This window comes from Oryx dammah, unplaced genomic scaffold (assembly GCF_014754425.2).
Source record: "Oryx dammah isolate SB20612 unplaced genomic scaffold, SCBI_Odam_1.1 HiC_scaffold_13, whole genome shotgun sequence".
Taxonomy (NCBI): domain Eukaryota; kingdom Metazoa; phylum Chordata; class Mammalia; order Artiodactyla; family Bovidae; genus Oryx; species Oryx dammah.
Window position 1 is genome coordinate 40,790,556 of NW_024070197.1, and position 144,179 is coordinate 40,934,734.

The 144,179-nt window shown below is 43.4% G+C and overlaps 3 protein-coding genes and 1 non-coding gene across 4 annotated transcripts; all 4 read right to left on the reverse strand.

Moving 5' to 3' along the window:
* Window positions 1–5,734: 5,734 nt before the first annotated feature.
* On the reverse strand, window positions 5,735–5,807 carry TRNAF-GAA. The gene has a single exon. It is a non-coding gene; the product is annotated as a tRNA-Phe (tRNA).
* A 15,845-nt stretch (window positions 5,808–21,652) lies between these two features.
* LPCAT2 (lysophosphatidylcholine acyltransferase 2) lies at window positions 21,653–87,183 on the reverse strand. Its single transcript, XM_040254015.1, has 14 exons — window positions 86,931–87,183; window positions 81,440–81,579; window positions 79,520–79,737; window positions 77,912–78,024; window positions 75,708–75,768; window positions 74,776–74,834; window positions 73,013–73,047; window positions 69,899–69,953; window positions 58,980–59,062; window positions 55,431–55,556; window positions 53,368–53,521; window positions 31,583–31,681; window positions 25,722–25,857; window positions 21,653–22,160 (listed from the first exon to the last, which is right to left on the reverse strand). The coding sequence occupies exons 1-14, from the start codon at window positions 87,099–87,101 to the stop codon at window positions 21,976–21,978; spliced, it is 1,635 nt and encodes a 544-aa protein (XP_040109949.1). The 5' UTR covers window positions 87,102–87,183; the 3' UTR covers window positions 21,653–21,975.
* Window positions 38,535–39,451, reverse strand: CAPNS2 (calpain small subunit 2). Its single transcript, XM_040254029.1, has one exon. It carries the CDS (start codon window positions 39,372–39,374, stop codon window positions 38,634–38,636), a length of 741 nt encoding a protein of 246 aa, XP_040109963.1. The 5' UTR covers window positions 39,375–39,451; the 3' UTR covers window positions 38,535–38,633.
* A 6,203-nt stretch (window positions 87,184–93,386) lies between the features above and the next one.
* MMP2 (matrix metallopeptidase 2) lies at window positions 93,387–120,641 on the reverse strand. The gene is made up of 13 exons (XM_040254010.1): window positions 120,178–120,641; window positions 117,075–117,301; window positions 115,954–116,102; window positions 114,775–114,903; window positions 114,381–114,554; window positions 111,646–111,819; window positions 110,579–110,752; window positions 108,169–108,324; window positions 106,983–107,118; window positions 102,191–102,327; window positions 100,560–100,719; window positions 96,078–96,187; window positions 93,387–94,310 (listed from the first exon to the last, which is right to left on the reverse strand). The coding sequence occupies exons 1-13, from the start codon at window positions 120,331–120,333 to the stop codon at window positions 94,207–94,209; spliced, it is 1,986 nt and encodes a 661-aa protein (XP_040109944.1). The 5' UTR covers window positions 120,334–120,641; the 3' UTR covers window positions 93,387–94,206.
* Between the last annotated feature and the right edge of the window lie 23,538 nt (window positions 120,642–144,179).

The window sequence follows — 144,179 nt, forward strand, 5'->3', positions numbered from 1 at the left end:
AGGGGGACATGCGGTCAGAGAGGAGAGACAGCAATTATATTCCCTGTGACCCAAGAGCAGGACTGAAGCCCATACACACCCCCTGCAGGGGGTCAGCACCCAACTCACCGGAGCACAGGATAGGGCTTAGAGGGCTGTATCAGGCATGGGAGAAGACACCCTCCCAGGTGTGGTGGCCTGGTTCCCAGATGCATCCAGGCAGAGCCCCAGTTGGAGGACAAACCTCACAGTGGGGACTGTTTGCTTGACAGGTTCCCAGGCGTGCACGAGGCTGGGGAAGGAGCCCTTGGGAGGAAGGGGATTCTTCTTCAAGGCTTTCCCAATTCTGCTCATCATTTTACTGATAATAATCACTCCTGTTTTTCCTCCCTGTCTCATAGCCCACTCTGAATAAGACCTCAACCTACTCCCCAAACCATTTAGAAGCCAGGATGGCCAGAGCTTAGCAAGAACCTCACTGCTCCTTCCTGAAGTGGGTCATGAGACACTGATGGTTTAGGGCCACACAGGTCCTGCTTTAAATAACACTGACTCACATAGGAAGAAAGCATGACCCCCTTCCTACTATAAGAGAAGAACAAACCTGACTCCATATTGGATCTGTTTTTTCTACTTTAACCTTTGTGTTCCATTGCTTTTGCTTCTGTTTAAGAATGTTGCCTATACCCTGAAATGTACAGCACAGCCCGTTCTCAAGGCTCTGACCTTGAAGGATATAACACTTTTTCATTCATATAGAGATAAAACAGTGCAGAACAAGGAGAACAACATTTGGCTCGTTGGAGGTTTATAGGAATGTTGTGACCGGACTTATGTGGACAATGGCAAAAACAAAGGATTCTAACAGCGAGAAGTTTGCAACAACCAACCATGCTCCTCCCTCACCTTGCCTTTAAAAATGCTTTGCCAAAACCCTTCAAGGAGTTCCATGTTTTTTAGGGGAATGAGCCACCAGTTCACCTTGCATGTCTCTGCAATAAGCCTTTCTCTGATCCAAATTCCAAAAACACTGGGTCTTTTTAACCCTGACTATTGAAGGGGCACTTCTCCTTTGCTGATCCCCAATTCTACAGAGGGAAATCGGGCTTGGAGTCAGACCCTTTTAGCCCCCCTCCTCCGGAGCCTCCCTTCCCCAGCCTCATGAATGCCTTGGAAACTGTAGGCCAAAGTCCCTGCAGTGGGGTTTGTCCTCATGCCAGGGCTCAGCCTGGATGCATCTGGGAACCAGGCTGTCATACCGGGGAGGGTGTCTTCTCCCATCCCTGATACAGCCCTCACCTGTGCTCTGGTGAGCTGGGGGCTGACTCCCTGTAGCACAATTGAATAACAGCATTTGGTCTCCTTGCATATTTGTATATGGCATGTGGTAGTGGTTTTCTAGGGCTTCCCTGATAGCTCAGCTTGTAAAGAATCTGCCTGCAGTGCAGGAGACCTGGATTCAATCCCTGGGTTGGGAGGATCCCCTGGAGAAGGGAAAGGCTTACCCACTCCAGTGTTCTGGCCTAGAGAATTCCATGGGGTTGCAAAGAGTCGGACATGCCTGAGTCACTTTCACTTTCTTTCTCTCAGTGACTTTCTATTTCTGATGTTACATAAAGCTTTCCTCATTATTTACAACTTTAACTTAATGATTTTATCTCAGACTTATATAAAACTATAGACAATCCTATAACAAACAGCTAGCGGACTTAAGTGAGAAAAACATTAGATATATGGTTGAAGTCCCTGTGTCTCTCTCCCCAGTTGTATCCCGCTCCCTCCCACCTCCGCTGGCATGCCACCATCCTTATATAATGTTGATTATTCCCAAGCAGGTATCTATGCTTTTACTAGGTAGGTGATAGGTAAGTAGATAGGGAGACAGATGGATGGCTAAAGATAGATATAGGAATATACAACTATAACGGGCTTCCCAGGTGGCGCTAGTGATAAAGAACCTGCCTGCCAATGCAGGAGATGTAAGAGATGCGGGTTCAATTCCTGGGTGGGGAAGATCTGGAAAAGGATATGGCAACCCACTCCAGTATGCTTGCCTGGAGAATCCCATTGACAGATGGAGTCTGGCAGGTTACAGTCCATGGGGTCACAAAAAGTTGGACATGCCTTGGTGACTGAGTATGCACGCATGCATACCTGTATAATCACCACCCAGGCCATTTTAAAAAGTGATCGGCACCCCAGAATTCCCCCTATGTTCCTCCTCTCAGTCAACATCTCCCCCCACCCCAAAGGGAACCATGACCTTACCCTCTAACGGCATGGATTGGTCTTACCTGTCTAAACAATAGAAAGGATTGTTTTGCACGTTTAAAGTTTATACAAAAGGCATCATTTTGCAGGAATCTTTCTGAAAATGTTCTTGAGCTTTTTCCATGTTGTTACTCGAGCTTCCTTTTTAAAACAAATGTATTTGATTTAGAAGAGTGAGTTGACTTAAAGGAAAACATCAAGGGCACACTGGGACAGTTTGAATGTGGACAGCCAGAGAAACAATGGCTCTAACTCCACTGCTTCCCCTTTTACAGATGTGAAAACTGAGGCCTGACAGAGTAAGAACCGTACCCCCAGGTCACTTTGCAAGTTCAGAGCACAACTGGGATGAGGGCCACAGCCGCAAATGTCAGAAGCCAGAGATCTTTTCTATTGTGTCATGCTGCCAAGAACTTCTCTCTTCACCCCACCCCAGGGCAACAGATACCAACACTATTTCCTAGCCAGGAATAGATAGTTCTTCACCTTGAACAGCAGAAAGTGGACTGATTTTGTGAGTTGATTGTTGGAGAATTAAGCCTGGGATTGGGGTGGTGTGGTGTTGGAGGGGAACAAGACAGCTGTCCAGTCTTCAAAGTTATGACAAGCCTTTCACTTGGCAGCCCACCTCGGTGACCTATATTTTAATATGTGCTATTAGATTATTGCTAATGAGACATCTTAGGGATAAAAGAATTATGCTCACTGGCCGGGCTGTGGTAAAAGTACAATTGAATTAAGGGCTGAAATCGTTTAGGACTCTGCTAGACAACCTGTCCCCCAGGCTGGGCCTGAATGGAGATATTAAGCTTTGAAAATTACACAGGAAAAATAAGTATAATTGATCTAAGGTAACTTCACTCGTCTAAATTAAATAATGTGATTGTTATAGGCAGAAAGGATCAGGATGAGGAGACGGACCGAAAAGCCTCGCTATCTGCAAACGAAGTTATAAGGAAAAGCCGTAGGGAACTGACTTTCCCTAATGAGCTGAGCACCCTCCTGATGGCTCCGAGAGTCCACTTGGGCATCAACGGGAGATGGACCTCATCTGAGCATCACAGACTCTGGTGTGGCAGGGACTCCAGACCACAGTCTTTACCATCTCCTACCTAATACTTGGGGGCTTCCCTGGTGGCTCAACGGTAAAGAATCTGCCTGCCAGTGCAGGAGATGCACATTCAGTCCCTGGGTGGGGAAGATCCCCTGGAGAAGGAAACGGCAATCCAAGCCAGTATACTTGCCTGGGAACTCCCATGGACAGAGGAGCCTGGCATGTTGCAGTCCACAGGGTCGCAAAGAGTTGCACATGACTCGGTGACTAACTCGAGCACTTTTTGCTCTCCTTGGCCTCAGAGCGGGAAGCTCATGCCCCCTCCAGCCCCCTAGGCAGGCTGTCCAATGTCTGCACTCTTGGTTAGAAGAGATTTCTCTGTTGCTTTTGTGAAGTGTGTGTCCACGCACATGAGTCCTGCTCTCTGGAACACCAAAGACTGGTGAAATGCCACCTCCCCTGAACAAGGTCACCCCTCCTGAGTCACCTTGTGTGTGCAGTGCCTACCTGAGATCAGATCTTGAGTGATGTAATTCACCTGCATAACTTCAGAAGACCCCGTTCTGTCTCCCAGGAGCTCATGGGTTGAAGGAGGGCAACTGTATTCCTCTCTCTGACCTAAATATTTGCATTCCCTCAAATCTTTCATTGACTCTAGGTTATTTGGGGGCAAAGCTGATCCTGAAACTGTTTACACCATGGGAGATGCTACTATTACAAACCTGCCGGGCAGGGCAGGTGCTGCCCACCTGTGAGAATGGAGACTTCTCCCCTTCTCCATCCACTCCATCCATCCATCATGCCCCCTGGTAGCTCCCTTTACCTCCCCAGCTCCTGTCCTACCCCTGGGCTACACAGAGTTGGCTGCCTGGAAGGTGGGACTGGAGGTTCCCCATCGCCAACCTGCCCCCCAATATTGCTGTTTCTAATGCATTAAAGCCCATAGTAAATCCTTTTGTTTTAGTTCCTAAGTCCTTTAAGTTAAAACCAAACTAGAGAATGTAGACACAAGATGCTTCCTCCTTTTATCCCTTCTCTTTTTCTTCTCCCTTTCTCCTTCCTCCCCACAGTATTTCCTGAGCAACTATTACATATCAGGAGAAGTTCTATGAGCCAGGACTGTTATAATAAAGAAAACAGATGAGTTGTCTCTTAAACTCAAGCACGGGGAAGGCTAGAAACAAATAAACAAGCAAATAAATCAGCTATCAACAGATATTGACAAAGCCTTGCAAACACTGGAGCACTGGGTTAACTCAGAAAGTATGGGGAGGGCCCTTTAATTGGGTGCTCGGGGAAACTCTCTCCAATTGAGAGACCAAAAGGTGAGAGGGACCCAGGATGGCAGGGATCAGGGAGGGGCGACTCAGATAGAGAAAGCACCTTGTGGGTTGGAGGACTGGAGCAAGAGGCAGGCAGTGCCTCCCAGGGGTGTGGCCAAGGGCAAGGGGAAGGAAGGGGAGGTGGGAGATGGCCTGATTTTCAGCTGCCTCTGGGCCACCCAGAGGAGGATGGCATTTACTCAATGCAATGAGAAAGTCCCTGAGGGCTCTTTAGGGTGAGCAGCACAATCAAAGTTGTGTTGAAAAGGTTTGTCCAGCCCTTTCTGCAGAGTGGCTGGCAGAGGCCTGGTCAGGAGGTTCTAAAGTTACTGGAAGAGAAGGGAGGTGGGGAATTGCAGTGAGGAAAGGGAATTGGGGCCTTCCTCCCAGGCAGGAGGAGGACGACAGCAGGGGCAAAGGGTGGTTGTAACAACGAGTCTAAATCATACCCCAAAAGAACAGTCTGGGGTCACTTTCTGATCTTGAAAAAAATGTAAAGAAACATTGAAAGAGTAAACAGACCTGCTCTCTCTAGTTCCTTACAAAACCGCCTAATCTGCCCAGTCCTCCTGGCAACCCATCTGGGGGCTTCTCTCTGCCTTCAGAGTGGAACAAACAGGCTGCTTGCCCCTGAAACACCCAGGGATAGGCCTGCTCTCTGGATGGGTCTGTGAACAGGGCAGAACACAAGAGCCTGGTTGTTCATAAGTACATACCCAAACCTCACCCTCTCAACAAAAAGGTGACTTTTAGTGTGTGGGACAGGAGAAAAAAATCTCTTCTTCAAAATCCAGTTATTGAGTTGGAGAGGTTCCCATATTAATCTCAAAGATGACTTTTTTTTTTAAACATGGCCACAGGAATCAATGGTCTTGTCTTTTTTTAAAAAAAAAAAAAGAAAGTGAAAGTCACTCAGTTGTGTCCAACTCTTTGTGACCCCATGGACTGTATAGTCCATGGAATTCTCCAGGCCAGAGTACTGGAGTGGGTAGCCATTCCCTTCTCCAGGGGATCTTTCCCACCTAGGGATCAAACCCAGATCTCCCACATTGCAGGCGGATTCTTTACCAGCTAAGCTACCAGGGAAGCCCAAAGGGTCAGAAACAGTTGCCAAAACCTGGGATTGAACCAGGGACCTTTAGATCTTCAGACTAACGCACTCCCAATTGAGCTATTTCGGCCATTTGGCTGCTCTGGGTCTTAGTTGCAGCATGTGGGATCTCTTGGTTGCAGAATCTAGTTGGAAATTTCTTAGTTGTGGGCTCTAATTCCCCAACCAGGGATCAAACCCAGGCCCCTTGCATCGGGAGTATAGAGTCTTTGCCACTGGACTGTCGGGGAAGTCCCCCGAAGATTCTGTTTTTTCAAAAGATGATTTTTTTTTTTTTTAAGTAGAAGCATAAGCTCTAACTTAAGCAATATAAGCTTCTTTTCTATTAATTTAGGAGAGAAAAGGAATTGGTCTTTGAACAACTTCCCTGTTGCACCCGACATAGGATTCACTCTTTGGGCCTCAGCTTTCCCTTCTGTACAATGGGCACAATGATCCCCAACGTTTACTTCTGTTCTGGCATTCTGTGTCCTCACTGAGGGAGGAGTGATGAAATGGACTGATCAGCACTATAACTGGGGGTGAAGGAGATTGCTTTGAGCAAATGGTAAGTCTCCAATCTAACTGCGTCCTGAGGTGGGGGTTGCAGCTGCTACTGATCAGAAAGGAAACCAGTGAGAGGGAAGGGCCAGGGGCAGGACAGTCTGGCTGTCTCGAAGGACTCACCTATCAGTGTGTAATTAAATTTTCCCAACTTCTGTTGTTTTGGTCACCAGGGGTCTTTGCAAAGCCTTCATTAACTTTCCAATTGTCTGATTTTCTTTTCTCCTTTTTTTTCCCCTGTTACCTTCAGACTTTGAAATTATCTCAGTGACTCAGCCATTTGACTTCTTATTAATTCCAGGATCCCGTGTCCTATCTGCCCATTTTCCTTCCTGTTTTTCAGAAGCCTGGCTTGTACTTTAACTCTTCCCAGCAGCCACAAGTTACGGCACCATCAGTGACTGCCTGCTGCCTTCACCTCGAAAGTATCGTGGTCCTGGGTCACCTTCCACTCATCACCATTCCTGGGCTGAGAGTTCAAAGTCCCGTTTCCAGAGTGGAAAGAGAATTCCAAAGTTTCTGCATATCTTCTAAAACAAAATCCCAGACAAACAAAATCAAGATCCCAAATAAAGCAGGTTAATTGAATATCACAAACTGTGACTAATAAGTTAAGTCAAAGAATTTCAAGGACGGAAAGGACTCCAGAGTTTGTCCACAGCTGTGCTTCTCTCCACCATATTATCTCCAAACGTTGGCCACTGAATGTGTGCTTGGATGCCTCCCCTGACGGAGTGCTCACTTCTTCCAAAGGCAAGCGACTCCACCTTTAGACCTCTCCGCTGGCCCTGGGTTTAATGCTTGGGTCCTCACAAAAAAGCTCCTTCCCCCTCCTTCTGTAACAACCCTGCAAGTATGTAAGGACAGGTATAACCACTCCTTCTCCACCCCTATCACTACCTTGGGTTTTCTGTTCTCTGAGAAGCATCGAGCCCCAGAACCTTTAAGTGTGTCTTAAGAGGCTGATTCCAAATCACAGCTCCTGGAATTGCCTCTGGAATTGAGTAGCTGCCAGGGACACCAATGATAATTGCTTAAGAGGCCACAGGGACACATTTTTTCCCCTCCCAGTCCTTGACTTTCTCAGATTTCCTTGATCCGGTTTGTAACGATCTCATCCTGGTGAAATGCAAACATTTGTACTGTTTCACTGCCCCTGAGAGACCTGCCCGGTCTCCCCACCGGAGAAGGCCATAACCCTTTGTGGTCACTTAGGAAGGCACCCAAGGGCTCCTGTGGCGTTGGATAGACAGATGTACAGATGGAGGGTGGAAGGATGCCTCTGGCACAGGGCATCACCAACCAGTGCCTTATAGGCCCAGCTCAATGTCCCAGTGTTTCACTTGGCTCACCCAGTGCTTACAGACCAGGAAATTTCTCGTAAACATCTAGGTCTCTGCACAGAAAACAAACATCATTACCAAAGCGGAAGTGATGGGGGAGGGATAAATTGGGTGTATAGGCTTAACAGATGCACACTGCCATATATAAAATACATAAACAACAAGAATTTACTTTACAGCACTAGAACTATGGGGCTTTCCTGCTGGCTCAGACAGTAAAGAATCTGTCTGCAATGCGGGAGACCTGGGTTCAGTCCCTGGGTTGGGGAGATCTTCTGTAGAAGGAATGGCAACCCACTCCGGTATTCCTGTCCGGAGAATTCCATGGACAGAGGAGCCTGGCAGGGTACAGTCCATGGGGTCACAAAGAGTCAGACTGGAACTGAGTGACTTTCATACTCACAAGAACTATATTCAATATTTTGTCATAAACTATAATGGAAAAGAATAGAAATATATATATATATTCTTCTAACTGAATTATTTTGCTGTAAACCTGAAACTAACACAATATTGTATATCAACTATACTTCAATTTTTTAAAAATCTAGGTCTCTGGCTTCCCATAAAGCATGGGGAGTTCTATCTGGCCACCCTGAGTTTTAAGAGGGCAGGAGCTCTCCTGTTCACCCCAGACTGCTTATTTTTTTCTCTCTCTTTTAAAATCTTTTTTATATTTGTCTGCATTGGGTCTTAGTTGCAGCATGCAGGATCTTTTGTTGTGGCACGTAGACTCTCTAGTTGCGGTGCTCAGGCTTCAGTAGTGGTGGCACATGGGCCCAGCTGCTCCTCAGCATGTGGGATCTCACCAACCAGGGGTCAAACCCACATCCCCTGCATTGCAAGGTGGATTCCTAACCACTGGACCACCAGGGAAGACTGACCCCTCTTTTCTTGACGGCCATACTCACCTCCCTTTCTGTCTAGTCTCTGTCATTTTGAGAATGTCCACTTGGTCAGCAGCGTTGCCCCCATGCTGTGGTGCTGCCTGGGGAAGAGTTATCGCTTTGCCTCTACAAGGGGCTTTCCATGTGTATCCACCTCCCCGGTCATTGCTGGCCTTCTGTCTGCTTCCCTACCTATATGAGTGTTGCCAGGTATTTCCTGACCAGGTCAGGTGCCTTTGGTCCATCCTCCGGGTCTGGCGTGTGAATCTGAGCAGATGTTCTGCTGAATAGGCAGTAGGGATGGGGAAGGAACCGTGGGTTATCAGGGTCATCTGAGCATGAATTAACCAGTTGCCCTGAGAAAGTGTGGTCACATGCTTCCCTAGTGGAGGCCTGGGAATCTGCAGGGCTGCTGTTGAATCTTTTTCAGCACTGTCTTTGGAAACAATTTACTGTTGTTCTTTAGTCGCTAAGTTGGGTCCAACTCTTTCGAGACCCCATGGACTGTAGCCCGCTAAGCTCCTCTGTCCATGGGATTTCCAAAGCAAGAATACTAGCGAAAAAGCGAAGTCGCTCAGTCGTGTCCGACTCTTTGCGACCCCATGGACTTTAGCCTACCAGGCTCCTCTGTCCATGGGATTTTCCAGGCAATAGTACTGGAGTGGATTGCCATTTCCTTCTCCAGGGGATCTTCCTAACCCAGGGATCGAACCCAGGTCTCCCACATTGTAGACATATGCTTTACTGTCTGAGCCACACTAGAGCAGGTTGCTATTTTCTTCTCCAGGGGATCTTCCTGACCCAGGGATCAAACCACATCTCCTGCACTGGCAGGCAGATTCTTTACCACTGAGCCACCAGGGAAGCCCTTGGAAACAATACATTTACCCAAAATGACTTAATGAACTTCCTAGAGCTGCTGTGACAACGTATCACAAGCTGGTGGCTTTAAACAAGTTCCGGAGGCTGGAAGTCTCAAACGGAGGTGTCTTCAGGGCCTTCTCCCCATGAAAGCTCCAGGAAAGAATGCTCCTGTGCTTCGCAGCTTCCAGTGTTTGAAGGCAATCCTTGGAGATCCTTGGCTTGGAACCATGTGGCTCCAATCTCTGCCTCCACTGTCCTGTGGTTGTCTTCTCTCTGTGTGTGTCTGTGTTGGACTAGGGCCCACCCTAACAAACTCATCCTAAATGAATTACATCTACAAAGACCCTCATTCCAAATAACTGCAGATCCTGAGTACTTAGGGTTAGGACTTTAACATGTCTTCTTTGCAGGGGGGATACAATTCAACCCACAACACGTACCAAGATCTCTTCCACCTCTAGCCATTGCTATTTTCCAAGCTGATGACTGAACGATGTCCTCAAAGACAAAGGCAATTGAAATGTTGCCATGAATGACCCAAGACTAACAGTGCTCAACAGCCTACACTGGTCCACCCAGAGGTCCATTAAGGGGAGGTGTGGATGCCAGATGCAGGGTTTCCTCATCTCATTTAATCTGTATGATGCCGTTCTGGCCAGGACACCTGAGCATGCGTGGTGCTAGGTAATGTACCAGCCCATCTGGGCAGTCTGTGGTTTGGTTCCAAAGCTCAGGACCCTGAGATTGTCATGTACTTTCTCCTCCCTGCATGCATGCATGCTAAGCTGCTTCAGTCATGTGCAACTCTTCGCAACCCTATGGACTGTAGCCCACAAGGCTCCTCTGTCCATGGGATTCCCCAGTCAAGAATACTGGAGTGGGTTGCCCTGCCCTCCTCCAGGAAATCTTCCTGACCCAGGGATCAAACTCACATCTCTTATGTCTCATGCAGTGACAGGTGGGTTCTTTACCACTAGTGCCATCTGGGAAGCCCTTTAATATTCTGAGTTGTTTCAGATGGAGCCTGAAAGCTTTCTGGTGGTTTCTCCTGATTGGTATAGGATTAAGGACCCTAGACCTCTGGTGGTATCTGAATTGAAAGTTGGTCTTCTAATGTGATACAGCTTTGAACCAAATCCATTCAGCTCAGATGACATCATATGATATTTAGATTTTTTTCTCTGGTACACTAGTTATAAAAAGAATTAAAATTTGACTCCTATTGGGATGGACTTATTAGTGGATGTTGGGGATAAACAGGAAGCCATTGCTTAGCTTTCCTTTATGTTTCAAGGGGAAAATAATAATTGGTTTGATGAAAGCTCGAGAAAATGAGCTTGATTTTTTCCCCTCCAGTTTGGAGTTCTAGGGTTCATGTCACTGAAGTATCCCTTTTAACAAAACTGAAAAGCATGCTTGTTCTGAGGAAAGGAATTCATACTCAATAGAAGGACATAGGAGCACTCAAGGCTGCTGCTGCTGCTGCTAAGTCACTTCAGTCGTGTTCAACTCTGTGCGACCCCATAAATGGCAGCCCACCAGGCTCCCCCATCCCTGGGATTCTCCAGGCAAGAATACTGGACTGGGTTGTCATTTCCTTCTCGAATGCATGAAAGTTAAAAGTGAAAGTGAAGCCTCTCAGTCGTGTCTGACTCCTAGCGACCCCTTGGACTGCAGCCTATAAGGCTCCTCCGTCCATGGGATTTTCCAGGCAAGAGTACTGGAGTGGGTTGCCCTTGCCTTCTCCGAGTAACACTCAATAGACTTCCACTTTCCCACCCCAAACCCCCATCCAAACTACATTAATAGCTGTTGTTTGACCCCACCTGGGATGAATCAGAGAGCATCCCTTCATTCTACTTCTCTCCGGCTGCTGTTTGGAGGGAGAAGGAGCACCCATCTCTCCCATTCCCCCTGGTTCTACCTCTGCCTTTCTCCACGCATCTGCACAGTGGGTGTCCCAGGGCAGGAGGACAACATAGGCAAGGCTCTGAGATCCTTGGGAGGAAAATACCAGATTATATCCACCTGAGTCTCCAGCTTTGCCAAAGCTCAGACAGTAACGTCAGCTTTCAAGGAAATACTTTGTATTTGCAGATGTTGCACTTTGCAGGGTTTTCTCTTGCTCTCTCTCACATGTCCTCTCACACTTGCTCTTTCTGTCTCCCCTCACCTCTTTCTCTCTCTCACACACACAGAGTCTGGTCTGAACTGATTCACAAAATCTCAGTGACTTTATGCAAGTGAAGTAACAGCCTCTTTTTACAAATAAGGAAACTGAGTCCCAGAGACAGTGAGAGATGTGACAATATGTCAGAAGGGAAGCCCCTCATAGCTCAGTTGGTAAAGAATCCTCCTGCAATGTGGGAGACCCGGGTTCGATTCCTGGGTTGGGAAGATCCCCTGAAGAAGGAAATGGCAACCCACTCCAGTATTCTTGCCTGGAGAATACCATGGGCAGAAGAGCCTGGCAGGCTATAGTCCATGGTGTTGCAAGAGTTGGACATGACTTAGCGACTAAACCGCCACCATCATAAGTGAGCTCAAGGCAGAAAATGAAATCATTCTCCAAAATGTCCTCTAGGGGCCAGACAGCTGTAGAACAAGACCTGTGATCTGGTTCCTTTACTTGTGAGCCATTTATGTTTTATGTCTGAATGTTCCCACAACTGTCCTGCATTTGCCAAACTAGCTAGTAATGCCTGTGGTGCAGGCATTACAGGGTGATGATGGGGAAGGGGTTAGTTTTGGCAGATTTAAAGGCAGCTTACTAGCTGGTTGGGTTTCTGTTTACACACAGTTTAAACAAAGAGTGAAACTGTCACTGGGGAAAGTGACAGGGCATCTCTTTGGAGATTTCTATGCTTTGTTTCTTCATCCAGAAGCTCTGAAGTTGAGAGTATTCAGTTACTTATGCATCCAGAAATAACATGGCAGAGTTGAGGAAGTCACACGAGGCCTCTAAATGTGGCAGAATTTGGATAAAGAGGAAATATGATGTGTGAAGATAACATTGACACCGTATGAGAGGCTTGGGGGATTACTGAACAAATGTTGGGTTTTATTGCAGGTTGAATCTATTGTCTGAGGAAACATTTGTGCTCAAATAAAATTTCCTGCATCAGAAATCTGTTTTAGCCTCCTAAACTTTTTCCCTTGTTCATTTTGTTTGACAAATCATTTGTTCTCCTCCAGTTTGTGAGTCTAAAAGGAAAGTAACCCTGAATAGGGTGAAAAGTGATTTCAGCAGTCCCTGCCAATGTTGTCCCTGCCTATGTTTACCTTTCAAAGGAAATTGCTTTTCCCCAACAATGGTGCTACACACAGAGATTTGGCGTCAATTCTCTCAAGTTAGGGGCTTCCCTAGTGGATCAGAGGTAAAGAATCTGCCTGCCAGTGCAGGAGACACAAGAGATGCCGGTTCAGTCCCTGGACTGGGACGATCCCCTGGAGGAGGACATGGCAACCCACTCCAGTATTCTTGCCTGGAGAATCCTATGGACAGAGGAGCCTGGTAGGTTACAGTCCATAGGGTTGCAAAGAGTTGTATCCGACTGAAGCGACTTAGCATGCATGCGTCTCAACTTAATTTGGAGAACCTTCTAGTTTAAAACATTGACAAGCAGGTAACTGAATCTAAGAAACTTGGAAAAATTTGAAAATGTATATTATGAATGTTTTCCATTGAAGAAAACTGTGTGTGTGTGAGTGTGTGTGTGTGTGTGTGTGTGTGTGCAAAACAAATTTAGGGGATACTTCCGGCTTTTCTACTATAGAGAAGTTGAATTCCAATTCAGCAATGCTAATTCAAACAACCACTTTGGAAGGAATTTAATCCTTCCCCCAACTCTAGCTCCCCAAATTATCACTCACTTGAACTTTCTCCATCAGACACATTTGCTTCATCTTTCTATCAATTCAGCAAAAATGCATCCAGTGACCTGTGAAGCTACCTACTGGGAAAATCAGTCTGGGTTAAAACTTACTAATGTTAAGAATATGAGAGTATATCATTAAGATTATATGAACATCAACAGGATAACACAGGAATATTAAGAACAAATTTATTGCAACAAATTCAACAACTTAAGTAAAATATATAAATTTCTTGCAAAACACAACTTATATTGACTTCACCAAATGCTAGTGAGAATGTAGGGACATCGAGGTTTTTATTCATTGCTGAGGGGAATGTAAATTGGGACAGCTACTTTGGGAAAACGTTTTACAGTTTTATGCTTCTGGTGTCAAATTTCAAAACGCTTTGTCTCTCCATAGAGCACAAAGATTTTCTCACATATTTTTCTCTGAAAGTTTTATAGCTTTGCATTTTACATTTAAATCTGTGATCACTTTGAATTAGTCTTTGTAGAGGGTGTAAGGTTTAAATTGAATTTCATGTGATAACATGCAAATAAATTAGTTACCTGTCAGAATAAAACTCAAAACTCTATTAAGGGTGATAGCCAAGTCTAGACACTCGATAAGGAGGCATCTATAATGTACAGGATAAACTGTACACATTTGCGTACATAAAATAATTTGCATAAAGACATGTAAAGAAGGAAAATATGACCCATTAGTTGGAGAAGAATCAGCCAATGTAAATAGACTCAGGAATGACACATGATGAAACAGGAAATAATGACTATAAAACTACTACTACTATTATAAATATACTCCAGACGATTAAGAAATCTGTGAACATAATGAGGGAACAAATAAGGATTTCTCATTAGCCAAGTGGGCTTCCCTGGTGGTTCAGTGGTAATCCACTTGACAAACAGGAGATGCGGATTTGATCCCTGGGTTGGGAAGATCTCCTGGAGAAGGAAATGGCAACCCACTCCAGTATTCTACTGGGAAATCCCATGGATGGTTAAGACTCCACGCTCCCAATGAAGGGGGCATGGGCTCCATCTCTGTCTTAAAACATTTAAAAGAATGGAAAGTTTTTTAAAAAGTTATCAGAGGAGGATTTTTTTTCCCCCCAATCTAGAACCCAGGCCAAGACAGAAAAAATTTCCTCACAGTCTTTATTTGCCAGAAGATGAATTTTTTTAATTCATTCTTTTACTGAGAGTAGCCCTTCAAGGATTTTTTTTTCTTGTCCAAGACCTCAGTTCCAAATCCCCACATCATATAAACACCTTTTGTCTCCCATAGCCACAAAATACAACCCTCCTGGTTATTAAGATTGCTGAATGCCCCCAGGTCAATGGTAACTCAAGCCTTCACACAGTTCCAGAGTCCAGCTCTGTTTTCATTTTCGACCTCTGAGCATTTCCTTTAGTTTTGTGCAAGCTCAGTTACACATTTCAAATATGTTGGTGACGTTTTGCTTAACATTCTAGGGGTTTTGAAGCCAGAGGGTTCTCAGATTATCTAGTTTCCATGCTTCTGGAAACTTAATTTTTCACTTATTTTATGGGTTCAGGTTACATTGGCCTAATCAAAAGTTCCCTCACTTAGAGCCAGGCAGCCTTGGGTTTGAATTTCAGCTCCTGTACTCACCAGTTATATAACTCCAAGCAAGTGACAAAACCTCTCTGAGACTCATTCTCTACATGAGTTTTAAGGATCATAATCCCAGGTTTTCAAAGTTTGTTGTAAAGATGATCTCTATTCTAAATACAAGGCACAGTAAGTGAAAGATACAGTTATCATATTCATTCTTCAAGTACTGAGTGTTCACAGGTATACCCTCTAAGTACTAGGAATAACAGACAATAAATACATGAATAATATATTATATAACATTATAATATATCAATATATATTTGTTATACATATATATATAAACAAACCCCCAGAAGTTTAAGTGCACTAATAAAAAGAGTAATAAGAAGAGAAGCGGAAAGCAAAGGAGAAAAGGAAAGATAAAAGCATCTGAATGCAGAGTTCCAAAGAATAGCAAGGAGAGATAAGAAGGCCTTTCTCAGCGATCAATGCAAAGAAATAAGAGAAAACAACAGAATGGAAAAGACTAGAGATCTCTTCAAGAAAATTAGAGATACCAAAGGAACATTTCATGCAAAGATGGGCTCGATAAAGGACAGAAATGGTATGGACCTAACAGAAGCAGAAGATATTAAGAAGAGGTGGCAAGAATACACAGAATTGTACAAAAAAGAGCTTCACGACCAAGACAATCACGATGGTGTGATCACTCACCTAGAGCCAGACATCCTGGAATGTGAAGTCAAGCGGGCCTTAGAAAGCATCACTACGAACAAAGCTAGCGGAGGTGATGGAATTCCAGTTGAGCTATTTCAAATCCTGAAAGATGATGCTGTGAAAGTGCTGCACGCAAGATGCCAGCAAATTTGGAAAACTCAGCAGTGGCCACAGGATTGGAAAAGGTCAGTTTTCATTCCAATCCCAAAGAAAGGCAATGCAAAAGAATGCTCAAACTACCGCACAACTGCACGTATCTCACATGCTAGTAAAGTAATGCTCATAATTTTCCAAGCCAGGCTTCACCAATATGTGAACCGCGAACTTCCAGATGCTCAAGCTGGTTTTAGAAAAGGCAGAGGAACCAGAGATCAAATTGCCAACATCCGTTGGATCATCGAAAAAGCAAGAGAGTTCCAGAAAAACATCTATTTCTGCTTTATTGACTATGCCAAAGCCTTTGACTGTGTGGATCACAATAAACTGTGGAAAATTCTTCTAGAGATGGGAATACCAGAGCACCTGACCTGCCTCTTGAGAAACCTATATGCAGGTCAGGAAGCAACAGTTAGAAGTGGACATGGAACAACAGACTGGTTAGAAATAGGAAAAGGAGTACAGGCTGTATATTGTCACCCTGCTTATTTAACTTATATACAGAGTACATCATGAGAAATGCTGGGCTGGAAGAAGCACAAAGGCCCTGAGGCTGGAATCAAGATTGCTGGGAGAAATATCAATAACCTCAGATATGCAGATAACACCACCTTTATGGCAGAGAGTGAAGAGGAACTAAAGAGCCTCTTGATAAAAGTCAAAGAGGAGAGTGAAAAAGTTGGCTCAAAGATCAACATTCATAAAACTAAGATCATGGCATACTGGTCCCTTCACTTCATGGGAAATAGATGGGGAAACAGTGGAAACAGTGTCAGACTTTTTTGGGGCTCCAAAATCACTGCAGATGGTGATTGAAGCTATGAAATTAAAAGATGCCTACTCCTTGGAAGGAAAGTTATGGCCAACCTGGATAGTATACTCAAAAGCAGAGACATTACTTTGCCAAGAAAGGTCCGTCTAGTCAAGGCTATGGTTTTTCCAGTGGTCATGTATGGATGTGAGAGTTGGACTGTGAAGAAAGCTGAGCACCGAAGAATTGATGCTTGTGAACTGTGGTGTTGGACAAGACTCTTGAGAGTCCCTTGGACTGCAAGGAGATCCAACCAGTCATCCTAAAGGAGATCATTCCTGGGTGTTCATTGGAAGGACTGATGTTGAAGCTGAAACTCTAATACTTTGGCCACCTCATGCAGAGTTGACTCCTTGGAAAAGACCCTGATGCTGGGAGGGATTGGGGGCAGGAGGAGAAGGGGACGACAGAGGATGAGATGGCTGGATGGCATCACCGACTCGATGAATGTGAGTCTGAGTGAACTCTGGGTGTTGGTTATGGACAGGGAGGCCTGGCGTGCTGCAATTCATGGGGCTGCAAGGAGTCAAACACGACTGAGCAACTGAACTGAACTGAATAAAAAGAGTAAAGGATAAAGCAGGGAGACCAGCAAAGGCAATGCTTCGCAACAGTTAGAATGAAGGTCCTAGATGCTCCACTTCTGGCTTTATCCTCAAGTCCCTCCAACTCTCCTTTATTCAGCATTTACTTTGTTCTGAGAGCAGAGATGTGACTGAAAAGGCCGCTGTAGCAGAGGGACCCATGAGAATTAGAAAATGCACTCTTCATCACTACCCACAAAGGAAAAAGTTTACTGTAGTATCTGGACATTCACCTCATCTTTGGTACAGTAACTGGACTGTTCCTACAGGAAAGTTTCAGGGTTTTCAGCTGACCTATCCTGGGCCACAAGAAGGGGTTGGGAGGGTTTCCTTGGCTAGGCTGTGGTTCGCCAATCTTTCTCAGCCACTGTTTGGAAGGAACCATTCTGAACCACGTCGGTTTCTCTTTAGGAACTAAGTCAAAATTTCCCACAAGGAGGAAAATAAATGGCAGATGCTCAACCTACGAATTTTATAAATCAGGCAGCTTTACTACTTTATATAAATTATTAGAAGCATGACCTTTGGAATCAAGACAAAATTGGGTTTGCAATTGCAAGCTCTATCATTTAATGAATGACTTAGGGGTAGTTCTAAATTTTGTTTAATAAAACTAGAGACAACAATACCTTTGCTTCATTGAGTGTTTAAATGTGTATTTGCCTGTAAATCACTTAGCGTAATGCCTGATACACAGTAAGGACTCCAAATTGGTATTATTATTACTTATTGTAATAATCAGTAAGTCTATTACTTTCAAAGGGAAAAATACTCTTAAAAAGATGAAGCCTACTTACCTTTAAAAGATATGAATGTATAAACTACTACATGAAGTTAGAATTACTCTATGGTGTCTAGGATAATAATTCAATTTTTTCCTGTAATAAAATTAGTTTAAAATAAAGTTAATAATTATGAAATCTTTAGGACATTTTTCATTTTAGAATTCAGAAAGTATAAATAAGCCCCTTAGCAAACTATTCATAATTCAAAACTTATCATGGAATATAGCATTGTTTATTTTTAATAGTCCCAAGATGAAAATGAAACTCAGTTCCAAAATCTGAAGTATGATCACATGATTATGTTACAGTTATCTGAAGGAACCTTAGGCATACATTTAAAATTTTACATTTCCAGAGAATTTTAATGATACTAGAAAATGTTACATTGCAAGTGGAATAGTAGGTTATAAATAGCATATACATTGTTAATGATATGTATACAAGATATGTATGTTGGATATACGTTAAGAACTTCGTGATGGCCTTTCCCTTCTATCAACTCACAGCATGGCACTGACAGGATACTCTGGTCTAACAACTGAGCAAAAAATGGCAAAGTCAATCCAAGCAAACAGAAAAGAAAAAAAGAATTATAAATACGTCTGCATTCCTAGGAAAGGACTTCTTACTAGTGTCTTTTTATCCTCTGTAGTGATACCCTTATAAGGATTCCACAAGGACCTTTGTGGTGAGGAGCCCATGTATTCATAGAGTCAGCGGTGTATCAATTAACTGCCGTCAACTAACCGCCTTGCATTTGTAACAGTCTGAAAGGGAGAGTTCCTGAGTCTGAGAATCAGATAGCCATACTACCATGCTTCATACAGACAACACACCATACATCTTCTAAAAGGGGCTCTTTTAAGTCTCCATTAGAAGTAGTAATACTAGCGATCACATTCAGCCTTCCAAGACTCCAAAAACAGTGGCAGAAGAGAATTAAATATACATAAAGCAAGCAACTTGCTTTGTAAACATTCAGTGTGTCGTTACCCTTCAATAGAACTGTTCTGATTGAAAGTTTTATGGTGTATAAGTCTTAGGATCTAGTATTTCTCATTTCAAAGAGTAACTTGGGTCTTTCAAACTATTATATAAAAGCACAGTGCATTTAACTGATTTAATGAAATTTAATTGCTTAACTTTAAATTCTAAGAGTAGAGCCTCTTTGAAGAAAATGTTTAGATGGCATGAAAGCAGAGGCCTAGTTGGTAGTAATACTAACAGTAGTAACTTGCGTTATTACATACACTCCATCAGTCAAAAGTCAACTTTAGGAATACTAACTATTGCTGCTTTGGCTAAAATTTGAGTCTTTCATTAGAGTAAAATTATGTGTGATATTTCATAAGGCTTAAATACAAACAAAATTGAGTGATCACATTCACAAATATACAAACTTACATTCAAACCATATTTTAAAAAGTATATTATATTTGAGACAAAAATGGAAAAACCAGATTTTTTAATTGCCAAGAATTTTATGTAGCAAATTTGTTCAGTAACATAGTAAAAGAGGAATAGTACATTGGCAGAAGTGGAATTAAAGAACATAAATGTTACTCTAAAACAGTAAAACAATGGGATCACTTTCAAGAGCCTCATAGAAAGCTTGTAATTTAAAATGCTACTTTTTCATGATTAATGGGATTAACACGTGACTTTTCCATGATAAAAATCAGGGTACCTGAGTATTATATATATTCAATTCCATGTGATAAACAATATTATAAAGATGTACTTTTCTAATTACTTAAGCAATTGCTTTCAGCTCATTCCATTCTTTGTCTAAATAGCTTACTGCTGCTAAGTCGCATCAGTCGTGTCTGACTCTGTGCGACCCCATAGACGGAAGCCCACCAGGCTCCTCCGTCCCTGAGATTCTCCAGGCAAGAACACTGGAGTGGGTTGCCATTTCCTTCTCCAATGCATGAAAGTGAAAAATGAAAGTGAAGTCGCTCAGTTGTGTCCAACACTTAGCGACCCCATGGACTGTAGCCTACCAGGCTCCTCCATCCATGGGATTTCCCAGGCAAGAGTACTGGAGTGGGGTGCCATTGCCTTCTCCCTAAATAGCTTAAGATATGTAAAAAGCGAACAATCATACATATATACTTAAGGATGAAACTTTTTAGTAAGCATGCACGACATCTAATAAAATGGTATTTGAGGGAAATTATTGCTTAAACTAAAGGAAAAAAATTGCTAAATTCCTGCCTGGGGATTAAATTGTGGTCTTGCATTAATAACGTAGGTTTGGGGATTCCCTAGCTTTTGGTGATGGTTTGGTGATACCTTCCTATTTTTCCTGTTGATATTTCAGGCAAGCTCTCAGATGTTAAATAATCTGTGTGCAATGCAGGAGACCCAGGTTCGATCCTTGGGTCAGGAATATCCCCTGGAGAAGGGAATGGCAACCCACTCCAGTATTCTTGCCTGGAGAATTCCATGGACAGAGGAGCCTGGTGGGCTACAGTCCATAGGGTAGCAAGGGTTGGACACAACTGAGTGACTAACACTTTTCACTTTCATTTTCTCAAATTTGAGAGGACACTTAATAAAATTCCCACTTAGATGGTAAAATATATTAATACTAATATTATGTAAATAAAGTAAATCTGATTCATTTACTGGGCAAGTACTACATTCTAAACTACCCAACTAAAATGAAACTAAATTCTGTGGCAAACAATTTATTTTCTCATTATACAATTAATGTTACCTTCAATAAGGCAATTCCCACATAGCCTTTGGCCACAGTTGTTGTGTTTAAAACAAAGTTCTAAATCTGTAGATCTCAAAAAAGGGTATGATTTCCTTAGCACATGGTTAAGGAAATCAACAATAGGGATGCATGCTCAAGAGAATATGAGTTTTTAAGGAGTCTTTGCCAACAAAGGTCTGTCTAGTCAAGGCTATGGTTTTTCCAGTGGTCATGTATGGATGTGAGAGTTGGACTGTGAAGAAAGCTGAGCACCGAAGACTTGATGCTTGTGAACTGTGGTGTTGGACAAGACTCTTGAGAGTCCCTTGGACTGCAAGGAGATCCAACCAGTCCATCCTAAGGGAGATCATTCCTGGGTGTTCATTGGAAGGACTGATGTTGAAGCTGAAACTCTAATACTTTGGCCACCTGATGCGAAGAATTGACTCATTGGAAAAGACCCTGATGCTGGGAAAGATTGAGGGCAGGAGGAGAAGGGGACAACAGAGGATGAGATGGTTGGATGGCATCACCGACTCAATGGACATGGGTTTGGGTGGACTCCAGGAGTTGGTGATGGACAGGGAGGCCTGGCGTGCTGCGGTTCATGGGGTGGCAAAGAGTCAGACATGACTGAACGACTGAACTGAACTGATCTAATTAACAGAGCTCTCCCTTCTAATCCCCCCACATTCAGTGATCCAAGAAACTGAAATACAAATGGAAAAGATGAATCTGTGAAATTAAAGGTATAAAATTATGCAACATTCCTCAGGCTCTTCATTCTTATTTCCAGAATGGGAAGAAATTAGAGTTAACAGAATACAACCTTATTTCTTTAGAGGAAGGTAAATGAAAAAGTGTTTATGCTTTAAAAATTTTTACAGTGTTGATTAATGCTCCTCAGTAAACAAGGGAGGTCATTTCATTTATTTGGATATGCAAACTAACCTGGAAAATCCATAAAAATACCTTTCTTACCAGTAAGCCAATCAGTATAGCAAAATATTGTATAAAAGAAAAGGAATATTGATAAATACATGTGAATAGAAGCCTTTCAATAAAGAAAAATGATTAATGCTCCTCAGTAAACAAGGGAGGTCATTTCATTTATTTGGATATACAAACTAACCTGGAAAATCCATAAAAATACCTTTCTTACCAGTAAGCCAATCAGTATAGCAAAATATTGTACAAAAGAAAAGGAATATTGATAAATACATGTGAATAGAAGCCTTTCAATAAAGAAAAATCTATCATTTTTATAAAAAAGCTATCTTTTTTAAACATCATCCTTACTCAGTCACAAGTAAAATACTACCAATACATGCCTTTGAAATTTCAAATAAAAGCCACCACAGTTTCGTATTAGGAATATTTGTTTTCAGTCGTCCTTTTTATCTGAGGTACTTTCTTCATGACTTTCAGGGCTGACTTTATTACTTACAACTGAGGGAGTTGCTTGGACTTCTTTTGGTAATGAAAACACATGGCACGTCTGGAGATCTAAGTAGGTTGTAAATATCTTAGCATATTCTGGATGCTTTAGGGCAAAACTTTTAAATTCCTCTAAGAGTAGAAAAAAACAAAATTCAATAAATTGAGATGAATCTTCTTTTGGCATGATGCAGATTAACACATGATCTTAATAATATAATGATTGCAAAAGTCTATTACTCAACCCTTATAAATTATACAACCACTTTGGCAGATAGTTTTTTCCATTATCCAGTCAAGTTGAAGATATGCATACTTGACTCTCAAATAGATAAGCTAGAGGATTTGTGCATACTGTATTCTGGGAGACATGCATGAGAATGTTCACAGCAATGTTATTCATAATAGGTGAAAAATGGAAACAATTCAAATGTTTGTTAACAGTTGAGATGGAGAAATAAATCCTAGCATATTCAGAGAACATAATGCTGTACAGCAATGAAGATGAATGAATAGCTGTGTTGTAAAAATGTGGATAAATCTTAAAACCATAATGTCAAATGAAAAAAGCCAGTATGAGGCTACTATGCAAAGTTCAAAAACTTAGGCAAAACTAAAATATATTTAAAATTTGTACTTTTGTGGCAAAATGCTAAAGCAAAGCAGGCAGAGATTCCTTTTTAAGTCAGGTCAGCAGTTCCCTCCTTTAAGACAGAGGAAGGGGTTGTATTTTTGGAAGGGGTGCATGGAGGCTTCTAGAGTTACTGAAAAATTCTATTTCTTGATCTGAGTGGTAGTATACAAGTGTTCATTTATAAACCTTCATTATGCTCCATGTTTATGTTTTATTGTTATATATAATTTTATTATTTCTCTATAATAAAAAATGTTTAAAATTTTATTCTCCAGGACTTTCTATTGTGCTGTGCTGTGCTTAGTCACTCAGTCGTGTCCAACTCTTTGCTACCCCATGGACTGTAGCCCACCAGGCTTCTCTGTCCATGGGAATTCTCCAGGCAAGAATACTAGAGTGGGTTGCCATGCCCTCTTCCAGGGGATCTTCCCAACCCAGGGATGGAACCCAGGTCTCCCGCATTGCAGGCAGGTTCTTTACCAGCTGAGCCACCAGGGAAGCCCAGGACTTTCTATTACTGACTTTTAAAATGTTTTTAACCTTTAAAACTGGTAAAGAAATGAACAATGTTGAAAAGCTGAGCCCTGCCTGACTTATGGTCAGTAAGAATAAGTAGAGTGTACAATATAGAATAATCATATCACAAGACCCCTGAGTCGTGGGCCTCCTTTTATCTCAGGTGTTTTGATTTGCGACATAGGTAGAGTATAGAAATTAACTTATTAAATTAACCATCAGAATTTGAACCTTAAGCCCCTAATAGTTTCTGAAATATGATGCTACCCTCAACTTTGAAACTTCTCTTTCCTTTTCTGTTAGGATGGAGAAAGCTTTATTGAACTTATATAGCAAAGGAAGCATGGTCTTTGAATAAGCTCGCTATTTGACTCTCTAATAAAAGGCTTTTAACCTAATATCCTATTTCTATCCATTTAAAAAAAATCCTCTGATAACCAAGTGTCTACTTCATGGCACATTAGAGTACCTAGCAATTCTTGATGATATAAACAGGTCTCAGTGATGAGGAAGTTACCAGATTGAGCCCAGATCATTCTCTGTAATTACAACATTATTTTGTATTAATAGACTTTATATTTCCAGATCAGGTAAGCTATTAATTATTCTTTCTTAACACCCCCAAATAAAGATTTATCTGCATGAGTCTATTTCAGTGATGGAGGTAAAGTAGACGTTAAGTGATTTCTAAGATACATAGGCAGGAGAGTTGATCTACAGAAAACATGAGCTTTAATTTTAAGACGTGCTCTGATCAAAAGATGAAGGTCTCTGTCTTCTTCAGAGATGCCAGTGGCATTAAAGAGTAACTCATTTCTAGAAGTGCTATGAACTGGTGGTAAGTAGAATTTGGGTATTCATTTTGCTAAAGGAAAACCAGGAATAAAAACTTCAATGATCATATTTAAATAATGTAAATGGCCACATTCATGATAAATTTTTAAACCTATTCTTTCATAAAATCATATTTAAATACCTCAAATGTTCCTGCAAAAAAAAAAAGTGGGCTTGCCTAATATTGGGGAAGAGGAGATATTCTTTGTATTCTAAAAAGAAGAGTATTGAATTCCAAAAAAACAAAGTAGATTTCTATAAAAAAATATTAAAATCAACAGGTAAACATATGACTACCTACAAGTAATTCTCAGTATTAGCTTCCATTGAAATAATAATTCAAAATAGTTTTTCAAAATGTGGTAGCTTTGAGACTTCTTTGTGGTCCAGTGGTTAAGACTTCGTCTTCCAGTGCAGGGGGTGTGAGTTTGATCCCTGATAAGGGAGCTAAGATCCCCCATGCCTTGAGGCCAAAAAAGTCAAAGCATAAAACAAGTAATATTGTAACAAATTAAATAAAGATTTTGAAAATGGTCAGCATAAAAAAAAAAATTAAAAAGAATACTAAAAAAGGAATGGTAGCTTGGAGTAATTATGCAATGAAAATGGCCAGAGAATTAGTACACATGAGGTTTATGACTCTTTAAGTTTTACATCAGTATATACTTCCCATTTTATCCTTTCTTTTTTTTTTAATAAACTTAATAGAGTAAGTGCCCTAGGCATTTAATTATCTAAAAATAGAAGAAAAGATAGCCAAATGACAGTAATTAAAAACAGAGAGTAAGCGTAGTATGTGATCTAAAGCCCCCATCCAATGAAAGTTATCAGGCTGAAACTCTTTGAGCGCCAGAAGGAAAAAGGCATTCAAGAGGAATCCTCCTCCAGCCCACCAGAGAAGACTGGGGAAGATAAGCCATGTCTATGACCACATCAAAGCTCCACCAACTTGTGTTTCCCAAGAATATTATGAAATACATGGAAACTGATGAACCATCCCTTCATCCCTTATAGAACTTATTTTTAAATTTTTGTTTTTATTTTTTGGCCATATCACGAGGCATGAGGGATCTCAGTTCCCCAATCAGGGATCGAACCTACATCCCCTGGCTTGGAAGAGCAGAGTCTTAACTACTGGACTGCCAGGGAAGTCCCAGGGGCACTTATTTTAATGCATGGACTTGAGTCATCAGGAGAAAGGCTGGTGGACAGACCTGCCGTCTGGCCTCAAGGTCTTCCTCCATGATAGTCCCTCCCTCACAGGGGTGCCCTCAACATGACATGATATAATGAATGTGAAAGCTCACCTAAACTACTAACAGGAAACATTAATAGATGGTTTAGTTACTGTTATTACTGTGGGCCCCTCAGCCTGTATCCCTCTACTGTGGCTACAACTCTGACATTTTCTGGTGAATTCTTTGCATCTTGAGAACATAAGAATAATGAAGAGTACTGATTGAACAGGCCTGCTGTAAAGAATAAATGAATTAATATATATAAAATGTTTGAAGAGTGCTTAGCATATGGTAATTTCCCAATAATTAGCTTCTACCATTACACCACTACTACTATTATTGCTATCATCATTGTTACTATTATTTCTATCATTAACATATTAGAGGAGGGAAACAACACTTGTATGAGGGTCAGTCATAGTCTGGATGCCCTCTTCATACACTGAATCAGGAGCCAAACTGCCTACTCACCATAGGAAACAGAGTCCCCCTGGGCTATTTCCTTGAAGAGACCAGAAACATCAAGGTCAGGCACTCCAAGGGAAGCCTGCAGGATGGTGGAGAACTCTTCCTCTGTTATGAAGCCATCCTCATCAACATCAAAGAGCTGAAGGAAAAAGAAAATAAAGCCTAAGAACGAGCTCCTCCAGAGCAATGGCAATATGGAATAATCTTGGAAAATAAATTCTTTAGTAATTCAGACATTCACTGTGCCAGGTGCTTGGGATATATGTCCATATGTATGATCTCTGCTGCCTTCACAATACTTATAGTTTAGTGGTAGAAAGAGATAAAATTAAAATAGGGGCTACAACCACAGTAAGCACAGAAGCATGTGGGGGTCCTCTGTAGAACAAAATGAATCCTACCTGGAGAGGTCAGGGAAGGCTTTATGCCATTACATGAAGAAAATATACAAGGAGTATGCAAGGAATATATAGGTATTGGTAGGTGATTGCTTGGGGCTCGAGTCAGGAGAGAGAAAGACAACCAGGAATCAAGTCATAGTGTATCATCTAACCCTGCAGGATGATCATGGGAAGGACTGTGGTGTGACTGACTGTGAGCAGAGTGAGCTCTCTAAGGAAGAGGGTGGAGGATGGATTGGAGGCAGAGGTTGAAAAGACTTCTGTTCTTGTTCAATCGCTAAGTTATGTCCAACTCTTTGCAACCCCATGGACTGCAGCACGCCAGGCTTGCCTGTCCTTCAGTATTTCCTGGTGTTTGCTCAAACTAATATCCACTGAATCTATGAGACAAGAAAAACAATTAAGAGTCTGGGGTGGAGAAGCATGAAGGGCAGGAAAAGAGAATTTATAAGGAAACAAAGGTGGGACTTGCATTTCAGTTAGAGGTCTGCAGTGATAGAAAATAAGGAGCCAGTGATGGCCGAGGTGTTCTGACTTGAGCAAGGGGTGAAAACGTTATGTTACCCAGACTGGGAGAACAGGTACCCAATGAGATCAAGGGTTAGGCCTGGACAGGTAAATTTGAATCAGAAGTGTCAGTTAGAAGTAAAGTCTAGCACATCAGCACAGGAGAATGATGAGCCTTGAGATATGAATTCAGGTAAGAACTGAAACTATGTGTTTGAGCTTCTCTGTGGAAAATGCACAAAGTAAGGCAGAGTCCTGGAAACTGTAAGAGTTGAGGTGTGTGCAGGGAAGAGGAGCCAGCAAAAACAATAACAAAAGCAGTCAGAGAGATGGAGAAGCAGAAAGAAAGAACATGAGTCTTGGAAGCTAGGGGAAGTTCTTAGGAAAGAGGAAGAAACTTTGACTGTGGTAATGGCCAACACAGTAAAATGCCATAGGAAGGCCAAGCAAGGAGCAAAGAGGTTTGCTGGATTTGGTAGTTAGGAGATCCTGATGACAGATGGTAATGGGAATCAAGGAATGAACAGATGTGAGATATGGAGGCAAAGGCACGGTCTCTTCTTTTAAGAAATTATGGAGGGCTTCCCTGGTGGTCCAGTGGTTAAGAATCTACCTTGCAATGCCTGGGATACCAGTGGGTAACATAACTCACTTTTACCCATTTGCTTAAGCCAGAACACCTCGGCCACCACTGGCTCCTTCTTTTCCAGTACTACAGACCTCTAACTGATATGCAAGTTCTGTTTTTGCTTCCTTATAAATTCTCATTTCCTGCCCTTCCTGCTTCTCCACCCCAGACTCTTGTTTTTCCTGTTTGATCCCTGCTCCGGGAAGATCCCACATGCCACAACTATTGAAGCCCGCTCACACCAGAGTCTGTGCTCCACAACAAGAGAAGCCACCACAATGAGAAGCCCGCACGCTGCAACTAGAGAGTAACTCCTGTTCTCTGCAGCTAAAGAAAAGCCTGCTCAGCGACAAAGACCCAGCACAGCCAAAATTAATAATTGATTTAAAAAGAAATTATGGAATAAAGGGCAGGAGAGAAATGGGGTAACAACCATGCACAAAAGGAGGCTGCCTACAGGAAGGGAGAGACTGAATATGTTTATAGGCAGAGGGGAAAGGGTGGGATACACTGAAACTCAAGTTGCAAATCAGGGATAGTTGATACGACATATTCAAAATCTTCTCCAGGGTATTCACATTTTTAAAATGATATCAATGCTAAATCTTTGCAGGCACTGATCCAACATGTTCAAATCCCTTTACACACTCATTTAACCCTGATGACAGTCTACCCTAATGAGTCTTATGTACCGGAGGGGTTGTTTTTAGTCATATCTCACAGATGAGAAAGCTGAGGAACACAGAAGCCAGGCAACTTTCCCAAGGTCACAGAGCTTGTCGGTGGTCAAGCTGGCACTCAAAGGCAGGCAGATAATATCTAGAGCTCCTGCTGTTAAAGTATCCACTTCTGACGAAACACACAATCAAAAACAGGCATAGGGTAAGGTGTGATAATTGCGAAATGAACAACAAGCAAATATTGAATAGTGCTTTAATTGTCCACTAGGGTGGGAGGCACAAATAGATGTGAGATATGGAGGCAAAGGCACGGGCTCTTCTTTTAAGAAATTATGGAGGGCTTCCCTGGTGGTCCAGTGGTTAAGAATCTACCTTGCAATGCCTGGGAGAAGGCACTGGCACCCCACTCCAGTACTCTTGCCTGGAAAATCCCATGGATGGAGGAGCCTGGTAGGCTGCAGTCCATGGGGTCGCTGAGTCAGACACGACTGAGCGACTTCACTTTCACTTTTCACTTTTCACTTTTATGCACTGGAGAAGGAAATGGCAACCCACTCCAGTGTTCTTGCCTGGAGAATCCCAGGGACGGGGGAGCCTGGTGGGCTGCTGTCTCTGGGGTCGCACAGAGTCGGACACTACTGAAGCGACTTAGCAGCAGTAGCAGCGGGGTGGGAGGAGAAAAACAGAATTTGAAGTTGTGATTTCCTGTCCCTTGATGAAAAGACACAGACTCCTAGTCCATTTTCTACACTCAGCCCCTGAATGGAGAATAAGACAGTTGGAAAGTACAAAGTGCATTAGCATTTGTTTTCACAAATGATAGCCCCAGGGCTCTTTATGGGCCTTGAACTTCAGACATGAACAGCCAGGTTGTCACACACCCCACTCCCATAAATTCTAAGTTTTCTATAAAAGTCTTCCATTCCTAAACAGTTCTCACCAACACATCAAATCGTCTAAATTCCTGCCACATTTGGTGCTTTGATGGCTCTCTCTTCTGTATAAATTCCCTTCACACGTCCATCCTGGGGCTTTTACTTCCTATCACAGTCGTTGTGACAAAAGACATTTTGCCACAATGACCCCATAATACCCTTCCATTTCTCTCAATTCCTCATGTTCCCAATAGTCTCTTTGCTACACATTTCCCAGATCTCAGGTAAATCCCATCCTCTGGGCTCTGGTAGAAGGTTTAACACCCCAGTTTCCTTGGAGAATGGGGGAGTGCTATCTCCCTAGTGTACAGAATGCTGCAGGACTCTGTATCCATTCAGCCAGTCTGTGTATCTTGGTTGGAGCACTTAATCCATTTACATTTAAAGTAATTATTGATATATATGTTCCTATTGGTATTTTCTTAATTGTTTTGGTTTTGTTTTTGTAGGTCTTTTCCTTCTCTTGTATTTCCTTCCTATAGAAGTCCCTATAGCATTTGTTTGTAAAGCTTATTTGGTGGTGCTGAATTCTCTTAACTTTTGCTTGCCTGTAAAGCTTTTGATCTCTCCATCAACTTTTAAATGACAGCCTTGCTGGGTAGAGTAAACTTGGCTCTAAATCAAAACATCCTGTCTTCCCTAGCAAGCCCGTGGTTCAAGACCACCTGGACCCTGCCTAGAATTTGAATGATGAACAGAGTTTGGAGTTTGTCTCTCTGACAGCAGTGCCCAAGGGAAACGTAGAGCAGTTCCCGTAGCTGGGACCTCTGGAGCTGCCTGCTTCAGGGTCTTCCCAGGAGCCTGCTTGTTGTCCTCACAACTGATTCCTCAGCCAGTCTACTGCTAACGACTGAAGAATGCTGACTAATATTCTACCTCTAAAGGTCACCATGGTGATGAAATACAATCAAAGATGGGCAGTTAACTGTGAAGCATTACTCAAATAAAAGGATGAGAATGGATCCTGTATATATAAAATGATACTGCTAAATGAAAAACATAGAAGCATGCCAAAATCATTTTTAAAAACATCAAACACCCTTGAGAAGGTTAAAAAAATAACCAAAATAAAGCGTGACACTTGCTTTACTGAAAAAAAGAGCTAATTATAGTTTTAGGTTCTCCTTTCCTTTCCCTACCTCTCCCCCTGAAAACCAAGGTCTAGGCTAGAGAAAAATCTCAGGACTTCTTTAAAAACAATAATTACTATGATTAAGGGCCAAATTTTCTATCAGGTCTTTCATTGGTAAGCCCAAAGTGACCACTTGCCCAGCTGAACTTATAATCACACAGAAAATCCCAGAACAGGAACAGAAATAACTGGATCGGAATAAGTTAGCTATGTGCATAATTTTAGGTTTTACGATGAATAAGTCTGTAAAAGCCAAAAGTTTTCAACTTGGAAAGTGTTCTGGCCCTTTCCTTGTGACCATCTGCTAAGCATCAGCCTCTTAGGTTCTTTATAGTCCCAGCAGTTAATTCAGTTGAAAACAATCTGAAATAAAAAGTCAACTTGGGGGCTCTCTGTCAATGACAAAACACATGGAAATTTCTGAGGCTATCCAGGATAGTCTCTAAGACATGAGAAAGGACTCTGGGAGGAAGAGAGTCTTCCTGAATAATAGAGGGGAAGACACTTGTTGAGGACACAGTGGGATATTCTTCTCTGAGAAAATCAGGAAGAAATAAGAGTAGGAAACACATGGGGAAGGCCCTCAGGCATATGGTGGATGAAACAGAGACTCAAGGGGCTGAATGATAAAAGAGTCCACATACACGACTTAAAAGACACCTAGTGAAATCAAGCTTTTATTTTACTTGAGAACAGAGCATGTATGATTAGAATTTGGAAGGGAATATCCCATTCAAATACAAATTAAATGAAGCACCTTTCATCTCTAAAGAATTGAAACTCACTTTGGGAATGTATTCTTTCCCTCTTTTTGCACATATAAGTGATAAATGAAATCTGAGTTCTCATCATTTAAATCTCCATTAAGTTCTTCTGGGGATGGGGGACATGGATTTTATTCATTGCCCCCTAATCCCCCATCCTGCTATGACAATATATATGATATAACAGGAAAACATACAGGGTGGAAATCCAAGACATCATGGTAGAGATGAAAGGTGCTTCATCTAATTTATATTTGAATGGGATGTTCCTTTCCAAATTCTAATTATATGTGCTCTGTTCTCAAATAAAATCAAAACTTGATCTCAGTATGTGTCTTCTGAGTCATGTATGTGGACTCTTATCACTTGATACCACCACAACAAAATAAACCTCATCAGGAAAAGACTGCCAAAAACATCTCTGACACATAGAGTGAGAAAATAAGGATGGGTCAAAACTTTCTGCATGGCAAATCAGGATGACAAGAGATAGGTCATGTTTATTTATAAAACTCACTTTGGGGCTCCCAAACCGGGAGGCTGAGAAGAAATAATCTTTAAGCTAATTTATTAAATCACCTGCTCTTCAATCTTGATGCTGCTAACTGGGCTGCTTCCAAAGACTTTTTTTGCTTAAACGGATGCTTGTGTTTTCTTTATTCTCAGTAGCGATTGTCTTAATCACATTATTCTCGTGTTCATGTCACAGCAAATCTATAAACACTTGTAATGGATGTACTGATTTTCAAATAATACACTTAGAGTCAACACTTGTTTACGAGACAGATCTAGATGCTTTCAGTGGGGCTGACAGTACCTTAAATGCCACCTGGATGATCTCCTCTGTGTTGGCGGGGTTGCACAAGACAGCCAGGCCAATTACATACTCTCGGAAGTCGATACTGCCATCGTGGTTCTGTGAAAGGGTGGGCGAAATCAATTAGCAGGGCCATTGGTTGAATAACTATTAATCACAAGGCGAAATTCAGGCAGGCCATGCAACTCAGCATCATCATGCACCGAGTCTATTTGGAAAAAAGCTCGCACTGAGATAGAACAGCTAGTGAGCAGCCCAGTTCAGAGGGATGAAAAATAGATTTGTGTTCAGTGATAAATATAAACATTTTATCACTGAGGGTCATTAAGAGTGATTCTATGGATATCAGCATGGGGTTTTGAGCTCAGCCTTGATGGGAGTCTCTCTGGGAGGCAGGATGGAGGATTCATTCCTAGGTGAGACCAAAGCCTTCATCCCACCATTGATGGTGGGCATGCCATGATGGCCAACACTCAGTGGGTCACGAAGAGACCCTCTACAGGTAGGAAACAGAAGGGAAAGGAAAAGGGCAAATTGAGGCAATAATCACAGCTACATTCTCTCTTCTTTCCAGGCTTAATCTGCAATAAAGCAGGAGCAAATAAGCAAACATGAGCAACGGCAAGGGCCCCTTAGTGATATCAGGACCTGGAAGATCCTGCACTTCTAAGCCTATGGAAACTTAAATTAATTCATATGATGTTAATATCTGTACACTTCAGCAGGTATTGCATGATGGCAATACAAAAGGATAGGTTGATAATTCTAATCCATGCTGACTGAATGCAGAGTTTTTCCTGCACATGAACTACTCACCTAGACAAAAACACTGAGGGGATGAAATGTGGAGAAGGAGAGTTTAAGGAAGAGAGGGAGAAAAGAAGAGAGAGGCAAGGAAGAGAGGGAGGGAAGACAGAAGGAAGAGATAAAAGAGGCAAAACTATCAAGATGGAAAGGGGAAGAGGAGAAAGGAAAAGTGAGAGGGAGAGTGGAAGAGAAAGATGGAGGAGGAGAGAGAGGAGTAGGAAGGAGAAAGAAACAGAATAACAAGCACAATAATTATAATCTCAGGTGTGAGATCATTTTGGCAGCAAAATCTTCAAGTGATAAGTTTCCAGATAAGCTATGAACTAGTAACAACAATGGAAAAGGCAATGACACCCCACTCCAGTACTCTTGCCTGGAAAATCCCATGGATGGAGGAGCCTGGTAGGCTGCAGTCTTGCCTGGAAAATCCCATGGATGGAGGAGTCTGGTAGGCTGCAGTCCATGGGGTCGCTAAGAGTCAGACACGACTGAGTGACTTCACTTTCACTTTTCACCTTTCATGCACTGGAGAAGGAAATGGCAACCCACTCCAGTGTTCTTGCCTGGAGAATCCCAGGGACGGGGGAGCCCGGTGGGCTGCCGTCTATGGGGTCACACAGAGTCGGACACGAATGAAGTGACTTAGCAGCAGCAGTAACAACAAAGTTAGTGTGCTACTTGATAAGTAAGCAGAATTTTGGTACTGATAAGACCATAATCTTTAACTGTGACTAAGTGTCTACATTTCAACTATTAGGAGTTCCCCTAGGGCAAGGGTTGCTTTCCTTCTGTGCAGTGTGTTCTCACTGCCTCGCACACACAGGTAGGTGATAAAAACCATGCTACCTTTTCCTCATCTACCCTTACGTAGTGCTTTGGGTTCACCTTAACACATTCAGGCAGTGTTCTTCACTAGGGTTTCACAGATGAGCTTGAAAGGGAAAGCCTTGAAGCCCCTGAAAGGGTGTGCCTCTTCCATACGTACATTATTTTAGGGAAAATTTTTTGTAGCTTCTATGAGTTTTGGTTTTGGCTGTGTCATGGTGGCATGTGGGACCCAGTTCACTGACCAGGGATTGAACTCAAACCCCCTGCAGTGGAAGTGTGGTGTCTTACCCACTGGACCACCAGGGAAGTCCCCCGTCAGCATCTCAAAGCAACCAAGTCTATCACCATGTTACCTTTATTTTGCTTCAGGGTAGGAATGAAAAAAAGTAATTTACCTTCACTAACCAGCCCACTGGATAAGGTAGAAACAGAGGTTTCAAGAGTTCCCTAAAGTAATAGGGTTTCTTCCTGAGATTAAAAACTCAGATCTGACTTCCATTTTTGTCTGATTTGTTGTTGTTTAGTTGCTAAGTCATGTCTGACTTTTTATGACCCCATGAACTGTAGCCTGCCAGGCTCCTCTGCCCATGGGATTTCCCAGGCAAGAATACTGGCGTGGGATCTCCAGTATTTCCTTCTCCGGGGATCTTTCCGACCCAGGGGCTGAACCCATGACTCCTGTACTGGCAGGTGGGTTTTTTCCACCACTGATACACCTAGGAAGGCCTTTTGTCTGATTTCCAGTCTCTAAAAGAGTAATTTTTTTCCTTTAATCAACTTCATTGAGGTATCATTTACAGTCAATAACAAGCATCAGTTTTCAGGGTACAGTTTGAGGTTCTTTGAAAATATGTAGACACCAGGGTAACAACTACCACTACTGACAGCAACATTTTCATCACCCCGGAAGTTTCCGAGATGGTAGACTTTTAAGGGACATAAATATTCCTTGTTGTGACTCTAATTTTCTTATGTACTATGGAGGGCTGTTGTTCATTAGGCCTTAGAGGTTGAACAGCTTATGAAACTGTGGATATATGCCTAATAAGGTAAATTTCTTGTGCAATTGGTTTTTTTCCACTAAGAAACAAAGTGTTAAATACAAGTTCTGAAGAATAGATATAAGAATGATCTATGACTATATTCAATATCCTGTGATAAACCATAATAGAGAAAGATATGAAAAAGAATGTATATATATATATATATGTATAACTGAATCACTTTGCTGTACAGCAGAAATTAACACAACATTGTAAGTCAACATAATACTTTAATTAAATAAATTTTAAAAAAGAGAATATCTATGGACACTGAAGATACAGCCATAGGTAGTACGGCTACTACCTATTGAAATACTCCTTTGAATTTATTGTGAGGCATCCAATTTTTCTTTACACTACTAAATCCAATGTTATAATGCAGGTAAAGCATTATAACTTATTTTTCAATGGAGCACCAGAAATGTAAAGAACTTTTAATATTACTGCTATTGATTTAATTAGTAATAGTAATATTACTGCTATTCACAAATAAAGGTAAAATTCTGGACCCCTGATTTTCATTAACAGTTTTATATGAGTGGCTGTGACCAAAAAAAGAATATTAAAGCAGATTCTTGATAATCAATTACATGAGAAATTATATGCAAGTTTTTATCCTAATAATGTGAAGGAAAAAACATATTATGGAAATTATTCTGAGATATTTTATTACTGGACTAATAAAACAATACATTTTTTATATACCATACAAATTCAGAATAACAAAATTTTGAACTGAGGGGTATCTTAGAAATCATCCAGTCAACTTCCTCATTTTTACTAATAAAAAATTAAGATATAAGTTTTACCTGAGGTCACAACACTCACTATTGCCATAACGACAATTAACATTTAGGTAATCTGACGCTCATTCAAATTAAAGCAGGTCAGTGATAAAATATATTCAAAAACAGATAATAAACAGTGTAAGTAAAATGCACTCCTTTAAATTTTCAAGTTCAAATTAGTCCCATAGTAAAAAAAATAATAATAATTCCTCAAATCTGTGGGTTTGTTCTGTAAAAATCAATTGAACTTCTCTGGAAAAGTACTATTATTCAAATTCAATAAACTCTCAGTTATACAGGAGAGTCCAGGAAGAGGTACTGTTTCCCTCAGTATTCTTATTAAGAGCATATTTCTACCCACCTGCATAATTATATTATCAATTGCTAGGAATTAAATTGTTTTAATCCACTTAGCATTAAAAATAGACATTTAAAAAAAGTAATTCTGAAAGCACTGCAGGATCAATAGGTATATTTAATATCAGTGCCCTGCAGGTGCTTGAGCAAATATTTTTAAGGCCCTACTGTGGGTGAGTTGTGTAGTATTACTGATGAAATTTCTGACTGAAGTTGATATATAAATCAACTTTTAAAAACACATGCACTATTACTCAAAAAATATTTTTAAGGTGAACTTTGAGATGATATACAAATTTTAAATGTTTTTGGACATTTGCTGTGTTTAGGTACAGAACACACAGTTCTTTTTCCTGCTGTTACATGTTATCGAATTCAGTGGATTGTATCAAGATTAAGGTGTATTCCAAAATCATATGAGATACTTTGCAATTTAAAAGTGTAAATGTATAATGTAACATATAAACAAAATCATTATTATTTTCTACTTACTACATTGATTGCATTGCTCTTAAAAATTTTTTGATAGAGTTATATGAATCAAAGTCCTTCATCTTAGGCTATCAGTAGTTTTCCATGTAGGAAAGGCAAAATTTTTAAAAAGTATTAGGTAAACTCTTCCTTTAATATTGAAAATCTGCCTTTAAAACATCAACTGAAAAAAAAAAAAAGACATTGAATGGAAACTAAGAAATCCAATCACTTCTTAAGCTATTGGTTTTGACACAATGCCAAAGGTTGGGCTACTTAGAAAAATCCAGACTTTGGACTAAATTTTCTGGAGTCAACTCTAGTGCCTTGGGTCATCTATACAAGTTTAATACAAATTCATAAGAGAATAAAAGAGAAACTTAAGTAATTTCAGAATGTTTTGCCCTGGCACACAGGAAGAGAATCATAAAAGTAGTAATCCTTTAACGTGAAGAGGAAGAGAAATACTCAGTACCACTCCTAGTGTGAAATAATTGTCTTAACTTTCATAAAACATTTAGAACAAAGTGAGGAGAGAAAAGTGGGCCTACATTTTCTTTTCCCCAACCATCACGTGGAAAGGTTAAATTATAAACTTAATATTCTTAGACCTTAAAAGGCATCTTGGCAGCTCTCCCTTTTCCTGGCTACATTACTACATCCATGCCTAACATATTAGTGGCTTTATTCTAAAATAGGGATCCTGATATTAATGTGTGGTTGCTGGCAGCAGCCTCACTCTTATATAACCACACCTGGTTTAAGTAGCTCCCCAGACCAAGCTTAAATTACAACTCTCTTGAGGAAAGTGGACATGATCTCTGTGTTTGGCTCAACTCAGAATCACACATATGTGGTATTTAATAAATATTATATGATGGTGATGACGGTGTACACAGAGGCCAAATGCCAACCTCTCTCAATTTCAATGGGGATTTCTAACAGGCAGCTGAGTCTGTTAATAGGCCAATTCATCATTTTAAGAGTTACAATTTTCCTCTAAATGAGTCAGAAAGGAAGGATTTATCTTTGAATTTAGGATGATCTTCCAAAGTAGAGTAGAAGAGAGGGAATGAATTAAAAACCAGCGAAACAGGAGGGGTAGAAATCAATTATATAGCAGGCAGATGAACGGAGAACTTGCAAATGAGCCCTCTCTAGCTGAGTCCACTGGCCAGGGGATTCCAGATTCTGGTTTACCCTGCTATCAACACCTGAATCAAAATGAAGAAAGCCTGGGACTTCCCTGGTGGTCCAGATGTTAAGGCCCCATGCTCCCAGTGCAGGGTGCTCAGGTTCAATCCCTGCTCAGAGAACTAGACACATGCTGCGGCTAAAGATCCCACATGCTGCAATGAAGATCCCGTATGCCACAACTAAGACCCCGTGTAGCCAAATAAATATTGAAAAAAGAAAAAGCCAAACTGACGGGCATTCACAAGGAAGGCCTCTGCTTTTTGGGTGGCAGTTTCTCCATACTCCTATCTTCATTCTTTTGGACACTGGCAACACTGACTCCTGCGGGGCCTCAGTTTTCAGCTGAGGCTGATATGAAAAATACAGTAAAACAGCCTAAACCTTAAAGCACTGTCAGACAACCTTGGTTGCTCATTAGAATCATTTAAAGCTGGGGAGCTTTACTCATCTTTGAGCCCCACCTCTAAAGATTTTTCTTTAACTTGTGTGGAGTGGGACTCAGCTATCACTACTCCTGAAGAGCTCTCCCAGTGATTCTATTTGCAGTCAGGGCTGAGAAACACTGCAATAAAGACTCAGCAACATTTATATGCATATAATGATTTATATAAGTGTACATTTATATACACATATGATTTGTGTACATGTTCTTTTTTGTTCTTTTTGTTCACTTTTTTCCCTGTCTGCGGATTTCAAACAAATGAAAGAATATTCCTTGCTGGGAGGCAGGGCAAGACATGACAAGAGCTGGCTAACATCAGCTGGGCATGCCTGATTTTGTGTGTGAAGTACATGTAAGAAGGATCATTTTGATTCATTAAGACAATCAGTGACATTTCAACTACGACCACACCCTTTCATTCCTCAACACTCTCGTCCTCTATAAATATATCAAAACAAAACTTTTACATGTTTATTTTACTGAAAAAATAAAACTAAAGAATTCTAGATTTTAGATAGCTGCTCCACCATTAAAAAAATACTACCTTATATAAAACTGCTTAATTTCAAATTTCTGAGCCTGTTTCTGTACAGTTAAATATGTTTTCAGGAAAGCATATTTTTAATGTAATGGGAAGACCAGACATGAATTAAGAGAAAGACAGATTTTGAATTTCCCACCTCACCTTTTTGAAGGAAAAATATACATCTATCTCTTGAGAGCTTTCTTGATTTATACTAGGATTTTTTCCCAAATCTCATTCTTAACAGTAACAACAACAAATTCCCCGCTCTTTGGAATTAATTCACCAAACAAGCAATGACCTCTTAAAATGTACTCCATGAGAGCCTGCCCTGCATGCCTCCCCATCACATATATAGGTCCATATAAATTCTGAATCTCAAAAAGCGAACATACAAACCACTTAGAGTATTTTTCATGAAAAATCTGTTTTAATTAAGCAATAAAGGGCAACACAAGTTCAGAAATAGGTCCTGTTGTGAAAGAACTCGGCAGAAAATGACAGCTCCAGATGGGGTATCTGCTACCATGCAGAGAGAATGGCTAGGCTTCTAGCAGCCCTATCCTCCAGGGAGGGTCCTGACTTAATGCCCACTTCAGGAATACATGGTCAGCTGCAGCCACTCTTGGATAGAAACCTGAATCAGGCCATCTGCATCTCTATCCAGGGATTTGAAGGCACGGAACATGGCATCCAGGCGAACCAGACAGGTGATGAAGTTGCTGAAGTCCATACTTCCATCCTCCTCGGCGTGTCGGCGGACAATCATTTGGTAAAGTTGCTCATTTAGCTGGAAGCCTGCTGCCTGCAGAGCCCCCCGAAGCTGAGAACTTCCCAAAAATCCAGATTGGTCCCTGTCATACTGCTTGTAAACACACTGCCATTTCTTGATGTTGTTCCAGAGATACTTAAATTCTTCAAAGCCCAGCTTCCCAGTCGTGTCACTGTCCATGACAGATACAATGCTCCGGCAGGTGTCAAGACTAAAGCCGTCAGACTTCAGATCCTTGTGCTTAGAAAGGACTTTGTTGAGAATATTCATTAGGTCAGTGGCACCCACCTCCATGTCTGGTCCAGCCAGCTGAGCAAACTGTTGCCGAAAACGCCTAACTTCCTCACTTTCATTGGCCTCCACGTTGGTGAAGTGTTGCTGAGTAGGTGGTGGTTCTGGGGTATACTGAGCAGCCGCAGCTTCACTGATAAAATTCACAATTCCTCCAACTATCTCTCCAATATTCCCTCCTCCTCTTCTCTGATCGCCTCCTCCAAGAAGGCCTCCAAGGGCTTGTCCAAGACCTTGATTTGCTCCTTCCAATAGAGCCTTTGCAAGAAACATGCTTTTGGTTTACCCAGCAAGAATAAAAGCTGCTGAAATCTTGGAGGTGGTATGAGAGATGAAATGGAGTCTAAGTAGCTTACCTGTGGAAGAACTGGCTTTTCTGTACCTGCCTGCACTGTACCACACCCTGGGGTGTGATGCTTCACCTCCTACTGAAGTTGCCTGAATTCCACTAGGTCCTAGCACCTGCCAATTTTCAGAGGGCCTCAATAAAATATTCCTAAGTGACAGTATATCTGACAAATTAGAAGAAATCGTATTTTAAGTATAACATATTAAACTACTAAACAGCATTTTTATATGCTGTTAATTATTCTTAGCTCTCTTTCTCAGCAGATGACATGGATTTTCCTAGCAGAAGAAAGTAAATGACCTAAGGATATCAATAATTTCTTCTCTAAGGAATATTTATTGCTAGGGCACAACTGAAAAATTCTTGGGCATTAGAAAAATTTTTATCTAATTCTCTTCCTTCAGCAGATTTGCAATATCTAATGTTCTTAAGAAAAACTTGGAAGGGAGATTTTTTTAATGCAGGGTCCCTAGATCCCATGCTCTGAGATTCTGATTCTGCACAGTTTGGTGTCACATTCATGATCTACATTTCTGGAATCTTTTGGAAGTGTAACAGTCACATAGAAAACTGTAAAAATCACAAATGTATAGCTCAAAGAATTTCACAGACTGCAAATAGCCCATATTATAATACCCAGATCAAAACGTAGAACATAAGCAGGACCCCTGAAGCTTCCTCATGTCTCTTTCTAGGTACTCTCCTCTTCCAAAGGTAACCATTATTCTGACATCTAACAGCACAGATTCAATTTTGTACTTTAAATAAACAGAATCATAAAGCATATGCTTTTTTTGGTATCTTGTTTTTAAATTTCAAAAAACTGTGGTAAAATACATATAACATAAAATTTACCATCTTAACAATTTTTAAGTACACAGTCCAGAGGCATTAAGTACATTCACATTGTTGCACAACCATCATCACCATCCAACTCCAGAAATTTTTTTCATCTTGCAAAATAAACTCTGTCCCCATTAAATATTCCTTCTCCCCCTAGGCCCTGGCAAGCACCATTCTACTTCATGTTTGTATGAAGTTGACTGTTTTAGGTATCTTATATAAGTGGAATCATACAGTATCTGTCCTTTTGTGTCTGGCTAATTTCACTTAGCATAATGTCTTCAAGGTTCATCCATGTTGTAGCATGCATCAGAATTTATTTCCTTTTTAAAGCAAAATAATATTCTATTGTATGGATATAACACTTTGTTTATCCATTCTTCCACTGATGGATGCTTGGGCTGCTTCCACCTTTGGGCTTTTGTGAATAATGCTGCTATGAACATAGGTGTACAAATTATTTCTTCAAGTCCTTACTTTAAAATCTTTTGGATATATACCCAGAAGCAGAATTGCTGGATCAAATGGTAAATCTATTTTTAATTTTTTGAAGGACCACCATACTATTTTCCACAGTGGCTACACTATTTTACATTCCCACCAACAATGTACAAGGGTTCCAATTTTTCCTCAGACTTTTTTTTTATCATAGCCATCCTGATGGGTATGAGATGATATCTTACTGTAGCTTTAATTTTCATTTCCCTAATTTTCATATACCTGTTGGTCACTTGTATGCCTTCTTTGGAGAAAATGTCTATTCAAGTCCCTTGCCTATTCTTTGATAGGGTTGTTTGCTTTCTTGTTGCTATTTTATAGTTCCTTCTACATTCTGGATATTAACTCCTTATCAGTTCTATGATTTGCAAATATCTTCTTCCATTCCATGAGCTGTCTTTCCACTCTGTTGATAGTGTCCTTCAATGCATAGAAGTTTAACTTTTACGTAGTCCAATGTATTTAATTTTTCTTCTATTGCTCATGTTTTTGGTGTCATATCCAAAAAATCAACAAGGAATCCAATGTCACAAACCTTTTCCTCAATGTTTTTGTCTAAGGCAAAACATAATAGTTTTAGCTCTTATTTTAGGTCTTTGATCCATTTTGAGTTAATTTTTATATATGACATAGGGTAAGAGTCCACTTCATTCCTTTGCTTGTGGTTATCTCAGCAACATTTGTTGAAAAGATTATTCTTTCCCCATTGAATGGGCTTGGCACCCTTGTTGAAAATCATCTGTATGCACACACATGAGTTTATTTCTGGGCTTTCTATGTTATTCCATTGGCTTATATATCTGTGTTTATGCCAGTACCACACTATTTAGATTACTATAGCTTTGTGGTAAGTTCTGAAATCAGGAAGTGTAAGACTTTCAACTTTGCTCTTTTGCAAGACTATTTTGGCAATTCAGTCTCCCTTGAGATTCCATATGAATTTTAAGATGGATTTCCCCACTTCCATTAAAAAATGTTGTTGAGACTTTGACAGGGATTGCTCTGGTTCTTAGACCACTTTGTGTAGTACTGACATCTTAATATTGTCTTCTAATAGATGAACACCGATGTCTAATCACTTATTCATGTCTTCTTTAATTTCTTTCAACCACAGTTTGCAGTTTTCAGTGTAGAAGGCTTCCACCTTCTTGGTTATATTTATTCCTAACTATGTTATTCCATTTAATGCTTTCTTACTTTCCTTTTCAGATTGTTTATTGTTAGTTTACAGAAACACAGCTTAGTTTTGTAAGTTGATTTGTATCCTGCAACTTTATTGAATTAGTTTATTAGTTCTAACGGTTATGTGTGTGTGTTGTCTGCAGGGTTTTTTACATCTAAGATCCTGCATTTTGTGAGCAGAGATAATTCTACTTCTTCCTTTCCAACTCACATTCCTTTCATTTCTTTTCTTGCCCAACTGTTTTGGCTATGACTTCCAGTACTATTTTGTATAGATGCAACAAAAAGCAGGCACCTTTTCATGCTCCTAGTCTCAGAGAAAAAGGTTTTAGGCTCTTACCATTGAGTCTGATGTTGGCTGTGGGCTTTTCATACATGATTTTTATTATCTTGGGGTACTTTACTTTTATTCCTAGTTTGCCAAGTGTTTTTATCTGAAAGAGTACAGAATTTTGTCAAATGCTTGTTCTGTATCAATTGAGATAACCATGTTTTTCCCCTTCATTCTGCTAATGTAGTTTATTACATTAACTGATTTTTCCATGTTGAACCACCCTTGCATTCAAGGAATAAATCCCACTTAGTCATGATGTAAACTCCTCTGTTGAATTCTGTTTGCTAATATTTTGTTCATGATTTTTGAATCAGTATTCATATGGACATTGGTCTTTAGCTTTCTTTTCATGTACTGTTGACTCTTGAACAAAATGGGTTTAACTATCTGGGTTCATTTCTACTAGGATTTTTTTCAATATGTATGTACTATAATACTACACCATCTGAGGTTATTTGAAACTGTGGATGCAGAACCATGGATATGTAGGGCTGATTTTAAAGTTATATGCAGATTTTTGACTGTATGAGGGGTTGGTTCCCTTAACCCCTGCATTGTTCAAGGGTCAACACTAGTATCTTTTTCTGACCTTGGTATCAGGATAATGTTGGCCTCACAGAATGAGTTAGGAAGTATTCCTTCCTCCTCAATTTTTGGAAAGAGTTTGAGGAGGACTGATACTTAATTCTTCTTTAAACATTTGGTAGAATTCACAAGTGAAGCCATCTGGTCCTGGGATTTCCTTTGTTGGGAGGTTTCCTTAAAATTACTCATTCAACCTTTTTACTAGTTATAGGTCTGTTCAGATTTTTTACTTCTTTGTGATTCAGTCTTGGTAGGTTGTACATTTCTAGGAATTTGTTCACTGTATCTAAGTTCCCTAATTTGTTGGCATAGAGTTGCTCATAGTACTCTTTGCTAATACCTTTGTTTCTGTGAAGTTGGTAGTATTGTCCTCTCTTTTCTGATTTTGTGTGTCTGGCTTTTTTGCTCAAAATTACATTTGTGAGATTTGATTTTATGTTTTTAATATGTATCTTGAAAAGTCAGTCTATGACAGGTAGTCTCAGACAATACCTTGAGAAACTTCAGCCTTGATACTAGGTAGAGTCAGGGTATAAGTCCTCCAGAAGTCTCTGGAAATTCTATTGGTAAATTCAGGGAAAAGTAGCCAGGACGTAACTAAATCATTACATCTCTGAGCATTTTGGACCTTAATTTCAATCTCCAAAATGATAATAATAGTATCTCCCTGTCTACTTTATAATGATTCAATTTCATTTACCATGCTTAGGACTTAGACTCAATATTTAAGAGAGAAAGATGAATGTATCAGGGTCACTGTGCTCATGGATAAGAAGACCTACAGAAAACTAGGTGTTGCAGTTATAATCTGAAGTCTATTTCACATCTATACCATTAATACTAAACTATTACATTTTTATATAGTATTTGCATATAATATTCTTTGGTATCTAGGTCTCATATAACTCCTCTGAAAGACACAAAACATTCAAGATAAGGAAAGAAAAACTCAAGAGATGTTAAGCTACTTTGAAAAGGTCATACAGCTAATGTTATCTAAACAGTGGATTATCAAACCACTATGAGTCCCCAAAGGGGGAGCAATAAGTTCTGTTGAGGAAAAGGATAGGAGAACATTTACCTTTAGACTGTAGCCCACCAAGCTCCTCTGTCCATGGGATTCTCCAGGCAAGAATACTGGAGTGGGTTGCCATTTCCTTCTCCAAGGTATCTTCCCAACCCAGGGATCGAATCCAGGTCTCCCACATTGCAGGCAGATGCTTTAACCTCTGCACCACCAGGGAAGCCCTTATAGAAAAGGTAATGCGTAGGCCTAACTGTAGGCTAAGTCAGATTCTCCAAACAGACAAGGGATATACATGAAGGGGCGGTATTGTGAAAAGATGGAGGAACTAAAGGATGTGTGGAATTCAATAGATGGTGAATGGTTCAACATGATGAGAGTTTATTGCTGGAAATGATGGGAGATAAAGGCTCAATAGGATAGAATGAAATTGGAGAGGACTTTGAATGGCCATTTGACAGAGTCTGTCTCACAGGCTACTGTGGAAACTCCTAAGCTTACAGTATGAAGTCAAATGGTACTCCATTATATGAATATATCACATTTTTGGTTACTCATTCACCTGTTAGTGGATATTTAGGTTTTCTACTTTGGAACTATTATGTATAGTGTTGCTAATAGCAATCATGTGTCACTGTTAACTTTTTAAGTTCAATAACCTAATAACTTTTTAAGTGCAAATAGGAGATTAAATGAAAAATTACTTCATAAACTGTATAATTCTTGAATTAAATAATGATTATTCTATCTATGACTGGGGAGAGAATAGTAGCTGGGAGACCCTGCTCTGTGTAGGACATGGGGGCAAGGTCTCCTTCTGCCACACCTAATGTTTTGTATAAAATTCTCTGCCAACTAGTTTTATGGCACTAGGACTCCAGTAACTGGTCTCAGGGGCACCATGAAACGGTCTCTGTAAATACCAAAGGCGAAATGTCTTCCTTTACCACATTGAGGAAGCACCACAAAAGGACTTCTTCCCTTTAGGGGATTACAACGGGCCATCTGGCCTCAGACAGATTTAAATCCATTCATATAAGCTTCTCTCTGAGGAAATTACATGGGCTTTGTTTTTATAATATTGCAAAATTAACTTGACAGCATCCATTGCCATATAAAATGTGCCTCCTTATGCCCATCTGAAGTGTTTTTTTGCTGAAGTTTAAATCCAATTCTTCTCATTTATTTTCTGTGAAGATGGAGAGCATTTGGCTAACAGTTTCTCATAAGCCATCACGGAATAAAAGACTGTTATTAGATTAACAAGCTTTTTCTTCTCTGGACTATTTAATCTCCTACGGCTATTTATTAGACCATTAATAGGAACTTTGGTTGCTGTCTGGGCGAACTCTACTGTCCAGATCTGGAGAGAAAGAGTTGGGGAAGAGACCACATTCAATGGAAAATTTAACCTCAGTTTGAGGGAGGAAGAGTTACTGAACTTATTGAACTTAAAAAGTCAATAGTGATACTCAGATGCTATTAGCAACACTATTCATGATAGTTCCAAAGTAGCAACAACCTAACTATCCATTAATAGGTGAATGAATAAACAAAATATGATATATTTATATAATAGAGAACTAGTTGGCAATAAAAAGGGATGAAATTACTGATAAATGCAACAACACAGACGGATCTCAAAAACTGCCAGAAACGAGACTGTATATTGTAAGATTCCATTCATTGAAATGTCCAGAAGAGGCAAATCTATACAGACAGAAAATCACTAGTGTTGATTCTAGACCAAGTCTAGAATAACACATGGGGACTTGCAACTCTACAGTGGTTGCCTAGGGATGGGAGATAAGTAGGTGACAGGAATGAACAGTTAAGGACACAAGGAATAATAATGGGGTGATAGAAAAACTCTAAAGCTGATTTATGGTGAACAATAAAAAAATCATAGAACTGTATGCTTAAAATAGCTGAATGTAAAATATGCCTCAAGAAATTTATTTTTTAAAGAGTCCAGAGACAGTCTGTAGTAAAAAGAATACTGAACTAGGACTTCTGGTCCCAGTCCTGTAACTAACTAGCTGTGTAGTCTTGAGCATGCAACTTCCTCTCTTGAGCTGGAAGCTTTCTGCAAAATGAGGAAGATGGGCAATTTCACACTAACCATCCTTTCAGCTCTAGAATTCTGAGTCTAGATCTTCATGTGCTATGAAGTAGCAGCTTCATTCTTGCATTCTGTTTCCTTTTCATGCCTGAGTATTTTTATGCAATATATGAATTTAACTTCATCTTTTTCTTGGGTCTGATTCTATAACTTTTAAAGACATCCTTAGTTACTCTCATTTTTGCTTTGACGTACTGTCTGGTTTTCAGAAGTATTTCGACAACCTATCAAGTATGTTGTTCCTCCAGACAGAATTCCAAGGTGGGGGGACTGCAATGGTTAAAACACAGAAGGACACATGGCTCCCACTTTCAGTGAAGCCTCTCTGTCAAGTGGGGCTTTCACCCCACTGCAACATGATCTGAACCAGACCTTCCTAATTTATTGATGAGAATGTCATGTTGCATGAAATCAAAAGCCTTTCTAGAGCCCATATGCTAAGTAACTTCAGTCGTGTCCGACTGTGCAACCCCATAGACGGCAGCCCACCAGGCTCCCCTGTCCTGGGATTCTCCAGGCAAGAACACTGGAGTGGGTTGCCATTTCCTTCTCCAATGCATGAAAGTGAAAAGTGAAAGTGAAGTCGCTCAGTTGTATCCGACTCTTAGCAACCCCATGGACTGCAGCCTACCAGCCTCCTCCGTCCATGGGAGTTTCCAGGCAGGAGTACTTGAGTAGGGTGCCATTGCCTTCTCCGTATAGATAATATATATTTCTTCTTTATCATCTTGGACTGTCACTCTGTCATAGGAGGAAATTAAATTGGTCTGACACAATTTGTTCTTTACAAAGCCCTATTCTTCACCTCCTTACACTCTTTGAGGAGGCCAGCAACTGCTCAGTTGCTCCAATAAAAAAGTTAAGCTTTAATCAATGCCCTCTCCTTCCTGTTTCCTCTAAGTGTCTCCTTGGTAGATTCACATTGCAAAGCCAGGAAGAAAGCATATAATTCTCATGCTTGAAAGGATATTTCTAAATAAAATACATAACTAATGAGAACCTACTGTATAGCACAGGGAACTCTCCTGGGTGCTCTGTGGTGACTTAAGTGGGAAGGAAATCCATAAAAGAGGGGATATATGAACACTGATTCACTTTGCTGTACAGTAGAAACTAACACAACACTGTAAAGCAACTGTGTGTGTGTATGTGTATGTTCAGTCGTATTCAACTCTTTACGACCCCAAGGACTGCAGCCTGCCAGGTTCCTCTGTCCATGGGATTTTCTAGGCAAGAATACTGGAGCAGATTGCCATTTCCTCCCCTCCAAGCAACAATAATCCAATAAAAATTCTTAGTACAAAAAAAAAGGATATTTAGAACATTCAGGGAGGGAAATATTGGGTTAGTCAAATGTTACAGAAAACTCAAATGAATGTTTTGGCCCACCCAATATTATGATGGACTACATGGGGGGATTGAGTTAACCTAAGAACCGAAGATGGAAATGGTTGGTCATATAGGACCATCCAACTTTCAGGATGACTTGTACAACTGGATAGAAATGTTCATCTAGTCCACTCAGAAAGTTATATCCTTCTTCTGTTAATTATATCGTATGAGCTTTAGAGTATATTTCATATAATAAATTCTATTAATTGAGATTGGAATCAAGATGAGTTCTTTTCACATGAGTTATGAAATACTAAAGTATATATCAAACCTGAACTGGAAGTTTAAAGGGTAGAAGAAAGAGGAGCTAGGGGAGGGGTAAATTAGGAGTTTGGGATTAACAGATACATACTACTGTATGTAAAACAGGTAAACAACAAAGTACTACTATATAGCACAGAGAACTATATTTAGTATCTCATAATAACTTATAATGGAAAAGAATCTGAAAAAGAATATGTAAATATAGCTGAATCACTTTGCTGTACACCAAAAACAAACACAACATTATAAGTCAACTAATACTTCAATTAAAAATTAAAGGATAAAAGACTTCATTCATTGTTGCAACTATTCATGTCTGGCATTGTGTAAGAAAGCAGACATGGACAGTACGTAAATAAATGAGCATGGTTGTGTCCCAATAAAGCTTTATTTATAAAACAAGCATCAGACTGGATCTCATCCATCAAGTATAGTTTACTGACTGTTACTTTCTATATTTTCTAAACAGATGAAAATAAAATATGCTGGTAAATTTTAGGACTGGATTGAAGGACTGCAGTCAGGGTTCATGGTGACCACCATTCCACATCTGATTTAAAAGAGGTCACTCTGAATCTTTATTCTTGCCGTATCTGTCTAGTTCTTACTGACATCCTCCCCATTTCTAATTAGTGGTATATCATTCATCTACAAAGATGACAGAAACTAATCACTCAGCGATAGCCTGCCATAAGTGCAGTCTTTTTACCAAAACCATTATGCCCACAAGAGACTACAGGCTAAGAAAATTTAGATATTTATTTCCTTTTTGTAAAAAAATATGAAAAGTATCATGATTTTTCCCATTTCTGCCTTCTAACCAGTACTTAATTCTTCTAGTTTTACTATGTACTTTGTTTAAATATTAGACAGGAAAGATGTGTGTGTACTTTAGCACTTTGACAATCCAGCACTTTTGACTATTACAAATTTTCTGGAGATCTTTTAGGACTATTTCTCATTGTGTGGAATGAATGTGTTTCTTTATCCCAAGTTCTTCCTGTATGCCCTGTTCTTGACATTAGTTCAAGTGTTAAATCATGAGCCAACAATAATAAGCATCCTTGCTTGCCCTTCCCTGTTAGAGAAGGTAGGGTGCTGTATTATACAGATTTCCATGCTGAGAGTTAGGAAAGGGTACTTAAGAGGCTGAAGTGACTGGAAATAAACAGAAAAAAATCTTTCTAAGTGGTGTGGATTAACTATTTTATTCAGTTGTGCAAGTTGTGCTCAAAGTTTAGGACCAAATGTCCCACAGAGTCAAAAACATTTACTATCTGGCTCTTTGCTGAAAAAGTCTACTAACCATTGAAATACAGGTTTGCCACCAGTGAACACAAGAGATGTGGGTTCGATCCCCAGGTTGGGAAGATCCTCTGGAGTAGAAAATGACAACCTGCTCCAGAATTCTTGCCTGGAAAAATTCCAAGGACAGTGGAGCCTAGAGGGCTACAGTCCACGCGGTTGCAAAGAATTGGACATGACTGAGCACACACATACATATGCATGGTGATGTGTGCCAGGTGGAGCATTACACTGAATGTATCATGAGATGCAGCCTAGACGAGATGTGACTTGTCCCTAGTAAGAGGTGGATAACATGGTATATTGTCAAACTAGCAACAAAGAGACAACATGCGTCCTAAAACATTTGAGGACTTTGTCTCATGGTTGTATAAAATACTGCTGGCAGGGCAGCACAGGTTCAGCTCAAGGAAACAGCACTGAAAAATGAATGAAATAAAGTGATGCTGTGTGGACACTATTATAACTACAAAAATGACTGTGTTATAATCATTTCTGCCTTAGCCAGTATTGTTTCTCAGTCCCATTAAGTGCATTTAAATCCCTTTGAGAGTGCTGGCAAAAAAATCTAGTCTTGAAAACTGAATTATGAATATAAAAAATATTGAGAAGCCACTATTTTAAACTATTGTCTCAGCTCTCAACTCTAACGCATCTGAACTTTTGACTAATCCAAATCACCCTCTGATTTAGAGAGTTCAGTGTACATTCAGGAAAATAAAGAAGGTGAATGAAACCTAAAGAGCAAAAGGGTCTTTTTTCTTTTTTTGTCAGAGATGAGACTTCTCCTAAGGAAATTATCCCAAACTACTGAACCATGCCATGCTTTGGATCATGAATGCCACATTTCTGTTGAACCTTTAAATTATCTGCCATCACATATCTAACAATCTAAAAGAATGTGTGAGACTATCAGAAGGACCTGAATAGACAGAATTTTTCTTTTTTTAGGAACCAGACAGATGAAAACCGTTAAGAAGTTTTTTGCAGACTAGCCAGGAATGTATGTGGGGAAAAAAAAAAGAGTAAGGGAATGTGGAGAGATACTTAGGTCTCTCTACTTCCCCCAAATAACAACCACAACTGCACGAGACTTGGGGAGAGATTGAGAGAAGTAAAGAAAAAAGGGGAAAAGGAGGATAAATTGGGAAAGGCACATGGGAGGAGCCCTCTGCCCTGCAAAAATTTATAGCTCCTGACAGAACAAGAGGAACACCCCACCCTCTCTCTTTCCCACCCTTCTTCCTCCCCCACCCCTCATAAACACTGAGTTTAGCAAGATAAGCTACTCAGACAGAAACAAACTATGACATTACTGAACTTCTTTGTCTTTCCTGTGGAACACACACACACATTCCCCAGCTAAGTCTCTGAGAGCCTGGAAGCGGGTATGTGCACAGGGTGTGGCAATGACTGCATAGTTCAGCTTCTCAAAACAAAGCAAATCTTCACAGGCTCAGACATGCAGGTGTGTTAAAAACAAAAAAGGAAAGAGAGAAAGAAGAGACAGAGAGAAAAGAAGAGAAAGAAGGAAAGGAAGAAGGAAAGAAAGGTCAAATGCATCCTTTGTTAATTCTCCAGATTATCTTCTCTACCTTCCAGGGTGCTGGAGATCAAATGTGTTTTAAAGACCAGCTCATGGTCTATATCTAAAGCCAAGTCTACACACTACACAAAGAAATGAAGAAAACTCACAGAAATAATTGGTATCTGAGCCAACTGAAGGAGTACATGCAAAATTGTGATTGATCACACTGGCCACAAAGGCTCACCAGTCTCCAAACTGCTTGGAGTCAATTGTATTCTCTAGCTCACAGTGAGTCACTCTGGCTTACTAGGGCTTATTGTAATCCTTGGTTTACACTCCCTTCCCTAATCCCAAATCTTCCCGTACATCCCAGTGCTATAGAAACAAGGAGGCCACTGGCAGGTATCATTAGTCATCAAAAGACAGAACTGGTGTCAACACAATCCTGTTACTGCTGTTATGACACTTCAACACCTGAAAGGTGGGGCAACCTCTATAGAGATTATTTTTAATCTTGATTAAAAATCCTGACAAGCATAATGTCTGCTGTGCTCTGAACTTCCTTGGTCCCTGTTTCCTGTCACTTCCCATTTCCGCACTTTCTGTCCTTATTTGTGTGTCCCTGCCATATTCCTTCCTGTCACCAAGTTCATATTTCTAAAAACTTTAAGATTGCTTTTATTGTTCCCAGAGCCATACTGAAAGATGCTATATAAATCTCATAGAAACACAAGTAATGGTACAAGTGAAAAGAGCTTTTCTTTTCCCAATTTGTACAGTTACATCTAGTAATCTATCTCTCCTTTCCCTTAAATCTTCATTACACTTTTTAGCAGCATCATTGCAGTGATACATGACCTTTTCTTGGACAAGGAAAGATTATTTGTATGCTGCAGCAAGCCCGGAATAGAGGTTTGCACAATCCATACAGAAGAAGGTTGCTTATCTGCCTCATGTTAAAGAATACTTCATCTAAGAGATCATAGAGAAGTCAGGAACATTAATGAGCTCAGGATAAGAAGAAAAAAAAGCTCTGTCCTGGTTTCTGTCATCAAGCTATAATTTCTTTGCAAAGTATCTTTTCCCAGTGGTAGAGAACTGGGACTTCTGGCGCCAGCCAAGATGGAATGATCCCAGGGCAGCCTATCTTTCCTTCTCACTACAATCACAGACTCTCACTGAAATTCAAAAGTCACTACTTTTGGGATTTCCCTGGCAGTCCAGTGATTAAGACTACACGCCTCCAATGCAAGGGGCATGGGTTCAGTCCCTGGTCGGTGAATCTAAAGATCCCACATGCCTTGCAGCCAAAATAATAATAATAATGTAAAAATAAATTTTTTTAAAGACTTCCTTTCCCCTACAGAAGAAGAGGGGCGGGGAAGCAAGCACTATCTCTGGATAAAATACGGCAGCAGGAGGCAGTTGAAAAACAACTAGTTAAGCAGTGCAATCATGGAGGCCTGAAGGCAAAAGATGAAATTATTAAATTGTTGAAAAGGAAGAACTCTATACAGAATTCTATATATATACAACCAAAATATCCTTCAGGAATGAATGCAAAATAAAAAGATCTTATTTACCAAGTATTTACCCAATCCTAAGTGTTTACCCAAGTGAAAGGAAAATCTACATTCACCCAAAAACCTATATGTGAACACTTTGAACAGTTATATTCATAATGGCCCCAAGCTGGAAACCAAATGTTCCTCATTTGGGGAATGGATACACCAAGTGTGGTACCCAATGGAAATACCACTCAGTGATAAAAGGAGACAAATTACTGATACAGGCAACAATATGGCTGGATCTCAGATGCATTATGCTGAATGAGAGAAGCCAGACCCAAAAGGATATACTAAATGATTCTATTTGTATGGCATCTGGAAAAGGTAAATCTAAAGGGATGGAGTGACTGCCAGCAGTTAAAAGTAAGGGAAGGGCCTGACTACAAAAGCATACCTACAGGGAATTTTTTCCCCAATTATTGTGTATCTCGAATGTGGTGGTAGTTACATGCTTCTATGCATTTGTTAGAATTCACAAAACTATAATCATAAAGTGAGATTTACTATAAGTTTTACGTATTAAAAGAACAAATTGAAAGAGAGAGAACTTGAAGTCTTGATGCATTTTTCCTAAGGAAACTTTTGACAATTCAGTTATCTAATTCCATGTACATACATATTCATAAGCAGAAAACTGAATCCCCGCTATAAAGACAAACAGTCATGCTTTAATTAAAAACTTTGTTATAAATAAACTAAAATCTATTTGGTCTTCAGATGTTTTGGGGAAAGTCCAGAAACCTTCAGAATAGAATAGTGCCACCAATGTCATCAATGTATGATTTTGACATAAATTTTAAAATTCTTGCTAATTATATAAACCTTTCCAATTCTATACACAAATATGGCTATATGGTGACAATATTTATTTCTGACCTGGTGTTTAAAAGAAATAGGAACTACAGTTGTTTGGGAGGTGGGATGGGAAGGAGGCTCAAGAAGGAGGGGATATATGAATACATATAGCTGATTCACCACAAACTAACACAACATTTGTAAAGCAACTATACTTCAATAATAAAAATAAAAAATAGATACTCATAACTGTTGCCTTATATGTATTCACAATTATTATTCTATTACTATTATTATTATTACTAGTGCTACTACTACTACTGTTAAGGGGAAAAAATCAAAATCATGCAATTCAACTATGGGCTCAGTCTTGTTCTTTAACAGTGACCTAGCAAGTTTTTCTAATGCCTGCCATACTGATTTATATTCTGCAGGGACTCGTGAAATAAAAATGTTAAAGATTAAACTTTAACCTACCCTGTCAAAGAGTGCAAAAAGTTGTCTCAAGACATCTGAAACAGGCAACTTCAAATACTCTGCAAATTCTTCAATTCCAATTCTTCCTCCTTTTGAGGAACTTGCAATAGCGGCATACTCATCCAAATGCTTTCGAATCCCATCCCAGTCCAATCTAAACAAAGAGTTATGAAGACAGATTATTAGCCCTTTACAACCCACATGGACATTCTGTGAGTGCTATTTTATTCATCTGTCTGATGGGAAGATATTTGAAGTGTCAATATCTGAAAAGGAAAATAAAATGAATATTTTAAAGCACATATTGGACATGATTACAGACTTCTAATTTTTTTAAGAGTATTAGCATAACTGTAATTATCCCAAGTATCTGAGAGAAAGAAAAGTAACTGGGAGGATGAGCAATGTGGTAGGATAATAAATGATTCGTGAGAAGAAAACAAGGACTCACATTGTAATCTAAATATTACTTAGTATGTCAACAATACTTACTGAGTTGTTTTAAAAAAAAAAAGATAAAATTCTTGCTTTCAAGGTAATTTCCAGCTGATAATGGACTCACATTTCACAAAATGTTGTGATGGGGAATTCATTAGACTATGCACACTTCCTCCAATGTTAGTTATAAAAAACTTTAAAACCCTGGAAAATATACTGTGGCTTATATCACAGCCTGTAGAATTAAACAGGTGACTTAACACATACCTCTACATCTAAGTTCATTGACTATCTAAATTTTTCAAATCTACAGGAATATTGTAAAACTATAATATCAAAACATTGTTATGTAGAAGGTATAAATAGCATTTCCTACATCAGTTATCAAAAACTATCCTTTTTAAATCTTATTTATTTATTTTTGGCTGCACTGGGTCTTTGTTGCTGCACTCAGGCTTTTTCTAGCTGTGGTGAGGGCGGATGCTATTCCTCATTGCAGTGCCTGGGCTTCTCACTGTGGCGGCTTCTCTTGTTGCAGAGCATCAGCTCTAAGGCACATGGGCTTCAGCAGTTGTGGCTCGTGGGCTCCAGAGCTCAGGCTCAGTAGTTATTGCCCGTGGGCTAAGTTGCTCCTTGGCCTGTGGGATCTTCCCAGACCAGGGATCAAACCCATGTCCCCTGCACTGGCAGGCAGATTCTTAATCATTAGACCACCAGAGAAGCTCCCACAATATTTTTTTTAGTTTTGAACTTTAATACAGTAACTGGTTCTGCAGCTCCCTCCAAGGGAGGATGCCACGGTCTACTGAAGTAATAAATTCTGCAGATCCCTGATGCGGCTGAAAACAATGAACTGTAATCAGAGAGGGATGTGGAAGCTACACTTTCATACCATGAACTACAAAGGGAATGTTCTAAACAGTTTTAAACTAGATCATAAAATCACAAAGGAGTATTTTGCCTTAAAAAAAATTATGTGCCCAGAAGGAGAAGGTTGATCTAGGGAAGTGTTTAAAATGTAATGATGGCCAGAGTTGCTACTCTACAAGTCAATTCCTGTTTCACATGAGAAGTTCTGACCACCTCGTGCCAGTACCATATAACTGTGCCATCCTTCTCTTTCTTTATATGGGCCATTTTTAAAGTTTTTACTGAATTTTTAGAATAGTGCTTCTGTTTTATGTTTTGATTTTTTGGCTGTGAGGCATGTGGGATCTTCACACCCCAACCCCAGTTATTTGATTTTGCTGAATCATGGCTAAGAACATTAAATTTTCAGGGGTGCACTCCAACCCCTGCATTGGAAGGCAAAGTCTTCACCACTGGACAGCCACGGAAGTCCCTATGCCATACTTCTCGTAAGACTACTCTGAGCTGTTTCTGAGTAGAAAGGCAGATTTGTGCTGACCCGTGTTTACTATCTCTTGTTCTCCCACTACTAACAAACATTTCTGAAGTGGCATTTCTTTAAAAAACAAAATTGTATAAACTAAATGGCTTTCCTAATAAACACCATGTAGGTTCTAGAGGTGGGCATTAATGAAACCAGAGAAAATAAACATACAGGATTTCAGATCTCTTTCAGACACCTTTAGGAAAGTGTGGTGATTTAAAAATATGCTTACTTCAACTTCCGGCTGATTTTGGTAAATTCCACCAACCCAGCTTCCATAGGCAGTGTCAGCTGGCCTGCTGAAATCATCAATCTGCAGTCTTCGTAGGTGTGATCTGTTACTGGAATTTTCAGAGCTCTATAAAGTATTAAAAAGCAAACAAATTCAACTTTTTAAAAAAGGTGATGATGTTTCAGTAAGCTTGAATTGGTCAACAAACAGTAAATGGAAAAGTATTTACTACCTTTTGAACCAGTGGCTTTGGCTTGTTATTGCCAAAGACACATTTCTTTACTTCACAGATTTACTGTGGTCCAAGTCAATCTCCTCATGTCTGTGTGCTTCTGCCAGCTCGCCATTTTTGTGTTTTGACTACAATGATAATAGTAGTTGACTTCAGTCCATGGAAAGTAATGAGAAAACTTAAGTTCAAGACTCTATAGAGTCTTTTATCAGCTGTGGAACTTTTGGCACTTAACCTAAGCCTCACTGTTCTCATCTGCACATAGGAATAGTCACTTCCTCCACAGGGTTACTGTGGGCTTCCTAGTGGCTCAGTGGTAAAGAATCTGCCTACAATGCAGGAGATGGCTGGAGCCATCTTGCCTGGAGAATTCCATGGACAGAGTTGCCTGGCAGGCTATAGTCTACGGAGTCACAAAAAGTTGGACATGACTTAGCAACTAAACAACACAAAGCCAACCACAGGGTTATTTTAAGGACCAACTAAGAATGCCTATGGACATGCTATTTAAACAGATAAATGACACCTAGATATTATAGTGAAAGTGAAAGTGAAGTCGCTCAGTCATGTCCGACTCTTTGCAACCCCGTGGACTGTAGCCCACCAGGTTCCTCCGTCCATGGGATTCTCCAGGCAAGAATACTGGAGTGGGTTGCCATTTCCTTCTCCAGAGGAATCTTCCCAACCCAGAGATCGAACCCAGGTCTCCCACATTGCAGGCAGACGCTTTAACCTCTGAGCCACCAGGGAAGCCCCAAAGTGAATAGTTTATACAGATCACTAGTCATCTGCATTTTTTCATCTTTTAAGTTTGAAGATTGTCTTTTTGCTACCCAGCAATTCTTCAAAAAATACTAAACAGAACTGATAATAAGACTGTATTTCTTACAAACCTAAACACCCTTCATCCTCAAAGAGGTGCACAACTCCAACTACCTCCCTCCTGCTCAGAGATCTACTAATAGGGAACCAGACTTGGTAAAAATACATATTAACAAGAACTTGAAAAGGCACTTGAGTGACAAGAAGAATACCTGTGCAGTACATAAATTTCCTGCAGATCCCTCTTGGCTAAAGTTTTATTTATACCTATTCAGTGACAATCAGAAAATTATGTCATCAGCTGTTATTTGATTTTGCTGAATCATGGCTAAGAACATTAAATTTTCAATGAATGCAATATAAATAAACATGTTTTTCTTACCTGCAACTAAGATGATTTGATTAATAACTATTTGGTGTAAAACATATGAAGAATTAAAAAACACTCCAGGAATTATAACAGTGAACAGAACAAAACAGGTAAGAACTTGGGCTTTGGTAACATGAAGTATGGCTCTAAATCCCAGTCAAGAGACTCTCACTTCCCTGGTGGCTCAGTGGTAAAGAACCTGCCTGCCAATGCAGGAGACCCAGGTTCCATCCCTGGGTGGGGAAGATCCCCTGGAAGAGGAAATGGCAACCCACTCCAGTATTCTTGCCTGGGAAATCCCGTGGACAGAGGGGCCTGACGGGCTACAGTCCACGGGCTACAGAAGAGTTGAACATGACTTAGTGATGGAGCATGCTTGCCAGAGACTGTCACTAGCCACCATGGTCTTGGACAGAATGCTTCGCCCTCAGAGCCTCTGTTCCTCACCTGTCTCAGAGCTGCTGTGAAGATCATGTTAGATAACACAAGTAAATGGTCTAGCACAGCGCTTGGTAAATATTTATTGGTGGTTGACCACCATGACTTACTTTGATTTGGCTCTTTACCATTTCAAATGCATTCAACAAATACTTTCCTATTTGACTCTCATAATAAGCAAAACCATGAGAAAGGCCAAGCAAGGATTAGAACTCCCACTTTTACATATGAGGAAAGGAGCCTTGGAGGGAACTTGTCCAAGTTTGTGCAATTAATTGAGGTCTTTCTTACTCATTTTTTTTTTTTTTGGTCACCCCATACAGCATATGGGATCTTAGTTCCCCAAACAGGAATCAAACCCACACCACCTATGCTGGAGGCATGGTGTCCTAACTACTGGACCACCAGGGAAATCTGCTTCCTTATTCTTTATCCAAGGCCCTTTTACCTCCACGCCTCCAAATCCAGGAAAAGGATGCTTAAACAAATCCTTCCTCTGTTTTTAGGCACACACAAAAAAATGTTTTTAGACATTTCAGGAAGCCAAAATATCTCATATAAATTATGTCATTTCCTTATACTTATCTTCCTTCCTAACTTTTGGACATAAGCTAGTATGAAAACACAAGGGAAGAGAGAAGAAAACAATATCAAAGCAAATTTTGTAGCTGCTCAAGAAACTAGGTAAATCAACTACATGCTGGGACATAGAGTAACAAAACTTTTTCAGCCAAAGACTTAGACATTTATTTTTTGAAAATAAAGTTAGTTTCCTGTGAAGTATTAATATATATAATATATATATAAACATACTGATATAATATATATAATCTTGTTTATAATGCCAAATTCAGCTATGAAGCTAAATTCAGAGTTCTCATTGCATTTTCACTAAGAGAATAAATACAGCTGGTTTATTAGCTACAAACCCACTGCTGGACATGACTGAGGGAGGTGGTACTGGGAAAGCGTGTACACACCTGGAGGGCTCTGAGACTGCCTGGGTGGTGGGGACAGTATTGGGTTGGCCAAAAAGTTCATTAGGGTTTTTGAGGAAAAAACAACTCAATATAACACATTCTTTCATTATAGGAGGAGAGGTAATTTACATAATCAGAAGAGCACTCAGTTAAAACTCCTTTATGTGCAGGAAAACACTTGGCTTATGTTTTGCAATTTCTAAATCCTAAATTTATAGCCATTCCCTTAGTGAGGGTGATTTTCCCCCTTTTTTAGGCAGCTAGTATATTCCCTTGCAGACTTTTTCCTTTTAGTGCTGTAATCATTTATGCCTTTGAAACACCCGGCCTCAGCAGCTACATGAAAGCTGAGAGGATAGAAGGTGGGTCACAGCACGAACTGTTCAGACCATCCTTTGTCTGATGGTGACAGGCCAGGTTGGGGGAATCCACCCTTTGGAAGTCACTGGCTGGTTTCTTCTGGGTCATGTATCCTTCCTGCTCCCATTCTGGCAGAGGCACGTTTCCAATAGTTTGGGGTTACATCTGGGAAAATATTTATAGATTGTCTTACTGACTACATTCCTGGGCACATTCTTTTTCCTTACCAAAATGAGTTGGGGAATGAGGCCCTCAGAAAGAAAAAACAAAAACTTCAAACAATAGTAAATGTCATTTACCAATAATTTAAAACTATTTACTGATTACAATCATATATAGATACTTACTCTGCCATTACATTCCGGATTGTACTGGCAAAAAGGACAGGATCACTTCTTTCTTCATCACTTGGTACTTGAACGGGCATAAACTGAAAGGCAAATAAACCTTTCCATTATAATTGTGAGGCCTAATACTTTAACTGCTAAATAAATTAATTTATAAGCTGTCATTATATGAAACCCCCTGCTTTTCTAGCACACAGGTTACAAGATAGAATGTAAAGAACACACTGTGCTTGGACTCAGATGTGAATTCAAGCTCTGGGTCTTTCTGTATGTTAACTATTATGACCTTTAGGTTTTCTGAACCGTCTCCTCAACTCTAAAAAGAGGGCTATGATCACCCACATTCCTGGTTGTGGTGAGGATGAAATGAGTCAATGTCTGGAATTCTGGAAGTCGTAAAGCTGAAACTGCTCAGATATTATTCTCAAAGCTGCCTTTTCTCCCAAGCAGCCTTTGTGTTTGAAAATGTTATTAGGAGTAGCACTTTGTTTTTTGCAGTTTATCTTCTCTGCCCATTCCTATATCAGTCATACTTTATCACTTGATCAAACTTTATGTTTTATTATTTCTTCTGCTTGTTTTTTAACCCTATGTGGGCTTTCTATCTTTTGTCTAACATCATGTTTTCCTTTATCATTTTAAATTTTACTTTTTTTCTCCATGTGATATTCTGTGATACCTCATTGATACTGTCCTTGTTTTTGATTATAGTTTTCTAACATTAACAAGGTTTTGGTACTGTATTTAAGTCATTTTACATTTTTTGAGCACCTACTATGTATCAGGTAAGAAGAACAGGATCCTAACTCCTGCTCTAAAGAAGATACATATTTTAATAGGGCAGACTGACACAACACAAACTATCATTACCCTTAATGATAGGGCTTAAAAGCTTAATTAACTTACTTAAAGTTATATAGGTCACATGACCAGGATTCAGCCCAAGGCCTGTCTGTCATATTTTACAACTCTCCTGGAGTATGAGCATGAGTGACAGGAAATTATTAATTTGGTCAAGGGGCTGGGCAAACAATCAAAGAGGTTTTACAGAAAAGCTAACACTTGATCTTGACTTTCTGAGGATAAGCATGATCTTGTCAATAGCTACTGTTTATCAATTATGAACCAGGCACCATGCTAGGTGTTTAATATGGATTGTTTTATTTCACTAATCCTTTCAATTCTAGTCATAAGGAGTTGGGGTTTGCAAAGATTAAATGAATTGCTCAAGATTTCATGGCTCATTTCCATTAAAAAAAATATTTCTTAGGCACCTGGTATCTTCCAGGTACCACACTAAGCCTTGAGAACAGGACACGAAAGTTCTGCACTCAAGGAGGTCTTAATGCAGTGGGAGAGAAATGCATGACAGAGTGAGCTAAGTCCACAATAAGAGTCACCATCCTTCAAGCACCTACTGTGTGCTGGGCAGTTTATATAAGAGTTTTTTTTTTTTAATTAACTTCTATTGGAGTGTAGTTGCTTTATAATTGTGTTAGTGTCGTACAGCAAAGCAAATCAGTTTTAGGTATACAAATATCCCCTCTTCTTTGGATTTCCTTCCCATTGAGGTCACCACAGAGCACTGAGTAGAGTTCCCTGTGCTCTACAGTAGTTTCTCACCTATTTTAAACATAGTATCAATAGTGTATATCTCTCAATCCCAGTCTCCTAATTCATCCCACCCTATTTCCGTTCCCCCCAACCCACACGTTTGTTCTCTGTGTCTGTGTCTCTGTTTTGCAAATAAGGTCATCTATACCATTTTTCTAGATTCCACATATATGCAACAATATATGATATTTGTTTTTCTCTTTCTGACATTTCACTCTGTATGACAGTCTCTAGGTCCACCCACATCTCTACAAATGACTCAGTTTTGTTCCTTTATATGGCTGAGTAATATTCCATTGTATATATGTACCACATCTTCTTTATCCATTCCTATATAAAGGGTTTTATGTGATGAACTCTTTCAACAATTTCATGAGGCAAATTCTACCCATTTCCCTTTGACAGGTAAAGAATGGACTCACACAGATCTGTTTTTAAGCCTGTTAATCATATTTAAGAAGTCTACGGGCAATGGTGACTCAGAGATAAAGTTTAAACAAGGGAGTGAAATGACCAGGTGCAAGTTTTTGAGCAATAACTTCGGTAGCAGGTGGAAAAGGAAATGGCAACCCACTCCAGTACCCTTGCCTGGAAAATCCGATGGACGGAGAAGCCTGGTAGGCTACAGTCCATGGGGTCGCAAAGAGTCAGACACGACTGAGCGACTTCATTTCACTTCACTTTCGGTGGCAGGGAGTGGATAACCAAAGGGGAAGAGGATCAGAGCAGGGAGGAGCCCTAGAGACAACTGCAATCAACCTGTGAGTGATGGTAATAACATGAGCAGAGGGAGGGAGGATGTAGAGGCCAGAATGGACCCAAGGGACACTTTTAGGATAATATGGACAGATATCATGGGATAATGTCATTTTACCTCTCACATATTTTTTTTAAACATCCTCTCCAAGAGGACAATGTCATAGTGAGGAGAGAGCATGGGCCTGGGTTGACGCCTTGGCTCTGCTATGCGAGATCCTGGAAAAGTCATTTAGCCTTTATAGGCCTCAATTACCTCTACTGTCAAAGGAAAAAATTTGACTAGATTCCGTCCTTTTCAACTGGACTTCTAAGTCTAGCTTTTCACTTAGTACCCAGTCGTTCTTTAAGCTGGAAAAATAAACTAAGCCACCAGAGGTCTCCACATCACTTATATATCCAGAGCAACAAACAATCTGCAACTATTTCCAGAAGTTCCCTCCATCCTGTTCAAGTTAAAATCTCTTACAGTTGCTTAGGATGAAATCCAAGAGAGAAACTATGTTAAAAGATATGTTCACAGAAAAACTAACAAAATATGATCAATTAAAGTTTTAAATTGTCAAATAACTATTCATTTTTAAAAAGCCAAAGGATCATTTATAATACACTTGATTGGTGGGTCATAAAAGCACAAAACGAAAACCCTAAAAAAATAAATTGCTGTTACACTGCTAACCGAACACAATACGATGAACTATGAGTTTGGTTGCTTTCAGTGCAGGAAATATTTTCCATAAAAACAAATTCCACTGAGAGTTCAAAATAATTAACAGTCTAGATTTGACACTCATAGGTCTTGGAGGCCCCCAATCCTTCTGAGAAGCCATTCAGTGGAAATTCTAATAAGTCATTTCTCCTTGGAGAAGACTTTGTCCTCTATATCACATTTCCAATTTGTACAAAGTCATTCAAGGTTCACTGCATTAACATATCTTTTATTTGGAAGGAAGATCAGCCAGAGAGAGGGTAACTGATTGCCATCATCTATCACTGAACCCTAATCCACACCTAAATACCCCAGTGACCCCAACCACAAATTTTCTACCACAAAGTTTCTACCTTTATCTTCTCTTGCTATCCTCAGTATCCACACTGATGGCCTATCTTGATTTCACAGCCCCTTCACCTGGCCATAGATACCCTTCTCAACTCTGCCTTGGCCATTCTGATCTCCTCCTCTGAGAAGGTTTTCCATGAGACTTTCTCATTATCTATCAGTGTTTACTCCTCCCTTGACCTAGTCATGCAGAAACTCTAAGAAACTGATGGTCTCTCTCAGCACCTATTCATCCCTCTCTATCCACCCGCTCCTGGCAACATCTGTCTGCCTGTCTACACTGGACTTTGGGAGTCAGACACTTCTATATGACCTTTCTGTCACCTAAATCTGCCACTTCTGCCACATGCAGGGTGCTAATCACATGCTCAGTCACCTCTCCTGATCCTGCCTTCCTCCTCCTGTTAGAGAGTGATGCTAACTGAGAGAGTTCAGCAAAGGTACAAAACCTCATTGGCTGAGGCTACTACAAATTCATGTTCAAGTCCTTGGAGCTGCTTGAAAAATTATGTAATTTCTCAAGGTGACCATGCTCGCTCCGAATATAAAAGTACGTTTTTGGGAATTCCCTGGCAGTCCAGTGGTTAGGACGCCACACTTCCACTGCAGGGGACATGGGTTCAATCCCTGGTCAGGGAACTAAGATCCCACATGCTGCAATGAGAAAAAAAAAATTTTTTTGTTTCTTATACTGAAGATCTTTTATCTTTCTAGTTTGTGCAGGTGGGCCAAAATATGTGATCTTAACACCAAGTCTATTTTTTCTATTTTTATTGTCGATGTGATGGGCGAGGATCAAGTTACTTAAATCAAACCTCATGCTGCTTGGAAGTCCTCTTATATCCCTCTTTGACCTGCTGCCATCCTATTTTCCTGTTTCAGACATGGTCCTTTTGTCTCAAGTTGCAATTCCACTTTCATTTCAATGATACTTCATTTTCAACTTTAGAAAGAAGACAGTGAAGGAGTTCAGGACATGCCACACCAAATATGCCTCTTAGATATATTGATTATTTTAAGATGAAGACACTTAAAAACAGCAATGGAGGGAGAGGCTTTCTCTGAACTCCCCTTATCAGCCTATGACAGATTTTCCAAAAAGAACTTAATTGTCCTAAATCTCCTCCTAGGGAGTTTCATCATACAGGCAAGACTGACTCTCATCAGAGGGGAAGAGACCAGAAGGCAACATCAGACCCAGACAAACTTTATCACACACCATCACATCTCCCATCTCTAAGAGCCTACTGTTCTTTCTTAAAAATCATTTATTCTCCCCTAAGCGGCCTATGCCCTCCCTCCCCTGCTTTTATTATTAATAATAAGGTATGCTGCTGCTGCTGCTGCTGCTGAAGTCACTTCAGTCGTGTCCGACTCTGTGCGACCCCATAGATGGCAGCCCACCAGGCTCCCCCGTCCCTGGGATTCTCCAGGTAAGAATAAAGGTATACAAGCTCTCAAATCTCACTTTTTTGGGGTATTCACTTTTTATGCCCTATGATGCCCTTGTGCATACCATATGAAAAGTTAATAAATCTGTATATATCTTTTCTGCTGTTAATCAGCCTGTTGTCAGTTTATTTCATAGACCCAGGAATCTAACCTGGATGCGTAGAGGGAAACCTCTCCTACCCTACAGCATCCCATGTGAGCTTCAATTCACGTTCCCATTGCACCTGAGATAGGCTCCCCAGTTCCATCCCCTCCTCACTGCAATCTTCTCTCCTCCCTCACCCTATTTACTCGGTACCATTCTGACCCAGACGAGGAGGAGGTCAGAGTCTAACTGGACTGCTTCCCACACTAGCATCCTTTGTTTGTACTTTTGGTCCCAAGGGCCAAGGGCCTTAGACTCCACACAAGATTAAGCCCCAATTCTCCCAAGCATTGTTTAAGGCTCTCTGTTACCCAGAGCCAGTCTTTTGCAAGAACACTCTGAACCAGTAAAGCTGGTTTATTCATTGTTTAATGACCACATGAGCACATTCCTTTCTATTAAATAAATGATGACAAGAGGAAGATTGATTAGTAATGATACTACAATCAATCTTCTCCTCCTCTAAGTAACAGAAAAGGATTTTAATAGGTGAATCTTAAGAAATGTGCAGTTCTTTGAAATAGTGCCATTTGCAGAGATGTAGATAGACCTAGAGCTTGTCATACAGAGTGAAGTAAGTCAGAAAGAGAAAAACAAACATCATATAATATCACTTACATTTGGGATCTATAAAAATGGTACAGATGACCTTATTTGAAAAGTCTGCAAAGCAAAAATAGAGTCATACTCATTGGACCACCAGGGAAGTCCCTTGTGAGAGACTTGAGCCATGGTGCACATATACTTAGTGCCTAGCGGGCCTCTGGGATACATTTTCCAATTACAGCCCACCAGTGAGGAATTCAGAGAAAGCAATGGCACACTACTCCAGTACTCTTGCCTAGAAAATCCCATGGATGGAGGAGCCTGGTAGGCTGCAGTCCATGGGGTCTCGAAGAGTCGGACATGACTCAGCGACTTCACTTTCACTTTTCACTTTCATGCATTGGAGAAGGAAATGGCAACCCACTCCAGTGTTCTTGCCTGGAGAACTCCAGGGACGGGGGAGCCTGGTGGGCTGCCGTCTATGGGGTCGAACAGAGTTGGACACGACTGAAGTGACTTAGCAGCAGCAGCAGCAGCAGCAGTGAGGAATTAACACATTCAAAAGTCATAAAGTAGCTAGGAGTCCCCTGGGTGAAAGGTAGACTCATAAACTTCAAATTACAATTAAAATAATAATTTGGGCTTCCCAGGTGCGCAGTGGTAAAGAATCCATCTGCCAGTGAAGGAGATGTAGGTTTGATCCCTGAGTTGGAAGACTCCCTGGAGAAGGAAATGGCAACTCACTCCAATATTCTTGCCTGGGAAAACCCATGGACAGTGGAGCCTGGTGGGCTACAGTCCATGGAGTCACAGAAGATTTGCACACAACTGAGCGACTAAACAACAACAACGAAAACAAGAATACCCAGTTTGAACTCCACAAATTTCCATCTTCAATTCTTACCCCTCAAATCCCTACCTATTCAGCCGTTTTCAACTGGCTGAAAGCTATTTTGAGTGTGAAGTTGTCGAACAAAGGATACATTCTTTGCTTTGCAGGAAATATTATCTGAATGGTCCAAGAACTGGTAGGAGGATGCAAATACTGTAATTGAAAAGAAAGCAAGCAAGCTACGACCCAGAAAGGAAATGTGGTAACAATGGTCAGGGCAAAAGCACGAGGAACTTGCATACCTCTGTTGTAACAGAATTTGACCGCTGATATGTGTGCTAGACACAAAAAATGAACAGTTCTGTGTGCATTTCCACGTCTACTGCCAGATCTTAGCTAAAGAGGGGTAACTTAAGAGGAAGGAACTATATATATATATAGTTTTATATATATATAAATGAGCTTCCTAGTGGCTCAGTGGTAAAGAATCTGCCTGCAATGCAGGAGACCTGGGTTTGATCCCTGGGTCAGGAAGATCTCCTGGAAAAGGAAAAGGCAACCCACACCAGTATTCTTGCCTGGAAAATCTCATGGACAGAGTCTGGTAGGCTACAATCCATGGGACTGCAAAGAGCCAGACATGAATGAGTAACTTCTCACACACATATATAAAAACAGTATCTCTGAATTTGCAGGGAAGAGCGTATGGCTGTTTATGTCTGGGTTTTCTTTTTCTTTTTAAATAAAGAAAACAGGGCTAGTTATCTGAGCAGCTATTCAAGAAGGAAGAACAGTGCTCAGAGTACTTAGAAGTAATATTTCTTTCCAACAAGGTTTCCCAAAATGCTATTCTATGGAACACTGGTTCTAAGAGGTTTCCAGAGAGAAAAGGGGTTCAGTGGTCAAACATTTCAAAGGCTCGAGAAGTCTCAGAAAAAGAAATCTGATTCATTTTGCTTCTCCTCATACTTTCTAAACTTATCAGGATACAGATTAATAAATTTGTACATATCTTTTCCGCTGTTAATCTGCCTGTTGTCAGTTTATTTCATAGACTCAGGAAATTAAACCTGTTTCTCTAGAAACATCTAAGATCTAGTGTTTTCTGGTCACACGGAGAGATACTGAGCTGGTTATAAAAGTGGGGAAGTGTGACACATAATTAATAAACAAGTATTTTCATGGCAGAAAAACAACCTGCAAGTCTCAAGAAAAATTTCATTGTAATCAAACTCACTCTGACATAATTTGAGCTCCTACAACATTTGGCATTATTGACATCTAAATGGCTGAATAACCAAGCTATCTAACGAGGTAAAATAAGATTCTTATAACTTAAATTCCACAGTCCTGTCACTTAGAGCACTGGCCCCCACTCAGGACTCTGAATTACATATACAAACTTAAGGTTTTCATTACAAAAGCTGTGGATGCAATTGGAAAATCCAAGCAAAAATCTGAAGAACCATTATTCTGATCCTCTCTCTTCAGAAGCTACCTAAGGGTATCACCAAAGCCAACAAGATTCTGAACTCAAAGGCCCATTATTCCATGTCATCCCTAGAAACTAAGCAGAGTTCTTGGAATCAGTCTTCAAAGTCTTAAAAATCTGGTCATAATTTTCAGAACATTCTGATTACTGCTCCACTCCCCACCTGCCACTGTAACTGAACGTGAAACAGTGTCCTGTGAATGACGATATGAGCTGCCTTTATGGCTCTTCTGCCTTAATGGCTCACGTAACACGATTTCTTCAGGTTTTCCATGTACAGACTATTCTAAAAATGAGAGTTTCTGACTGTGCCTCTCTCACAATCTTTCAGATTTCACAGAAAATAAATCTTCAAGAAGCTGAGGGGTTCCACCAGCTACTATAGCTCCTTTGGTTAGGATGTAAAGGCTTATCATGAAACTTGGCAGAGGTCAGCATTCAGTTCAGTTCAGTCACTCAGTTGTGTCTGACTCTTCATGACCCCATGGACCACAGCATGCCAGGTCTCCCTGTCCATCACCAGCTCCTGGAGTTTACCCAAACTCATGTCCATTGAGTCACTGATGCCATCCAACCATCTCATCCTCTGTCGTCCCCTTGTCCTCCTGCCCTCAATCTTTCCCAGCATCAGGGTCTTTTCCAATGAGTCAGCTCTTCGCATCAGGTGGCCAAAGTATTGGAGTTTCAGCTTTAACATCAGTCCTTCCAATGAACACTCAGGAATGATCTCCTCTAGGATGGACTGGTTGGATCTCCTTGCAGTCCAAGGGACTCTCAAGAGTCTTCTCCAACACCACAGTTCAAAAGCATCAATTCTTAGGTGCTCAGCTTTCTTCATAGTCCAAATCTCACATCCATACATGACCACTGGAAAAACCAAAGCCTTGACTAGACAGACTTTTGTTGACAAAGTGATGTCTCTGCTTTTCAATATGCTATCTAGGTTGGTCATAACTTTCCTTCCAAGGAGTTGCTGCTAAGTCACTTCAGTCATGTCTGACTCTGTGCGACCCCATAGACAGCAGCCCACCAGGCTCCCCCATCCCTGGGATTCTCCAGGCAAGAACACTGGAGTGGGTTGCCATTTCCTTCTCCAATGCAGGAAAGTGAAAAGTGAAAGTGAAGTTGCTCAGTCGTGTCCGACTCTTAGTGACCCCATGGACTGCAGCCCACCAGGCTCCTCTGTCCATGGGATTTTCCAGGCAAGAGTACTGGGGTGGGGTGCCATTGCCTTCTCCGTTCCAAGGAGTAAGTATCTTTTAATTTCATGGCGGCAATCACCATCTGTAGTGATTTTGGAGCCCCCCAAAATAAAGTCAGCCACTATTTCCACTGTTTCCCCATCTATTTCCCATGAAGTGATGGGACCAGATGCCATGATCTTCGTTTTCTGAATGTTTAGCTTTAAGCCAACTTTTTCACTCTCCTCTTTTACCTTCATCAAGAGGCTCTTTAGTTGTTCTTCACTTTCTGCCATAAGGGTGGTATCATCTGCATATCTGAGGTTATCAATATTTCTCCCAACAATCTTGATTCCAGCTTGTGCTTCCTCCAGCCCAGCGTTTCTCATGATGTACTCTGCATATAAGTTAAATAAGCAGGGTGACAATATGCAGCCTTGACGTACCCCTTTTCCTATTTGGAACCACTCTGTTGTTCCATGTCCAGTTCTAACTTTCCTATCCTGCATACAGGTTTTTCAAGAGGCAGATCAGATGGTCTGGTATTGCCATCTCTTTCAGAATTTTCCATAGTTTATTGTGGTCCACACAGTCAAAGGCTTTGGCATAGTCAATAAAGTAGAAATAGATGTTTTTCTGGAATTCTCTTGCTTTTACGATGATTCAGTGGATGTTAGCAATTTGATCTCTGGTTCCTCTGCCTTTTATAAAACCAGCTTGAACATCTGGAAGTTCACGATTCACATATTGCTGAAGCCTGGCTTGGAGAATTTTGAGCATTACTTTGCTAGCATGTGAGATGAGTGCAATTGTGCAGTAATTTGAGCATTCTTTGGCATTGCCTTTCTTTGAGATTGGAATGAAAACTGACCTTTTCCAGTCCTGTGGCCACTGCTGAGTTTTCCAAATTTGCTGGCATCTTGAGTGCAGCACTTTCACAGCATCATCTTTCAGGATTTGAAATAGCTCCACTGGAATTCCATCACCTCCACTAGCTTTCTTTGAAGTGATGCTTCCTAAGGCCCACTTGACTTCACATTCCAAGATATCTGGCTCTAGGTGAGTGATCACACCATCGTGATTATCTGGGTCATGAAGATCTTTCTTGTACAGTTCTTCTGTGTATTCTTGCCACCTCTTCTTAATATCTTCTGCTTCTGTTAGGTCCATACTATTTCTGTCCTTTATTGAGCCCATCTTTGCATGAAATGTTCCCTTGGTGTCTCTAATTTTCTTGAAGAAATCTCTAGTCTTTCCATTCTGTATTTTCCTCTATTTCTTTGCACTGATCACTGAGGAAGGCTTTCTTATCTCTCCTTTCTATTCTTTGGAACTCTGCATTCAAATGGGTATATCTTTCCTTTTCTCCTTTGCTTTTTGCTTCTTTTCTTTTCACAGCTATTTGTAAGGCCTCCTCAGACAGCCATTTTGCTTTTTTGCATTTCTTTTTCTTGTGGATGGTCTTGATCCCTGTCTCCTGTACAATGTCACAAACCTCTGTCCACAGTTCATCAGGCACTCTATCAGATCTAGTCCCTTAAATCTATTTGTCAGCATTAAAAGGAATAAAAAGATAGGAGTGAGTGATGAAAATATGGCCAACCAGGGTGGTGACATATTGGAAATTCCCTGAAGCTAGGAAGTTGTGCTTCCTAACACAAGTTTAAGGGCTAGTTCTGACAGCTTGGGTTTAGATACACAATTTGCAAAGGAACAGGGCTGATTTTCAAGGTGGCAAATTAACTTACAATCTTTCTACATCTGATTTCTCCAGACTGAAAACTCACTATGATAAGAAAGGCCAAACCACAAGTTTCAAGGCTACATTTTGAACCACTTACCTCAACTTCCACCCTTGTGAAGGGCTGGCACCAAGTAAGCACACAAAGTTGAATGCTGAGGAGAAAAGAGAGAAGGCCATTTTTATGTGGTAATACAAGTACTGTCTAATATTGCTCAACCATCCTTTCTTGACAAACAAGCAACCTTTGTCACTCTTTGTGTGTATTCTGCATTTATAAATGCCACTCTGCTGCTTTACCACTTTTGGGACTTAGAGAACTATTCTTTTAAAAATATTTTTAATTTTTTATTATACATTCTTTTTAATATTCTTTTCCTTTATGGTTTATCATGTGCTCAGTTGCTCTGTTATGTCTGACTCTTTGCAACCCCATGGCTGTAGCCCAACAGGCTCCTCTGTCGGGATTTCCCAAAAATACTGGAGTGGACTGCCATTTCCCTCTCCAGGGAATATTCCTGACCCAGGGACTGAACCTGTGTCTTGCATCTTCTACATTGGCAGGCAAATTCTTTATCATTGCACCACCTGGGAAGCCCCCATGGTTTATCATAGGATATTTTTTTAATTGGAGGATAGAGAACTATTCTTGATATTCAAAAGTTAAATTGCCAAACACAACACCAAATATGTATTTATGGGTCAGAGCCACAGCTCAGCAGAATGAACCCCAAATTTGAAGTCTCCTTGACAACTAAGTGAAAGTGAAGTCGCTCAGTCACGTCCGACTCTTTGCGACCCCATGTACTGTAGCCTACCAGGCTTCTCAGTCCATGGGATTTTCCAGGCAAGAGTACTGGAGTAGATTGCCGTTTCCTTCTCCAGGGGATCTTCCTGACCCAGGGATTGAACCCAGGTCTCCTATATTGTAGGCAGACGCTTTACCCTCTGAGCTGCCAGGGAAGTTGGTGGCTCAGACTGTAAAGTGTCTGTCTACAATGCAGGAGACCTGGGTTCGATCCCTGGGTCGGGAAGTTCCATGGAGAAGGAAAAGGCAATCCACTCCAGTACTCTTGCCTAGAAAATCCCATGGACAGAGAAGCCTGGTGTCCATGAGGTCCAAAGAATTGGACACGACTGAGCGACTTCACTTTTCACAAAGACTCCTCTAGGCCTAGAGAAAACTACTCACAGTCACATTTTAAGATATAGTAATTTGTCTATAGAAAAACTCCTGAGTAAAATATTATGTTACTAAATTTTTTTTAATAGTGAAAAAAAAAATGTGGGCCCATAAAAATAAAAGCCAATCCATATTATCTCTCATTAAGTAAATTGTTCTTTAATGATTAACAGAGAGCTTTGGAATTAATGATTTAAATATTGATTTGAAAATTCTGAACACTATTAAAAAAAATGAAACCACACACAACATCTCTTTAAACTTGACTTGTGTCCACACTACAGACAAACCAAACATCATTTCTTATGGAATTCTCAAGGACAATTGGAGAAACTGATTTAGACATAACAGACACAGTGCTAAATATAACATGATGGAGATGAGAAGATAAGGTAAAAACGGGAGGTTACCACACATAAGTGCAATGTGACCTAAGATAAGAAAGTTGTTTCTTTAGAAGATCTTGTGTTTGTTTACAAATCCTTAGATATCTTTAACTCTGAAAATATTTTTTTCCTTTCTTAGCTGTATTCTTTCTATTTTTCCTCCTGTCACATACTTCTCAGGTTAGAAGCCTAGATTAAATACTTAACCAGCCTATTTACCCCCAATCTCCTATTTGACCTTCATTTCCACTGGTCCAGCTGCAAAACCAAAAAAAGTCACAATGAGCCCAAAGTCACTGTCTCTAAGTGGGCTTAACTTGTAAAGGCCCTGAGGATGACATACCTCAGGAAACATAAATATATTATCCCTCAATTTTCAGGTATTTTTTTCCTAAAATGTTCTCATACTATTTGTTTCTGAAAACCAGGAATTAGAAATTAGTGATGACAGGAAAGGTATTCTAGCCAAGGGAATAAATAGATATCCTTTACAGTTTATGTGCCCTATTTTTAGCGTTATTTACCTAACTCTGACAACCAAGGACTGAAACATAACAGGAATATAAATGTCTCACAAGTATCATTATTTATTAACACATGTAATCAGCCCATTTATTCTGATTTAAATGTATTATTCAAAGCAATTTACATACACAAAAATGGAGAAAATAAGTTTGTAGTGAAAAAATCTAATTTTCATAAGTTGTTTGGATTGTCTACAATATATTTGAAGGCAAAGTATGATTTCTTTTAAATATTTCCAAGTGATGGTCACCTATCCATCAGTAATTTGAGCTCTGTGTGTAACAGTATCAAAAGGCATTACTGCATAAGCTCTGGGAAAGCCCTCAAACCCAAAATGTAAAAAGGTTGTCTTTTTCATTTTTTTTTTTAATTTGGGGGAAGGTTTATCATTTTATTTTTCTCTTCTGCAGCCCAAAGCCAGCCAGGTTCCTTGAGGTGAACACTGAGGGATGTCAATGTTGTCTGTGCAGGTAAAAGGACCAAAGGAGGCACCTAAATAGGGAGGGGAACTAAACAAAAGAACTTCTTGAGAGAAAGTAAGATTCTATGTGTTCTGCTCTTTTTTAAAGTTCTATTTCACTTCAGCTTGCTTAACAGTGAAACTGTATTCCTCTCTTCTAACTGTTTATAGAAACTGCTGATTTCCCAGCCTCTCAAAACCCAAGAGTGGAAGTGAAAACTTGCTTAGCTATTTCCTCAACTCAAATCAGACACATCACAACTATTTCAGGCCATATGACTAAACTGTTCTGGACTATTTAAACCAATGAAGTGAAAAAAAGATGGAGACACCAGATAATGTTAAATTTGCAATGAAAATGAAACTACAAAATTTAAGCTAAGGAGGATGCAAATGAGATCACTGGAATGTTTCTTAAGAATTGGTAAACACTTGAGATGCATTAGAACTGACAAACAACTAGAATTCTGCACATGGGAGACACTGGGGTTTAATGGGCAAGATAGTTATGCTCTCTACAGAAACTTATCAGTAATTTAAGGCTCTGATGAGAAATCTTTACTTCTATAAAAACAAGGCTTAAAAAAAAAAGAACAAATTCTTTCTCTTTCTTTACTTAAATAAAATTTATATAAATGAATAATAATGTAAGCAACTTACAATGTATATCCTTGCCACGTCCAAGTCACAGTATCCTAGAATAACAATAGTATTTAAACTATTACAGAAAAAATATCAAACAAAACCAAAAATTTTATTTTGATATTGGTATTCATATACTTCCTTTTTGAATTAAAAGCAATATGTTGAAAAGCAAAATAAGCACTAAACAATAGTGAAGTGATCTATCAATTCTTGGATTATATATCTACATGGCAAAGATCTGTCTATCATCCATATGTAACCACGTATCTTTTTATGGAATTAAGTTGATCTGAATTTAAAAAAAAAAGATTGTGTATGCTTAACTATTTTCCTAATATAAACATATCTGGATAATTAATTGGCTTACAAAAACCAGAATTCGTCAGTTCTCAAAAAGGAGTTTATATCAGAGAAGAGACTATAGAAACGAAATAGTACAAAGTGAAAGAATTTGGATAAATAACATGCAGAAGTATATTGAGTAAAAATTTGATAAATTTTTTGATGTGTGCAAAGCTGAGAAATCAACCACTGATAGGAAGCTGATTAAGAACTCAATCTTAAATAACATAGATCATGAATAATTACATGCTACTTTTTTATGTAAATTCTGTAGTAAAGAAAGTTCCTCTCAGAAACAAAACATCTGTCTCCCTGCCAAAAAATGACTTTCTTTAGGAAAATGATGACACAACCAATATCCAGAAGACAACAATGCATCTTGCTGAAGCAAAGGCTATTTCCTGAGCCCACATGGACTTTCTGTAGCATGTGAAGGTCTTTGCATCTATTTTCTTATTTAAGCTACTTGTCAAGTATCACAGCTACTGAGTGTCACTGAACACCAAGCCTCTTCCAAATTTATCCTGCTACTTCAATCCTTCTCCACCAGTAATGACCATTGAATCAGGAGATGTTTTTCCTTTCAAACTTTATAAAAAATCACAACTTTGTGAGAGCTTTTTCAAATCTAATCTAAGAGACCCTGGTGCTGAGACATACTCATACCATCACAGGGACAATAGGGCAGAAGCTAAGGAGATTTCTTCCTGTAGCTTAGTTGGAGAAGGCAATAGCGCCCCACTCCAGTACTCTTGCCTGGAAAATCCCATGGACAGAGGAGCCTCGTAGGCTGCGGTCCATGGGGTCTCGAAGAGTCGGTCATGACTGAGAGACTTCCCTTTCACTTTTCACTTTCATGCATTGGAGAAGGAAATGGCAACCCACTCCAGTGTTCTTGCCTGGAGAATCCCAGGGACAGGGGAGCCTGGTGGGCTGCCGTCTATGGGGTCACACAGAGTCAGACACGACTGAAGTGACTTAGCAGCAGCAGCAGCTTAGTAATAGCAAAAGCAGTATCAAAAATTGGTATCAACCAATTTCTGCCTCCTCACAAGTTTTTTTAAGAAAGTATCTTTTTTTTAAGGTTGTAAACCAGGCTTCAGACTTTTAAAAAGAAAACTTTATTGAATTTGTTACAGTATTACTTCTGTTATTTATGTTCTGGATTTTGGCCATGAGGCATGTAGGATCTTAGCTCCTCAAACAGGGATCCAACCTTCACCCCCAACACCGGAAGGTAAAGTCCTAACCTTGGACCACCAGGGAACTCCCCAATTTCACAAATTTTTAAAAACTAAATGTGGCAAGGAGAATGAGACTGCCTACCTGTTCCCACCATTTACCTATTCATCAATTTATTCAAGCAAAAGGGGTCCTAGAGAATTTGTGCTGTTAGGAATGGTGAGATTCTTCTCATAGTAAAATATGAGGCTTACCAGCTTGTTTGGGTATCTGAGGAGAATTGGCTGCACTGGAACTCCTGGAATGAAGGCTCCTATAACCACATAGTGAAATTTATAACATGCTCTTTATATGAATTCAAGTTTTACAGTGAATTTAAAAATTAATAATAAACAATATAAATATACTAAATGTTTTAAGAATACACATAAACTATTGGCTGAATGTTGGTAAATTCCTAATGTTAGCCAAAATGAGAGATTTTTAAATTTAGAAATATGTAAGCAAAATATTAAATGTTATGCCTAAGTCACTTAAAATATTATTTTTATCTCAATTTGTTTTCATTTTCCAAATACCTATTATTCAACAAGCTTTTTTTTTTTTAAGAGGAAAAGATAAAATAAAGAGAAGAAAATCTAAATGAAACTAAATGCTGAACCACTAACTACCACACTTGCTAGAGTGAGTTCTGACTTTGGTTCTGAGCATTCTAGCAGCCAGTACAAAAACATTTAAAAATATTAGTAATGACTGTTAAATAACATATGAAATTATAAGTTGCTATAAAATTCACAACTTCATAATATTTTAAAAAGGCATGACCCTCAGAAGGAATTAAAAGCATTATAATGATAACTGAAATAGGTTTTCTAACTTGATGACACGGACCCCAAGTGTCTGTGGGGGTTGTTCTTGGAGGAAAAGAAAAATTGCTAGTGGTTTCTGCTCAAACACACACATACACACACACACACACACACACGACATTCCAAAGAAGAAGGTATTATGATACCAAAAGAGAAAGTGAAAGAGTGAGTTGTGGATTCACATTATTAAAAACATTTTATCAGAAAATAAGAAATGCTCCAAGCAAACTGATGAGTTATTTTGTATATTTATTATTAGCTCACTTGAGAAATCATCTATATTATTTTGTCAAAATACATAATTTAATTGATCTCACCTGGTTTAAAAGTAATCAAACAGGACCGGTTAGTACAAGTACCTTCTGGGAAAACTAGTATCTTGGGAGAAAAGGAATAGATTTAATATTTCAGTCTAATTAACAGATTACCTCTTTACTTGCTTTCTTATGACTTCACAGTTGCCAATTTTTATAAAGCAAAAATAAAAAGCTAGCACTTAATTTCAGTGAAACCTAGAATCAGATCGTTCAGTTTTGCTCTAAAAGAAGTATAATCTGACCATTAAGATAACCTGAAAATGAATTAAAGTTTTGAAGAGAGAATATACACAGTAAATGTTTCTTAATGATAATGCTAATGATCTGAAAAGGGTTCAAAGAAGCTGTAGACCCTGAATTATGGTCAAAGTTGCATTCATTTTATGCAATATTAAATTCTTTCTTCTACTGGCATACACCTTTAACTAAATCATTTGCTACTTCTGTTTCAATTTTCCCATTAAATGATATTCCCTCTTACAACATACAGTTTCAGATTGTACTGAGAAAAAAGGAGGAAATACCAACAATATGCTTTAGGCTTACTTGAATTTGTTGACATATGGAATACAATTTAATATTCTTTTCTGAGGAGGTGTTTTTAGTTTTTAATATATTATGATTTCCACACAAAAACTATGCACTACAATTCCTCATTAACTGAATAAAACAGCAGGTTGATTTTTCTGAAGCCTTTGGAATTTAGCAATGAGTAAATTGCTAAGCACAGAAACAAAATCCCTGCACTTACAGCATTTAGTAATGGGTATTTTATCACAATTAAAGTAATTAATAAGCTAAACTACCATAACAAGTTATTTGTAAAATAAAAATTGTGAATAGGTGTGATTCCATTCTCCAACTTAAAAAACAAACAAACAGGTTTCCTATTCCAATTGGATACAATAACAAATATAATTCATGCAGTGGATATTCTATAGCTATACCATGAAGAATAAATTAATGTAGAGTAAATCATAAACTCTCAAAAATCCCAGGGACAGGGGAGCCTGCTGGGCTGCTGTCTATGGGATCACACAGAGTCGGACACGACTGAAGCGACTTAGCAGCAGCAGCAAGGACTAGAAGGGGCATTAAACATCATATATCATCTCTAATACTTGAATTCTTTTTATAATATCCCCCTCAATGGTTGCCTAGCCAATGCCTGAACATTCCAGAAAGAGGTTCCAAATCAGACCATTCTAATTCTGGACAGGAAGTTCCTTGAAATGAGCAAAGTGGACTGAAATCTTGTTTACTTTCACCCACCAGTCCTAGATAAATTCCTTGGAGCCAAAGAGCAAAATCAAATCCTTATTCTAAATGTCATTTCTTCCCAGTCACTCTTTAAATCATTCCTCACATGCCTTGGTTTCTAAAACCTCCTGGTTGATCATACGCCTCTTAGTACTTTAATATCGAAACATGACCACGAGTAGCCAGGTAACCTCAGGACCATAAGTTCTGCTAGAGATCACTTGTTTTCACTTGGGCAAAGGCAGGGGGGTACTTATCAGAATCACCCATGAGGCTCTATTTATGCAATAAATGTTGCTCCTTCCACACCTTCAAAAGCATTCCAGGGACTTCCTTATGGCCCAGTAGTTAATAATCTGTCTTCCAATGTCGGGGAGGTGGGTTCAATCCCTGGGCAGGGAACTAAGATCCCACATGCTGTCGGGTAACTAAGACCAGACACAGCCAAAAATAAACAAACTTTAAAAAAAAAAAAAAGCATTCCAGGGGAAGGAGGAGATGGGATGGTAAAATGTAGAAAAGTTCTACAGATGATTCTGGAATGCCCCCCTGAACTGAAAAGCACTATCTAAATATACTTCAGATAATCTTAAAATATTAATCACTTTCAAAATATACCCACCCACCATATTTTTGAGTATAACTGAGCTTTAGTATCTCATCTTTAAAATGATAAATAAATTCAGAGGTAGAAAATTACTTTTTATGACACAAAGTAAAAACCAGTTCAAAGAGTTTGGAGAATAAAAAAGAATGATACATTTAATTCTAGGAGTATCTCATGCAGAAGAGGACTTCTTAATCCTTACTCATTTATTCTGCTTTTATTATGCTAAAGACAACTAGCATAAGGTATACCCTGATATATGGATCCAAATGAATATATACAAGTGTACAAAAAATAAATTCTCAATATATTTAAATAAATATCTATTGTATTTTACCTGGGGCCATTCCCCTCCTGATGTGGCCCGCCTTATTATTTCATTTATTGTGTTTTTTCGAGAATCTGGATCTACACGGGACACCAACACTGGCTGCAAGGCCCGCAATATTCCTTTAAAACAAATGAGTCATAAGTCATTTTTTGGGCTACAGCTACTATAGAAATGATACCAAATTATAAAACAAATTGCATGGAAAATTAAAAAGATAGCAAATCAAAGAGAACTTAAAAAACCCTCTAACTCAAAGTTTGTTAGAACTTATTATTAATAGATTCTGGCTTCAAAAGGACAGGTGGCTATTTATACCTAAAAAATACTTCATTGATTTCACAGAAGTTAGCAACAGGAATATGGAAAAAAAAACAAATGCAATTTTCTCCCTAAAAGACTTCTTTCTCAATTTACATTAAACATTCGTAATACACCATAGATTGTCTTGTTTTATTTTGGGAATATTCCTGCAATAATATTGCAAGCTGATTATGTGAAGCCATAGTACATGTGGGTAGGGGGCAATTGCTATTTATCTTAATAAAATTTTCAGTGCAATAGTCTTTTGAGTAGGTAGCTTCCTAGCACAATAAACCTCATTTCACAAAAAATCTATTGCTAAACAACTTTAGGGGAAAATGTCATGTTACACAAAGCAAGGTGGTTATCTTAAAAAAAAAAAAAAGAGAGAGTGTGTGTGTGTTTCTTAGCTGAATGAGAAAGCTGTAAGAACTACTATCATTTTCTCTAGAGTACCAAGGCAATTTTCAAACCTACCCTCTCACCACCTGATGCTTGGCAATAGCCTTGGGACAACTGGAAGCGGTTACTTAGAGACTAATCCCCAGGGGAGAAAGCAAAGCATCCGGTAGGAAAAAACATTTCACTTGTTTCATTATTTTTATGGCAGGAAGCATTTATTGTTCTACATCATAATTTTCAACAAGTTACACATTTTTCCCTCATGGAGATTTGGGGGCAATAATGAAGAAAACAGAGTTAGGAGAAAAGACTTATTGCATTTATCAGCCTAATACCCTGAAGAGAAATTCACTGAAATACTAGGTAACTGGTGCTTTCACAAATTCTTCAATTAAATTCTCTCTCAAAAAATTTACCATATTTTGTATTGAAAAACTGTTCTTTTGGGCTTATATTTAGGAGCAGGAAGAAGTGATGGTGCAGTGGCAGAGGTAAGGTTTAAAAAGAATGATAGGGGATTTCCCTGATGATCTGGTGGTTAAGACTCTGTGCATTCCCTGCAGGGGGTGCCAGTTTGATCCCTGGTAGGGAAACTAAGATCCCACATGCTGCACGGCACAGCCAAAAAGATAAATGAAATAAATAAATAAATATTTAAAAGAATTATATCTGAAAGGTTTAAAAATTTTAAAAAAATTAAAAAGAATGATGAGGTATAGGTAGGGAGGTCTTTAATCTTTTTTCACAAATTCATTCTTTTGATATTATACCTCATTAAAAGCAATAAAATGTTTGAAGTGTTTTATTATTTTAAAGTCTTTAAAAAATTAATCAGTAAACTATACAGAATTTTCTAAATTTAAAGCATGAACGTGAAAATATTTTATCTCTGTTGTCTTACAGAGTACTTACTGCCAATCAGAGGCACCTGCACATTCTCATTTCGAGATACTATAGAAGGTAATCCAGCTGCAACACAGGCAATTCCATCAAAGAATGTTGAGTGAGGGGCAACGACAAAAATTGGTGCTTCCAACGGAGTTGCAATCTTTCCTTTCACAGTAACTACAAACCCCATTGAGAAGAACATGGCATGGCCTAGAAACTTCAAGACTGGATGAGTAATTTTCCTTTGGAAATAAATTAAAAAATGGACATAATTAGCTTTACCAATTGCAGCTAACAGCAGGGTTTACTCTAAAGCACAAAGCAAAACCCAAAACACGTCAGCACTTCATTTTAAAATATCAGCTAGGAAGAACAGCTAATACTTCAGTGGAGCTCTTTCTGCCAGGCACTGTTCTAAGTACTTTATGCATATTAATTTCTTTAATCCCTAGCCCAATTTTATGAAATAGAGAGCATTTATCATTATTCCCATTTTACAGATGAGAAAACTGAGGCCCAGAGAAGTAATTTTTCCAAAGCCACATGACTATAAAGTAATAAGAATGAATTTTCAACATGCATCCCCACTGAGAAATCCAAATCAGTTTGTCCTTCATATGAGTCACCTTAGATATCTATATTTGTGTAACAAAGATGCTTCTACCCTCAAAAACACTCTTAGAACTAGCATGCTGAAACAGTCCTCAGAGTTATTTTAAGAATAAAATTTTAAAAGTAAGCCTTATTACTTATATCATTATAGCCCTTAAAAATCATGAAGAATCTTAAGAAGTAAATTTATTATCTCACTTCCTGGAACAAAGATGCACTTAATTCTGGTTATTGATTTGTTTACTACTTTAAAAGAATCTGACATTAAAAATTAATTAAATCAAATTGTGCCAGGAATCCTGTTGGACACATAAGACAAGTAAGATCCAGTCTCTGTCTTTGATAAACTCAGTTGAGTAGAAAAACAAAAACACAGTCCTAGAAGTGCAAACACATGATGGACATCTCAGTATATGAATAAGCATATAGCTTTTTATGAAAAATATGTGTCTTCCATAAGACATCTGACAGGAGTTTTAAAAAATGAGCTTCCTGTTGAATTCTCTCAACATTCACATAATAATATTGTGAGGAGCTATTAAGCAACTAACTCCCAAGGAAGTTTCTCTAACTTTTATTTCATGGTGAGGAGAAGTGAGACACAGAAAGCCCAAGTACTTTTCAGGAGGGCACAGGGAAATGATTGCTCTCTCCTTGCTCTGTAGTTTAAGAGCTGAGATCTTTATTTATTTAAAGATAAAGAGCTCACCCTGTCACAGAACTTTCAGACCTTCTGTTTTTGACTTATAGTGATGTAGCCTCTGCTGCTAAGTCGCTTCAGTTGTGTCCGACTCTGTGTGACCCCATAGATGGCAGCCCACGAGGCTGCCCCATCCCTGGGATTCTCCAGGCAAGAACACTGGGGTGGGTTGCCATTTCCTTCTCCAATGCATGAACGTGAAAAGTGAAAGTGAAGTCGCTCAGTTGCATCCGACTCTTAGCGACCCCATGGACTGTGGCCCACCAGGTTCCTCCGTCCATGGGATTTTCCAGGCAAGAGTGCTGGAGTGGGGTGCCATTGCCTTCTCCGATGTAGCCTCTAACAAGGTCCAGTCCCTGGGTTGGAAAGATCCTCTGGAGGAGGGCATGGCAACCCACACCAGTATTCTTGCCTGGAGAATCCCCATGGACAGAGGAGCCTGGAGGGCTACAGTGCATGGGGTTGCAAAAAGTCGCACACAACTGAGCGGCTAAGCACAACACAGCACAGCCTCTAACGACTGCATTCCAAAATATCCTATATTCAGAGCCACAATTGTTGATCACTGCCTAAACTTCAATAAATTCTTCTAATCTTGATTCACCTAATATTTAGACATAGTTACTTCTTACCTCTTCCAACCAGTTATTGGGTGGGTCAGCTTTTCAGGACAGCATGCTGTTGAAATTGCAGCCAGCGACCACGCCAGTAATAAAATTAATGCAACCAATAGGGCACGAATTGGAAGCAGGATAATTCCAAGGAAGAAAATCTGAAAGTCAAAGTTGATTTTTAAAAAATAGATGACATTTTAATGCTGTAGTTATCAAACAGATATACTTAAAAGAAAAATCTTAGGCTATTCAAGCTTTCACTCAAAGATGAATTGAGCATTACCCTGCACCAGGCAACGATCTAAGCACAAAGGAAATAAGAATTATATCTGATCTCACAAAGTCTGCTAGGTAGCAAAAGAAATAGGGGAGAAAACCAGTGAATGTGAATAGGGGTTGCTGGGGAAACAAAGTAAAGGTGTGTTGGGCTTAGTGGTAGTGTGGGATTAGTAGTTGTGATACACAGGCTTAGTCGCCCTGCGGCATGTGGAATCTTCCCAGACCAGGAATTGAATGTCATGTCACCGGCATTGCAAGGTGGATTCTTAACCACTGGAAGTCCGGTTGTATCATTTTAAAACGTCACTGGTAGTGTATGAGAACTTCAGTCACTGTATATCCTTGCTGACATTTGGTGTTTAAAATCACTTTAAAAAATCAATTTTATGAAGGCCTAATTTACACAAAATACAATATGAGCTTTTCAAATGTATAGCGCTATGCAGATACCACCATAATCAAGATATAGATCATTTCCATCACTCAAAAAAATTCCCTTGTGTCTCTTTGTAGTCAATGTATCCTCAGTGTATGGCAACCACTGACAATCTTTCACTATAGTTTTTGTCTGTTCCATATTTTCATATAAATGAAACCACATGGTATGTACTCTTTTACATCTGGCTTCTTTCACTTCATATTTTTGAGATTCAACCATGTTGTCATATGTATCAGTAATACAGTCTTTTTCATTGCAGAGTGATATTCCATTGTATGAATATACTGCAATTAATTTACCCATTAATCTGTTCAGGGACATTTAGCCTATTATAAGTTCTTATCTATATGAGTAAACATCAATTTTTGAGACTCATACATTTTCATTCATGGTGGATGGTGGTGAAATTGTCAGGCCAGGGTGTGCTTAAAGAACATGCCAAATTGTTTTCCAAAGTGGTTGTGTCGTTTTATACCTCCAACAGTGAAGTATGAAAGTTCCTGTTGCTTCACAGTCTCATCAATTTTCAGTGTTGTCAGTCTTTGTAGCCATCCTGGTGGGTGTAAAATGATATCTCATTGTGGTTTCCTTAATGAACAATGATGCTGAGCAAATTTTTTCATGGGCTTATTGGTCATCCCTTTAACCTATCTGTTCAAGTCTTTAGTCCATTTTCATTGGGTTGTTAGTCGTTTTCTGATCAATTTTTAGGAGGTCTTCGTATATTGTTTACAAGCCCTTTTTCAATATATATATTGAAAATATTTTCTCCTATTCCATGGTTTGCTTTTTCATTTTCTTATTGGTATCTTTCAATGAGAAGCGTTTTAATTCTGATGAAGACTAATTTATCAATTTAGTTCTCTTCTGCACCCTTTCTAAGAAATCTTTACCTATCTCAAGATCATGAAGATATTTTATATCTTCTTCTTCTAAATGATATATGGATTTTGTTTTTATGTTCAAGTCTATGATCCATCGTAAATTACTTTCTGTGTGGTGTACAGTAGGGATCAAGTTTCATTTTTATCTACAGATTTATCTAGTTGTTCCAGAACCAGCTCCCCCGGCCCCTGCTTTCCCCACCCACCCCCGCTCTGAGGCCTGTGCGATCTTAGTTCCTGGACCAGGGATCAAAGCTGCGCCCCTTCCAGGAAAGTGCAGAGTCTTAACCATTGGACCGCTAGTGAAGTGCCATCCCCAGAACCAATTTTGAAAAAACTTCACATTCCCCAATAAATTTTGTTGGCCACTTTGTCAAAAAATCAATTGAACATACATGTAGGCTCTCTATTCTGTTTTGTTGATCTATTCGTCTGTATGTTTGTCAATTCCCTACTCTCTTAATTGCTGCAGTCTTGTAATAAGTCTTGAAATCTGGTAGTATATGTCCTCCAACTTTTTATTTTTCAAACTTTTTTGGGGGTAATCTATATCCTTAGTATTTCCACATACATTTCAGAATTAATCTGTCAGTTTCCACACAAAAAGCCTGTTGGAATTTTTATTGAGCTTTCGATGAACATATAGATCAATTTGGGAGGAATTACCATCTTAATAATGTTGATTCTTCCAACTTACAAACATGGTATAGATCTTTATTTTATGTAAGTCTTCATTAATTTCTTACAATAGAATTCTGTTGTTTTTGTTGTAGTGGTCTTGAATCTGTCTGCAGTGCAGCAGACCCTGGTTCAACTCCTGGGTTGGGAAGATCTGCTGGAGAAGAGACAGGCTACACACTTCAGTATTCTTGGGCTTCCCTGATGGCTCAGCTGGTAAAGAATCTGCCTGCAATGTGGAAGTCCTGGGTTTGATCCCTGGGTTGGGAAGATCCCCTGGAGAAGGGAACAGCTGCCCACTCCAGTATTCTGGCCTGGAGAATTCCATGGACTATACAGTCTATGGGGTTGCAAAGAGTCGGACATGACTGAACGACTTTCACTTATTGCTATCGTGAGATTATCTAATTTCATCTTGCAGTTGCTGCTAGTATACAAAGTTGATTTAAAATTTTAATCTTTAAACATTATTAAGATGACAAAACCAATTTTGAGTAACTGTCGGATTAAGAGGATTATGCATCATATTTTCTTTTGGTAATAAGTTATCTCTCTAGGAAGGCCTTCTTTTGACACTATTGTGATTATTTTCCTCTTTCTTCATAGCACTTACTAAGACACGGAATTATACATATTTCTATACTTGCTTGTTTAACTTTTTCAGTGAAACACAGGCTTATGATAGGCAGAGTCCTTATTTCGCTTGTTCATTATATCTCTATCTCCAGAGAGTAACATTGTGACTGGCATATGGTAGGCATCCAACAAATATTTCTGGTATGGTAAATGACCCACAGTTACAATTCCATATTCTACTGAGGAAAGAAAAGCTAGGCTAATTTTCTCCATGCCACTATGGAACAGACCCTTAAACAGTCAAAAAGAGAGGAGGAGCAGTAAAGCTAAGCCCTATGAGATGCAAAAGTGACAACAGTCCTTAAGATATTGATCATCATTTAAGATTAAATTTAGCCTAAATTCATGATATTGAGTCATCCTTAAACACAAGTATATCAATCTTTTAAACTGGATAATACAGACAACATTGTTTTTCAATTGTGTCTATTTAAATTTTCCTTTACCCAGACTGTTCAATCCATTGAAACTACTTTGGAATTTCTGTCTACATGCATTTTAACATTTTAAAAAATACTGCAACTATATTCATTTCTATCCAATCCAAGTGGTAAGTTTTAAGTACAATTTGTATACAAACTACAAAACTACAATTGTATACAATTTGTAGATAACAAATGGCATTGATAACTATCAAGATCAGCAAACAATACCAGGTTCTTTCACATATTATCTCACTTAATTTTAACCCTCCTTTGATGTATTATTATTCCAATTTAATAGATAAGGAAAGTGAAGTTGAGAGAGGTCAACTGACTTGGCCAGTCATACAACTTATAAATGACAGGGCCTGAGCAGGTTTTCTAAGACTAGTGATCATTCCATTATATCACAATTCTTATAGAGTTACTTGGAAGTGCTCTCTAAATGGTTGCAGGCATGCTATTTAAAAAAACAAAAAACAAAACCTCAAAAATTTAGTAATCCAGGTACAATGTACATACTTAAAAACATGCCACTTTGAGCCTCTCTCCAATACATGAAGCCAAAGAGATGGACATACCTTCATTTAAGTATAACTGATTTGATGAACTCAGGCCAAAAGGAATTCTGAATGAGAGTCAATGAATTTGTTGTTTCTGAGTGACTTTCACTCAGAAATTTTAAGATATCATGGGAATATATTTTAAGACATATATATAATTTTAAGACACATCTTAAGATCAAGTTTTTAAACATTTAGTTTCTTTACAAAGAGGTATTGCTACATTCATTATCTTCCTCTTCCTTTCTCATACCTTCAGACACCCATCAACCATTACTGTAATCACTACCCACACTGCTTAGCCCAGCACTTAACCTATTTCTGCCATAGAGAACAACGGTCTCAGTGCAGATAAGCATGCTGTGCAAAAATTACACTATTTCAAATCCAAAGTAAATAAATATGTAAGATGGACAGGAAACATTAAAAAAAATTTTCCCATGCAGAACACATAGGACAAATGTAGCTTGCATAGTCTATCTTGTTCTCTGATCACTAACTTCACCAAAGAGGAAGTCCAAAGAGTGAGTGTAACTGCTAATGGTAAAAGCAGTGCTTTACAAGAAAAAGGAAAGGACAGGAACTTCCTTTTTGTATAGAGCCGTTTTTAACAACCAGAGAGTCTCTCGTCCTTCAATCTACGAGAAGTGTTTGGGTGAAAACCGATTCAGGACCAAAAACTCTTGAATACCTTAAGCGGACCCGTATTATTCCTTTTCTTAGGTTGTGATTTCCCGTCCTTGATGCAACTGCTCAGCCAAAACATCCTACCTTTCTTTTGGTTCTAATTCCAGACCCGGGTTCTCTGCCTTCTCCCTCACTCTTCTCATCCCAAAAGGACTCCTCTCCTTCCCTCACACAAAACAACAAAAAACTCCCCAAACCCACTCTCCTGCAGTACGATGAGTTCCCACTACACTTCCACACACTCAGGTTGAAGTTCTTCTCCCAGAGCCCTTCCCTCTTCTCAGTACAGAATGTTTCCTCTGCCACAGGCCTGCTCAGCCTCCTCCTGTTTAGCACCTTCTCCCAAGACCCACATATTCTTTGCATCTTCTCTTCTCACACACACACACCCAGACCTCCAAGCATCCTCCCAAGGGTCCTAAATTCTCAGCGCAGCGTCTCTGCCGCCTGCACACTCCTGGCCCGTTCAGAAGCCCTCCCCTCTCAGATCTACATTCCTTTCTTCCTCGAACCTGGCTTCCCAGACTCACTCCCCTCAGTCATTTCCCCTTTACACCCACACTGCCCTCTAAAAACAGCCTCCCCTGACGGACCCATGGCCCTCCTCAAACTGCCTCCTCCCTCAGATCCACACCCCTGCCCTGCATCTGTCTCCCAAGTCAGGCGTCCCTCACCTGGACTGCTTCCTCCCTCAGACCCACTCCCCTCACTTGGACCTGCCTCCTCTCTCACACTCCTGTCGCTCACCTGAATCTGCTTTGCCGGTCAGTCTCTAGTCAGTCCCCTGAATTTTCGTCAGACTCACATCCCTCACCTGGGTCTGCCTCCCCTGTCAGACGTCCCTCACCCGGATCTGCCCTCCTCCCTCTAACCCATGCCCCTCACTTGAATCCACCTCTCCTGTCAGACCCTCGCCCCCACCTGGATGCGCCTCGCCACGCCCAGCCGCGTCTGCTGCACGAAGGGATTGGGCACAGGTGGCGGGAAGAAGGACGCCTGGCGGGGCACCATGGGCGGCCGCAGCCCCGCGTTCCCGACGCCAGCTCCCGGCACAGTGGCCGCCACGGCCTGCGCGTCAGCGCACCGGTTCATGGCCGACCCTGGCGTCTGACTAGAGCGAAGCGACCCACGCGGAGCGCGCGAGTGGGCACTGCCGCCAGGACTCAGTGGGAGCCGCTTAGGAGTCCGGGGCTTCTGCGCAGGCGCCAAAGTTACCTAGCCGCCCTCCGCTCTCGCCCCGCCCCTCTGGCTCCGAACACGCCCAAGTTCTGGCCCCACCCCCGCACCCCCCACCTCAAGCACAGCCCCACCCTTTCAGGTGTCTGGCCCTTCCTTTTGGGATTCATAGCTCCGCCCCCTTGGAGGTGACTTTTTTTCCTTCAAAGCGACGCACCCGCAAGAGAGACAGTTTAAACTGTTCTCTGCTCCAGCATCAGGCCAACTTGGCTTAACTTTCGCTTTTATTGGCTCTTTGGCCAAATCATTGTCTCCATGAACCTCCGTTGCCCCATTCGTAATACCGAGATAACCAGAACCTGAATCCAGCGATCTGAGGAGCAACTCTTGGGCTGTTCCATTAAGAGGGTTCATTATCCAGGGTGGATCTGATTTCTGGTGCATGTTTTGCTTTTGCTTAAACCAGTTTGAGTGCCATGTTTATCAGTTACAGCTGAAAGAGTCCTGACTGATAGAGAAACTGGTGCCAGGAGTGGGCTGTCTTCCAGTCAAAATACGGACTGACAACGTGAAGATAGTTTTCCCAAGGAAAATTGAGCTACAATGACTAGAAAAATACAAAACCACCATTGCCCTCTGAACTGGATGAGGAACCTGGTCTCAGAAAAAAGAGAAGTGACTTGGAGACTATTTGTCTCCACAACAGTTAAAACTGGACATGGAACAACAGACTGGTTCCAAATAGGAAAAAGAGTACGTCAAGGCTGTATATTGTCACCCTGCTTATTTAACTTATATGCAGAGTACATCATGAGAAACGCTGGACTGGAAGAAACACAAGCCGGAATCAAGATTGCCGGGAGAAATATGAATAACCTCAGATATGCAGATGACACCACCCTTATGGCAGAAAGTGAAGAGGAACTAAAAAGCCTCTTGATGAAAGTAAAAGAGGAGAGTGAAAAAGTTGGCTTAAAGCTCAACATTCAGAAAACAAAGATCATGGCATCTGGTCCCATCACTTCATGGGAAATAGATGGGGAAACAGTAGAAACAGTGTCAGACTTTATTTTTGGGGGCTCCAAAATCACTGCAGATGGTGACTGCAGCCATGAAATTAAAAGTCGCTTACTCCTTGGAAGAAAAGTTATGACCAACCTAGATAGTATATTCAAAAGCAGAGACATTACTTTGCCGACTAAGGTCCATCTAGTCAAGGCTATGGTTTTTCCTGTGGTCATGTATGGATGTGAGAGTTGGACTGTGAAGAAGGCTGAGTGCCAAAGAATTGATGTGTTTGAACTGTGGTGTTGGAGAAGACTCTTGAGAGTCCCTTGGACTGCAAGGAAATCCAACCAGTCCATTCTGAAGGAGATCAACCCTGGGATTTCTTTGGAAGGAATGATGCTAAAGCTGAAGCTCCAGTACTTTGGACACCTGATGCGAAGAGTTGACTCATTGGAAAAGACTCTGATGCTGGGAGGGATTGGGGGCAGAAGGAGAAGGGGACGACAGAGGATGAAATGGCTGGATGGCATCATGGACTCGATGGACGTGAGTCTGAGTGAACTCTGGGAGTTGATGATGGACAGGGAGGCCTGGCGTGCTGCGATTCATGGGGTCGCAAAGAGTCGGACACAACTGAGCGACTGAACTGAACTGAACTGAACTTACTCACATCAGAGTCTGAAAAGAAATAAAAAGCATGATCAGAAGGTCCACCAATGGAGATTCCCCCAGGCTGGCTTCAGGAGAAGGCAGGACATAGGGACAGCAAATCCATGGAAGAAGGGAAGCATTTTGATGTCCCTAAGCAAATGCTCATCAGGCAAAAATGAAATCAGGTGGCATGATCAAGGTATGAAAAGTGACTCTTGAGAACTGGAAGTGGCTTATGGCAAGTTTCAGGGAATCAATTGAAATATGTAGCACCTTAGAAACAAACATCCTGCCTGTAGCACTTCACTGTCAGAATCAGAGAGATGATGTGGTCTGGTGAAAAAAGAGCACAGACTTGGAAATCCCAAAACCCAAAAGCAAGGTTGAGGTCCAGGGTTAACTCACCACAGACCCATGACAAAAATCACTCCCCTTATTGAGCCTTTGTTTTCATTTATATAATGGAAAGAACAGAGTTCAGTTCAGTTCAGTCGCTCAGTCATGTCCGACTCTTTGTGACTCCATGAATCTTTTATTTTTAAATTTTGTTGGACTGTAGTTGATTAAGATGAGAGCCGAAGAATTGATGTTTTTGAACTGTGGTGCTGGAGAAGACTCTTGAGAGTCCCTTGGACTGCAAGGAGATCCAACCAGTCAATCCTAAAGGAAATCAACCCTGAATATTCCTTGGAAGGACTGATGCTGAATCTGAAGTTCCAATATTTTGGCCACCTGATGCAAAGAACTGACTCATTGGAAAAGAGCCTGATGCTGGGAAAGATTGAAGGCAGGAGGAGCAGGGGACGACAGAGGATGAGATGGTTCAATCATATCACCGACTCGATGGACATGAGTTTGAGCAAGTTCCAGGAGTTGGTGATGGATAGGGAAGCCTTGCATGCTGCAGTCCATGGGATTGCATAGAGTCAGACTGAGTGATTGAACTGAACTGATTTACAATGTTGTGTTTGTTTCAGGTATACAGCGCAATGATTCAGTTATACATATATTTATTCTTTTTCAGATTCTTTTCTCATACAGGTTATCACAGAATATTGAGCAGACTTACCTGTGCTATATAGTAGATCCTTGTTGGTTATCTATATTATATATAGAAGTATGTATATGTTAATCCCAAGCTCCTGATTTCTCTCTCCCCCCCATTTCCCCTTTGGTAACTGTAAGTTTGTGTTCAACATCTGTAAGTCTGCATATGAATCTTTTTAGATCTCACAAAATTATTTTAGGATAATAAACCAAGTGATGATTAAAACAGGGAATTATTCTCTGGTGGTCCAGTGGCTGGGACTCCGAGCTCTCAATGTCAAAGGCCCAGGTTCAGTCCTGGTTGGGGAACTAGGGTCCCACAGGCCACGCAGCACAGCCAACAGAATAAACAAACAAAACAAACAGAAAAAAACAAGTGATGAATAAAACAGGAAAAGAAAGAACTATCATGGGGCAAGGACATGCATTATCTTGGTATTTGTAGCTGAATTTCTTTAATATACTATGAAGAATCGAAAAACACAACAAAACAATTTCACAGTTTTCCCATCAAGAGGTAGATTCTTTCCCCATCCCTAGAATCTGGGCTGACCTCACAACTTGTTCTGATCAATAAAATGTGGCAGAAGTGGTACCATGTGAGTTTTAGAGCCTGGGCCACAAGGGGCCCTTATAATTTTTGCTCCCAAACTCTTGCCACTGCTTAGGGAGGCTCAGGCCAACCTGCTGAATGACAAAGAGCTCATAGTGAGGGAGAGGCCCAGTGAGCAGGCAACACCAAGAAAGTGAGAGAGGAGCTTCCCCAGTGGCTCAGTGGCAAAGAATCCACCTGCTGATGCAGGAGACACAGCTTCAATCCCTGGTCCCAGAGGATTGAACATGCTATGGAGCAACGGGGCCCATGTGCTACAACTAATGAGCCTGTGACCTAGAGCCTGGGAAGCACAACTACTGAGCCTGCAAATCACAATTCCTGAGCCTATGTACTACAACAACCGAAGCCCACATGCCCTAGAGCCCGAGCCCTAGAGAGTAGGCCCCCCTCACAAGTAGAGAAAAGCCCATGCAGCAACCAAGATGCAGAACAGCCAAAAATAAAATAAATTAAAATTATTTTAAAAAGAAAGACAGAAGGAAAGTGAGTGAGGCCTCCTTGAAAGCTGGGCTGCCTTTGTGGCTCAGCTGGTAAAGAATCCGCCTGCAATGCGAGAGACCTGGGTTTGATCCCTGGGTTGGCAAGATCCCCTGGAGAAGGGAAAGGCTACCCACTCCAGTATTCAGGCCTGGAGAATTCCATGGACTGTATAGTCCATGAGGTCGCAAAGAGTCGGACACAACTGAGTGACTTTCACTTTTTCACTACCCTGAAGAACTTCAAGGGCCTAGCTGGACCTTTCGCTGGTAGGGGTTAGGAAAAGGATATTCCCGGTACCTGAGACCAGTTTGTCAAGCCCTGAGTGGCTGAAAGATAGATGGGAGTTGGTGAATGACATGTTTATCAATCAACTGCTCAGAGTAGGCTGAAGGCATGATGAGACTCTGACTCTGGGCCCTGGGATGGCTGCTCCTTCCAAGGTATTCACTGCAGAAATCTCAGAATCTTCCTACCCTACCAGACAGATGTAGCCTTTAGCTACTCAAGTGACCTCTCTGAGCCTGCATACTCATCTCAGAATGGGAAGATTCATTCCTACCCGAATGGATTGTGGTAATAAATAAAATAATGCCTGTGTAGTGTTCATAGAGGAGAAGGCAATGGCAACCCACTCCAGTACTCTTGCCTGGAAAATCCTATGGACAGAGGAGCCTGGTAGGCTGCAGTCCATGGGGTTGCTAAGAGTCGGACACGACTGAGCGACTTCACTTTCACCTTTCACTTTCATGCATTGGAGAAGGAAATGGCAACCCACTCCAGTGTCCTTGCCTGGAGAATCCCAGGGACGGGGAAGCTTGGTGGGCTGCCGTCTATGGGGTCACACAGAGTCGGACATGACTGAAGCGACTTAGCAGCAGCAGCAGCAGCAGTGTTCATAGAAGTGCATGCAAGAAACGGCAGCTTTCAGGTATTACACGTGGAGCAGCTGAATTTTCTCAGTATAAAGAACCTTAATAACAATGTATTACAGCCATGATATAAACTGTCCCTAGGGCTTCCCCGGTGGCTCTGTGGTAAAGAATCTGCTTGCAGTGCAAGAGATCCAGGTTTGATCCCTGGGTCGGGAAGATCCCCTGGAGAAGAGAATGGCTGGCAGACCTGTGTGGCCCTTCAGCACAGAAGCCTCTCGAGTCCTTAAGAACCTGAGTGATTGGGCAGGCCCCAGGAGAAAAGAGGATTCCACTGAGGTCACCTCCAGAGACCTGTCCATTCCTAATCCCCTCCCCACCAGCCCCACCATGAGAGGAAGTAATAGACTGTTGGAACCAGGGAAGGTCTCTGAAATAAACCCAAGCCTTATGTTCTCTAGCAGCTCTAGGAGAGGGCTCCTTGGTAGCTCAACTGGTAAAGAATCTGCCTGCAATGCAGAAGACCCCAGTTCTATTGCTGGGTGGGGAAATTCTGGAGAAGGATGGGTTACCCACTCCAGTATTCTTGGGCTTCCCTGGTGGCTCAGACGGTAAAGAATCTGCCTGCAAAGCAGGAAACCTGGGTTCGATCCCTGGGTTGGGAAGATCCCTTGGAGGGCACGGCAATCTACTCCAGTATTCTTGCCTGGAGAATCCCATGAACAGAGGAGCTGGCAGGCTACAGTCCATAGGATCGTGAAAGGTTGGACATGACCGAGTAACTAAGCATAGCACAGCTCAGCAGCTCTAGAATTTCCATATAGGAGCGGATTAAGGATGGGCAGTCTGCTGGGAAGGAAGGATAAGGAGCTTACCCATCAATAGAAGCTGTGTTTAGAAGGCACACACAGTTCTCCCCTAGCTGTTTATTAGAGAGTTTGGGGGAGGAGAGATGGAGGGTAATGCTACTGATGGAGATACTCAGTTTCCGACTAAAGCTTCTTCTCTAGGTCACCTTTGGCCTTGTTATCCAGTATCTATGGTACTCTCGGAAAATCACTTTTCTCCAAGCTTTAGTTTCCTTATCAATCAAAGTTGACTGATAATAGCCTCCCTTTTTCAGGTTGCTGTAATCTAAATGAAGCGATGCATGCGAAGGGTCTGGCACATAGTAAGCACTGTATTAATGGAAGGGGTGTTACTGTTAAATTCACTACTATTAGTATTAGAATTTATGTTATTGTTAAGGCAGAAACTGAGACTCAAGAAGAAAGGAAACTTTGAACACCATGCAATCAAATAACAGAAACTCTGCTGTGGCTCTTTCCATGGGACCAAGGGACTCCAGCTCACCCACCCAGAGTCTCTTGTTGATTACTTTGGCAGCTGTGACCTTTCCAGCAGATGTCAACTATGCCCTGCAGGGAGCAGAGATTTAGACTTTCTACGTTTCCTCTTTGAGCTGGGGCTGGGGCTGGGGCTGGGGCTAGGGGCCCTCTCTAGGCTCCGCTAGAACAGCCAGCAAACACATCCACTCAGTTAGTGTCTTTATTCGTACTCACTGATTTTTCCCACGGGGAAACTGTTGAAGGGACTGGAGGGGAGGGCTGGGTGGGGGGGGCCATGACTTGGTTTTCCTCCATCCAGTGAAGGAAGTGACAGAGGAGGGACATAACTAAAGAGAGTGACCAAGGGGACCATCACTATGTGGACTGAGATGAATTGTGCAGTGACTTCAGACAACCTGAGTCCTTCTGTCGGGAAATGCAATGTCAAAGTGGAAAAGTAAAAAAAAAAAAAAAAAAAAAAGATCTAGAGAAAAGAACAAAGTGCATACAAAGCAAATTGCTAATGTAGGGACGGTTCTAAGGCAGCCAGCAGGGAGAAGGCCAAATGTCTGGGGTGGTCACCCGACCGTGCCCCACTCCCACTGCCCCATGCCAGGCCAGACTGTTGGGCCACCAGTGCCCTCTCGACGTAGTCTCTGTTGGCTCCAAGGGTGCTGTAAAGCCACAGAAGGTTGTGGAAGGAGGAGAGCCTGAAGTGTGGCAGCACCAAGGCAGCCCAAGGCATGGCTGCATTGAGAATCTCAAGGCATCTCTTGGGGGTGGCTCTGGAGGGCCGGTGAGATATGGAGGGGGAGGGACACCCAGGAGGGGTACAATCAGCACCTTTACTTGAGCACAGGGCAGAGCCACTCTAGGGTTTCTTAAATTACCAGGTGGGGGTGAGAATGCTGATTAATTACAGAACTGAGGGCTGCCACGCCCACCCGGGTCCTTCCCTGGTGCTCAGGGCCCAGGGTGCAGCAGGTGATGGAGGGGCAGGCCCTGGGGGAGGCGGAGCCAGCTCAGCAGCCCAACCAATCGGATTTGATGCTTCCGAACTTCACGCTCTTCAGACTTTGGTTCTCCAACTTCAGGTAATAAGCACCCTTGAAGAAGTAGCTGTGACCTGGAAATGAGAAAGAGACGAGCCTGTGACCAACCCATCCTCAGACATTATAGCACGGAAAAGGTTCCTGAGAACTTTACAAGTCTGCCTGTCATAGGGAAGATGTTCTCAATTTTTAAGGTGTTTTTGTGTTGGACCATTGCTAAAAGTCTTTCTTGAACTTGTTACAAAACTGTTTCTATGTTTTGGTTTTTTGGCCAGGAGGCATGTAGGATCTTAGCTCCCTGACCAGGGATTGAACTTGTACCCTCTGCATTGAAAGGCGGAGTTTTAACCACTGGACTGCCAGGGAGGTCCCCAGGAAGAAACTTTTAAATCACAGAAGACCCTTCTGAGACTGGAGGAAGGAATTAAACTCTCTGAGTCCCTGTTTCTTCATCTTTGAGATGTGGCTAAAGATACCACCTCTTAGGGGTTATGGTGATGATAAAATGAGATGATATATGCTATTATTAATATAAATAATAGCACCGTGCTGAGCACAAGCACCAAGCTGGGCACTTTGCATTCCTAGAGGTGGCAAACCGAGAGACTGCTATCCCTATCAGATGGCCCACATATGGGTTTTGTTTAATCCACACAAGTTTTCTGTTTTGTTTTGAATAATCTGGAAATTTCATATGAAAATATGGATTTCTCACTTCTTTTTAAAAGAGCTAGAATATCTAATAACACGACTCCCCTTTTCTCTCTTTTTTTGGGAGGCCGCACCAGGTGGCATGTGGGATCTTAGTTCCCCATCCAGGGATCGAACCTGCACCCGCCCCTGCAGTGGAAGCATGGATTCTTAAATACTGGATTGCCGTCCCTGCTCCCCTTTTCTTGCAGGGCAGAGATCGTCAGAAGCAGAGAAGCAGCTGTCCAGAAAACAAGCCATGTACTCTCTGATGCTCCACAGACCACATCACTTCCCGCTGTCTGCCTTGCCTGCTTCACTCATTAATGCACCAGCTTGGCCCCTCAGGGTTTTGGAATTTCTTACTCCTGACACATATGACCTCATTTACTTCCTTTCAAACCCCTGGCATACAGGAGGTGCTCAACAGATGTTTCTTTCTGTAGATAATCCTTAACCTGACACCTGGCTGTACCCTGCTTTTTCTTGGACATGTGAGAGGTTTAGTCAGGGCCATGTGCTTAGCATGTGATAGGAGCTCAAAAAGCATCTTTGTGAAATTTCATTGAAATTTCCTCTAAAAAGCCAAACTGGACTCATTTCCAGGGCCCTAGAGACCTCCCAGAAGCCTCCTCAGGAATCTGGTTTCCAAACTCCAAATTCTAGCCCTTGCTGGTTTGGTTGTTTTATGCAGCAAAGGAACAGAGACAAATGGGCTATCTTTGCCACCTCAGCATCAGGGCCTGACAAAGTTGGTCCTGTCTCAAATGGAGCCATCCTTCTGCTAACAGGAGGCAGTCACAAGGTCTCCTGTGGAACCCAAAAGGGCCTGGATCAAACCCCAGAATGAATCCAGGGCACCAAGCCCAGGTTTCTCGCCCGCCCCCGGCAGGCCTCCCCTCCTCCCTGCTCTCTGGCTCCAAGCTCCGCAGCTGTGAGGGGCCTTTCTGGGTCTTACTGCCTGGAGCCGGCTGAGTGAGCAGAGGTCAGGGGTCTGGATGCCTTCCCAGCGCTGGGCTGAAGGGGTTGGTTTGTTTTCCCCGGGCGCCGCCTGCCTCCCCACACAATGAGGGAGTGTGTGCTTGCGAGGACTGCAGCCCTGGCTGGGGGCAGGGAGTCCTAGAAAGCGGCCAGAGGCCTGGGCAGCTCACCCCCGCCCTGCAGGTCCACCACAGCATCCAGGTTATCAGGGATGGCGTTCCAGGCATCGGCGATGAGCTTGGGGAAGCCAGGATCCATTTTCTTCTTCACCTCATTGTATCTGCAAGGAAAATGGCCATGGTGAACCAGTGGGCCTCCCTCAAGGCCAGCCCTTCCCCAGTGTGACCGGAGGGTCCAGCTGATGGCTCCTGGGTGAGCCTGGGAGGCCAGCTCTAACACTTCAGGGAGGCCCCTGACTGGAGCTGAGGGGCAGGGAGTCAGACCTGGGTAAATCCTAATTCCACGACTCACTTATTAGGTGACTTGGGATAGTCCCATAAAAACAATCTTATAATTACTACTAACACTTAAACAGTGTGTTACCCACCTTCCATATACTCTCTCAGTCAATCCTTATGGCAATCCTATGACAGTTACTACCATAATACTCATTTATATACCAGAGGATTAAAAAAGGGACCCAGTTTCTAAGTGGGAGTCCAACTCAGGCCTTCTGGCTACAGGGTGGTAAACTGCTCTCTGAGCCTCAGTTTTACCACTTGTTAGATGGTCTATATTTAATGTATTGATATTTAATTATCATATATATGAAATGGAATAACCCAGGCAAAATGCCTAACACAGTATCTGAGAAATGTTAGTTTCCTTAGAAACTCTGATCTCTGCTGCAGTACAAAGAGCACGGGACCGGGAGCCCAGAGACAAGGTCCTGCCCAGCACTGCTCGGCTTGAAAAACTGCTGCTGCTTCATCTGTCAAGTGAGCAGACAGTCCACATCTTGGGCAATGATCTCGGCTGGGACGTGAGGTTACAGTACAAGGTGGTGCAGGAGCCCAAGCCCTGTGAGTCACAGAGCAACTTCCTGTCATCTCAGGCCCAACGGCAGCTCCCAGGGCAAGTTGTTATCCGGGCTCTGCCTTTAATTTGTGTAAATACCTGGAGTATTAGTTGGCATATTCTTTTCCTGGCTAGCAACATCTGTCTTTTTCAATTTTGGGAGAACTTTTAAAAGGCTTGGGTCATTTTGATTCCACTGCTTCTCCACTTACACTCCATCTATTTATTATTCTGCAAATATTTAATGACCTCCTGCTATGTCGCTGTGGATTCTGTAATAAACAAGATAAAGTCTTGCCCTCGTGGTGCTAATTTTCTAGACAGATCTGTGTTTGAATTTCATTCTGGTGACAGCCCAGTACCAGCCTCATAGCTGACTCTTTTCTTCCCCACAGCCAGCTTGACCACCTCCAATCCCAGACGCCCAAAACAGTTTCCCCTAAGAGCCCCCTTCTACAGGACTCTTCCCCCTCTGCCCATCACCCTCAGAACTGCCAGAAATGCCTTTCTTAATCCCATCTCTGTCATGAGACTTCTTGCAAAACCTAACATGCTTCCTTGTGACCTGAGGTACCAAAACCAAGTTTCCCAGCTTGGGAAACTTCCAGCATCCCATCCACATCCCCTCTAACTACATTCTCTAGAGTGACAAAGGCTCAGAGCTATGTGCCCTTGAACTTGCCCTCATTTCTTTCTCACTCTACCACAGAAGGCAGGGAGGGCAAGGATCAACTGACACTCAGAGAAGTGAACCAATTTGCTTCACAGTTCTTCCTCCAGGAAGAATACAGCATGGAGGCATCGGAAGATGCTGGCTCTGAACAGGACCATGTGTCTTCACTCTCTGTCCCCAGAGCTTCCTCCGACAGTGTTTCCTGCTCACTGGGACACTTTTTGAAAGGTTTCTCTGTGACCCTCTGACCTTCTCCTCTCCTCTCCGGCTGTAGAACTGTAGTGTAGAGTAGGTGTTACGAATACAGACATTTCTGTCAGAGATTTTTCAAAGGTATATCCTTGAGGCCACCTGGAAAACGCAGCTAATAATAGTGGCTACCTTAAGTGAGAGATACAGGTGAAATGCATAGCCCCAGGATGTGGTACAGGGCCCATCATGAGAACCATCACTATTTTATTTGTACATGTTTATATCTCTTCCCTTCATGATACTGTAAGTTCCACCAGGCAGAGAGCAACTATTTCTTTTTTCTCCTTTTTTTAAAAAAGTTCTGTGCTATATTGATTTCTTTGCCATGTGGGATCTTAGTTCCCCAACCAGGGATTGAACCCATGCCCCCTGCATTTGGAGCACAGAGTCTTAACCAGTGGACCGCCAGGGAAGTCCCAGAGAGAGCCTATTGCTTGACCACTATCTTCCAGCACCAAGGGAAATGCCTGGCACATAGGAGATACTGAATGCATTTTTCTGAGCTTAGTGAAAGCTTCTAGAAGCAAGGACTAACCACTCCCTGGGGTTGCCCAAGCTGGAAGCAACTCCTTGTCCTGTATCTTTCTGGAGCGATTTCTCCTTTTCCAGCAAGGAGGCCTGGGCCTCTGTAGACTCTACCAGGACCAGTGTCTCAGTCTCATTAACTACCTCTCCTGGGAAAAAGATCTGTCTCCTTTAGAAATCCCACCCAGAACCTCCAATAGATGTTTCAGTTCTGCTGCTTTTAAGGAAGATTTACAGAGCTTTCCCTGTGGAACAGGCTGTCCATCCCAGATCTAGGCTTTGGCAGGTAGGCTTGCTATTGAAAAGGACTAGAAAGCAGATAACTCTACCCAATACCCAGCAAGATGCCAGCAGCATAGCCTGAGCATCAGTGTGTGTGTGTGTGTGTGTGTGTGTGTGTGTGTGTGTGCGTGTGTGCGCGCACAAGCGATACTCATGATAACATACAGACGCGTCTGTTCCCATATGTTTACATTCACAGTGTGTACTGCAGGATGATTATAAATGTCCTTTCAACACTGTGATTCAAAGATACTAGGGTTCCCTGATTCTAAGATTTGGAGATGCGGAGTGACTGCTGTGCCGAGATACATTTCCACACAGTACGTGCGTGTGCCTGGGAGTGTTCCGGAGCCTGTGGGCAGAGCGCTGTGGTTTCCTGGCTGTTTCCTTTCCTGAGGCTTGAGATATCAATCAGCTTAAGTTGCTAAGTATCTTAGCAATATGTTTGGAATTCCACCCTGACACGGCAGCCGGGGACATAAACAGCTTCTGAATGCAGGGCCACTGGGGGCAGGTGGTGGGGAAGAGGTGGGAGGACAGCAGACTCCGGAGGGAAGCAGAATTGTTCCAGGAGTGGCAAAGGTTCAGATGCAGACACAGGAGGAATGTGAGAATGCTAGGAAGCAGAGAGGAAGACCACTCCTCCACCGACCCGATAACCCTGAGGGTACAGTGCCAGGGGCCCAGGGTTAGACGGCAAAAGCAGCAGTTAAAATTCTATAATCTGCGTAATCAGCGGCCAACACACTTGCCTATAAATAACTTAGACAAGTTAGTTCATCTCTTTGGACCTCAGTTTCCTCATCTAGGAAATGGGAAGATTTATAATGAAACTCCTGAGATCCTGGCTGCCTCTCACTAACCTTTCCTGGATACTGGACTCCTGGCCCTCAGCCCTGACCATGGTCTCTTAGAATCTGACCCTTCCCTTTATTTTTAAAATTATTTTTAAAAATATTTATTTATTTGGCTGCACTGGGTCTTAGTCGCAGCATGCAGGATCTTTTTCAGTCTCAGCAGGCTAGATCTTTAGTTGCAACATGAGAACTCTTAGTCATGGCTGTGGGATCTAGTTCCCTGACCAGGGACTGAACCTGGGGCCCCTGCATTGGAAGCACAGAGTCTTAGCCACTGGACCCACCAGGGAAGTCCCTAGACCCTTCCCTTAGATGAGCTGGGGCAGAGAGCTACATGCTTCCAAACTGGCCTCCTGCCAGCCTTCCCCCACAGCCAGGGCACCTGTGGAAGCTGGGCCAGAGGGTGCCGCTGTTTCCAATGAGGCCAGATTTGGATGCTAGCTCCTGTGGGTACCCGTCTCAGTTTTCATCCTGTGTTTGCCCTCTGCCATCCCTGCCTCCACCACTCCCATCTCTTGGGACCCTGCTACCTCAGGTACAGTGAAGAAAAGTGGAGAATCGCATGTTCTCTGGGAGCCAGAATTCCAGGGTTGAAATCTCAGCCTGCCACTACTTGGCTGTGTGACGTTAAGCCAGATACTTAAACTCTCTGAACCCATATCCTCACCTATAAAATGGGAAGAATAATAATACCCACCTCATACATAGGATCAGAGTAGCAGCTATTATTTTTATTTTTATTACCCCCTTCTTCGGTGAGTCACCCTAAAATACAAGGCTCCAGACTAGACAGTCATGAGCCCAATCCAAAGACTTCTGAGCAGGGAAAGGAGGCTCGAACCAGAACTGTACCAGTAATGTGCCCAAGAATGGTTTGCCCTTTGGTGACTGCTCAGAGGGTCTGTAGCCCTGGTGGATTAGAGACCAGAGAGGGGCCGTCCACAGCCCACCAGCCTCTGAACTCAACCCAGGAGGCTCAAGGCCAGTGTCTTCTCTCTGTGGACATGGCCGGCGGTGCAGCTCTCCTTCACACTGCCCTCCCTTACCTCCAGAATTTGTCTCCAGCGAAGATGTATGTCTTCTTGTTCTTGCTCCAGTTAAAGGCAGCATCCACCTTGTGGACATCAGGGGGGAGCCCCAGGCTGGTCAGCGGCTTGGGGTACCCTCGCTCCAGGGTACTGGCTGAATAGACCCAGTATTCGTTCCCTGGGATAGAAGCAGAGGGTGCGTTGGCGGCAAGTGCTCAAGGCTGTTCCTCCCACCACCAATCTGCCAGTGACCCCACTGTGACCTTTCTCATCGGGGACACGAGTTCTGGTCACTTCTGGATTCAGTGCCCCAAATCTGGGCCTCCACGGAAGGCTTTGCAAATTGGTTATGGAAGGTCCCTGACCAAGAAGGTGAGCGGGAGTGAGTCCCACCCTGGCTTCACTCATCAAGTCAGAGATTCTAAGTGCCACGATTGCCGTGAAGAGGCACCTTTTTCTAATTTGCACACCGGTTTCCTGTGAGCCAGCAGTTGCCCTGGTCACTCTGGGATGGAGGAGCTGGGGGGTCCGCTGGTGAGCACGCACCCACAGTGCTGTCTGAGCCTCCAGCGTCAAGGAAGCTGTCTCTGTGTCCCCATCTCAGCCTTCACCCCGCTAACCACCACAGCTCTTCCTGCACCCCCTCCTAACAGCCTGGTTTTCTGTCTCCCCTCCTGGCTCGTGAGCTGAGAGCAGGGGTTGCAGCCCTGGCACATGGGAGGTGCTTGAATAAAGAGTAAAGGAGCAAGATTTCCCCAATGTTACCCATATGGCCCTGCTGCTGTTGTTCAGTTGCTAAGTCACATTCAACTCTTTTGTGACCTCATGGACTGTAGCCGCCAAGCTGATCTATCTGTCCATTGCATTTCCCAGCAAAAATACTGGAGTGGGTTGCCATTTCCTTCTGCAGGGGATCTTCTTGACCCAGGGATTAACCTGTGTCTCCTGAACTGGCAGGTGGATTCTTTACCACTGGAGCCTCCTGGGAAGCCCACATGCCCCTACCTCAGTGATTTTTACCACTTATAGAGATTCCTCATAGGCCTCCCTGGTAGCTCACTGGTAGAGAACATGCCTGCCAATGCAGTGCAGGAGACTCAGATTTGATCCCTGGGTTGGGAAGATCCCCTGGAGAAGGAAATGGCAATCCACTCTTGCTTGGGAAATCCCATAGACAGAGGAGCCTGGTAGGCTACAGTCCATGGGGTTGGAAAGAGTCAGAACTTACCAACTAAACAAGAGTCTCCTCGTACTATGACTTAACTCAATATTCTGCTTTCAAGGAATTCATTTTGAAGTCTATAGAAATAAGTGTAAACATTAAAAATAAAAACAAATCAGTGTTTAAAAAATTCTAACTAAAACTGTCATCTGCCGAAGGCACTAGCATTAGGAAGGTATTCAAGGCAGTAGCACTGAAGTGTCATTTTCCTCCGGAAAAGGAATCAAAAAGATTGAAAAATAAGTAAAAAGTTACTGAAATGTTCGTTCTGTGAGCCAGTGCTGGTTGATGCTGGATGTCTGAACCAATCTCCCAGATGATGGTTGAAAGAGTGGATCTGTAACTAAGGAGAGCACCCACCAGTGTACAGGAATCGTGGTACAGCGCCCTCTGGAGCCGAGGGCCAAGAAGGTCCCCTCCCACAGACCTGCAAAGAACACAGCCTTCTCCTCCTGTGGGTCTTCGTACACAGCATCGATCTTTTCCGGTAGCTCAGGCCAGAATGTGGCTACTAGCAGGGGCCCTGTGGGCTTGTCACGTGGTGTCACTGTTCGCCAGATGAACCTGGGTGGGGGAAGGGGACACAGGAAACCACACCTTCAGTCCCTCTGTAGCTGTAACCACACATACATCCCCAAGCCCACTCAGAAACATCCCAGGATAATTCCTTGGCTGGGTAGCAGGAAGGTAAGATCAAAGGAAGGGTGGAGAAGGACTGGAGAATGAGCAGAGTCCCCTCAGCAAGACACCAGAGCAGAGAAGCAACCACTTTGCTCCCCCACCTGCTCCCTCCTCCAGGAAGCCTTCCCTAACTACCTCTCTCTCCATACTGTACTCTCCCTGCTCTGAGTCTCTCAAAACTGGCAATACCAAGTGCCTATAACAGTAGTTTGATTGTCTGTTTTTTTTTTTTTTTTAAGTGTTTTATCTTTCCTGCCAGATTAGAAGTCAATTGAGGCAGGAGCTGATGGCACTCAAAAGCATTTCCCGAATTGAAATGATGGATTCATACACTTTGGCAGGAGTAATAAAGTGTGTGTGCATGCTTAGTTGCTCAGTCGTATCTGACTCTTTGCAATCCTATGGACTGTAGCCTGCCAGGTGCCTCTGTCCATGGAATTTTCCAGGCAAGAATACTGGAGCAGGTTGCCATTTCCTCCTCCAGGAGTAATAAAAAGCCATCATTTATTGAGGGCCTACTAAGTGCCAAGCATTTCATGTGGCTTGTAAATGTCAATCTTACAATATTATAAAATAATATGCACTCTTGGTGGTCTACCCAGCACCTATTATTTATTTCCCTACAATCATTCCTCACAAAATACCCATACTTATAGTCCCTCCTTTCCTATAGATGGAGCCAGTCCCCATTCTGATGAGTTTCAGCTACCCGTTCTCAAAGCAAGACCTCCAGACCAACACATGGAACTCATATGAAATGCAAATTATTGGGCTCCACTTAGGACCCATGAATCATACCCTCTGGGCTTGGGGCCCAGTAATCTGTGACTTAAGAATCCTTCTAGCCGATTCTAATGCGTGCCAAAGTTTGAGGACCACTGATCTAATCCTATCAGAGCTTAGCATTCCCCAGCAACTGTTATAGATTCAGCAGTGGCCGTATGTCCTATGTTGACACAATAAGATTGGAGACATACACTTGTATTTCAGATCTGGAGATCTCTCTCTCTCTAATCTCTCTTCTGCTGCATATGGACAAAGAAGTTTACAGCCTCAATTGCCATTGGTAGTCATCGTGTGACCCCAAGGGACTCAGCCTTAGGCTGAAGTCAATGCCAAGGATGGTAGTGGACAAAAAAAATCACTGAATCCGTGACCCTCTTTCCACCCCTGGAGGCAGCCCTAGCCCTGGACTGTGTACCATGTGGGAATTCTTTCTTTCCATTGTTTAAGCTGGTTTGAGTTGGGATTCTTTGTTCAATCAGTTCAGCCACTCAGTTGTGTCCGACTCTTTGCGACTCCATGAATCACAGCACGCCAGGCTTCCCTGTCCATCACCAACTCCCGGAGTTCACTCAGACTCACATCCATCGAGTCCGTGATGCCATCCAGCCATCTCATCCTCTGTCGTCCCCTTCTCCTCCTGCCTCCAATCCCTCCCAGCATCAGAGTCTTTTTCAATGAGTCAACTCTTCGCATGAGGTGGCCAAAGTACTGGAGTTTCAGCTTTAGCATCATTCCTTCCAAAGAAATCCCAGGGCTATCTCCTTCAGAATGGACTGGTTGGATTTCCTTGCAGTCCAAGGGACTCTCAAGAGTCTTCTCCAACACCACAGTTCAAAAGCATCAATTCTTCAGCGCTCAGCCTTCTTCACAGTCCAACTCTCACATCCATACATGACCACTGGGATTCTTTGTTACTTGTGACCAAAACATCCTGATACAGGAAAGTACCACGATCCTTACTTGGCAAATGACGCTCAGAGAGGTGGTGGAATTGCCAGGATCCAAATGCAGATCTGACGCCAACGTTGGAGTAGAATTATCCTTCACTACTGCCTTTCTAGTCCCCCACAATGTCCAGCACCAATTTCTGCATATGGTCAGTGTTTAAATACTTACTGATCAATTCAAGGAGCCCATTAAACACTCATCAACTTCCTTTTGAAAGAAAGCGGGATGTGTCAGACCAGTGATGGCTCTGACCTGGGCCTAGGCACCACACCCTTTCCCAGCTCTGTACTCAGACCCACCAGTGTGGTCAAGGTCTCCTTAGGGAGAAGTGCAGCAGATCAAGGGTAGTGCTAGAGCGTGGGTTCCCTGGGCTCACCTCTTCCGCATCCCTGAAGTGAGGGTGCAGGACACACTGATATCTGTTGTTACATGTCCTGGCTTGGGCATTCGTGGACTGATGGACCTGACTTCTCAGTGCATGATGGGTCTCATCTCTCTCTGGCATCTGCCCCACTCCTCCCACCCCCAACCCAGCACCTAACCCAATGCCTGGAGCAGAGGACCCCCTTCACAAGAGTTTCTGGAACATCTTCAGCCTCACCAGGCTCTCCTGGGATAAGCCAGTAACTTTCACATCTCTCCAGCTTTGCTCTTGCAGCTCCTTTGTCTCAACCACGCTCCCACCCTGCCAGCCCCTTCACATCCGCCTGCATCTGCTTCTCCTCTGATGTTCCCACTTGGGTATCACTTCACCTGTGGAGCCTTCCTGGACTCAGATGTGTCCACAAAGTGTTGTGCTAATATCTCTGCAGTCACATCTCTTTCATTCTGCCATGATGGTCCTCTCTGCCTCTGTTCCCTAAACCAGACGAGTGGCGCTCAAACTTTAATGTGCATCAGAATCATTGGGGAAAAATTTTTTTTTTCTCTTTTTGGCTGTGCCTTGCAGCTTGCGGGATCTTAGTTCCCTGACAACGGGGTGAACTTCGCCCTTGGCAGTGAAAGCACAGAGTTCTAACCATCGGACAACCAGGGAATTCTCATGGGGAAATTTTTTTCAACGTACATGCCTGGGACACATTCCCAGAGATTCCAGTCAGAGGGCCCGAGGGTCGGGGCAGAAACTTTTAACTCTCACACTCTAAGTGATTTTTGTTGGGGAGATTCATTGACCTTTTTCTGAGAACACTAAATCTAGGCATTGGGCTTTCCTGGTGGCTCAGCGGTAAAGAACCCTCCTGCCAATGCAGGAGACGTGGGTTCAAACCCTGGGTGGGGCAGATCCCCTGGAGAAGGAAATGGCAACCCACTCTAGTATTCTTGCCTTAGACATGCCATGGACAGAGGAACCTGGTGAGTTATGGTCCATGGGGTAGCAAAAGAGTCAGACACGACTTAGTGACTAAAACAACAATCCAGGCATTAAGCAGCCCCTCTGCCCACAGCACAAAACACCTCACCCCCAGATCCCAAAGCTTAGCAAACGATTTGGCACAGTAGAAGCCAAGTAATTGTCAATAAGGACAACTAGTATGATTGAACATACTTAGTCTGTGTCAGGCATTGTTCTAAGCACTAAGCTCATCTAATCGTCAAAACAGCCCTATGGGATAAGTTGGACTATTAATCTCATTTTGGAGACAAGTGAAGTGAAGTGAAGTGAAGAAGTGAAGTCGCTCAGTCATGTCTGACTCTTTGCGACCCCATGGACTGTTGTCCACCAGGATCCTCTGTCCATAGAATTCTCCAGGCAAGAGTACTAAAGTGGGTTGCCATTTCTTCCTCCAGGGGATATTCCTGACCCAGGGATTGAACCCAGGTCTCCCTCATTGCAGTCAGACACTTTACCGTCTGAGCCACATGAGTAATTTGAGGTAAAAAGAAGATACACAATTAACTTGCCTATAATCATGCAACAGGTTAGTAGCAGGTCCAGGATTCCAACCTAAGCAATCCGGCTCCAGAACCATTCTCTCAACTATTATGCTCTATGGATGGACAGATGATGAAGACTTGATGATGCGCATGAGTACATAACGATGATGGATGGACAGATAATGGGTGGAAGGGTGGATACTGGATGATAGATGCATGATGGACAGGTAGAAGAACGGAAGGATGGATGGATGGGTGCTTTAGTGTAGTTGTAGATTTGTTGCCTGCCTCTAGGACTGCTGAGTGAATCACAGCCCTGGTGGATTGAGTGGGGGCCTTTATTGCTAGCCTGAGGACACCACCTCTCTGCCCTGTGGTGACTTGTTCTCCATACATAGAACATTTGAGGTCAAGGCCATTCCAGGAGAAGGTCCATGGTAGATGCTTTGTTCCTAATTCTCCCCTCCATCCCTGTTTTAGAAATCTACATCCATGTGTGATGTCACATGACTGTGCAGTACCACCCCCTAGAGTAGGCAGTGGACTTGGCCATGTGACTAGCTTCAGCCAGTGAAGTATTCTCAAATATGCTCAGAGTGGAGGCCTTAAATGTATTTGTGTGGTCTGATCTGGCCTCTTGTGCTCCTGCCATTTGTCACGAGTAGCTGCTATCCCCAGCAGAAGGAGTGACATGCAGACCATCCCTGAATGCATATTGCAGCCCGAAGCTGAGACACCGAGACCCACAGGCTAGCAGGCAGCATAGAAGTGCCTGTGGTGGTAGCACCAAAATCTGTCCAACATGCAGCAAAAATGAGTCTCATACTGTCCATTCTGTGAAGCCCCCCGGGGGGTCCTTGAGCAAGAGATGGAGGCGTGAGAATAATGGAGACAGGGCAGAGGGCAAGGAAGCCAGCTCCTACACTCACCGGTCCTTGAAGAAGAAGATCTCCCCACGGATCTGAGAGATGCCGTCAAAGACGATGTCCTGTTTGCAGAGCTCAGGAGTGACAGGGCCAAGGGTTGGGGTGGGGCCGGTGCCAGTATCAATGTCAGGGGAGGCCCCTGGGGGAAGACACCCAACCTCAGACTCTCCCCAGCCCCAGGGGTTTTTCCCCACAGGCTGAGCCCCGAGACCGGCCCACCCAACCTGCTAATGGTCAGAAGAATAGTATTCTGTCCTCGGTGTCAGCCCAGGGAAGACAGGGGGATGAGGCCTGGACTTGGAAAGGTTTCTGAGCCCATGAGAGAGTCAGAGAGTTAGAGGGGAGACCATGTGGCCAGCACTGGGGGTGTGGCAGACACCTCCTTCACTCCTGAGGGTAACCAGCCACCATTTAGAGGTGAGGAAACTGAGTCCAGAGAGGTAAAGACCAGCTCCATCCCTTGAAGCTGGTGAGTGGCAGAGGCGAAGCTCAAACCCAGAGCCACTCACTCACTCTACTGCAGTTCTTTCCCAAGTCCTATGCTCCCCACACCTTGTCTCTCCAGAACCATTTTCATTTCAGCCTTGTCTAAGTGCCACCAGTACTATTATATGTTGATTTATTTTAAAAAATGGAGTCACTTTGTAAATTCTGGCCTCATTGTAAGCATTAATGTACATAAATCAGTGGTTCCAGGTATTAGCTGTACTGATCCTATTACACATTAAAATAAAAGAACTGTTTGGAGAACTAGAAGCTTTGTAATCCTGTATCATTAAGGTCATTCCAGGTGCTGGGAATTTCTACCCTATATTTAGCTATTAATACTTCTCCTGGATTCTAAACCTCACTTGGATGCATAAACCTCATTGACCTTGGGGCCAGAAGGTTACCTTTCTCAGACCTCTCTCAGCTGACTCACCTAGAAAATGGAGAGCCCATTTCTGCCCCATCTGCCTCATGGCATGGCTCTGGGGAGCCAAGCAAGGCTCAGACACTGGTGTTATTTGGAAAGGAAAGGGCTGTCCGAGGGCCTTAGAGTGATGCTCCAATATCCCCAGACCAGGTTAATACTCCTGCTCTTGTCTCCTGCAGTCCCAGATCTGGCTGGTTCCACCCCCTGGCACCCTACCTCCAGCAACACGACCTCCCCAAACCCCTGCCCCAGGGACCCCAAGCTGAGGCTTACCATAGAGTTCTTGGATACCCTGGATGTCATCATGGGACAGGCGGAAGTTCTTAGTATAGGTATAAATCGGTGCCATCAGGGCTCCAGGGTCCTGTGAGTGCTCCAGCCCCATTGCATGGCCAAACTCATGGGCTGCCACCAGGAACAGGCTGTACCCTGAGGGCCGTAGGGAGTGGAGGGGGGCAGAAGGACAGGGAGAGAGATAAGAGAGAAAATCAGATCAGGGGATTTCCCTGGCGGTCCAATAGTTAAGACTCTGGGCTTCCAAATGTGGGGGGAGGGGTTTGATCCCTGATCAGGGGACTAAAATACTACATGTGACTCGGTGCAGCCAAAAAAAAATAAGTAGTAGTAGTCAGGCCTGGCTCTGACAATGGGGACATTTGAGGACATCTCCATGGTAGGGTTCAGAGCATGGAAGTGGCACATATTGATGTTTTCTTCTGAGAATTCTGAGGTTAACAGACCATACCTTTTACTTTCAATTAGAGTCAACCCAGGTCCCCTCATCCCTTTCCATGTGTACCACACATGTGCTATAGAGGGGAGCACGCAGCATTGGCAAATCCTTTACTTAAAGGCCCATTTGTTTAAAAATCCCATTTCCTGGCTCTTCGTTTTCTCTATAAAGAACAAGGGCAAAACCTGCTCTGCAGTCTCCAAAGAGGAAACCCTTGGGTCCACCATTTCTTCCCCAGGGGAAGCAGTAAAAAGATGCTCACTTGGAGTGGTTGCCCAGGCTCAAGCCAGACAGTGGGCAAACCCTATCATTGCACTCGATTGTGTGTTGAACTGTGTCCCTGCAAAGACACGTTCAGGTCCTAACCTCACATACCTGTGGCTGTGACTTTATTTGGAAATATTGTCTTTGCAGATAAATTCAGCTACAAGTTAAAATGAAGCCATACTGCAGGAGGGTGGCCCCTTAATCCAGTGTGACCCACGTCCTTAGAAGGTACATGGCCAAATAACAACAGAGGCAGAGATTGGAGTGATACAGTCTCTAGTGAAAACGTGGCCTTACCCACACCTTGATTTTAGACTTCTAGATGACTCCAGAAGTACGAGGGAATAAATTTCTGTTGTTTTAAGCCATCTGGTTATGGCCGCCCTAGGACACCACGGGCTTCCCTGGTGGCTCACCAGTAAAGAATCTACCTGTCAATTTGGGAGATGCAGGTTTGATCCCTGGGTGGGGAAGATCCCCTGGAGAAGGAAATGGCAAACCACTCCAGTATCCTTGCCTGGGGAATCCCATGGACAGAGGAGCCTGGCGGGCTACAGTTCACGGGGTCACAAAGAGTCGGACACAACTTAGCGACTACACACCAGCAATGGGGCACTAATACACTGCCCCTCCCCCAACCAAGTACACTATACGTGCTCTGGAGCCTTAAACCACTCCGGCAGGTGGAGAACCCCACCTTTAGATAGAGGCTGGAGCAGAGCACGTAAAATCAGGGTAAGTCTTAGCATGGCACTTGGGGGAGGATAAAAAGACTCCCTTGGCCAGCCTCCGTCAGCTAGCATTCTCCAAGTTCCATCTCAGTGAGAGTAAAAAAGAAGAAAAGTAACTTAAAAAGAGGCTGCCCTAATACTGGCTGTCCCCAGCCCAGCATTCTCACCTGGTCACCTGGGGCCTTGAACCCAGTGACACTGGGCCCTGCAGCCTAGAGTGACTCCCTGGTGCCCCCAAGGATCCTGTTCATTGCAGTGACCACACAGTAAGGTCACAGCCTGTCTCCTGGTCACTCTCTCCCTCAAGCCTGTGAGCCCTGGAGGGCAGAGAGCTGTCCCTGGCAGCTGTGTTTTCAGCACCCAATACTGACAAGGACCCCTCCATTCACAGTCTGGCGAAGGATGGTGCCCCTGGGGCAGGGAGGGCCGTGAGGGTTTCCCCATTCTGCATGGAGGGTGGGGAGAGCAAGGATGCGGTGCTACTGTATTCCTCTCTTCTGCCCACCCAGCTCCCTGAAGGCAGCTCTCTGCTGGAGTGGAAATGTCTCGCAGGAAAATCATCTCTCTGGAGCAGGGTTCCCTGTATCCAGCACTGAGATGTTTGGGGGTGACAGACCCACCTGGAGGGGTACAGAGGTGGGAGGGGAAAGCAGCATCTGCTGGGGAAAACTGACTCCCACCCAGGAACTGGGATGGATCAGGTCTTATTTTGGAGGCCATCTCTTTGCCCAGAGAAGCGGGGCTAAGCAGGCAAGAGGTCCCCACCAGAAACAGGCAGCTTCACTGCTGAGTGGGACGGTCCGCAGTAGAGATGCTGAGATGCCGGTAGGTGGGTGTCTAGAGGGCGGTGCCCATGGCAGAAGTGGGTGGGGACTCTGGACGGTTTCCCCGCCCACACGTGGGCGGGGCCGGATGTGCGGCTTCTCCTACCTAAAGCCAGGGCTCCTCATACCTTGGTCGGGGCAGAAGCCCCACTTGCGGTCATCGTCGTAGCTGGAGGTGGTTGCACACCACAACTTCCCATCACTGCGGCCAGCGCTGGTGCAGCTCTCGTGCTTGTTGCCCAGGAAGGTGAAGGGGAAGACACATGGGGCACCTTCCGAGTTCCCGCCCACAGTGGACATGGCTGTGGGATCAGGGACATGGGTCAGCAAGAGGCAGGGGGTGTGAGGCCACCACCAGGAGCAACGACAAGACGTGGACATTAACAAACCAGACGTACTGAGTGCTCGCTCAGCCCGGGCCACTGGGTCAGGAGCTTTATGCACATCTCACATCCTGGGCCCCCCTTAAACAACCCGGTGTGGTAGGGACCCTAGATTTACCTCCTGCTGCATAGATGGGAAGACGAGCTCAGAGAGAGTAAGTAACTAGGCAGTGCTGCTAACGAGTGGCAGGGCTGGGATGCAGACCCAGGCAGCCAGACTCCAGAGCTTTTAAAATTAGCTTTCCATGGGTGGGGCATGGCGGGGCCAGAGGGAGCTGGGCAGAGCTGAGGGTGCCAACACCCCTTCCAAGACTGGGAGCTCCATCACACGTGGGCCAGTGGGAGACTTACCTGTGTCCTCTGCAGAGAGCAGGGACTTGGGAAATATCTGTTGGATGGATGGAAGGAAGGAGGAAGGAAGGGAGGGAGGAAGGGAGGGAGGGAGGGAGGAAGGGAGGGAGGGAGGGAGGAAGGAAGGGAGAGAGGGAGTTCTTATTGAAAAACAAAGATCAAAAGAGATATAGACTAAGACAAAGAGAGGCAGGGAAGAGAGACTCTGGGATGAGGGAGAGGAAGAGACAAAGACCAGGGAGGCTGGGAGAGTGCAGGTCATTCTGAGGAAGTCCTGGGTATCACCAGCCAATTCGGCTGAACTGGCCGTGGGTGCCCAATGTCTATCCTGACTTTGGTGTCTGTGCTGGGCCAGCCGCTGAGCATCCTGATTAGCACCCCTTGTCCTGGGGAAACGGGGGTCAGGGGAGGGCGCTCTCGTGGGTCTGCTATCAGAGGGTGGGGAGAGGCGCGACACCCACCAGTCTCCGGGCAGAAGCCGTACTTCTTGTCGCGGTCGTAGTCCTCGGTGGTGCCACACCAGCGGTAGCCGTCCGTACGGCCCTCCGTGGTGCAGCTGTCGTAAGATGTGCCCTGGAAGCGGAACGGGAACTTGCAGGGCTGTCCGTCGGCATTGCCGCCCATGGTGAACAGGGCTGGGGTGCAGGAGAGAGAGGGAGGGTGTGAATGTGAGGGAGATGGCCCACCTGCCCATCTGAGCATCTGCTGGGCACCTGTGTGGATGCAGAGCTGGCTGCCCACCTGCCCACTCACACCAGGGAAGTCATAGCATTGATAAAATATTTTTTAAAAAATCTATACTGGTTGGTAAACTGTTGCTTCTCTGAACTTCTGGGGGTAAATACTCCTTCCTCCCTTGCCAGCCCCATCCTTTTCCTTGGACCTTATGGATCACCCCCCTCTGCCCCAGCAATAAAGTAGTTAACCCCTGGCACATGGTGGGGGCCTCCAGAGCCCTACTCCAACCTGATTGATGCCTGCATCCCTGCAGATTGCTAAATATATCATCCAAGGTGGGCAGGATGGCAATATCTCTCCATTTGACAGAGAGGGAAACTGAGGTTTGAAGAAAGCTGGCTCCAGAACTAGTCATGATCACCTAGATGGAGGAAGGTTGTACAGAACTACAAAACCCACTGATCTCCATCTCTCCCATCCTCACTCTGTCATTCACGCTTGCGCACACAGAGAAGACTTCACCTCCCTTCAACCCCAGGCGTTTTCCCAGACGCTGTGGTCCCTGCAGGAGGGAGAGGAGAGGAAGGCCGGGAGGGGGAGGTGGTATCTCTGCGAACCTTTTAATACACACCCCAGGGTCCCACTCTGACCGCCCCAAGACATGGGCCATGACTGGAGGGTTCAGGGGAGACAGTGGGATTAAGAGTCTGGGCTTGTCTGTCTTGGGTTCTCCCCCTGCTGCCCCGCACCCTCATCCACCCGAAGCTACAGAATGGTGTGTCTTTGGATTTGCCAACTAGCAAAACCACAAGTGCGTAACAAGGACCATCTGTGAACAACGGTGCCAGAGGTGACCTCAGCAGCCCCCGTTAACTCCACCATGGCCAGAATCAAACCCAGTCCCTGGCCACCCCCACAAGTCTCAGGGCCCCTTACCCTCACTGCTCCCTTCTCCCCAACCCAGGGACCTTCTCCTGGAACGCCAGAAACAAGACAAGCTGCCTTGGTGGCCTTGAAATGGGAAAGGCGAAGTGTTAACCTTGATGGAGACCAGTCTCCACATTTGGCCTCCCATCAGCAGCATTTCTACCACCCAGGAAGCCCCCATCTCCTCCCAAATCCTGCCCCCAAAGGGACGAAGAGAAGCAGACACTGACTCAGCAGTCAGGAGGGGCTGAGTAACCAGAACCTCTGCCCCAAGACCCAAACACGTGCATGTCGTGCGTACTTGCATCTGGCTAAGCACCAAGCCAATGGTTAATGTCCAAAACAGGGAAAAACCCTTCCTCAACTTATGAATTACAGCTGTTTCCCTTCTATTATCAAGACATTCTGTTCTAAACACAGGGGTTGACACATGGAAGGTTAACGCCATCCAAATCCCTACTGGGAAATGCAAGATACATTAAATATTTTTGGTTTTAAATATTTCTGACATTAACGGCCAATGCCTTGAACTTTACTTAATAAAAACTATTGCATGATTTTGGATACTAAAAGCGTAAACAGGGACACATTTAACTAGCTCTTTGTTTCTTTCCTTCTGTCAACAGGGCTGGTACTTAGGGTTCACTTGCAATAAAGTCAGAAAGATTCACAAATGTGTAAAATTACAGCTAAGAAGACAGAGGTATCTATAGATCAAGGAGCCTTTATGGACTAGTAAAGAAAAAAGGTATTTTAAAAGGTTTTGGACTTTTTCACATTTTCTCCACATCTTCTCAGCTTTCAACCTCCTGAATCATTAAACATGATGACTTGATAAGAGTATCAGGTTATATATGCTGTCCTTTCATGATTTCTGATTATGAAGTATGTCAAGGATAAATTAAAAAGAATGAGTATATATGTCAATACCCTCACTCTTTAAAAAAAATTTTCCTCTACATTGTTTCAAAATATCTAGAGCTTATGTCTCAAGCACTGACAAAAGCACACACATAAATACTAGGTCAAACCTGATGCCTTTGCCAAGACCCAGAGATGCAGCCACAAGCCAAGATAGATGGAGACCAAGAAAGGCAGATGGAACAGCCCCCAGACACAGAAACACAGAGTCAGCATCAGAACCAGAAGCAACGGCTGAAATCCCCCAGGTCGGTGTCCCCAAGCCAGGTTGGGTACCAGCCTCAGTACCAATCCCATTGTTAGGCTTCTGATTCATCCCAAGGCTCTCCTCAACCCTTGAACCTCCAATTCTGCTAGAGGGTAGAAAGTAGTTCTCAAGAGACCCATTGGTCATTTTAATCATTCTAAGTTCATTTTAATGTATGTTGGAAAAAAATTAGCACATCAAACTAATGAGTTCAAAAATATTGCTAATAGTGAAGCTTAAAAGAGGAATCGATTTAATGAAAGTATTAAGTGAATAATGGAACAGATGAGAAGGACACAGTGATGGCTCAAATTGGGATGTGGGGGCTGAAGGAAGTGGAGGGGACACTGGCTGATTGGCAGTGCCAGGCCTGAGGAGTGTGGAGGCCGGAAGGTCAAGGCCTGAAGCCAAGAGGACACTCACCTTCATGGGGGCAGAAGCCATACTTGCCGTCCTTGTCAAAGTTGTACGTGGTGGAACACCAGAGGAAACCATCGCTGCGGCCTGTGTCTGTGCAGCTGGTGTACTCCTTGCCATTGAACAGGAAGGGGAACTTGCAATATTCCCCGTCAGCATTCCCGTACTTCACACGGACCACTGAGGAGCCACACAGGGTGGAGGGTGAATCTCTCTAGGCCTTTCTTTGGAGACCAGGATTGTGACTCATTTGGGGTATGTGACCTCCCTCCCCCTCCCACCTGAGCAGATGGAGGGGTCTGCAGTTGCCAGGGAAGCCACAATCTTCATTGCTAAGTGACAGGGAGGCATGCAGAAAATCGGCGAGGAGGTTCAGGCATGTAGATGGTCATATTCTTACCTTGTCCTTCTCCCAGGGTCCACAGCTCATCGTCGTCGAAGTGGGAATCTCCCCCAACTCCAGGGCCCGGGGCGAAGGCATGAGCCAGGAGCCCGTCTTTGCCATCAAAAGGGTACCCATCTCCATGCTCTGAAACACACTGGATCTCAGCTTCTAGCTACCCCACTGGGGGCTGAACCCCAGCCACATCTCATCCATGGTTGGGGCCCTTCAGCCCATCTACCTTCTGACCCCTTCCCTCACCCTGTTGGGTTATCCAGGACTGAGGACACAGCAGGCCAGTAGAGTGGAGTCAGCATCCTATGGTCTACACAGCCCTCAGAATCTCCACCACCAGCCTTCATTGTCTACACTACTGCTGATGACACTACACCTACCCACGTGCCTACACTGCCACACCAGGCTCTCCCCGCCAGCACCCTCGCTGTCCCCAGCATCGGTACCAAGTACCTTCACATCCTCTCTTAGCCATACCACCTCTCTTCAAGTCATATTATTCCCAATGGCCACAGCGCTAACCCTCCTAACCATTATGCCACCCAGGGCCATACCACCTACCCACATACCTGCACGGTCTCCTGTGCTACTTCCCCTCATCACTTTCCACTCACAATGTCTACACTGCTTTCCTTCATGCCTACACTACTGTGTTCCCACCCCAACCCACCTGGTGCCCTAGATCCCGGCATCCATTCTGCTTACTCTCAAGTCTACACTGGTCCATCGTATCCGACCCACTTCCACATCTAGAGTTCCTCAGTGTCTACGAGTGTCATCCAACAGAACTCCTTGCCGAGATGGGAATGTTCTTTGTCCAAATGACTGGCCTCATGTGACTACAGGGCACTGGAAATTTGACTAGTGTGACCGAGAAACTGAATTTTAAATTTTATTAATTGTAACTAATTTAAGAGTAAGTAGCCTTGAGGATCCCGGGGCTACCATCTTGGACAGTGTGGGGAGACCATTTGCTTTCAGTTTCACACCACCTCCAGGGGGTCAGATTATCCACTTCGCATCGATGTGGCTGTCCAATGTCTGCTCCAGTCTACACCACTCTAGTGTCTGCATCTTCTGCCCTCCTAGCTAAGCTGGAAAGGAGAGCCCCCCATGCCTCTCTAATATCCAGATTGCCCCTTTGTCTTTACACTGACCCCCCTGCGCCCCTCCTCTGCCTACCCCAGCGGCCGAAGTTGATCATGATGTCAGCCTCTCCATCATGGATCCGAGAAAACCGTAGTGGGGTCACATCGCTCCAGACTTGGAAGGCACGAGCGAAGGCATCATCCACTGTCTGGGGGTCCAGATCTGGTGTGTAGCCAATGATCCTGGAGGTAACAAAAGTGCATGTGAGTGTGTGCAGGTGTGCAAGGGCATGTGCGTATGCCTAGGCCTACAAGTGTGTACCTATGTGTGCAAGGGTGTGTATATGTGATTGTGTGTGAGTGTGCAATGGTGAGTGCGTGTGCACAGGTGTGTGAATGTGTGCATACATGTGACAGGTGTCTGTCTGCATGAGTGTGCATGAGTGTGGATGCACATGCAGGCATGTGTGTACATGTTAAGTAGAGCTTCCTGGGAGAAGAGCCCACTAGAGCACCTCGAAGTCCTGCGGAGCCTTAGATCAACCCATACGGATAGGAATGTAAACAGTGCATTCCAGGACCCAGCAGAGATGTCATCCTTGGAGTGCAACACGAGCCCTACAGAACAGAGCTCTCAGCACAATTAACAACCAATTACAACAACTCTATACCATAAAATCCAATTATCAATAGCAACCAATCATCAAGTTCTCATCACCCACTCAATGATCTCATCTAATAATGACAACGACTAGCACTGACTATGGGCTTCTGTGGTGGCTCAGATGGTAGAGAATCTACCTGCAATGCAAGAGACCCAAGTTCGATCCCTGGTGTGGGAAGATCCTCTAGAGAAGGGAATGGCTGCCCCTCTCACTAAGTGCTGAACACTGTGAAACCCCTTTATATACGCGGTCGGCTTCCCAACCGACCCATAAATAAGGTTCTGTTTTAATTCTGTTTTGTAGAGTGGAAAGCCAAGGGTCAGAGCACTGAAAAGGAAGTAGTTCAATGCCCCACAGCCAGGAAGGGTGAGATTCAAGTCCTGGTCCGTTTGACTCCATTCCTAAGAACTTTGTACGCAAACTCCTTAGGATGCCAGGTCCTCCCAAGATCCCTCCTGAGTCCCCAGAGAGGGGAGAAGACAACGCCCAATGAGACACAGTGTCCCTTGGACCAAGGCCTGCCCTGCCTCCCACAGCCCTGCCTTGGCACCTGTATGTGACCCGGTTCTTGTCCCACTTGGGCTTTCGGGGGAAGAAGTTGTAGTTGGCCACGTCGGGGTTGCCACAGCGCGGCTTCCGCATGGTCTCAATGGTGCTCTGGTCCAGTTCACCTGTCTGGGGTAACCCGAAGAACTTCTGCATCTTCTTCAGGGTGTCCTTCAGCACAAACAAGTTACAGCTCTCCTTAGGGCAGCCGTAGAAGGTGTTTAGGTATTGCTGGAAGAAATAAGGACCCCAGCACAAACAGCCACGTTAGGATGGTATAGTATTGGCCAAAGGAATCAGCAACCCCAGGGCACTGGGTAGAGTCCCAGGTTCCCAAACCACTGGTTAAGTGACATACACACTCCCAGATGGCCCCACATTCCCATTAGCCGAGTGACATACAAACTGCAGATACTGTGGTTTGGGAGTACATGTTGGGTGCCCACTATATGTCCAGGTACTGATGTCAGCATGTGTTAACTCATTTGATGCTCACTGCAGGGACTTCCCTGGTGGCCCAATGGATAAGACTCTTTGCTTCCACTGCAGGGGGCACGGGTTTGATCCCTGGTCCAGGAACTAAGATCCCCCCAATGCTGCGCAGTGTGGCAAAACAAAACAAAACTTCTCATAGCCTCTATCATGTAGACATTGTAACTATCTCCATCATACAGAAGAAGAAACTAAAGCACAAGAGAGGTTAAGAAACTTGCCTAAGATCACCAGCTCTTAAATGGCGGAACTGAACTGGGACCCAAGTAACTGGCTCCAGAGCCCAGGCTTAGAACCTTTACCTCTCTACCACCTCTCTTTACTTCCATTGTCTCTTTTAATCCACCAAAATGCTGATGACATAGGGATTATTTCCCTCACTTTTCTTATAAGGGCTGTGTGCGCTGGGCTCCAGCAAGAGACAGACCTGGGTTCAAAATCTGAATCTGCCATTTTCCCAAAGAAAACAGTCCTGTCCCTCAGGGACTGTGCAGCTGGCTCAGCCCAAATGGAGGCCAAAACCAAACAGTCCCTTGCAGGGGGTCAGAGACCAATCAGTTCATCTATTTATTTGACAAATACTTTTTGACACCTACCAGGTGCCAAGCCCAGTGTTAGGGCTGAGGGTCAAGTGGTGAGCATGACAGATGGATTCAAAGCCCAGTATAGGGAAGCTGATGGATCACAAATAACTGAAAAATTAAATATGTGATAGGAATGGTGTGGAGAGCCAGGAGACCTTATTAATGGGGCCCTAACCTTGTTTAGGAGGGTAGTTAGGAAAGAGGAAAGAAAGAGTAAATAATAATATTAATAATAAATGATAATAACATATGATGACTAACACTTATTGAGTGCTTTCCAGGTCCCAGGTACCCTTCAAAGTGTCTAAGATTAACTCTCCTTTATTTTCCTGTATTTATTTTTTGTGGTCATGCAAAGAGGAACACAGGATCTTAGTTCCCCCACCTGGGATCGAACGATGCCCTCTGCAGTGTAAGCATAAAGTCCTAATCACTGGACCACTAGGGAATTTCTTAAGATTATCTCTCCTTTAACCCCAAGACAGGAACTCTTATTACTCTCAGTTTGCAGAAGCTCAGAGAGAAGTCACACGAGGCCAGTTAGTTAGTGCAACCCCTGATTTGAAGTCAGGTGGTCTAAGTTCAACGTTTGGTTTCTCAAGTTCCCCACTGTATGTCTCTGGGCAACATGGACCTCCATAGGTTGTAGAAGGTGTGGGGACCCAGGTAGCTTTGTGACTGATGCTCCAAAGCTCCACCTTCACCCTCAATCACAGCCTCATCATTATGCAGACCAGCTCCATTTGTCCAAAAAAGGCAGAGACCCGGATGCTGGAAAAGGGGCAGGGGTGGTGTCATAGCTTGAGAAGGAGTTCCCCGAGTGATCAGGTGACCAAGGGCGTGACGATCCTGTCCTGGACAGTGTGGGGAGAATAAGGGCTTTCTAAGGCGGTTGACTTAGCGACTAAACAACAACAAAGGGTGGTTGAAGCAATTAACAGGGCAGATGTGCGCTGGAAGGAAAGTGTTGAGGGGTCCAGACCCAGCCCGCGGTGCTTACAGGGGGAGGGGGAGTGCCCTTCCGCTGCCCCCATCCATGCTTGTGCAACCTCTCGGCAGGGATGCCCCTCGCGCCAGGCGCGCGCGCTCGCGCGCTCTCAAAACATCTGAGCCGCAGCTCGGAACCCCGCCAGGAGGGAGGGCTCCCTGGCTGCTCTCCCACCCGAGCCGGGCTCAGTCCGCCCCCGCCCCACGCGCCGGGGCCCTCGTGCTGCCCCTCCCTCCGCCCTGCTGGCCAGTTCTCTCCAGCCGTCGTCCGACTCCTTTGGAGAAGTTCGAGGAAACTTTCTGAGGTCCAACCCTTGACCTTCGTTGACCAACTTGTTCATTGAGCCACTGAGAAAGGATGCGCTCGCTGATCGTTTCCCATCGGCCCCAAATACTTGCCAAAAGGACCCCCGAGGGGTTGGTCCAAGGGCCCCTCTCCAGATGTGTGCAGAAGGTTCCTAGAGGTTGGCCAAAGTTCTGCTTTGCCCAGAGCTCCCACCCTCACGTGTGCAAAGCTTTATCCAAATTGTGTGTCAAAGGCCCCCTCTTCCTTAAGATGGAACCCCTAAACAGGGGTTTCAAGGATCCTCCACTGTTTGCAAAAGAGACCCCTTCAGGCTTTTTGCCAAAGTCCTCCCAGGACGCTGGCTAACTGGCTTTGTCAGCCAACCCCCCAGATGTGTCCAAGAGTTGTTTACAAAGCCGCCCCCGTGTTGCCAAATCCCAGATCCTGGACAATGTCCTTGTTATTTACAAAAGGGGCCCATTCCAGAGGTTTGCCATAGCACCTCGGTTCTCGACCCTGCTGGTGGCGCGCCCCCGCTCTGGGTCCTGAAAGTTGCCAAGCTGTTTATCAAAGGCCTTCTCCTCTTACAAGCAGCTCCACCACCCCTCCTTCGGCGGTCCAAAGACCACCCCGCGCGGTTTACTGAAGCCCCTCCCCCACGCTGTAAGCCCACCGTGGGGGTGGGGGGAGGGGTGGCCCTTCCCCCCGCTCCAAAGTTTCTCTAAACTTGGTTGGATGAGGCTAGCGTCGCAACTCACCACAGCCAACTCTTTGTCCGTTTTGGGGGCGACATCGCCAGGAAATTTGATGATGGGCGATGGCGCGGCGGCGGCGCGGCCCAACAGGCAGCCCAGGACGCAGAGCGCCCGCAGAGGGGCGGCCAGCGCGCCCCGGGACACTCGCGCCTCGGTCATTGCGCTCCCGGGCCCCGCGCGTCGCCCGGGGGTGGCTGGCTCGGTGCTTGTGGCCGCGTCGCCGCCTGGCTGGCGCCTGCTCCCCCGCGCGGCGCTGCGCTCCGAGGGGCTATTCGACTCGGTCTCCTCGGCTTTGCCCGGCTCAGCAGAGCATGGCCCGGCTCCCAGCCCGCTCCGCCGCGCCTGCTCTCGCCCCGTCCTGGCAAAGCCTTTTTATGTTTAAAGCTCCAGATGCGTAGCCTCCAGCCACCGCCGGAGGAAGTCTGGATGCAGCGGAAACAAGGGAGGGCCGCCGCCAGATGTGGCCGGCTGGGCTGGGAGGACGCTGGCAGGGCTGCGGCGGGTGGGGTGGGGGGGCGCTCGGGCCCGCCCCTCTCCGCCCCATTCCCCCTCTCGCCCTCCGCCTCTTCTCTCCTTTCTTTTCCTTTCTCCGCCTCCTCTCCCCTCAGCTAGCTGCTTTGGGCCTCTGTGAGCACCATCAGTGCGCGACCTCCCAACCTCTATACTCCCCATGAGGGCGCAAAACCTAAGGACCCCCGCCTAGAAACATCCGGCGCGACCACTCTAGACTCTCGAGGTCCTGGGGAGCAGGACGGCCTGCACTCCAGGGGCGTGGGTCAGAGATGGGGAGGAACGGTCAAAAAGATGATCAGCCGCACCTACAGATCATCAGAGAAAGAGCAATTAGACCATTAGAGATGGAAGGAGATGAGAGAGATGCAAAGAGGTACAGAGATGGAAACAAAGGGAAGGGTCCCTCCGTCCTCCCCTCCTTCGCTCCTTTCCTTCCTTCGCCTCCCCCGACCCCCTTCCTTCTCTCTTCCCCTTCTTTCCTTCCTTCTGTGAATGTTTGAGCATTTATTTGGCCTCAGGCGTAACGCTAGGTGCTAGATATCCACTCGGAAACCGAGCAGTCCTGGTCCCTGTCGCTGAGGAACGTCCCCTTCCTCTCTCTCAGGAAAGAGAATTCACTACGTGCTAAGCTGTGATGGGAACCTCCAGCAGGTGTGGGAATAGCTGACCTCAGTCCCTAAACTAGTATGGGTGGTCAGGGGAGGCTTCCTGGAAGAAGTGACTTCTGGGCTGGGATCTGAAAACATGAAAGTGTTAGGTGGGGGTTGAGGGTGGGAGGGATGCTGCGGGATGGTCTGTGCTGTGCTTGTGGCTCAGTCGTGTCCGACCCTTTTCCACTCTCATGGGCTGTAGCCCGCCAGGCTCATCTGTCCATGGGGATTCTCCAGGTAAGAAAACTGGAGTGGGTTGCCATGCCCTCCTCCAGGAGATCTTCATGGTCTAAGGCACATCGTTTACAAAGGTCCAGAGATGAAGGACAGCAAGTTCCCTCTGTCTGGAAATTGGGGGTGAAGTGGGGGAGGGGGGAGATGGGATTGAGGGGCAGCAGGGACCAATGTGAGGAGCAACATCATGGGCTGAAATGGACAGTGACAATCTGCCTGTGAGGGTGTCGGAAGTCAGGGTGATGAATCTGGTCTTTATTGTAAGATCCAGAAAAGCCTCTGCAGCTTGGGTCTCAGTGGGTTTCAGACAAGTACAGGCTTGTCTGACCGGCATGCCCTGCTGGCTGGTCGGAAGTCAGTCTGAAAGGAACCCCTTGGGAGGGACTTCACCCCACAGGAGGGAGCCTGGCCCATTGTCCTGACCCAGAGAGAAGCCTTGCCTGTTTTGGGGAGGGTGAGTCTGAGGTCAGTGGGGGAGGGGGATTGCCTCCTGGCTTAGCCCAGTTTGGCTCAGGTCCACAGCCTCTGGATTACCAGAGAGCCAAGTTGGAGAGCAGAGAGCTGGGAGTGAAAATGGAAAAAGTTGTCTCACTAAAGCAGGGCTTACAAACTCGTGGCCTGTGGGCTGAATCCCGCCTGAACAGCATTTTGAAACTTGTAAAAATCTGACTTTCTGGTTTTCTTTCAGAAATTCCCCCAAACCTGGCAGTACGGGGTGCCAGTTTCCACATGGGAATGATAGCTGAAGCCAAACAGCGGCTGCCTTCGTTAGATGAGGTGCGGGCTTTGGTTTGCCACAGTCCCCACCATTCTCTATTGCCTCACATGTGACTCAGCTCAATCTTGCTCATTTACATCACTTGCCCTGTCTGAGGTTTAGTGTTTTCCCCCAAAACCTTTGTAAGACATTGGGTACTTCTGGAACAGGGCAGCTTTGACTATACCTCTTCACAACCTGTGCAGTTTTGGCATTTCAAGGGCATTGGTGCCCAGTGTAGGTGCTTGGTACCCATTTGTTTTGTGGAAAGTTTTCTTTTCGTTTCAGGCTTGAAGGATTCATTAACAAAGGAAACCACTTGTCACACACAACCATTTCAATATTTATTAGAGGATTCTTTAACTTAATTTCAATATGCAATCATTAAAAGAGAAATAAGAACAATACATATACATCAACAAACTAGGCCAGCCAACACCTAGACTTAAACAGTGTGTTGGGAAGTCCTGAGTAACTGCAATCGGGAGTCCCAAATGGGAAAAGGTCTCAGGCAGTGTGTCCATGCCACAGGTGAGACTTCAAATTGTTATTTTGGGGGTTCCTGCTTATAATCCCAGGCCGCAAACTGATATCATCATCGGTTTGTGTCCCCAAATGCAGCTCTGGTTTGACTTTCACCTTTTTACAATGCTGTTTGTTTCACCTTGTGAGTCCTAGGATTTCCTAGAGCTCAGAAGTTTGGCCATACTCTCAGGGGCTCAAGGATTCCAAAATCTACTCTCTTATCTAAAGTGCTGCCTGACTTCCTGTGCTTGAGGGAAGATCCAGAATCTGGACAGTGTCCAGGCAGGTCAGAAACAAGGTCGGAGGTTTGTTCTCCTGCTTCTGAAGCCTGAACAAGACTTCTTCCATTTTAATTTCCCTGTAAGTTGACCTCGGGATTATTTAGGTTGGAGAGCATAGGAATAAGGCAAAATAATATGAGCAATCTTCTTAATTCTATAAGTCAAGTAATAATTGCAGATAGTCAACAGAAATAAAGTGTCTAAAGACACAAGTAATGGGTTAAACATTGCAGAGAACAATTTTTGAGCAGTAGAGGATTTAGTAAAGAAAAAGTTTCAACATAAATGAGAAGTATGCTTTCATACATCAACCCTTACTTCCATTATCTTCTTGGCAGCCATAGTGGTAACGATAGAATGTTCTATCAAGGCACAATTGCAGTTATCTGTGAAATTTTGTAACTCTTTTGTTCCTTGCAAAATTTTACATAAAGGTTCTAAGGAAAATCTAATATTAGGAATCGACAAAGTAGGAAATAACATCTGAGTCCTTAATAAAAAAGTTCTCATAGGAGGAAAATAATAGGTGGTCCCTTTTCAATATAAATGATCAACATATGTTAGGTTCCTGGAAAAAGGGGTTCCTAACTGATACATAGAAGTAGTTTCTACATCATTGGTTACAATACATATAAACTGAGGGACTATTTTAAAAAACATATTAAAGGATTTAAGGAAGATAGTCCATTCACAATAGTTGGTGGAGTACTCCAATAAGCATGGTTCCTCAAATGTGAGAAGCTGGTCCACATAGCAGTCCCTAGGTAGCTTTGCCACAATCTATCAGTAAGTGGGTACAGTTATTAAAGTAACACATGAAATTGGCACATAATACTTGTATTCAAGGCTTGAGCTGTAGCTTTAGCAGTGCTGTGTAATCTAGAAAACAGGTAAATTTTGTCCATAGACAGTCAGAGTTAAGAAAGGACAGACCTTGTTGGCAGGGCAAAAGTTATCCTGAGTTGGGATCTGGCTCATGTTTCTCCAGCCTGAAGAGTCCCCGATAGCTTCCCTCATATTTTTCTTTTAATTGTAGCCTATCCTTGAAGGATGAGGCACGAACGACAATCCTCATTACAGGCTTAGCTGAAGAATAGTCTATATGTTGCTTTTTCTCCCAGATGGCCACCTTTCTGGGGTGCCCACAGAGGCAAACCTTTTAAGTCACTGGAATGTGGATAGACTTCTCCTGCTTGGATTCAGGCTTGTTCATCTCTAATAGAGTTATACCATTGTCCCGTAGAATTTGGAACCCTGTGAGCATCTACATGAAAGACTGAAATGTTAGTACTTTTAACAATTTCCCAAATGTCAGACCATAATTCTCCCCATAGCTCTTTGGAGTCAGTTACTCTTTACCTACAGGGGAAGCCCGGTGGCCCATCCATTGGCTACCGACCAAGAATCTGTGTATATATGGCATTCAGTTAGATTTTCTTGCTATAATACCTGATAAACCATCAGTTCAGTTCAGTCGGTCAGTCATGTCCCACTCTTTGCGACCCCGTGAACCGCAGCACACCAGGCCTCCCTGTCCATCACCAACTGCCAGAGTCCACCCAAACCCATGTCCATTGAGTTGGTGATGCCATCCAACCATCTCATCCTCTGTTGTCCCCTTCTCCTCCTGGTCTCAATCTTTCCCAGCATCAGGGTCTTTTCAAATGAGTCAGCTGGCCAAAGTATTGGAGTTTCAGCTTCAGTCCTTCCAATGAACACCCAGGGCTGATCTCCTTTAGCATGGACTGGTTGGATCTCCTTGCACTCCAAGGGACTCTCAAGAGTCTTCTCCAACACCACAGTTCAAAAGCATCAATTCTTCTGTGCTCAGCTTTCTTTATAGTCCAACTCACATCCATACATGACCACTGGAAAAACTATAGCCTTGACTAGACAGACCTTTGTTGGCAAAGTAATGTCTCTAACTTGGCAAATTGGCTACTTTTACCTTCCCCAGTAGTTGTCAGTGATTTAGTAGTGACCAGATTATATGTCACCACTTTCCAATACCTGCTACTGCTGCTGCTGCTAAGTCGCTTCAGTCGTGTCCAACTCTGTGCGACCCAATAGATGGCAGCACACCAGGCTCCTCCGTCCCTAGGATTCTCCAGGCAAGAATACTGGAGTGGGTTTCCATTTCCTTCTCCAATGCATGAAAGTGAAAAGTGAAAGTGAAGTCGCTCAGTTGGGTCCGACTCTTAGCGACCTCATGGACTGCAGCCTACCAGCCTCTTCCGTCCATGGGATTTTCCAGGCAAGAGTACTGGAGTGGGTGGATCCTATATATTTAGCTGATCCATCACTAAACGACACATGCTGTTTTCTTGCACAGTCAAAGGGCATACACCATTTTACAAGTAACTCAGTTATCTTAGGCTTAATTAGAGCCTGTTGGTTGAGCCCTTTTGTAAGACTTTCAAAAATTCTTTTGTGTAATGCCATGAACCCATGTGGCCCAGGTTTGGCTTGGTCCTGAATGTATCATTTCCATTTTATTATGCTGGACTTCTGGGCTTGCCCAATCTTGTGGGTTTTGGGTGAACTTTGCACTCATTGAATGATTATCACTTGAGGTCTTAATATTACAGTATGATCTATAGTCAATTGTTTCGTATCAATCAAAGCCCAGTCAGAAGCTAACAACAGTTTTTCAAAGGGAGAGTAATTTGTCATAGCTTTTCTTCCAAGGAGCAAACATCTTTTAATTTCATGGCTGCAGTCACTGTCCACAGTGATTTTGGAGCCCCCCCAGAAGAAAATCTGTCACTGCTTCCACTTTTCCCCCTTCTGTTTGTCATGAGTGATGGGACTGGATTCTATGATCTTAGTTTTTTGAATGTTGAGTTTTAAGCCAGCTTTTTCACTCTCCTGTCACCTTCTTCAAGACGCCCTTTCGTTCCCTCCCACTTTTTGCCATTACAGTGGTATCACCTGCATATATGAGTTTGTTGATATTTCACCTGGCAATCTTGATTCATCCAGCCCTGTATTTCCCATGATGTACTTTGCATAGAAATTAAATAAGCAGGGTGGCCTTGTCATTCTCCTTTCCTAGTTTTGAACCAGTCCATTGTTCCATGTCTGGTTGTTACTGTTGTTCCTTGACCTGCACACAGATTTCTCAGGAGACAGGTAAGGTGGTCTGGTATTCCCATCTGTCTAAGAATGTTCCACAGTTTGTTGTCAATGGAATATTGTGTTGAGAAATGGAGTATTTCTTGCCATATCAGTAAATTAGAATGTCACAGTCATCAGCAGTTACAGCCCTCTAATGAGAAAGATTGAAGGTAGGAGGAGAAGGGGATGTCAGAGGATGAGACGGCTGCATGGCATCACCGACTCAATGGACATGAGTTTGAGTAAATTCCGGGAGTTGGTGATGGATAGGGAGGCCTGGCGTGCTATAGTCCATGGGGTCGCAAAGAGTCGGACACGACTGAGCAGCTGAACTGAACTGAATGTGAGCCTTTGACCCCTAAGGGAGTGCAGGAAGGAGAATACCTGCTGTCTAACAACCATCAGGGGCTTCCCTAGTGGCTCAGCTGGTAAATAATCTGCCTGCAGTGCAGGAGACCCGGGTTCGATCCCTGGGTTGGAAAATCCCCTGGAGAAGGAAATGGGAACCCACTCCAGTATTCATGCCTGGGAAATCTCATGGACAGAGGGGCCTGACAGGCTACAGTTCATGGGGTCACAAGGAGTTGGACATGACTGAGTGACTAACAGTTTCAGTTTTCAGCAACCATCAGACTACAGCCATTCCCTATGGTGAGCCCCGAGGAAAAGAAGCTCAAGATGGGAAAACACGGGATATGCATATGAAAGGAATAAATTCAGTGAGCCCAGACTCTTACATCTTCCCATACAAAGGAAAGAGCCAAATTCCTCAAGTTGGGATATCTGGTTTTCTTTAATTAACAATAACCTTTTGATGTTCAGACTACATGCCCTTTATTGGAAAAGTTCTGTATAACCTGGCTCCTCCCCTCACTTCCTGGGAGCAGTTCTCTCAGGGGTACTTGAGATCCTGTCTCTTGGGCTTGAAATCTTAAGAGTTCCCACTCAATAAAACATAAATCTCATCTTTTAGGCTGTATTTTTTAAGTCAATACATGTAACTAGAATTATGACTGATAACATTTTATCAGGACATGTCAGAGCCTTATGAATTCTATTTAATTTCTAAAATAGCTGTATTAGTAACTTTTGCCATACAGTATAACCTGTGAAGATTTATTACTTATTTGACAGTATTTCTTATGTACCTTTGACTTCCCTGCTGGTTCAGATGGCAAAGAATCTGCTGCCAAGCAGGAAACCCAGGTTCAACCCATGAGTCAGGAAGAGCCCCTGGAGAAGGGAATGGCTACTTACACCAATATTCTTGACTAGAGAATTCCATGGATAGAGGAACCTGGGGAACTAGAATCCATGGGGTTGCAAAAAGTCAGGCACGACTGAGCGACTAACACTTTGACTTCTTTTCCATGTACTTTTAACATACCAAATGAACCTAATTAGTTTAATATCTTTCTTTGGGATGCCTCAGGGACCTCTGAAGCACCCTCAAAATTAGGGGTCAAAAGGGCTTCAGGGCTTCCCCTGGTGGCTGAGACAGTAAAGAATCTGCCTGCAATGCTGCTGCTGCTGCTGGGTCGCTTCAGTCGTGTCCGACTCTGTGCGACCCCGTAGACGGCAGCCCGCCAAGCTCTCCCATCCCTGGGATTCTCCAGGCAAGAACACTGGAGTGGGTTGCCCTTTCCTTCTCCAATGCATGAAAGTGAAAAGTGAAAGTGAAGTCGCTCAGTCGTGTCCGACTCTTAGTGGCCCCATGGACTGCAGTCTATCAGGCTCCTCCGTCCATGAGATTTTCCAGGCAAGAGTACTGGAGTGGGGTGCCATTGCTGCCTGCAATGCAGGAGATGCTAATTCGATCCTTGGGTTGGGAAGATTCCCTGGAGAAGGAAATGGCAACCCACTCCAGTAGTCTTGCCTGGAGAATCAATGAATAGAGGAGCCTGGCAGGCTACAGTCCATGGGGTCGCCAAGAGTTGAACACGATTGAGTGACTAAGCAGGCAAACAGACAAAAGAGCTTCATTAGAATTAGATTTTAGTAAGTTGTGTCAAAAATACCAAAGGGTTTAGATTACTCAGATAAAATCATAGGTCACAATGAAACAATAGTTATTCATTCAGCCAAAGTAATAATAAAAGATTTCAAAGGCAAATATAGAACAGATCACTTAAGAGGAAAAGAAACTTAAAATCTGTTATCAAAGGCAGTTCAACATCCCAAGAACACTTGTACCATGCCTAGAACTCTTTTCTCGTGATCTGCTTTCCACAAACCTTTCTTACCACTGTCTGTATTCATAACTGTATTTTCCCACTCAAAAACAGACACCGGTAAGTCTCACCTACTTCCTTTTCTCTTAACAAAATGCAATTCCATTCTTCATACCTTCTTTACTAAAAACACACATTCTACTTTCCTTAAGCAACCATGAACTGTCCTTTATATTAGCGTTCTATAGGTTAGTGGGAGAAGGCAATGGCACCCCACTCCAGTACTCTTGCCTGGCAAATCCCATGGATGGAGGAGCCTGGTAGCCTGCAGTTCATGAGGTCGAGAAGAGTCGGACATGACTGAGCGACTTCACTTTCACTTTTCACTTTCATGCATTGGAGAAGGAAATGGCAACCCACTCCAGTGTTCTTGCCTGGAGAATCCCAGGGACCGGGGAGCCTGGCGGGCTGCTGTCTATGGGGTCTCACAGAGTTAGACACGACTGAAGCGACTTAGCAGCAGCAGCAGCAGCATAGGTTAGTGACCATAAATACCAGTGCTAATTTCTAAAAAAAATATTTACTTGCTTATAGAGGAGATCTCAGGATGGTACCTAACATATTCATTTTGTCAGCCACAAATTGGCACTTGCCATGCCGGTTTGCCATTTACCTCTACAAGGATTTCTACCTCTACAAGGATTAAATCAAGTGCCACTGCAGCTGCTGACATTCAACACTCCCAGAAGGAGTTCAAGGTGGAGAGCAGAAATGAGGCACTCTGTGCTCTGGGAAAACTGGTAGGACAGGTCTTTAGTCAGTTAGATATTCTCAGGAGCTAATTTTATGAGCTCAATTCTCTCTCCTCACATCTAGAAAAGCACTAACATTGTTCATGGTGACGATTCTTTCTCATGAATAGCAGAAGCTTCATGAGACCAGCAGAAACTTTCTACAAAAAATATGTGCCTGAATGCTTGGACTCTCTCTTTTACCAAAATCACATATACACTGTCCCTTCCCCCCACTTCTTTGAAACAGTTTCTCAGAGCTACCTGGGGTTCTGTCTCCCGGGCTGCAGTCTTCATATTGCCCCAAATAAAACTTAGCTCAGGACTCTCACTTTGTGCAGTTTTTTTAGTTGACAATTAATAGTCCAAAATAGCGTTAGTTTCTCTGCGGGAGGAAGCCAGTGTTTAGTAATGTTTTAGCATCTTATTTTATTTGGAAATGGCCTAATTATTTAATAAACTTCCATCACATTGAGCTACTTTGTAAAGTGGACACAATATCTGACTCAAATGTGGAATATTGTCTCCAGAAACCAAATAGCCTTATATATTTTTGAGTCTCCTTTTTGCCTGGGGAGTTTTAAAATTCCATTATTTGTTGTTTAGCTTTAGGTAAAAACCCTCTAGGGCTTCCCAGGTGGTGCTAGTGGTAAAGAACCCACCTGCCAGTGCAGGAGATGAAAGAGACGTGGGTTCAACCCCTGGGTAGGGAAGATCCCCTGGAGAAGGGCATGGTGACCCGCTTCAGTATTTTTGCCTGGAGAATCCCCATGGACAGAAAGGCCGGGTGCAGACCTTGGGGTGGCAAAGAGTTGGACACGACTGAAGCAACTTAACATTCACTCAAAATCTATGTTCTTTAGCCCATTGTATTCCTAAAAACTTTACAGTCTAAGCAGGTCCTTGAATTTTGGAGGGATTAATCTCCCATCCCAAGCATCAGGGTCCCAATCCCTTCCTGCTTTAGCTGTCACCAGATGAACTTTCTTTTTGTTCATCTGCTGATATCGAAAGCACTGCTTTGGCTATTTAACTTCTGCAACCTTTACAGCAGCTTTTCTGGCTACTGAGTGAAAAGTGGAGACTTGGTCAGCTAAAATGTAACTTTGACATTGTAACATGGACAGTTATCCTTCTAAATTGCGTAACTCTTTATCTGATTTTAATTTCTCTTCAACCAATTTTAATTTGGCTTCCTGTACCTTACAGGTAGGCAGAGAGGAGGATCTGGCCTCTCCGACTCAGCACTGTACATTCTTGTCGCTATTGGCACGAGCCACAAACAATCCATAAATTCTAAAGCTTCAGTCTGCTTTAATTTGGAGTCTCCATTCTTACACAATCTGGTGGATATGCCCCATTCAGTAGCTAATGAGCAGTAAGGCAAATCTTCCCATCCAGGAATAAACTCTTCATTAATCTTAACCTCTTTCTTCTTAAAGAGTGGCATTTTGTTTCATGAATCCTGCTCATGTCGCCAATTTATGTTTTGCTAAAAGTTTTTCTTTTGTTTCAGTTTCAAAGGATTCGTTAACAAAAGAAACCACTTATTACAAACAATTTCAATATTTAATAGAGGATTCTTTAACTTAATTTCAATAAGCAATCATTAAAAGAAAAAGAAATAGAAAACAACAGAGAAGAGTAACAGCATATACATTAACAAATCCGGCCAACCAACTTCCAGACTTAAATAGCACGCTGCTGCTGCTGCTGCTGCTGCTGCTGCTGCTGCTAAGTCGCTTCAGTCGTGTCTGACTCTGTGCGACTCCATAGACGGCAGCCCACCAAGCTTCCCCGTCCCTGGGATTCTCCAGGCAAGGAAGTCCTGAATAATAGCAATCCGGAGTCCCAGATGGGAAAAGGTCCCAGGCAGTGTGCCCACTGCATGGGTGAGACTTCAGATTGCTGTTTTGGGGGTTCCTACTTATAACATCAGGCCACAAACTGATATCATCATCAGTTTGTGCCCCCAAATGCAGCTCTGGTTTGACTTCCACGTTTTCACAGTGCTGTTTCTTTCACCTTGTGAGTCATAGGATTTCGTTAGACCCCAGAGGTTTGGCCGGACCCTCAGGGGGCTCAAGGATTCCAAGACTCACTCCCTTCCTTAACTAAAGTGCTGCTTGACTTCCTATGCTTGAGGGCAGGCACAGTATCCCGGGAGTGTCCAGGCGGGTCGGTCAGAGGCAAGGTCAGAGGACTGCTCTCCTGCTTCTTAAGTCTGAACAAGACTTCTTCCATTTTAATTTCCCTAACATCATTTAGAGACATTGAACACTGCAGAAGCAGGTGTTCATGGTGACCAGCAGAGCCGTGGCAGTGCCCAGCAGCGATTAAGGCCCAGGGGACTAGAGGAGCATAGGAAATATCTAGTGGTAATGAACTTGTTGGTGAGCACATGCCATACATTCCAGGACCCCTGTGCATCCATTTAGCTGTCTCTGCCTTGGTGACTTGCTCTCCTAGCGCCCTGGGAGCTGTGGTAACCCTGAGAGCCCCATGGTGATGTGGCAAAACCACAAAATGAAAGCAACCAGTCCCACTTACCGCTACAGGCTTGGTAAGTGGAAAAACAAACTTTGACGTAAAAAACCACTGAGATCTGGGGATACGGTTGTTACTGCAGCATCTTTTAGCCAATCTTAATATGTATAAATGGTGCCCCCTTGGGACTTCCCTGGTGGTCCAGTGACTAAGACTCCTCACTCCTAGTGCAGGGGTCCTGGGTATGATCCCTGGTCAGGGAACTAGATCTTACATGCTACAACTAAGAGAGTGCAAGCTGCAATGAAGATTGATAATCCTGTGTGCAAAGAACAGGCACAGCCAAATAAATAAGCCCTTAAAAAATTGTGTTCCCCCTAAAAGATGTGTTCTACTCCTAACCTCCAGTACCTGAAAATGTACTGTGACTTGGAAAGAGAGTCTGTAGAAATCACTAAGTTTAGATGGGGTCATACTGGATTAAGGTGGGCCATAATCCGATGACTGGTGTTCTTAGCAGAAATTTGCACACAGAAACACACATGTGATCATGGAGGTGCAATCTAAAATGACACAGCTGGAAGACCAAGAATCCCAAGGCCTGACAGGAGCCCCTAGAAGTTGTGAGGGGCAAGGAAACATTTTTCTCTAGAGCCTTTGCAGAGGGCATGGTTCTGACAACACCCTGATTGTGAACTTCTAGCCTCTAATAGAGTAGATAATTCTATTATCTAGAATTATGATAAATTTCTGATTAAAAAAAAAATTTTTTTTTTAATATATTTGGCTGCGCCAGGTCTGAGCTGCAGCAGGTGGGATCTAGTTCCCTGACCAGGGATTGACCCCCTGCCCCCTGCACTGGAGCACAGAGTCTTAGCCACTGGCCACCAGAGAAGTCCCAATTTCTGGCGTTTTAAACCACTCAGTTTATGCTACTTTGTTACAGAAGCATTGGGAAATTTATACAGGTCTCAATTAGGTGACAGGCTTCCCTAGTGGCTCAGCTGTAAAGAATCTGCCTGCCAGTGCAGGAGATGCAGGTTTGATCCCTGAGTCAGGAAGATCCCCTGAAGATGGAAATGGCAACCCACTCCAGTATTCTTGCCTGGGAAATCTCATGGACAGAGGAGCCTGGTGGGCTACAGTTTATGGAGTTGCAAAGAGTCAGACACGACTTAGCGACTAAACAACAACGATTAGGTATCACCAGAATATGGCATCGATTTCTGCCATTCATTCATTCAGGAAAACTTTAATGAACACTGTTTCAGGTGCTGGAGTATGGCAGCATTGAGATGAAGTCTGTATCGCTGAAGAGGGAAAGCAAGGATGTGAGATATTTAACATAAGAAGACTGGACCCAGGGGAGGTAGTGGCCATATGTTGTTATTCCTTCCTAAGACCCTGTCGTCTTGCTTTTGGTAGCTGCCCTCCCCCTTCATTTTCCTTTGGGGAACTTCCTCTCCCCAGTTCTTGGTCTAGGAGGTTCAGTGGATGTGACCTGCTTCCTGGTTCCTGACTCCATGTGACCCAGGCCTGGCTAAAAAGTGAACTGAGTATTACTGGTTAGGTAATGATTCAGAGGGAGGCTTATGAGTCCACTGGAGCCCATGAAAATTAATTCCAGGACTTTCACTGGAGGCACTTGAGATGCAGCTACACTTTCGGCTATAAATGGTGTGATGCAAAAGTGAGATGCCCTTAAGGACGGAGGCTTCCTAAGGCTGAAGCTACACCCAAAGAGCAGACACGGTGATGCTGAGCACCTGTGGCATCCGCAGAACTCCTGGGCCCAGCCCTGCCTGAAGCCTGAGTATCCTGAGCTTTTGCATTTGTGAATCAATATATCCTACCCCACTGCCCCCAACTCCTAAATTTGCATGTGGTTTGTAATTTTGCTGAAGCCTGTGTAGGTTGAGTTTCTGTCACTTGCAATCTGAGATTCCTGACCGATAGTGAAAGACTTAGCTGAGAAGTCAGATCTTCCACCGGAGGTCACAGACCTCCCTCATTTTATCTCTGCCTCTGGTCCCGGAGACATCTGAGAAGCAGCCGTGCAGAAACACAAGTGTGCCGACATCAGTCCTAGAGGAGCGTACTGGCCGTTCCCTGGGCCCAGGGAAACCCTCTGAGGTTCCTGCTGGGACCCCAACCACAGCCCAGGTCTACAGATTCCAGGCCACGTCCTCTCCACACAGTCAGGAGCCCAGGAGGGAGCAGTTGGCACTCTCGGAGGAGGAGAATTCAAGGAGAGCTTAGTGAGGAAGGCATTAAATACAAAGCGTGTGGGTGGAGTGTGGAGTGGGGGGCAGTGGGCCGGAAGCAAGATTGGGATCAATCGGGCCCAGAAGGTTGACAGAATGGTGCAGTTACGGGAGAGCAGGTGCCTTCAACGAAAGGACAGTCCCCCCACACCCTCCCCTAAAAAAAAAGAAAAAAGTCCCGGGGAGGGATCCTGGAATAAACACCCTTCTTTGTCCTCCTCCTTCCTAATCTTTGCTGGGCTCCCCAGGCGCGGGAGGAGCTGGGCCCGGTGCGGGAGATGGAGCGCCACCTGGAGGAGCAAACGGGAAGCTGACCCGCCCGCCCGCCGTCTCCTCCTGTCCCTGCTTTATCTGCAGCCACGCTGGCTTTCTCTCAGTTCCTGAAAGATTGGCAACCCCCTGGTGGCGGCCGTAGATCTTCTTTCAAGAAAGAACACGCTGTTCAGTGGCAAAGAGTGCACGGAGCTGACCGCCTACAGCAGCAGGAATCAGCCTCAGCTTTTGAGCCTACGCCATTCTCATTCGGTCAAGGCTCAGAGGGTCCGCGAGCACACAGGGTACCTGGGCTTCAGAGCTCCCGTCTGGGGCCACCTGACCTTTTTGGAGGAGCTGTCGTGGAAGCTGAGACTCTCTGGCCCATCCTGCTTACCTACTCTTTTTCCTTCTCTGGCCTTATCTTCCCAAACTCCTTGGACTCCCCATCCCAGAACGTATTCCCTGGAGGACCCAGATGAAACATGCCTGTCCTCTTGGCCTGGGCCAATCTCATCCATTAGATCTCAGCTCAAATGTTGCCTCCCCTGGGAGGCCTTCCTCGACTGACCATGCCTGGAAAGGATCCACCTCCTTGTGTTACTTCCTTCCTGGCAGCTACAGCTGTCTTGAAACCATCTTGTTAATTTTCATTTCTCGATTCATTTTTGACTCCTGAACTAGAATGTCAGTTGTGGCCCCAGTACTCGAATAGCGTAGCAGCTTTTGCATATAGGAGGTACTCAATTCATAAATTAATGACTCTCACTAGATGTGGGGAGATGGCAGGGTAAGCTAAGTAAGCAAAAGTGGGAATGGTGCAGTGGTCCCGGAGTATTAGGAAAGGCCAGAATGAGCACTCAGGAACTCTGAGCTGGGTTAACTAGGAGTCATTTTGGATGACTCAAAGCTCTGAGACTTCTCTTGTGCTGTAAAGGCACAGGCACCACCCTAGGTCTTCCCTTTTCTGCCACGTGGAGGTCAGGTGGGAACAGATGGCTTTTGGAGAGGCTCAGGGCAGAGTTGTTAATTTGTAACCAACAGCAGGAGAAACTCAGGGTAGACTTCAGGTAGGACTTCCTAAGAGTGACTCAAAGGAATGAGGCCTTAAAGTGTCCATAGGTTAGGCTGAGACAGTGGCTTCTCTAAGGGACCCCAGGGAGACAGAGGACAGGTGAAACCCTCTTTTGCCTCGCCTGGACTAGTTGGGTAGACGCAAAAACCTTCAGACAGCAAAATGACCCTGACTAGGCAGGGAAGGACAAGTGGGCTATTGGCTTCCGTCCCTGCCACCCCCATCTTGCCCTTCGGTCCTCCATTTCCTCTCCATCACACCCACATGGGATCTCTGAGCCCCTGGGTCACTGCCTGCCCTGAGGTTGCGCCCCTGCCCACTCCCTCCTCCCCGCACCACCACATTTGTTTTTGTCCAGATACGTGGCTACTGGCTGTGATCATCAGGATAGAATGTAGTACTGGCACAGCCCTTGTTTGTGCCTGCTCCACCCCCTTTCTCCACTCCTGTTAACAGTACACTGGGTTCTCCTTGGGAAACTACACCTTTCTCCCATATGGCCCAGGCCTGGCCAGTTGGAGCATCCAGCCCTTAGGATACAGGAGCCACTTGCTGGTTTCTATCCAAGGGGTAAAACTGGTCTCACAGTGGAGGCAGGAGCAGAAGACAGATGAGGGAACAGTATCTGAGACCCTGGATCCAGCTTTACCTGAAACCATCTCGCTTGGTCTTTCTGCTTGAGGAACACTTTTAGACTTCATCCGATTTGGGTAGCAGTTCCATCACTGTACCTAAAAGTGTACAGGTTCCTGGACAAGGCTCACCACTGAGGTGCTTCTGCTGCCAGGCTGCAGCCAAAGGGGTAAGCATGTTCGGTGGATGAGGCTGTGACAGTTTCAGTTTGTCACTAAGCCGGGCAGAGAACCCTGCCTTCCTCAGTTCCTGGGGGTCAGATCTTCCTGTGGAGACACCACGCTGTGGAAGAGATGGGGGAATGCAGATCCTGCCCGTGGGCTCCAGGGCATCCGTGAGGAAGGGCCTGCATTCCTGCCGCTGCTTGAATGGCTCTGAGAAGTACGGGTCACGGTGGGAAGGTAGATGGAAACCAGGAAGTGAGCTCACTGTCACTGGATGTGTTCAGAGAGGCTGCCTCCCAATCCCCATTCCCCATCAGAGAAGTCACAGAGAGAACTCGTGAGTGATGACCTGTGCTGTGAATGCAGTGATGTTTATGCATTTGAGCTGTCCATTCATTTGTCATCAGCTGCCTTTCCAGGCTGGCTGTCCTATAGGGTAGAAGGGCACACTGGTCTGGGGAAGGGGAGGCCCAGATTGAAACACATCATCTGAGGTTATGGGGCTTACCCCGGCACGCTGGACCCCAGATGAGAGGCGGGTGTAGTCAAGGGGAAAAAAAAGAGAAAAGAAGTAAGACGCTGTTAACTAATGATGAACCAGCATGTCAGATCTGGATGGGTCCTAAAGAGGGTCTGATTACACCTCTCAGTTTAATGGAAGTCACCTCTGGAAAGGGGCCTTAGGCACTGGGCCAGGTCTTTTATGAATGTTGAATTCTCATGGTGCTCCTCTGACACAGGTCGTATGCTTAGCGTCTCTGATTTATAGTTGAGGAAATGAAGCAGAGAGAGATGGACATTGCTAAGGTCATTGCATGTAATATTAGCACTGGGATACCCACTGGGGCTCCCTGACACCAGAGCCCTTGCAGTCTACCAGTATGCTACACAGATGCCTTGGAGAGATGGGGAAACTGAGGCACATGGGAAGGTTTGCCGGGGTCACACAAGGGAAGGGAAATGAGCCACCTGCAGGGGCTCAATATGATCCAAGGACTGAGGCAAGCACCTTCTCAGAGGTCACTGCACGTAGTCCTCTCACTGAACTTGTGACTAGGCCACGCATATGAGGGGAAAGGGGCCTTTCTGGTGGCTCAGCGGTAAAGAAGTCCACTTGTAATGCAGGAGCTACAGGAAACGCAGGTTCAGTCCCTCCAATCCGAAAAATCCCTTGGAGGAGGACATGGAAACCCACCCCAGTATTCTTGCCTGGAGAATGCCATAGACAGAGGAACTTTGTGGGCTACAGTCTATCAGGTTGCAAACAGTTGGACATGACTAAAGGAACTTAGCTTGCATGCTGGTGAGTGGGCATAAGTGAGCCCAGAGAAGGTAAGTAACTTGACCAAGGACACACAGCATGTAAGTGTAAGGCTGAAACCTGAGTCCATTATTCTTTCCCCTGCAGCAGCTGCTCCTCCCTCAGCTCAGCAGCCCAACCAACCCCACAATCTTCCACCCCTCCCAGCACCTCTGTGGCCATACCCCGCCCTGCCCTCTGCTACCCTCAGCTCACTGGTTCCACCCTTGCTCAGGGGACTTTTTGAAATGCCCTCACCCCATGACTGTACTTGTAGAGCTCACCCCCAGGGAGCCCTCCTTGACTCAGAGTCCTTGCCCTGTAACCACAGTCCAGTGCTGACTATGACTTACTGTGTGACTCTAGGTGTCTTCACCTCAGAGAGGCACATTCTCTTTATTTGTTCAGTATTCATAACAGTCATCTCTCAGGACTGGGTTGAGGGTATGTTAGTGTTTATGAAACACTTAACACAGTGTGTGGCATGCATGCAGTAGGTACTTAATAATCGAGCACTTTCTATAATAATTGTGTTCCCTGCAGGGCTCATCAAGTAGGCGTGTGTGTGTGTATCTGATTAAAAGTCTTTGTTGAGCACCTACTGAATGCAAGTCCTTTCAGTTCAGTTCAGTTCAGTCGCGCAGTCGTGTCTGACTCTTTGCAACCCCATGAACCGCAGCACGCCAGGCCTCCCTGTCCATCACCATCTCCCGGAGTTCACCCAAACCCATGTCCATTGAGTCGGTGATGCCATCCAACCATCTCATCCTCTGTAGTCCCCTTCTCCTCCTGCCCTCAATCTTTCCCAGCATCAGGGTCTTTTCCAATAAGTCAGCTCTCCGCATCAGGTGACCAACGTATTGGAGTTTCAGCTTCAACATCAGTCCTTCCAATAAACACCCAGGACTGATCTCCTTTAGGATGGACTGATTGGATCTCCTTGCAGTCCAAGGGACTCTCAAGAGTCTTCTCCAACACTCCAACGGAAGCATCAGTTCTTCTGCACTCAGCTTTCTTTATAGTCCAACTCACATCCATACATGACCACTGGAAAAAACAGCCTCGACTAGACGGACCTTTGTTGGCAAAGTAATGTCTCTGCTTTTTAATACGCTGTCTGCTGCTGCTAAGTCACTTCAGTCATCTCCGACTCTGTGCGACCCCATAGACGGCAGCCCACCAGGCTCCCCTGTCCCTGGGATTCTCCAGGCAAGAATATGCTGTCTAGTTTGGTCATAACTTTCCTTCCAAGGAGTAATCGTCTTTTAATTTCATGGCTGCAATCACCATCTGCAGTGATTTTGTGCCAAGACCACTGGCAGATGGAGTTTTCTGATGAAATAAGGGGTTGGAAGCCCATCACCCTGAAATAGAACTAGGTCTCCCCTGGCCTCAGAGCTTCTTCTTGAGGCTAAAACCTAGCTCAGCAGGGAAGCATATCTGTACCCCTCAGGCCACTGTGTTGTAAAGGCCAGGTTACCCTCCACTCAACCCCACAGTTCCGAGGAGCGGCTCCTTCTGCAGACAGGCTGCACCATCTGGTGGCTGTTCTTGGTGGAGCAGCCGTAGGCGCAGAGCCCGATGAGTCAGACCATTATCTGGGCTTGTGGCTCCGTCTAGTGGCTTTAATGTACAATCACACTCAGCTTCAACCTCAGAATCACCTGCGTGTGTGCGTGCTTGCTAAGTGGCTTTGTTCGTGTCTGACTCTCTATATGATCTGACCTTATGGATTGTAATCTGCCAGCCTCCTCTGTCCATGGAATTCTCTCGGCAAGAACACTGGAATGGGTTGCCATGCCCTCCTCCAGGAGATCTTCCCAACCCAAGGATCGAAACCGCGTCTCCTTATGTCTCCTGCTTTGGCAGGCATATTCTTTACCACTAGCCCTAGGAAGCCCCAGAATCACCTGAGGAGGTTCGTTAAACGTTCTAGGACTCCATTGTAGAACGAATGAGCCAGATTTTGGGGGTGGAGTGCATGCTAAGAACATGCATTTTAGGCACGATTCCTAGGCGATTCTAAACTCAAGGATCTGAGAAGCAGCACTGCAAAGGGACATCTACTGATGTATTTGTACCTGCTCCCACGTGTTCAGGAATAAAATCATCAACCCACTCCACATCTGAGAATCTCATTTTTGAGTTTAGACAGGGGGAAACCCAAGGTGCAGAAAGTAGCAGTCACTTATCCACAACTACCCAGTGAGCCAGCAGACAACTCCCCTCCCAGCTGTAGGGCCCATGGGTGAGCAGGAAGAAAGCACAGGATTGTCACCTGCACTTTGCATGAAGGGTGCTGCACAGATGAGCTGGAGCGCTGTGGCAGGATCTCCTGGCCTCTGGTCCTGTGAGCTGCAGGGTGTGTGTCTCTCTGTCTGATCATTACTATAACTGTCTTGCTTGTCTGTTCTTCATCCTGGTTGCCATAAGGGTGAGACTGGACGCTGATCTGTCAATCAATAATAAGGACAGAACATCTAGAATAGTAACCAGCTGGATTATGATGTTGTTAGTCTCTGTCCTAAGCACTTTCTATGTATGAGTTCATCTGATCCTACAAACAAGCTCCTGGGAATATATTGTTACGGTTATTCCTTTACTCAGAGGGAGATCCCCTTGCAAAGAGGATCTTTGCACAGTTAGCACAGTTAGCAAGCGTTGCCTTGGGCAATCTGCTCTGGGCCCATGTTTTTAGCTAGTGCCCACGTGGTGCCCCAGAACAGGAAAGGTTTGGCTTCCGCATCCTTGACATCACTGCCTTCTCTCTGATCATCTTTGGCCAAGCCACCTTCTCTGTTTGGATCTCTTGTCTCTACTTGTTTGTTTCCCTGGTAAATGTTTATTAAAGCCCTGCGCTGGACTACAGTCATTGCTCTCATTGTGTGTACCTTCCAGTGGAGGGAGATAGACAATAAAAAGTAGATACATGAATAATAATCAAGGTCATGTCTGGTGGTTGGAAGACATGTGAAGCTGGGATCAAGATGATCTGATGGGGAACCCTGAGAATGGGTAGTCAGGGAGGGGCTTTTCGGAGATGCTGATACAAGATCTGAGTCCTGAAGGAGGTAAAGGAACCAGACATGTGCAGAACCAGGGGTAGAGTGTTCCAGGCGGAGAGGATGGCAGGTGCAAAGGCCCTGTGGTGGGAGCAGGCTTATTGTATTTGTAGAACAAAAGGGCCACTGTGACTGGAGCAGAGTGTGGGAAGGACATGCAGGACATTTGTGGGTTTGGTCCCCAAGCATCTGCCCTCCTTCCTTGGGGGGCACTTCTCTCCTTCCACAAAGACAGTGTTGCTGGGGAACTTCTCTTTTGCTGAGAAGACAGAAGATCCTGCCTTCCCTCTTCAGAAGCCATGTGGGTCCTTGGTGCCTTTACGGGCCAGAACCTTCTTCTGGGTACCCTGCCAGAGTGGGCTTGTGATCTGGGTTTAGCCGATGGGACCTCCAGAAAATCATGACCAAAATAAGTACATACAGAACACTGGGAGCCCAAGCATGCCAGTTCTGGGGTCCCATGGACCTGGCGTTCCCATCCTGGCACCTGCCCTAGCTGTCTAACTTTTGCCTCCATGCCTGTGTTATCATTCCAATTAATGCCCATTTATTTAAGCTGGGCTTCCCTGGTGGTTCATAGACCCTAAAGAATCTGCCCACAGTGTGAGAGCCCCGGGTTGGGAAGATCCCTGGATTGGGAAGATCCGCTGGAGAAGGGAATGACTACCCACACCAGTATTCTTCCCTGGAGAATTCCATGGACAGAGGAGCCTGGCAGGTTCCTTGGGGTCGCAGTGAGTCAGACACGACTGTGCAACTAACATGTTCACTTTGTTTTAAGTTAGCCAGAGTTGATTTCTGTTGCTTGCACCTGGTAACCCTAGTGATGCAGTGTAGGAATAAAGGAAGTTGAAGTTGGGGCCAGATTGCACTATTTGGCCAGGCTAAGGAGTTGGATAGTGTTCTAAGGACAACGGGAACTCATGGATTCTTTTGGTACTGCTGTCCCAACATCTCTTGATTCTGTGTAGGTGCCTTTTTACCTGCGAGGATGACCTTTCACCTGCCTGTACCTTGTCCAGAATATCTCCTTCCCCACCCAAGCCAGGCCTCTACCCCTCTCTATAATTAGCAAGCAACTGCCCCCAGGCAAGGAACAGAAAGCCACTAGCTTAGCACTTGAGTTGATCTATTCCCTCTGCACTTCCATAAGGTCCCTCCATGGCTCAGATAAATGCCTGGAAGACTTTATCCCAGCCACTTGCCAGTGGAAAAAAATTAAGTCAAGTGAGGAGGAAGGAGAAATGGACAATCAGAACACCCTACATATTGTAGGACGCAGGGAGGGGGCTCGGGCAGGGGCCAGGGAGCCCCAGGCTTAGTTGAGGCCTCAGACTGCCTCCTGCCCTTGAATTCCAAAGCATCAGGAACCAATCTCTGTATCAAACAGCCAGCTGGTGACCCCAATCCTCCTGCCCCAGCTGTAAGCTCTTGGCTATTGTTTTTCTAAGAACCCAGTCAATCCCCTGTCCTGAAAGTACCACCTCATCCTTCCCCCTCAGGTCGGTGAAACCTTCAAAGAGGAAAATCCACAGCTTGGCTTTCGACTGCTGCCTCTCAGCTGTAAAGCCCAGAGACCTGCAAACTCCCATCGCCGCCTGGGGTCCCAGCCTTGATACCCAAACCAGGCTCCAAGTCTGGAACTTTCTCCATGTCCTGTCCGCACTCTCATCAAACTCAGGTGGTCATTGGCCCTCCCCGCTCAGTGACCAGCCCTGAGGGGTTGACAAGGAGGCTTCTGCCCCACTTCTTCACCCGGTGGTGGCTCATTGTCACAGAATTCAAGAGGGACTAAGTGCAGGATGGCAGGCCACTAGGAGGGATCTCAGGAAGACAGGAGAAGGACTGGGAGTTTCCAAAGTGCACCTGTGGGCAGTGGCCTGCCTCCTGAAGGAATATTTCTATTCCAAGCACATCAGCCCCAGCCGTGCGGAGTGGGGCTAAGGGAGGCTGTCTCCTTTCTGAGCCTCCGTTGTTGTTTAGTTGCTCAGCCGTGACTGACTCTTTTCAACCTCATGGACCATAGCCCACTAGGCTCCTCTGTTCATGGGATTTCCCAGGCAAGAATAGAGGAGTAGGTTGCCATTTCCTATTCCAGGGGATCTTCCTGGCTCAGGGATCGAAACTGCATCTCGTGCATTGGCAGGCGGGTTCTTTACTGCTGAGCCATCAGGGAGGTTCATAGCTGAGCATTAAAGCCTCTTCCTGGTGCCTACCCAAGCCTACTTCCCGCCCCTAACTCCACTCCCCTGCTCCTGTTTAAACCGTAAGCCCTCATCACACAAGTGTTTGCAAACACAAGATACTTAATTTGTGCACCTCAGAACCTGTGTCCTCTAGAGGCTGCTCCTCCTGCTGGGAATGCTTTTCCTCTGCCTGAAGCAACCCACCTTGTCCTCCAGGGTCTGGCTCAATGTCGTGGCTGGCATTGATCCTTTTGAGCCTCTCCAAACCACCCCCCCCCAACGCCTTCCCAACCCACATGATTAATTCCTCTTCCCTTCCTGTGTCATGGAGAGTGCTATAAACACAGCCCGCCCACCTCTGCTTACTGCCACTGGGCCACGTCCACTGCCCTCCACTCTTTCTCTCCAGTGAGCCTCTAAGTCCCACATGGGAGAGAAATGGGGACCCTGGGGTGATCACACAGGCTTGGGGGCCAGACAGACCCCTGGTCAAGTCCTGGCTCCATCGCTCAGGAACTCATTTACTTGGGTATCAGTTACTTGGTGATCTCTCCAAGTCTGACTTTCCCTATCAGTAAGACAAATTTACAGTGTTGCAACCTCAGGGGGGTTTTCTGAGTCTTTATTGAGATAACACACAGAAGATACTCAGTATGGAATCTGGAATATAGTAGACACCCCAAAAATGTTTGTTGCAGAAACAAATGTGGTCCAGTCCCTAGTTCTTTGAAGACTTTGTACCTCCCGCCCCACCATTCCCACCAACATCGACAAGACCATCTCCATTTCTTCTCTGACAACATTATTTCTGTTCTTTGAACTCCATCAACTTCTTAATCACTTTGCAAGAATGGGAATAGGGAAGCAGAATATGCCCACCAAGTCCTGGAAATTATTGCCATTCAGGGATCAGAAGATGTAGATTAGTTGCCTCTGTCTCACAAACAAATTAACCGAGTGGCAGCTTTTGGTGCCAAATACAATTCTTGTCGAAAGGATTAGATGTAGCAAATCCGACTAGAATATACTGTGATCGTGTGTGCGCGCATGGGTTTTTTTTTAAAGCAAAGCTGCAATAATCGTACATTTACAACTAATAAATTGGGTCCTTTAATTCCTCTGCAATAAGCCTTTGAAATATAATCTGTCATTTCAGACTTACAGAACATGACTTTTCATAATTATAATTCTCCAGCACACATGACTACTTATAATTAAATTCACTTTTAAGAAATCCAAGGCTTTTTGTGTGTGTGTGTGTGGATTATCTGTTCGTACGATGTCATAATGGTAAAATGAATGTGTAATCTGTTGAATAAATTTGATTAGTTCTGATATAAAAAACACACTCTGCTATCGATCAAAAGCTGGAAAGATAAGATGATGAACAAAATATACACTATTTTTCAGCAACAGGCTCAAACAAAGGCAGAACAAACCCAAGCATGTCTTCCCATTCCTGTGTCCCTTTAGGGCTGCATAACCCCATAAAAGAATGTTTGAAACAGAGTTGAAAAAACACAAATGTTAAATTATGGCCAAA

What these genes read in the sequence shown, in the direction of transcription:
- CAPNS2 (XM_040254029.1), bottom strand. Translation starts at nt 39,374, where the DNA reads ATGTTTCTTGCAAAGGCTCTATTGGAAGGAGCAAATCAAGGTCTTGGA.
- LPCAT2 (XM_040254015.1), bottom strand. Translation starts at nt 87,101, where the DNA reads ATGAACCGGTGCGCTGACGCGCAGGCCGTGGCGGCCACTGTGCCGGGA. An exon ending in TTTGATTACTTTTAAACCAG is followed by an intron (nt 74,835 to 75,707) that starts GTGAGATCAATT and finishes ATGTGGTTATAG; the next exon opens with GAGCCTTCATTCCAGGAGTT. An exon ending in TTTTTGCACTCTTTGACAGG is followed by an intron (nt 31,682 to 53,367) that starts GTAGGTTAAAGT and finishes ACCCTTTCACAG; the next exon opens with AACCACGATGGCAGTATCGA.
- MMP2 (XM_040254010.1), bottom strand. Translation starts at nt 120,333, where the DNA reads ATGACCGAGGCGCGAGTGTCCCGGGGCGCGCTGGCCGCCCCTCTGCGG. An exon ending in GGGTATCCAAGAACTCTATG is followed by an intron (nt 107,119 to 108,168) that starts GTAAGCCTCAGC and finishes GTCTTCCCCCAG; the next exon opens with GGGCCTCCCCTGACATTGAT. An exon ending in GGTGGACCTGCAGGGCGGGG is followed by an intron (nt 94,311 to 96,077) that starts GTGAGCTGCCCA and finishes TCTCATTTCCAG; the next exon opens with GTCACAGCTACTTCTTCAAG.